Source organism: Cnephaeus nilssonii (assembly GCF_951640355.1).
Source record: "Cnephaeus nilssonii genome assembly, chromosome: 13".
Classification (NCBI taxonomy): Eukaryota; Metazoa; Chordata; class Mammalia; order Chiroptera; family Vespertilionidae; genus Cnephaeus; species Cnephaeus nilssonii.
Window position 1 is genome coordinate 1,434,389 of NC_137084.1, and position 134,567 is coordinate 1,568,955.

Sequence of the window (134,567 nt, forward strand, 5' to 3'; positions counted from 1 at the left end):
GTGGGGCAGCTGCTTCCTGCGTGTGCCGCCCGTTAGCTGGCCCAGTTTGTCTCCACCTGTGACCCCTTTCATAACTAACACCGTGCATTTGGAGTAACATGAGGTGTTTCTGAGCCCTTGGCCCACTCCTGGCTCCTGCCAGTGCCCCCACAGCCCACCCAGGACTGACCCGGCCTCGATGCCCCCGTCCCTCCCAGCGGGTCCAGCACAAGCCCCAGGGGGGAGGGGAGTGCAGCCTGTGGGGCCCCGGGCAGCCCAGCCACAGGACGGCGGGGAGCGATGCCAGGAGGAGGCTCGGCGCTGGGCGGGGAGTGATGTCAGGACCAGGTGTGTACACGATGCTCAGCATTTATTTGCAAAGTTGGGGCTGGTGAGCAGAGGGGTGCTTCAGGGCACCGGCCCCTCCCTCCCCCTCGGGCCATCAGAGCCTGGGCCCAGGTCCAGACTTGGGCAGGCAGCACCCATGATGCGGCTCCTGGAGGCAGCAGGCCTGGGGGACCGCTGTCCGTGCGGGGTCTGCTGTGGAGGGGCCGCAGGAGTCCGTGCTCCATGGGCTTCGCGGGCGGTGGGGTCCCAGGCCCAGGGAGGCAGCACAACAGGAGGAAGAGGGGGTCTGGGCCGAGTGGGTGCTCGTGGTAGGTGAGGATGGGCCCCAATGGCAGGGCAGGCGGCAGGCAGGTGGAGGGACTCCCTGCCCTGTGCTCGCTTCAAGATGACCTTTGCTGCTCTGTTCCTGTCCCGGGTGTGGGCTTCACCCAGGGCAGGTGGAGGGAAGGTGGGGCGGGGGGCGGCTGGGGTCAGGCAAAGAAGCTGTTCTGGCCTTGCTCGGGAGCGGCTGGCGAGGGGACGCAGGCCAGGTCGCACTTGCACTCGTCGATGTGGGTGTAGGTGTGCTGGACGGCCGTCCCGTCGGGGCACTGCAGGGTCACCGCCTCCTCGTGGGCCCTGGTCTCCTGGCAGCAGGTGCAGCGGCGCTGCATGGCCTGGGCCTCCGGGGAGTACCTGCGGGCACACGGCCCTGAGACGGTGCCCTCGCCCGGCAGCCCGTGCCTGTCCGAGGACGCGGCTTTGCTGGCCGCGCCGGGGACGGCTCTGCGGGCGCTCAGGGTCACTGAACCCCTACCTTTCTGCCAGGCACCCTTTCCTCTCGGAACCAGCTCCTCAAACTTGCTGACCCCACAGGCCCCTCCTCCAGGAACCGGCCCTGGACCCTGCTCCCCGCCTCTGGCCGAGGGCTCACAGCTGGCCGCAGCCCGGCCGCTCGGCTCTGCCAGCAGCTCCGCCCTGAGCCCGGCCCGAGGAAGACCCTGGGTCTGCCCGCCCCCAGGTGGACACGGCCCCAGGCGCCTGGACACAGCGCCTGGCTCTGCGGGCCGGAGGCCCCAGGCTTGTGCGGACGGATGTGGAGACGGGGCTCCTCTGGGCCCCCCTTTCCTCCTGGACCCTCCGGACGCAGCTCAGGGTGGCAAGCCCAGGCCAGGGCCACGGGGCACTGGGAGGTGATGTGTGCTGGGCGGGCTCTCTGCTGGGGGCGGCTGGGGGTGCGGGCCACTCACCTGGACACGCCTGGGCAGGCGCCCTCGCAGAAGGTGAGGTTGACGGGGGCCTCGCAGCCCTGGTGCCGCAGCACCGTCCTGTTGACGCGGACCTGGCAGGAGTCTGCACGGAGGAAAGGCAGGGGTGGGGGTCCCCAAGGACCCAGACCGGCCGCTCCCTCCCAGGGTCCCTCCCGCCCAAGATGTGAGTCCAGCGGTCAGGGCAGGAGCCCAGGGGCAGAGGTTGGAGGGAGCTGGAGGGCGGGGCGGGAGGCGCCCTGACTTACCCACTTCCTCCTCGCAGGAGTAGCAGCAGCCAGTTTTCCTGAGGATGCCCTGCAAGGGGGACAGAGGGAGAGCTGGGGGCGGGGCCAGGGCTCTAGGGGCGGGGCCTCATAGGAGGGCGTGGAGGGGCTCCAGGAGGGGGTGTGGGCAGGGCCTCCCGGGCCAGGCCAGGAGGCCACCAGGCTGGCCAGTTCCCCGGGGGCACACACCCTGCAGCTGGACACGTCTGGGCAGGGTGACGGCCTGAGGATCAGCACGGGCACCCCGTGCTCGGCCTGGCAGTGGTACTCGGTGCAGCTGTCCAGGCTGTTGACCCAGGTCTCGTTGGGCTGAAAGGCAGGGGAGAGTGAGCCGGTGGGATTCTCTCAGGCCCAGGAGCCTGGAGGGGAGCTGCCGGGTGGAAGGCTGAGACCGCCGCTTACCTGGACCACCCCGCCGTCGGGCGTGAGGCAGGCCCTCTGCACGCACTCCCCACAGCACTGCCCGGCCACCGCCAAATACTCGGAACCCTGGGGGCCAGAGGGTGGTTATGTCTGCACCCCAGCCCTCCTGCCCCTCCACGCCCCAAGGGCCTGGCAGCCCCATCCTGACCCCACACTCTGAAATCGTGCCCCTGCCATGGCCCGGAGGGGAGAAGCTTGTCCAGGCCTGGCTCTGAAGGTCGGGGTGCCCCCTGTCCTGCTTCCGGCCCCTCCCCTCTACTTCGGCCTGCCTGGAACCTGTCCTAGCCCCGCCCGCCCCCTCACCCACCACCTTCCTGCTCTGCAGCCTCCCTTTGGGGAAGAGGGCCGAGGCTGGGCTGGAGAACCGGCCTGGGTCAGGTCCCGCTGCGAAGCTGCCGCGGGGGCTGGGGGCTGGGGGCTGGGGGGTCCCCAGAGGTCTGTCGGCCCCGGGGCAGGCTCACCGGGGGGCAGGTTTCGTCGCAGGTGTTCTCCTCACACTGCACGGTGGGCTCCTGGGAGTCCACGGACAGGCAGGTGCACGTGTGGCAGGGAGTGGTCGCTGGGAAGGTTGCACCGACCTGCAGGGGTGGGAGGGAGGGGGGTGACTGAGGGCACTGGGTGGGCGGGGCCAGGACCTGCCTGCGGCCAGGTGGGCTCGGAGGAGACGAGGCCCACAGGCTGGTTCTTCTTCGGGTGGATTTATGGCTGTGCCCCCGCCGGCCCGGCCAGGAGAGCAGCAGGACCCCGGGCAGGGCAGGGCCGGCGGGGGCAGGCACCCCTCAGGCAGCGGGCGCTGGGAGGGGCGGTGCTGCCCGAGGACCTTCCCCTTCCTGGGAGGAAGCTGCTGGGAGACCCTGAGGCTCCGGGCACAGGCGCCTCTCCCCTCCCCCCTTCCCCTCCCCCCAGCTCTAAGGGGCCCCGAGCTGCTCCCTTCATCTGCTCTCATGGCAGAGGGCAGACAGCTGGCATGTGGAGGCGAGCCGTGGTGTCCAGAGGGGCCGGGCGCCCACAGTGGATGTACAGAGCTCTGCCGCCCCCAGGCCACGGAGCCCCCAGGCCACGGAGTCCCCCAGGCCACCGAGCCCCCCAGGCCACCAAGCCCTTACCCCGTAGAAGGTGCCGTTGTAGGTGCACAGCTTGGGCTCTGGAAGGAGAGGGAAGGCTGAAAGGCCTGCCTGGCGGGAGGAGGCGGGGGGGGGGGGGGGAGGACACCGCTGCCCCAAACAACACCCCAGAGAGCCCCACCCCCCCCACTCACGGCAGCTGAAGGTGGGGCAGCAGCCGCCCTCCTCCTGGGTGCGGGTCAGCTCCTCTCCTGGCCCACAGGCCGGCGGGCTCTGGGGGCAGCTGGTCGTGTTGCAGACTGTGGAGAGGCGGAGAGGCGGGTGCTGTCGGGGGACCTCGCCCTCCCCACCGAGCTACTTCCCGGTGTCACGGGGTTCCCCACGTTGGAGCCGAGGAAGTACTTTTCCAGGGCTGACCAGGGACGGGGAACCCCGGCCCTTCTGGGTTCCCCGTCCCTGGTCCTGCCCCCGTGCCTGCGCAGACCGAGGTCTCCAGCCTCATTTTTAGGGGAAAATGAAGCCCCAGAGGCCGCCCCAGCTCAGGGGTCCAGCCAGGACGCCGCGGCCTCCGCGCTGCAGGCCCTGCCGGCTGGTGGCTGTGCCCCGCGCCCTCCTCTCGGGCCCCACCCGCCGGCCCGCAGGGCAGGGCTCACCGCACAGCGTCTCCTGGCAGCACGGGTTGTCTGCCAGGGGCCTGGTCACGGCCACGAAGCCAGCCCAGCCGCACTCCCGGGGCAGTTCCCGGGCGGCACACTGCACGGGCGCGCACTGCACCGACACGGAGCCCACGTCGCACACGCAGTCCTGGCAGTTGCTGACCCACCGCTCTCCAGGCTGCAACAGACCAGGTCAGGGTCGCCGAGGGCTCAGGCCCCGCCTCCGCTCGGCCAGGTCGGCCCTCGGTGAGAGGGACGCAGGCACACCCAGGCGCCCGGCAGAGCCGCCCACCCAAGCTGAGGCCCCTCCCTCGCCCCTCCCCCTCCCTCCCCTCCCCTCCCTCTGCTTGAGCGAGGTGGGGCCGGCTGGGGGCAGAACCACTCACGAATTTGGGGAACCCGTCTGGTCCCACGCAGGCTGGAAGAGAAGGAGAAGGGGGGTCACGGGGGTCCTGGGGGTCACAGCTGGTGGCAGAGGCCACAGGCCGCAGGGACAGGTCCTCCGGGGCCTGGCCACTCCCCAGCCTCTGTCGTCCCCCCGGGAACGGAAGCCCCGGGAACCACGGGCTCCAGGCTGATGGCCGCGGGCAGACGGGTGGCGCTGGGCTGAGGCTGCCGTCGCCATGGAGGGCGACGGGCCCAGCACAGGCCCGGGACAGGGACGCCCGCCGGTGCCTCCCCCGACCGCCTCCCAGGACTGGGTCAGGGCCGGGCGGTGCTTACGGCACTCGGGCACGCAGACGTCCGTGTGGGCGTTGAAGAGGGTCTGGCCGTCGGGGCAGAAGCAGCCCTCCGCCAGCGCCGTGCTCTCCGGGCTCTGGGTCCTGGGAGGGGGAGGCAGTCCTGGGCCTGCGCCATGTGGACGGGCAGTCCACGGAGCGGGCAGCGGGCGTGGATGGGGTTGGTCGGCTGCCCTGACGTCCCGTGGGCCAGGGTGGGGGAAGGGCACCCCAGAGCCCTGCCCCCACCCCCGGCGGCTCCCAGGCCCTCGGCAGTCTGGCCGTGCTCACCTGGAGTCACAGGACGCGGGCTGCACGGGGCCGCATGGCTTGTACACCTTCTTGGGTGGGCAGGGGAGCTCTGGGGGCAGAGACGGGTGTCAGGTGGGCCGAGGAAGCCAGGCCCCCCCCACCCCCCGCAGCCGCCCCCAACTCACCGCACAGCCCGCCCGTGGCGTTTCGCCAGTCGCTGCACACGCCCCGGGCACGGCAGAGCGCCGCGTAGGCCTCCAGGCTCTGGCAGGGCACCCCGGGGTGGCCGGCCTGGCAGGCGTCCTGGACGCAGGCGCTGAAGAACAGGCCGGGCGGGATGAGGTCGTGGCACTCGGCGAAGATGCTGCGGGCAGGGGCGGGGCAGTCAGAGGTGGGAGCAGAGCCGGGTCCGGGCCCGACGGGGGGCACTGCCCCGGGGTGACCACGCCCTCAGGAGGGACTCACTGGCTCAGCATCAGCTCGCAGAGGGGCGCTGGGGGGCACGGGGTGGAGGTGGGCGTGGTGGGTGCTGGGGAGGGGGGGCTGGTGGTCGCGGGCGGGCCCGTGGGTGCCCAGCAGCCTTCCTTGTTGGTCTCGGGGACCAGCCAGGCGCTGGCCATGTCCCGGCAGGTGGGCGCGATGGTGCCGTCCGGCAGGCGGCAGTCGTCCGTCTGGCTGTTGGTGCAGGTGCCTGGGGGCGGGGCCGGAGGGTCATGGCGGGGCCGGCCTCCCCCCCCCCCCCCACCTCCCTGGGGCCACATGGTTATGAAACCTGGTTAGTGAGGGAGTGGCAGCTCTGGCCTGGGGCAGGCGGCAGGGGGTGGGATGCCACCCAGGGCCGGGCAGGACGCGGAGGGAGGAGCGGGTGGCGCCCTGCAGGGCCCGCGTGTCCACGCACCGCACTGGCCCTCGGTGTTGTGGCTGAAGCGGCTGTAGGACAGCTGGACCTGGAAGGCCTGCCCGTCGAAGGTGACGCTGACCCCGACGGCCGGGATGTCCACGCGCATCGTGGTGCTCGCCGTCACAGACACGCTCACGCCGTTCTGGCTGAAGCCCTGGCTCACGCGCACGCCGTCGAACAGGATCTGGGGGCGCAGTGGGGGCCGTCACGGGGGGGCGGGTCGGGGCACATCCCCTCAGCCCACCAGGTACAGGGGCTCCCTCAGGCTCGGGGCCCGCCCGCCCGTACGCACCAGGCCCTCCTCCCGCCCGCTGGCGGCCGTCTCGGTGGTGAGGACGACGTCCGTGGACGCGTAGCGGATGTGGAGGGCGCGGGGGCAGCTGGCGGAGGCGGAGGCGGAGGCCGCGGCCCCGCAGTGGTGGTTGTCCAGGAGGACGGTGAGGTTCCCGTGGCGCGGCCGGATCTCCCGCATGAGCACGTGCGTGCAGTTGTCCCGGAAGGAGTATGGGGTGCCGTCGAAGGTGACGTAGTGGGAGTCGCCCCAGCTGCTGCAGGAGCCTGCGGACGCACACAGTCCCTCACCCGGCGCCACGCGCCTGGCGTGTCCTCAGCTCGGCCTCTGCGCCTCGTTGGTAAACGGGGGAGTGGGCCTTGGAGAGCCCTAGGGTGGGACCTGCCGCTCGGCTGCGGATGGGCCCTCGTTACGGAGGCTCTCGGGGTGAGGCCTCCCGGGTCACCCTGTGGCCCTCAACCCAGTGGTGAGTGCCCTCCGTGGGGCCAGAGAGGGGAGGGGCCGCCTGAAGGCAGGGGAGAGACGGGGTGACAGACCAGGGCCCAGACGGGACCGGACGGGACGGGACAAGGCAGGGAGGACGTCCCTGGAGATGCAGGGAGGAGCGGCCGTGGGGATGGGAGACAATCCCTCCTGCTGCTGGGAAGCACCTGTCCGTGGTCCCTCCTGGGCAGCCCGATTCCGCCCCCACTGCACCCGGCGGCCCCCCCCCCCCCCCGTGTGCTGGTCAGCACCGCCCGCCCCCCACCCCCGCGCGGCCCGGGGCTCACATTCGCACTCGTAGTGGAACCTGCAGGGCTCCTGCTGGCTCTGCACCTTGACCGGCAGGTACCCGTTCACACAGGAGACCTGGGCCACGGGCTGCGGCTCCAGCAGGACGATGAGGTTGTCGCCCTCGCACCGCGCCACCGTGCAGTCCTCCAGCGTCCAGGACTCGTTCACCTGCGGACGGCAGCTCGGCTCCACCACCCGCCACAGCCTCAGGGGCCCAGCCCCGGCCTCCCTCCCGCCAGAGCGCCCCATGGAGGGGTCACCCCGGGGCTGGAGCCCCCCCCCACGGGAGCTAGCAGCAGCCTCTGACCACACGCACAGGACGGCAGGCAAGGCGGGAGGAGGGGCACGCACCTGTCGGGGAGGGTCGGCGAGGTCACAGCCGGGAGCAGGCGAGGTCAGGGGCACCCAGGTCGCGGTCGGGGGCTCCGGGGGCGAGGAGGTGGGGCAGGCGCCCTGGAAGCGGTCCAGCTCGCACTGCTGGTTGCAGACGGCGTAGAAGTAGCAGCCGGCCCCGTCGGTCCTGTTGTACACGACGTCCCCTGGGGGGAGGGGACAGCCCGTCACCAGGCGTGGCCGCCACCAGCACCGGCCACGGGGCGGGCACAGACCCCGGAACAGGGTGCCGAGCGGACTGTCCTCGGGGCGGGAACGGAGCTCCACTCACCTGGTGAGAAGAGCTGTCCAAACGCCCGGCACCGGCAGGGGGTGGTGGGCGCGGGTGGGCTGGGGGAGGCGCTGGGCCCGAGGGTGCTGGGGACCGAGGGCGCCGTGGTGGTCTCGGGGGCGGGGGAGGGGCAGTGGCTGTAGTCGTCACAGCAGAGCAGACGCACGTGGTAGTTGAGGCACATCCGGAACCGGCCGCGCTGGTCGCGGTTGCGGCACACCAGGCCCTCCTCCAGCCGGCACTGCACCACCTGGCCCACGGCCTCCAGGCTCGCGTCCGGCGCCTTCTCTGACCGGCACTCGATGTCCTGAGGCCGCTCGCAGAAGTCGCGGCCGGCCGCGCGGAGGACCGAGAGGGTCTCAAAGTCCCCGCCGTCGGGGCCGGGTGTGGGGTAGTCCTCGTCGAACCAGTCTGTCCACGTGCACCGTGGCGTGCAGGCCCCAGGGGTCGTGGAGGTCATGAAGGTTGTGGAGGTCGTGGAGGTCATGGTTGGCTTCAGGGAGCTGGTGGGCAGGGTGGTCCCGGAGGTGGGGCTGGAGGGTGGGTTCGCAGGGGTGGTCTGTATGGGGGTGGTGACCAGGCGAGCCGTGTGGGGGGCACTGGAGGAGGCTGGCTTGGCCGTTGTGCTCAGGGTCCCTGGGGAGGCAGAGGGACTTGGGACAGAGGGCCACTCGGTGGTCCTGAGGGAGGTGCGAGCCGTCTGGGTGGGGGGCACACTCTCGGTGGTCCTGAGGGAGGTGTGAGCCGTCTGGGTGGGCGGCACGCTCTCGGTGGTCCTGAGGGAGGTACGAGCCGTCTGGGTGGGCGGCACGCTCTCAGTGGTCCTGAGGGAGGTGCGAGCCGTCTGGGTGGGCGGCACGCTCTCGGTGGTCCTGAGGGAGGTGTGAGCCTTCTGGGTGGGGGGCACGCTCTCGGTGGTCCTGAGGGAGGTACGAGCCGTCTGGGTGGGCGGCACGCTCTCGGTGGTCCTGAGGGAGGTGCGAGCCGTCTGGGTGGGGGGCACGCTCTCGGTGGTCCTGAGGGAGGTGTGAGCCTTCTGGGTGGGGGGCACGCTCTCGGTGGTCCTGAGGGAAGTGCGAGCCGTCTGGGTGGGGGGCACGCTCTCGGTGGTCCTGGCAGTAGAGGGTCCTGTCTCAGCGGTGGGGACGGTGACCCTCTCTGTGGTCTCGGGGGACGAGGGGAGGGACTGGGTGGTTGCTGTGGTCCTGAGCTCTGTAGCCCCCGAAGTCCGCTGGCCCGTGCTGGTGGGCATGGCCGTGCTGGGGCAGTGGCGGTAGTCGTCACAGCAGAGCACGCGGATTTGGTAGTTGAGGCACATCTTGAAGAGGCCGCCCTGGTCGCGGTTGCGGCACACCAGGCCCTCCTCCAGCTGGCACATGACCACCTGGCCCAGCTGCTGCAGGGGCACGTCGGGCAGCCTCTCGGCCCGGCACTCCAGGCCCTCGGGCCGCTCGCAGACGGGCCGGCCGGCTGCCCGCATGTTGGCGTAGGTCTCAAAGTCCCCTCCGGAGGCCCCGGGCATGGGGTAGCTCTGGTCCAGCCAGCCGGTCCAGGCACAGCGAGGCTGACAGGCAGTGGGCGTGGCCACTGAGGTCACGGGGCCGGCGGTTGTGATGGGCGAGGTCGGAGTGCTAACCGTGGAGCCTGCAGCCGTGGTGGCGGCCGTAGAAGGGCCCGGGGTGGTGCTCAGCGGGGAGCTGGTGGTCACAGGAACGGGGGGTGATGGGGAGGCCCTGGTGCTGGGCCCTGGGCTGGAGGTGGCCCTGGTGGTGGGCGTCCCTGGGGTGAGGGTGCTCCCTGGAGGCGGGGAGGGGGCCGCCGTGGTGGTCTCGGGGGCGGGGGAGGAGCAGTGGCTGTAGTCGTCACAGCAGAGCAGACGCACGTGGTAGTTGAGGCACATCCGGAACCGGCTGCGCTGGTCGCGGTTGCGGCACACCAGGCCCTCCTCCAGCCGGCACTGCACCACCTGGCCCACGGCCTCCAGGCTCGTGTCCGGCGCCTTCTCTGACCGGCACTCAATGTCCTGAGGCCGCTCGCAGAAGTCGTGGCCGGCCGCGCGGAGGACCGAGAGGGTCTCAAAGTCCCCGCCGTCGGGGCCGGGTGTGGGGTAGTCCTCGTCGAACCAGTCTGTCCACGTGCACCGTGGCGTGCAGGCCCCAGGGGTCGTGGAGGTCATGAAGGTTGTGGAGGTCGTGGAGGTCATGGTTGGCTTCAGGGAGCTGGTGGGCAGGGTGGTCCCGGAGGTGGGGCTGGAGGGTGGGTTCGCAGGGGTGGTCTGTATGGGGGTGGTGACCAGGCGAGCCGTGTGGGGGGCACTGGAGGAGGCTGGCTTGGCCGTTGTGCTCAGGGTCCCTGGGGAGGCAGAGGGACTTGGGACAGAGGGCCACTCGGTGGTCCTGAGGGAGGTGCGAGCCGTCTGGGTGGGGGGCACACTCTCGGTGGTCCTGAGGGAGGTGTGAGCCGTCTGGGTGGGGGGCACGCTCTCGGTGGTCCTGAGGGAGGTGCGAGCCGTCTGGGTGGGGGGCACGCTCTCGGTGGTCCTGAGGGAGGTGCGAGCCGTCTGGGTGGGGGGCACGCTCTCGGTGGTCCTGAGGGAGGTGCGAGCCGTCTGGGTGGGGGGCACGCTCTCGGTGATCCTGGCAGTAGAGGGTCCTGTCTCAGTGGTGGGGACGGTGACCCTCTCTGTGGTCTTGGGGGACGAGGGGAGGGACTGGGTGGTTGCCGTGGTCCTGAGCTCTGTAGCCCCCGAAGTCCGCTGGCCCGTGCTGGTGGGCCTGGCCGTGCTCGTGGGCGTGGCCGTGCTGGTGGGTGTGGCCGTGCTGGTGGGCATGGCCGTGCTGGTGGGCATGGCCGTGCTGGGGCAGTGGCGGTAGTCGTCACAGCAGAGCACGCGGATTTGGTAGTTGAGGCACATCTTGAAGAGGCCGCCCTGGTCGCGGGTTGCGGCACACCAGGCCCTCCTCCAGCCGGCACTGCACCACCTGGCCCAGCTGCTGCAGGGGCACGTCGGGCAGCCTCTCAGCCCGGCACTCCAGGCCCTCGGGCCGCTCGCACACGGGCCGGCCGGCTGCCCGCATGTTGGCGTAGGTCTCAAAGTCCCCTCCGGAGGCCCCGGGCATGGGGTAGCTCTGGTCCAGCCAGCCGGTCCAGGCACAGCGAGGCTGACAGGCAGTGGGCGTGGCCACTGAGGTCACGGGGCTGGCTGTCGTGATGGGCGAGGTCGGAGTGCTAACCGTGGAGCCTGCAGCCGTGGTGGCGGCCGTAGAAGGGCCCGGGGTGGTGCTCAGCGGGGAGCTGGTGGTCACGGGAACGGGGGGTGATGGGGAGGCCCTGGTGCTGGGCCCTGGGCTGGAGGTGGCCCTGGTGGTGGGCGTCCCTGGGGTGAGGGTGCTCCCTGGAGGCGGGGAGGGGGCCGTGGTGGTCTCGGGGGCGGGGGAGGAGCAGTGGCGGTAATCGTCACAGCAGCGCACGCGGATGTGGTAGTTGAGGCAGGTCTCGCCCTTCCGCTGCCGACTATTCCTGCAGATGAGGCCGTACTCCCGGGCGCACTGCACCACCTGGCCGAGCGCCTCGAGGGGCACCCCTGGCGACAGCACGGCCTCACACTGGATGGCGTCCGGCTCCGCGCAGAGCTGCCCGCCCGCCTGCTCGATATGGTAGTAGGTCTCAATGTCACCTCCGTAGCGGCCAGGCCGGGGCTGGTCCGTGTCCATCCAGTCGGTCCCAGCGGCAATGCGGGCTGGCAGGTGGAGGTTGCTGTGTGGGGAGCCGCAGGACTGGAGGCTGTTGGGGAGGTCGGCCTCAGGCTGGTCCCTGTGGTGGCGGCCGTGGTCCTGACCCCTGTGGCCCCAGAAGTCTGCTGGCCCGTGCTGGCGGGCGTGGCCGTGCTGGTGGGCGTGGCCGTGCTGGTGGTCCTGGCCGTGCTGGTGGGCGTGGCCGTGCTGGTGGGCATGGCCGTGCTGGTGGGCATGGCTGTGCTGGTGGGCGTGGCTGTGCTGGTGGGCATGGCTGTGCTGGGGCAGTGGCTGTAGTCGTCACAGCAGAGCAGACGCACGTGGTAGTTGAGGCACATCCGGAACCGGCCGCGCTGGTCGCGGTTGCGGCACACCAGGCCCTCCTCCAGCCGGCACTGCACCACCTGGCCCACGGCCTCCAGGCTCTCGTCCGGCGCCTTCTCTGACCGGCACTCGATGTCCTGAGGCCGCTCGCAGAAGTCGTGGCCGGCCGTGCGGAGGACCGAGAGGGTCTCAAAGTCCCCGCCGTCGGGGCCGGGTGTGGGGTAGTCCTCATCGAACCAGTCTGTCCACGTGCACCGTGGCGTGCAGGCCCCAGGGGTCGTGGAGGTCGTGGAGGTCATGGTTGGCTTCAGGGAGCTGGTGGGCAGGGTGGTCCTGAAGGTGGGGCTGGAGGGTGGGTTCGCAGGTGGTCTGTATGGGGGTGGTGACCAGGCGTGCCGTGTGGGGGGGCACTGGACGAGGCTGGCTTGGCCGTTGTGCTCAGGGTCCCTGGGGAGGCAGAGGGACTTGGGACAGAGGGCCACTCGGTGGTCCTGAGGGAGGTGCGAGCCGTCTGGGTGGGGGGCACGCTCTCGGTGGTCCTGAGGGAGGTGCGAGCCGTCTGGGTGGGGGGCACGCTCTCGGTGGTCCTGAGGGAGGTGCGAGCCTTCTGGGTGGGCGTCACGCTCTCGGTGGTCCTGAGGGAGGTGCGAGCCGTCTGGGTGGGCGGCACGCTCTCGGTGGTCCTGAGGGAGGTACGAGCCGTCTGGGTGGGCGGCACGCTCTCGGTGGTCCTGAGGGAGGTGCGAGCCTTCTGGGTGGGGAGCACGCTCTCGGTGGTCCTGGCAGTAGAGGGTCCTGTCTCAGCGGTGGGGACGGTGACCCTCTCTGTGGTCTCGGGGGACGAGGGGAGTGATTGGGTGGTGGCCGTGGTCCTGAGCTCTGTAGCCCTGGAAGTCTGCTGGCCCGTGCTGGTGGGCATGGCCGTGCTGGTGGGCGTGGCCGTGCTGGTGGGCGTGGCCGTGCTGGTGGGCGTGGCCGTGCTGGGGCAGTGGCTGTAGTCGTCACAGCACAGCACGCGGATTTGGTAGTTGAGGCACATCTTGAACCAGCCGTCCTGGTCGCGGTTGCGGCACACCAGGCCCTCCTCCAGCCGGCACAGCACCACCTGGCCCAATTGCCGCAGGGGCACGTCGGGCAGCGAGGTTGCCTGGCACTCCAGGTCCACGGGCCGCTCGCAGACGAGCCCGCCAGCCTCCCGGATGTTGGCGTAGGTCTCAAAGTCGCCGCCATTGGGGCCCGGCGAGGGATAGTCCACGTCGAACCAGTCTGTCCAGGTGCACCGCGGCACGCAGGCCCTAGAGGCCGAGGACGTTGGGGTAGATGAGACGGAGCTGGGCTTCCAGGGGCTGGAGGGCAGGGGGGTCCCAACGGTGGCACTGGTGGCCGAGGACCCAGGTGTGGTCCGTACGGGGGAGGTGGCCAGGGTGGCTGTATGGGGGGCACTGGACGAGGCGGGCTCAGCTGTCGTGGTCAGGACCCGGGTGGACGGCGTGGGCGGTGGCGTGGTGGAGGCGGGGCAGCGGCTGGCGCTGTCGCAGCAGAGTACACGGACGTTGTAGTTGAAGCACATGGTGAACGGCCCCCTCTGGTCCCGGTTCCTGCAGACCAGCCCGGCCTGCAGGCTGCAGCTCACCACCTGCCCGATCTGGTCGAGGCTCACCTCCGGGTAGCTCTCTGCCCGGCACTCAATCTTCTGCGGCTCCTGGCACATCTTGCCGCCGGCGGCCCTGATGTTGTCATAGGTCTCCATGTCTCCGCCCGTGACCCCCGAGGTGGGGAAGTCCACGTCAAACCACTCCGTCCACTCGCACCTGGGTTCGCAGGCAGTCGTGCCCTGGCTGCTGGGGGCTTCCGTGGTGGCCGTGGCCATGGAGGTGGTGGCGGCTGTGGTGGTGGTGGAGGAGATAGTTGCTGTGGCTATGGTGGCACTGGCGGTGGCAGGGTTGGCAGTAGAGGTGGTGGTGGCGGCTGTGGAGATGGTGGTGGATGCTGTGGCTGGGATGGCACTGGCTGTGGCAGGGGTGGCAGTGGAGGTGGTGGATGTGGTGGTGGTGGTGGTGGCAGTGGAGGTGGAGGTGGTGGTCATGGAGGACGCAGTGGCTGTGGCCGTGGCAGGGGTGGCTGTGGCTGTGGTGGTGGGGGCAGGGGTGGTGGCAGGGGTGGCTGTGGAGGTGGTGGTGGGGGCAGGGGTGGTGGCAGGGGTGGCTGTGGAGGTGGTGGTGGGGGCAGGGGTGGTGGCAGGGGTGGCTGTGGAGGTGGTGGTGGGGGCAGGGGTGGTGGCAGGGGTGGCTGTGGAGGTGGTGGTGGTGGAGGAGGCAGTGGCAGTGGCAGGGATGGCACTGGCTGTGGCTGGGATGGCACTGGCGGTGGCAGTGGAGGTGGAGGTGGTGGCAGTGGACGTGGCGGATGTGGTGGAGGTGGTGGCGGTGGAGGAGGTAGTGGCTGTGGCTGTGACTGTGGCAGGGGTGGCAGTGGAGGTGGCGGCTGTGGAGGTGGTGGTGGCTGTGGCTGGGATGGCACTGGCTGTGGCTGTGCTGGCGCTGGCGCTGGCGGTGGCCGGGGTGGGCTCCCCGCAGGGGCGGCAGCACAGCAGGCGGATCCTGTAGTTGTAGCACATCTTGAACAGGCCCATCTGCTCGTCATTCCGGCAGACCAGGCCGAAGCTGGGGTCGCAGTGCACGAGCTGCCCCAGCTCCTCCGGCCTCCTGTCCGGGAAGTTCACCGCCCGGCACTCGATGTCCTGCGGCCGCTCGCACACCTCGCCCCCTGCGCTCCGGATCCTGTCGTACGACTCGATGTCCCCCCCGGCCTCCTCGGACTTGGGGTAATCCTCGTCGAACCACTCCGTCCACTGGCATCGGGGCTGGCAGGTGGGGCCCGGGGCCCGGGAGCTGCTCGCTGCCCAGGGCTCCGTTGTCCGTGAGGTCAAGGCTGTTGTGGCCTGGACGGGGGAGGTGTGCAGGGGCGGGGGGGTTGGCTTCTGGCTGGTGCCTGGCCCCGGGGGGGTGCCGCAGGGCACGTAGTCGCAGCAGAGGACCCGCAGCTCGTAGTTGTGGCAGAGCGGGGGGTCCTGCTCGCTGTTGAGGCACCGGAGCCCGAGCCGGGGGCTGCACTCCACCGTCTGGCCCAGCTGCTCCAGGGGCGTGTCTGGAAGCCGCTGCGCGCGGCACTCGACTCGGGCTGGCGCCGGGCACACCCGGTGACCCCTCTGCCTCAGGTCCGCAAACGTCTCGAAGTCCCCACCTCCCATGCCCGGCTCTGGGCGGCCGCTGTCGTACCAGGCCGACCAGTTGCACAGCTCCCGCACGCACACGGTGGAGAGCGTGGGGACCGGACCTGTGGGGGTGGGGGCAGGCCCGTCAACCTCCTCCGCGTCCTGCTAGCCACGCCCAGGAGGAGGGTGACGCAGGTCCCGTGGCCCTAGGGTCTCGGCGGGTTCCGGTCCATCTCTCGCGCCCAGGACTGCTGCGCCGAGTGCCCGCTGGGCCCTCCCTCCTTCCCAGGTCAGCTCACCTGTCGTGGAGGGCGGGGCCGCCGTCGAGGTGAAGGTGAAGGGCGTGGTGGATGGGGGTTCGGGACACGCCACGGCCCTCCGCGTGATCGTCCCGTTGCTCCCGCAGACGGCCACCAGGCAGGCGCCCAGCCCGTCGGTCGTGTTGTAGATGACTTCCCCGTAGCCGTAGGTCCTGCCCTCGTAGGTGCACTTGCAGGCTGCAAGACCAGCAGGTGCAGCACTCCGCCAGCCCCCGCCCCCGCCCCCGCCCCCGCCCCCTGACCAACCAGACCCCTCCTTACCCTCCAGGCTGTACGTGCATTGGATGCCCCCAGGAGTACAGTCACTGCGAGGAGAGAAAGGAGCTGAGGGCCTGCGAGGGGCAGAGGGGGACGCCCCACCCTGCCCCGCCCCTTCCGCCCCATCCCACCCGGCCCCACCCCCTCAACTGCTCTGCCCCTGCCCCACCCTCTCAGCCCCGCCCCCACCTGTCAGGCCCCGCCCCTCAACTGCTCTGCCCCTGCCCCACCCTCTCAGCCCCGCCCCACCCCCAGGCCCCGCCCCCTCACCAGCTCTGGCAGTTCTCTGCTGTGGGGACCTTAGTACCAACGTCGTAGTAGTTCCCGTCGTCATCGTAGCAGCCACACTGGGCCACACACCTCATCTGGTCCTCGCTGAAGAACGGCTTGCTGGGCGGGCACTTTGGGTAGCAGCCTGGGGCGGGCACAGGGGGGAGAAGGCTCACCCTCTCGGGCCAGGGGGTCCGTGCTGCCCTGACCCGGGGCTGAGGGGGGTGCAGTGCGCCAGGGGCAGGAGCCCACAGACCCCCTGGCCCCCGCCCAGCCCCTGACTCCGGTGCGATATCCTGGGACGGTGAGGATAGCCCCCGGGGCAGCCTGCCCCTCACCTTCCTGGCCGGGCAGGTCCATCAGGCAGCGTCCACTGGGGTTCCGGCAGGTCCGCAGGCAGGGCGCCCCGCAGGGCTGGTAGTGCCACTCGCACTCCCCGTGGGGGTTGTAGTAGTCGCAGAACAGGGCTGGGTGTGGAGGACAACGGCTAAGGGCGATGCCAGGGCAGCGTGGGGCCGGCCCAGCTTGCCCCGGGCGTGGAGGGTCCCGGGGGCCCGACCCTGGCACTCACTGCAGGTTCACTTCTCAGCCCTGGACTTGGCGTGGAGTCACCCCGTTTGGGGCGACCTGTCTGTCTGGTTTTTACGGACACATTTGTGCGCACACACGGAGTGCCCCGGGCGCAGCCCGCCTCCTCCCGCCAGCCTGCCCGCCCGCCCGCCCTTCAGCACCACGGACAGAGCCCAACTCACGGCAGATGTCCGGGGTGCGCCAGGCCACACACACGCCCGCGTCGCGGCAGGCCTGGGCGTAGGCGGCCACGGCGGTGCAGAAACACTCACAGTCGCCCCCGGAGTCGCAGGCGCACGCGTCGCTCACGCAGGCCTCGTAGTACTTGGTGGAGTCGACCTGGGGGGGAGGGGGAGGGGCCACTCAGCAAGGAGAGCTGTCCCACCCGTTGGGACAGCAGCTCACCTGCCATCTGAGACCGTGACTGCTGCATCCGGAGACTCCGCCCACCTGCAACCTCCACTCGTGCCCCTGACACCCCCTCTGGCCTCACCCACCCGCGTTCCTCGCCTCTGAGGGGCCCCTCCCGCAAGTGCAGACCAGCCCTCCTGACTACGTGGGACCCTCTCCTGACAAAGGGAGGCTGCTGTCTCCTTGGGGTGAGGGGCTGCCTCCCAAACACACTCCCTCCTCCCGGGCAGCTGAGCCCAGTGGGCCCCCGTCTGGTGGACAGTACCACCCGCAAAGGGTGCACGCCAGGCCCCGAGGGCTTTTGAGCCAGGGCGGGCAGTGGGCACAGGCAGCCTGCCCCGCGCAGACCATTCCTGCCAGGCGCCCGGACCAGGAGACTGTGGTGGGTGAGTGGGCACTGGAGTCCGATCACCAGGAAGGACCTCGGGCAGCTCTGGGGCGGATGCCCAGTCCTCTGTGCCACGCGGCCCGGCGTGGGGCTGACAGGTCAGGGGTTGTGGGAGGACGAGGGCCCGAATGGCAGCTCCACTTCCAGGGCAGGAGGCTCAGTGGTCAAGGGGCACAGCGAGGACGCCCTGTGCTGGGACTGGGCACTCTTTGGCCCGCCCAGTGGGAGGTCCAGACGGTGCTCCGTGTTCAGGGCAAAGAAGACTGTCCTCCAAGGCCCAGCCCCCGCCAGCCCTCAGCCCCTGCCCCCAGCCCTCAGCCCCCGCCCCCAGCCCTCAGCCCCAGCCCCCAGCCCTCAGCCCTCAGCCCTCAGCCCCTGCCCCCAACCCTCAGCCCCTGCCCTCAGCCCTCAGCCCCCGCCCCCAACCCTCAGCCCCTGCCCCCAGCCCTCAGCCCAGAGCCCCTGCCCGCAGCCCTCAGCCCCCAGCCCTCAGCCCTCAGCCCCTGCCCCCAACCCTCAGCCCCTGCCCCCAGCCCTCAGCCCTCAGCCCCCGCCCCCAACCCTCAGCCCCAGCCCCCAGCCCCCAGCCCAGAGCCGCTGCCATCAGCCCACCTGAGCACGGCAGGCCTCGAAGGTGGCGCTGTTGATGAGGCTGCACCGGCGCTGGGCCCAGGACTTGCGGTACGGGTTGGCGGTGCAGGGGTCCCGGGGGGCCGGGGCGTCGGGGCAGGTCGGGGAGAATTTCCAGCTGTTGCCGAACTCCAGGGCGTCGCCCACCACGGACTGGCTGCGCGTGGTGAAGTCGTTGACGGCGTTGTCGTCGAAGTTCCCGCACAGCCCGCAGACCCGCCCCTGCAGACGCAGAGACAGAGGACGGGCGTGTGGAGCTGGGGCTGCAGGGGGCAGCCTGGCCTGGCAGGGGTGAGTGCAGGGCACCCGGTTCCCTCAGGCAGCACCCAGTAACCTAGCAGGAGGACAGGGTGCACAGTGGGTCCTGCAGTGGATAAGAGGCCAGGCGGGCAGGTGGGCAGGTGAACAGGCGGGAAGGTGGACAGGTGGGAGGTGATCAGGTGGGCAGGTGGGCAGGTGGACAGGCGGGAAGGTGGGCAGGTGGGCAGGTGGACAGGCGGGAAGGTGGGCAGGTGGGAGGTGATCAGGTGGGCAGGTGGGCAGAGCAGCAGAGGGGCAGGTGGGCAGGTGGACAGGCGGGAAGGTGGGCAGGTGGGCAGAGCAGGAGACAGGCACCGGCTTCCCCGTAGGACCTCAGCCCGGCGGCCGTGGAGTTGCTGAGCAGAGAGACCGGGGAGCGGAACAGCTGTCCGCCAGGATCTGACACACCATTGGTCTGTCTGGCCTCACGCCCCTCCTCGGAACCCCAGCCCTCACAGACCACAGCTGCCAGCGGGCCCCGCAGGCCAGGGTGGGAGGGGGGCTCTGTCCCTGTCTGAGGGGTCCCGCAGCCCGCCTGCGCTCACCTTGTAATCCTGGTGCAGCCGGATGAACACGCTGGTCCTGCGGTCCCAGGACACGACCAGGCCGCTGCGGGTCTCGATGGCCAGGTGGGTGCCCATGTACCGGACCCTGTAGGGCAGGTCTGCGCCCGGCCCCCTCTGCACCACCTTGTAGGTGCCCTCGTGGAGGATCAGCTCGTAGTTCTGCGAGGGGCACAGGGAGCTGAGTGGCCAGCGCCCACCCCGTGGCCAGGGCAGAGGCCCACGGGTGCTCAGGGGCCCACGGCACGGGGCTGGCATGAAGGCTGAGCTGGGCTCCTGACGTGTCTGTGAACTCCCGGCGAGAGGCTGGGCAGGGCGTGCTGGGAGCTGGGGCGCTGCGTGGAAAGCCGGGGGCCTCGGCAAGCAGAGGGGGCTGGGGCACAGCGGGCGGCTGCGGGCAGCACCGGGGGCTCCCCGGAGGCCCTGCTCCTCCTTCAGCACTTCACCCACCACTCCCACCCCCCGTCCCCCACGTCCCCCACGTCCCCCCCGTGCTCCTCCTCCCTGCCGCGGGGAGACGCCCGGCCAGAGCTCTGCTCGCTGCCGCGGGGAGACGCCCACCTCCCTCTCCTGGAAGGGGAATCCCGGGGCAGTGGGCTGAGTGGACGCCCCCAAAGACGTGTCCCTCCCTAAACTCCGAGACCTGGGCACGGGACCTTATTTGGAAAAGGGGTCTTTGCAGATGTGATTGGCTAAAGGATCTCGAGGCGTCCTGGATTGGGGGTGTCCCCATAAGAGAGGAGCAGGACCCACAAAGAAGCCACGTGATGCCAGAGGCAGAGACAGGGGGTGTGTGGCCACAAGTCCTGAGGGGGGGAGGGGGAGGAGGGGGGACGGGACCCTCCCCTGAGCCTCCTGAAAGGCGTGGCCCTGACACCGGCGGTCGGCGTGCCGGCCTCAGAGCCGCGGAGACGAGTCTCTGGTTTGAAGTGGCCACTTGTGTCTCGAAGCCAGGACACAGGGCAGCAGACGGGCCGGGCGTCCCAGGGCTGGGGACCCCGCCCCCCCGGGGTGAGCTGTGGGCGGCAGAGGGAGGGGGAGCGTCCCTGGTCACCCCTCACCTCCAGGAAGAGCTTGATGGCCTTGGAGCAGGTGACGCCCGTGGTCCCGCAGGGGATGTTCTCGGTGACGACGCGGAAGGTCCCGTTGGTGGTGCCGTTGCCTCCGCAGTAGTCCTGGGACCGGAGAGACGACAGGCCGGTCAGGCCCGGATCCTGGCGGCCGGCGGGGCGGGGCGGGGCGGGGCGGGGCGTGTGGACGGCATACCTGGGCCAGCGTGTACTCGCAGCTGCCCTCGAAGCTGTACCGCTCGCCGTCGAAGGTGATGAAGTGGCCGTCCCCGTAGGCCACGCAGGTGCCCAGGCAGGGCCGGCTGCTGCACTCCCACCTGCGGTTCCGGCAGGTGCTGCAGGGGGCAGAGGGAAGTCCTGCTCACGGGCCACGGCGGGACAAGGACGGGGACCCAGCCCTGCCCGACAGCAGGGGTCGCAGGAAGCAGCTTCTGCACCCTGGCACCTGCTGGGCAGAGGCCGGCCCGGGGCACCTCCCAGGGAGGGACGGGAACCCGGGGGGTCCTTCCCGGGGAGAGGCAGTGCCGGCCTCAGCTCCTCTCTGCCTCCGGCCCAGGGCCCAGCCCACTCCCACTCGGCCGGTCCACGCGGTCTTTCAGCTGCTGCTCTCGCCCCCCCCCGCCCCGCAGCCCGCGGCGGAGGCCCTGGACCCACCAGGTGTTGCAGTCGACCCGGATGGTGTCCCCAGGCCGGTAGGCGGCGTCGTTGTGCAGACACGGGCAGTCCTCCTCGGCCACGCAGCCCCTGCTCCCGTCGGACACCAGCCCCGGGGGGCAGACGCAGCCGGACACGCAGTGTGTGCTGAACTGCGGACGGAGGTGCGGGTCAGCGGCGCGTCCCCCGCTGCGGCCCAGGGACGCCACGGGGTCCCCCAGGCAGGGGGGCACACCGCAGGGCAGGGGTGTGGCTGTGCCCTCACGCGGGCGGACTCACGCAGTCCACGTCCAGCGAGTGGCAGCTCCGGAGGCACTCGGCGCCTGGCGTGCCGGCCGAGGCATGGCTGCAGTTCAGGTACACCATGGGGGCCACGCAGTCTGCGGGGGGAGGGCACGCTGGGGCTGCGCAGCCAGGACCCCGCCCCAGGCCCGCGCCAGCCCCTTCCGCTTCCCCGCAGGTGGGTGCCACGGCGGGCGACCGGCAGGAGGGGCGGTACCTGTGCTGGCCTGCTCCTCGGCGCCCAGGCAGCTCAGCTTCCCACTCGCGCACGAGCTACGGGAGAGGGAGGGTGGGTCTGGGCCGCTGCCCGCTGCCCCGCGGACCCGCCCGCATCCTGGCTGGGAGGGCGCGGGCCCCGGCCTGGCCGCGAGGGGAGCAGTGCCCAGGCCCAAGTCGCTGCGAAGGCCTCCAATCCCGCCAAGGGGCGAGGACGCAGCAGCAGGGCCCAGGGTGCTGAGGCCGTGGCCCAGCCTGCAAGGGTGCTGCCTCCAACAGGAGGGCGTGGGGCGCCCCGGGCTGGCCCCCGAGTGAGCACCACCTACCCAGCACCCTCCGAGGACCTGGACCCTCAGGACACCCTCCCGGCCCGGGGAGAGGACCCCCTTATGGTAAGGCCGAGGGCCGGGCAGGAACACGCCTCCCAGGGAGCCCCACCCCGCCCCGCCCCGGCCCGGGCCTCACCACACCACGCCGTGGTCATGCACCACCTCCCCGGGGGCCACCACGGAGCCCCGGAAGTAGCAGGGACAGGCCTCGGCGGGCACACAGCTGCCGGCGTCGTCCAGGAAGGTGCCGTCGGGGCAGGTGCAGCCGTCCACGGGCACGAAGGCCACGCCGCAGGTGACGTCAGCCTGGCCCAGGGCGCGGCAGGTGGGCGGGCAGCCGTCCACCACGTAGGCGTAGCGCTGGGACTTGGGGCAGGCGCTCATGTACTTGGCTGGGGCGGGCGGGAGACATGCGGGTCAGCGGCCGGGCCTCAGTTTCCCCTCTGGAGGAAGCCCGAGGACACGGGTGGGGCTGCTGCCCGGGGTCCCCGGGGCCCAGGGAGGCCGAGCCGCCGCCCCCCCTCCCACTCACTGCAGACGCCGGCCCTCCAGCCGCGGAGCAGCACGCCCCGCGCGGCGCAGGCGCGGACGTAGGCGGACAGCGCGGCGCACAGGCAGTCCTCGCTCTTCTCGCAGTTGCACGTGTCGAACAGGCAGTTCTGGGGGCGGAGCCGGGCGTCAGGGACCCCAGCCGCACCCGGAGCCCCTCCGCTCTGGTCCATCCGCCTGGGACCCTGCCCCCCTCCCCTGGCCAGCCTGGAGCTCCGCCCCCCAAGCAGGTCCCCGCGCAGACGGACGGACGGACAGACGGACGGACGCTTCACCCTCCGCGGTGGGCGGGCCTGGCGGACCTAGCCGGAGGCGTGGGGTCAGCGGGCGGGGTCTGCCGGGACCAGGACAGGTGGCGGGAGAACCCTAACACAGCAGCGCTGAGTTGCCCGAGGGCCAGGGGAGGGCGGCAGGGTGCAGGGCGGAGTCCACAGCCCCCCCCCCGAGGGCAGGGGTGGGCCTGTATCCTGGGGCAGACCGCCCCCCTCCCCCCAGGAGAGGAGTCCAGTGCGTTTGGGGGCTTTGAGCTTCCGGAAATGAGGCCTAGGAGCCAACGGCTGTGGGTTGAGTTGTGTCCCCCCAAAAAGGTAACCCCTCGGGCCTGTGACGGTGACCCTCCTGCAAATAGCGGCTCTGCAGGTGTGATGAGCAAAGGGGAGTCATTAGGGGGCCTGAGCCAGCGTGGCTGGTGTCAGGAGAGGAGACTCGCACACAAACAGGGACAGGAGGCCACGTGACCCCAGACGCCGTGGAAGCGGGGACATGGGGGTGCGGCCACAGCCCAGGACCCTGGAGCCCCAGAAGGGGGTGGGGGAACGGAGCCTCCCCTGGAGCTTCCATGGAGCTCGGCCCTTGGCACAGGGACGCCGGAAAGGGAGGCTGGGGGAAAGCTGCAGGGCAGGCCCCGCTCCAGCCCCCGCCCTCCCCGAGAGCTGGGGTCCCCGACTGGCCGGGGTCTCACCGAGTGGAAGGGCGTGGGGTTGATGACGGAGTGGCAGGGTGAGAAGGCGCCGGCGGGGTCGGTGAGCAGGGAGCACCAGTGCTGGGCGTAGTTCTCTGGGGCAGGGACGCGGGGGTCACCGCGGGGGTCACCAGGCGGGCTGATCACACCCTCCCTGCACCTCCCCCCCAGCCTCTGCTCCACTCTCGCCCGCCGCCTGGGCACTGCTGGCAGGGCAGCGAGATACTCCTCCCGGAGATGGGGTCCCAGCACCCCACCCTGCTTGCCCCAGACCCTGCTGTCTGCATGCACGCCTAGATATCCGGGGCCCCCGCCCCGCGGCCCCCCGGGCAGACGGGCAGCAGCCCGAGGGCCCCCCAGGGCGGGGTACCGTTCTCCACGCTCAGGGCACAGGGGTCCTCGAAGCTGTTCCTGACGTTGGGGCAGGCGGCCTGGGTCTTCCAGGTGTTGGCGAAGGCGGCGGCCGTGCCCTCCACCACGCCGCTGAGGCTGAGGAAGTCGTCCGCCTGGTTCTGGTTGAAGTTCCCGCAGAGGCCTGGGGCCGGGACAGGGATCAGCCGGCACCCAGCCCGGCCGTCCACCCGGCCCTGCTCCCCGGCCCGTGCTTTCTCCCACTCCGTGGCTGGTTCCAGAACCATCTGCTGACAGGCTCTGGGGGGGGGGGGCAGCGCCTGTGCACAGCCCCACCTCCATCCCCGAGGCCCCTCCCTGCTCGCCGCCTCCCCGTCCCCGTCGCCTGCCCCTCGCTCCGGCCTCGGCGCTCACCGCACGTCTGGCCTCGGTAGGCGGGGTCCAGTCTGAGGACCAGCTGCATGAGGGGCACCAGCTGCACCTCCAGCTGCAGCCCGAGGCCCGTCTGCACCAGGATGAAGAAGGTCGAGGGCCTGAACATGGTGATGTTGGCTGTGGGGGGCGGGGGGCGGTCAGAGGCTGCCCGGAGGCCAGGCCCGGCCACGCTGACCCCAGGGCCTGAGCCTCGTGCTCCCGGGACGGCCCAGGAGGCAGACACGGGCTCAGACAGGCGTCTGGTGGACCCGACACCCCCCTGTGGCCCAGGAGCCAGGCAGGAGCTCACATGCCTGCAGGGGCGGGACCACAGACACCCTGAGAGGCCGGGGTCCCCGCAGCAGCCACAGGAGGGACCACGGAGACCCCGCTCTGCACCTGACAACCACCCCGTCATGTCCTGGAACTGCCCGCGCCCACAGAGAGCCGAGCAGGGCCGGGCCGTACCTGCGGACACGGGCAGCTGGGTGTAGATGGAGTTCATGAACACCCCGCCGTTGGCCTGGATCCGGATGACCTGGGAGGGGAGGGGGCGGTCAGGCTGGGGCGGACCCCGGAGCCTGGGCGGCTCTAGGACAGCGCGGGGCTCCGGGAGGGCGTGGGAGCCTGCGCCCCCCCCACCTGCTCATCCCTGCCGTAGGCGACGGGCAGGACCCTCACCGTGTCCCCGCCATCCATGCTCAGGGTCACCGTTTTGAGGCAGTTCTCGTTGTCGGTCAGGCCGCATTTCCGCAGCTCGGCCAGCACCGTGAAGCCGCTGTCTGCACACTTCTAAGGGCAAAACGGGGAGGGGGGGGGGGCTGAGCGTGTGCCTGCCTGCGTGTGCAGTGCACACGTGTATGCATGCACCGGTGTGCACGCATGTGTGGGCATGTGTGCGCACGTGTGTCTCTGTGTATGCGTGTGTAGTGCCCTGTGCCCAGGACGCCATGCAGGCTGCAGGTGGCTCTCAGCAGCCTCTGGCACCTCCAGGGAGCGTGTCTCGGGGTCTGGGCGTCCCTCTGCCCCTGGCGGGGGGGTGCGGATGGGACCCGGGAGGGGCCGGGGGGCAGGGAGGGCTGAGGGCCGGGACCGCCGCACCTTGGACAGGATGTAGCTGCAGTCGCCGTGCATGTCGTAGAGTTTCTCGTCGTAAGTGGAGATGTGGGAGCCGCCCTGGACGGAGCAGGTGCCCGGGCACGGGAGGTCCTGGCACTGCCACAGTCCCCTGGAGCAGGTGCTGGGGGCCAGGAGCAGAACAGCTGGGTGAGGGGAGGCGCACCCACCCCACGCGCCGCCCCTGGCGGGACAGGTGGGGGCCTACCAGGAGCTGCAGCTGGTGGTGAAGGAGGCCCCCGGGGCGTAGGTGCGGCCGCCGTGGGCGCAGGGGCAGCGCTGCAGGGGCACGCAGCCCGTGTGGGTGACGTCATCGAGCACCGTGCCTGCAGAGGGGTGAGCGGGTCAGCGGGGGCGGGGTGGGGCGGGGAGCCTGGGGGACCGTCCCCAGGGCCAGGAGGACCTGCCTGGGGGGCAGAAGCAGCCGTCCACGCAGTGGTCCTCGCAGAGCTGGGCGCGCTCGGGGTTGGAGCAGGTGTCCGCGCAGGGCGAGCCGCACTCCTGGTGCTGCATGTTGAGGGGGCACGTCCGGGCTGCGGGGAGGGCACAGCGCTTGGCATCCAGGCGGCCACCCAGGCGGCCCCATGGGCAGACAGGCCACCTCCACTCCCACTTCCCATGTGTCCCCAAGGGTCCCCCAAACCACATCTGGGCTCGGGAGCCCCTGGTCTCAGAAGCCTGGGGCCTGCCTGTCTGAGCCCCAGCCGCCTCCTGTGCTGAGGCGGGTCCTCGCTCTGGGGCCCCCGAGGGCTCCACCTGCCCTGGGCCCCCCCATGCCAGGTGGCCCCGGGTCTCCTTGGTCACCCCCGCTCCAGGCACTCACGGCAGAGGTCGGGGCCCCTCCAGTTCTGCGGCTGCCCCCCTGCGTGGGCGCACTGGCGGGAGTACTCGGCGAAGGTGGCGCACGGGCAGGTGGGGCAGCGGCACAGGTCCTGGGCGCAGGCGGCCACGTACGCGTCGGCGGCCACCAGCCCGTTGCACTGGGCGAAGGCCGGGCCCAGCAGGGTGCGGCGGCAGATGTCCTCCTGGGGACACAGGCTGCTCACTGCCTCTGGGCGGGGCGCAGTGGGGCCCCAGCCAGGCAGCCCCCTCTTCCCGGTGGTTCCTTCCCTCCCCCGTCCCCCAGCCATCCTGCTCAGCCACTGAACCGCCCCCCCCCCGGGGCTCTGCTGGGCTCTGGGAGGGACACCCCCCGGTGCCCCCCACCCAGGCTCCGGGACACGCGTGGGGCACCCAGGAAAGGGGCAGACCCTGCCCCTGGAGGCGGCTCCAACAAGGGGGGGAGGGGCCGTCCACCCTGGAGCAGCCCATGGAGGAACTTCCTCCTCCCCGGCTGCAGCCTGACCAGCGAGCTGCGGGGGCCGCCACTCCGAGCCCTGACTTAAGGCTGGGGGTTCTGCTGGTTGAGGGTGGTCCAGAGCTTTCAGGCCACGCCCAAAGGTGGGGTCCTCCCAGCTCATCCGAAGGGCTCCCTGAGGCCCCCACCCTTGGCAGGACTGTGGGGTGTGTGTATTTCCACACGCAGATGGGCACACGCTCACGCAGGGTCACACGCACTCGTACATGTGTGCAGTGGGGGGAAGCGTGTGGGCGCAGAGGGCCGAGTCCTTGGCTGCCCCGGCTCAGGAGACCCTCGCTCACCTGGACGCCAAGGTCCCAACCCAGGAACCCGGCACCCCCCCCAACCCGGCACGCCCCCCCCCCGCCTCCCTGCTGTCCGCACCCCCTGGGGCAGGGCTCACCGCGTCCGTGCAGTTGTCGGCTGGGCCGGGCTGGGGGTCCTGGCACTGCTCCGTGGGCCCGTCCAGCTTCTGCAGGTTCCCGAACTGCAGCGGCGTCAGCCTGGCGTCTGGGGGAGGAGGGAGGGCTCCGTGTGGGGCTGCCCGGCCCGGGATGCCGCCGACCGGCTTCCTGCCCGGGGCCCGAGAGCACCCAGCCCCGCCGCCTGCCCGCCCCGCCCCCGCTGGCCACCCGCACGCCCCGGCCCCGGCACTCACTGTGGGCGTAGAACTCGTTGGCGGCCGGGAGCCCGTTGAAGTCCCCGCAGAGACCGCACGTCTGGTTGGTGTACTTGGGGTCCAGCTCCAGCTGGGGCGGGAGGGGCTGCTCCAGCCTCCGTAGCCTGGCAGGGCCCCTGCTGACCCCCGACCCCCGACCCCTGACCCCTCCCCCAGGGACTCCCCCAGCCGGGGCCGGAGGGGCGGGCCTCTCACCAGGGCGCTGTCCTCTCCGTTCCACATGAAGGTGAGCACCAGCCGGACGCTGACCTTGACGTAGTCGCTGCTCCGCTCCACCAGCAGGCCGGCCCGGCTGTAGGGCAGCTCCTCCCTGGGGTGGAGAGTGCCGGTCCTCCCTCCGCCCTGGGCCCTTCCCGTAGCCGCCCACCCCCCCCCCCCCCCCCGGGCCCGCGGGAGTCCGACCCTCCCGCCACGCGGGGCTCACCGCCGCCCGTCGATGAGGACGGAGCCGTCGGACACCTCCAGCACCAGCCCCTGGGCCTTGAGCACCACGTGGGTGACGGTGGGCCTGGAGCCGGCCAGGCCGCGGCGCAGCTGGACGTTGAAGTCCTCGTAGGCGGCCCCGCAGTGCGCCGAGAAGACGTAGTTGCAGCGGCCGGGGAAGCGGAACACGTCGCCGTCGAAGGTCTTGTAGTGGAAGTCGCCCCACGTGCTGCAGACCCGGCCGTTGTGCGCCGGGTTCAGGGCTGAGGGGAGCGCGTGGAGGCCCCGCTGACGCCACGCGTGTGCGCCGCTCCCCGGGAGGCACGCAGTTGGGAGTGGGGAGCCCAGAGGTGGCCACCCTTCGCCACGGCACTGCCCGGCGCCCCTCAGCACCGCTCACTCCCCCGACCCCGGCGCCTGCCCAGCACCCGGGCCGCCCAGGAGAGCTGTCCGCGGGGCAGGCTCCCCGCTGCGCCCAGGCCGTCCAGCTGCCCCTCAGTCCCAGCTCCACCCCAGATCCGCGTCCCCAGGGCTGGCAAACACCCCGCCCCCACAGCGGGCGCATCCACTCACGGCTCATGGGGGGGAGGCCGGTGATGGGGGGGATGAAGATCGTGCGCTGGGCTGCGGAGTGAGGGCGGGGCACTCAGGGGACGTGGCCAGGCAGCCACGCCCCTTCCCGGGACCCCCACCCTCCTCACTGCCAACCCTGACCCACCCCACGGAGCCAGGACTGACGGCTGCCCTGCTGGGCCTCCCTGCCCCCCGAGACAGGCTTCCCTGGGGGCTGGTGTGTGCGCCTTGCCCTGAGTGTGTGCATGTGAGTGCATGCATGTGTGAGTGTGTGCATGTGCGTGTGTGCATGCATGTGCGAGTGTGTGCAAGTGTGAATGTGTATGTGTGGGTATGTATGTATATGTGCATGTATGTGAGTGTGAATGTATGAGTGTGTGCATGTGCGTACTAGGTGAATATGTGCACGTATGTGCAAGTGTGTGGATGTGTGATGTGTGTGTGCCCATTGTGTGCGCACTGTGTGTGAGCATTTGCGTGTCTGCTTTGCGCCTCCATGTCCTTGCTTCTCCCCCCCCCCGCACCCTCTCCCCGGCAGACGGGCTCTGGGGAGGTCTGGGTGTCACATGCGGATGGAGTCGGTCCGACCCCCACCCGGCCCCTCCCTCTGCTGGCCGCGTACCAGTGTCCATCCTCCGACTGCCCTTGGCTGCCTCTGCGTCTGCCCAGCTCGGCCCCGCGCTGCCCTGGGGCTCTGTGGGGACAGGATGGAGTCAGCGGGGAGCCGGACACGCCACCCCCACCCCCCCGGCAGCCTGTTGGGGTGTCCGAGGGCTGCAGGGTGGCGGCCACAGGAGATGCTCTGGCCTCCGGTCCCTCGGGGACAGAGAGGGAGGCCTCCGCTGGGGGCCTGGCAGGGGCTGCCCCTTTGGCGCCCGTGCTGCCCGCCCCCCGCGGTGAGGCTAGGAGCTGCCTCCTCCCTGTGACAGGCAGGAGAATGGAATCAGGAAAAGGCGGTGGCCCCGCTGGCCCCGGCCCCCACGGCCGCCCCAGGAGCGGGTTCGCCACCCCACGTCCCTCGGAGAAGGACAAAGACAGGCTTTGTTGGGGGAGGACACCGCAGCCGGGAGGCTCCCAGGCGTGACTTAGCAGAAACCCAAAACCCAAGACCAGAACCCGAGCGGCAGGCGTGGCAGGTGGGCGCCAGGAGCCTGGTACTGGGTGGCCGAGGTCGCCCGAGTCCGCCTCCTCCAGGCAGCCCCGCCCGCCTGACCAGGGCCTCCGGGGTCAGGGCCGAGGCCCCAGGCCCTCTCTGCCGGGCTCAGGTGGGGGCGCCCCTGCCCATGGCCCAGGCCTCCTTCCGTGTGTCTGCCAGGGGCCCCCTCTGGGACCCAGACTGTGCTTTGTGGGGGGTGCAGGGTGGGCCCCTGATGTCCCCCGTGGGGCCCGAGCCCGGCGAGGGGCACTGGGCAGCCGTCACGCCTGGGCTGCTTCCTGTTGGACCTTCCGGGCAGACCACCGACACTTGGGGCCTGCTTCCTCTATCTGTCCATCTGTCCGTCTGTCCGCCCCTGAGCCCAGACCTGCAGCCCCTCCTCCCTGCCCCTGGCCCCATGCCCCGTGGAGAGAACACAGGTCACAGGGCACCGCCCCTGGGTCCCGGCCCGGCTTCCAGAGAGCGGGCTCCGTGGCGGGGGGCCCGGCCGGTGCGCCTGGGTCTCCATCACTCAGAGAAATGCCTGCCACCAGCCCTCCTCCCAGCAATCGGGGTGCCCCTCACTCGGGCCCACCCTCACCACCCCTCGTGGGGCCTTCAGCCGGGGCCCCCCCGAGAGTGCATGCCCCCCACGGAGGGATTCGCCCTGAGAAGAAGGAAGTGGGTGGAGGGTGCGGTGCACTCACCCAGGCCCCCCTCAGGTGCAGGGCCCCGGGGGCCCGGAGGAACCCCGCCGAGTGGGGACCTGGCTGTGCAAAGCGCACGCCAAAGGAGCCGGGGCGAGGCGTGTGCCCCAGGCCCCCCGCCAGGCGCCACGAGAGGAGAGCCCTCACCTCCAGCCGGCTCTCCCCAAGGAAGGGGGCTGGGCCAGGGGCTCGGAGAGACCGCCACCCTGGCCCCGGCCCCGGCCCCGGCCCCGGCCCCGGGAGAGGCCGGTGGGGACGCTCGGTGCTGAGCACAGGAGGCCGGCCTGTCACCTGGCAGCCCTGCGGCTGCGTCTTTTCTGTTGACAGTAAGTATTAGGGCTCCTGCTACCGAGCCGAGGGCGGCCGGGCCCCAGGCGGAGGGGTGCCCGGGGCGAGGCGGCCGAGAGAGGCCCAGTAGCCGGGGTGGGAGTGGGGTTCAGACGTGGCCCCCTGCAGCCCTGCTTCGAGGGGGTAGTTCACAGCCGCTGGGTGCCCCGAGCTGTCACCGGCTGGGCAGGGACCGGGGTTTCCCGGGACCCGGTGCCTCCTGGACACACAGGCTGGGGTCCTGCCTGTCTGTCCGCGGCAGGAGGAGCCCCGGCGAGCGGCGTGAGGCCGTGGCCGTGAGGACGGGTGAGGGTCCACTCACCTGCCGTCGGCACCCAGAGCAGGACCAGGAGGGCCCAGGCCAGCGCCCGGCACCCGCTCGGGTCGCCCATCCTGGGGACTGCGGGCGGCGGTGAGGAGGGATGGGCAAGGCGCTGGCTCCCGGGGCCGCGGGCCTTATGTAGCAGGAAGCCTTGGCCCTGTGCCTGGCCCGGGCCGCGGGGGCACTGCCCTCTCCCCGCGCCGGCCGCGGTGTTTGCTCTCGGGGAGGGGCCGGAGCAGGAAGGTAGTGCGAGGAGGAAGGAGCCTTGGCCCTGGGGCCCGAGACGCAGGACCCCCGCCCAGCGGCCTCTGGGAACCAGCAGGGGGCGGGTGCTGGCGGCCCCTCCAGACCGCAAAGCCCCCGCAGGAGGGCACCTCGGGGTCCTCCCTGGCTGCAGCCCCCACCTCCCTCCATAGGGTGGGGGTTCAGCCCCACGTCGAGCCCCGGAAGCCTGGGGGAGGCCGAGAGGTGGGCCTGGGGGGGGGGGGCAGCACACCCCTGTCCTGTCCGAGGCGTGGGGAGGGGCTGCGAGGCCTGGGCCCCTGTGCAGCTGGGGGTGGGGTGGCCGGCGGTGGGGGCCGGGCTCCTGGTCTGCGTGGCGTGGGGGTGCTAGGAGGCGGCTCTGTGCCCCTCAATCCCTGGGCTCCTCTGTCATCAAGTTCAACGTCCAGGGGAGACGGGGCCTCGAGAGTGGGCACTGCCTCAGCGGCCCCTGGTCACGGCCCGGCAGAGGCTCCCAGCGCGGGGCCTGGGGACCCCCCTCACTCCCGAGGCTGCCTGTTAACAGGGGGTCCCGGACCCGCCTGGGCCGGCCCACGGCAGGCCACGCAGGACCAATGTGTTGGTGGCGATGTGCCCCTCGGGGCTGCCGGGTCACCTCAGCAGGGACCGGGGGACCTCTCCACAGCACCTGCCCCAAGTGGGACCCACGACGGGCGGGCCGGGTTTCGGGGCCACCTGCTCACCAACACCCCACCCCTCACTCTCGGGCTCATCCAGTGTCCTCGCCCCAAACCTCACAACGTCCCTCGTCCCTCGGAGGGATGGGGGGCACAGGGCCCTCCTGTGAGCAGCCCGGCACCTGGGTCTGGGGCCCCGAGTGTTCATTAGGGTTCGTGTCCATCCCTGTCCCTCCCCGCCCCCACCCCCGCCCAGCAGGCGCTGGCACCCAGGGGCGCGGGGACCCCGCTGGTCCTCCCGTGAGCACCGTCCCGGAGGGAGTGCGGGCTCAGGGTCCAGCGATTGAGACATCCCGGATGCCCGGCCCGCCTGTTTGCTCAGCGAGTTTACCCCTTCACAGTTGAGGGAGCCGGGAACAGAGGCGAGAGGAACCTCCGCTGCCGGGAAGGAGGCCCGGCCAGCGGCTCCCGCAGCTCGGAGGCTCCGGGGATGTGCCAGGAACCGCCGCCCTGGGCACGCCCTGCCCGCCCGCAGTCCAGGGCCACACAGAGCCCGGAGGTGAAGTGACCCCGGGCCGTGAATAAAGACCCCCCCCCGGCCCGGGGCAGACTTCCCCAGCCCAGGCCTCAGCCCCCCAAAGCCCCGCTGTCCCCACAACCCCCACCAGGGAGCGGACTCCAGGCCGAGGTCCCGGGTGCGCTGGGTCGGGGGCGTTTGCTGAGCGCTGGCTGTGTGCCCGGCGCCGGGAGGGTGGCACCGCTCTGGGAGCCACGGGCCTGGCGGCAGGTCCGCTCGGAGCCCACCTGCTGCCCTGGGGATGCTGCCTCTGGAGGGCTCGTGGACGGGGTGGCCATGGGGGTCCGGCAGCCCTGTCTGTCTCCCACGGGGCCCACATTCCCAGTGGGCTGAGGCCCCGGCGGTGTGACCAGCGGGCGGTGAGCCAGATAGGCCAGGGCTGGGGGGTCCCGGCGGGGAGGGAGGTGACCCAGTGTCTTCTGCGTTTTCCTGGTTTCCACAAAGGTCCCTCCCCTGGCCGGTGGCCCTTGCCTCCCCCCTCCGTCTCTCCCTCCTTCTTCCTCCTTCCTTCCAGCACATTGTGCTGAGCCCGGGGGGGGCGGGGTAGGGGGGGCTGGTTGGGCAATGGGGTCCGCGGGACAGGAGAACCCAGGTCCTGTTCCACGGAGCTCAGGATGCGCAGCCGCCACGCCACCGTGAGGGCGGGGGGGGGGCACCTGGGAGGGACCGGAGAGGATGGTGGCTGTGGGGCGGGGGTGACCGCTGAGCCGAGGGGAGGGGACAGCGGGGCCGGAGCCTGGGCAGGGGCGACCTCGGCCCGTTGGAGGGTCAGGAGGCCCTGGTGCGGCTGGGACTGGCCGGCGGGGAGGAGGCGGAGCCCGAGATGGGGGGCGGGCTAGGTCAGGTGGGGGAGGGGTCTGGGCTTGCTCTGAATTGGGGGAGGGGGTATTGGCGCACTTACTAGTAAAGCAGGGAAACCATAGGAAATGACTTTTTTGTAGTAAAACGAACATCACAAAGTTCGCCATTGTAACCACGTGTAAGTGCACATTCAGTGGCGTCGATACGTTCGTGGTGTTAGACTTCCGCCCCGTCCACCTGTAGGGCATGGTTATCCTCCCAAACCGAGAATCCATTACACACAGCCCTCCCCCCCCAGCCCGGTCCCCACCACCCACGACCCGTCTCTGTGGAGCTGACGCCCCTGGGACCTCCCGGGAGTGGGTCACAGTGTCTGAACTTCGGGATCTGGCTTCTCCCCTCAGCTCAGGGTCCTCAACATTCAGCCACGTTGTAGCAGGTGTCAGCATTCCCTTTTAAATATATATATATATATATATATATATATATATATTCATTTCAGAGAGGAAGGGAGAGGGAGAGAGAGAGAGAAACATCCATGATGAGAGAGAATCATGGGTCAGCTGCCTCCTGCACAACCCCCACTGGGGATCGAGCCTGCAACCTGGGCATGTGCCCCGACCTGGAATCCAACCCTGACCTTCTGGTTCATAGGTTGATGCTCAACCACTGAGCCGCGCCAGCCGGGCTAAAATGTATTAATCTGTGTTTTTGGAGCATAAGCTGCGGTTTATCATGAAGAACGTCTCATGTGCCCTTGAGAACGTGTGTTCCGTGTTGTTCGGTGGCGTGCTCTGTATGTACAGGATAGGTGTAACGGGTTTACAATATTGCTCACATCCTCCATTTCTCCATTAGTCTTCTGTCTGGTGGTTCTGCTCGTTTCTAAAAGCGTGGTGTCGAAATCTCCAACTAGGACTTAAGAGCAATCATCTTTCCCTTGAATTCTGCCGGTGTCTTCTGAATGTATTGTGGGGCTATCTTGTTTGATGCATATAAGGTTTAAAATGGTTACATTTTGCCCTGATCGGTTTGGCTCAGTGAATAGAGCGTCGGCCTGCAGACTGAAGGGTCCCAGGTTCGATTCCGGTTGAGGGAATGTGCCTTGGTTGCGGGCACATCCCCAGTAGGGGGTGTGCAGGAGGCAGCTGATCGATGTTTCTAACTCTCCCTCTCCCTTCCTCTCTGTAAAAAATCAATAAAATATATTTTAAAAATAAAAATAAAATGGTTACATTTTCCTGTTGAATTGACTCTCTATCAATAAACAACATCCTTCTTCGTCTCTTGTTACCTTTTTAAATTTAGAGTTTCTTTCGGCTGGTCCTTTGCTTACCATTTCTACAAATGTCCTTTTCCAGCATGTTACTTGGCACCGGTATGTCTCCGGGCTGAAGTGCGTCTCCGGTGTAGACAGCGTACAGCTGGGTGATGTTGTTCTTCACCGAGCCAGCCACCGGGCCTTCGGACGGAGACTTCTTACTTCCACGTGAAGTCGCTGCTGAGGGCGGGCCTGCCCCTGCCATCGCCCTGCTGGTCCTGTGCGCTACCGGCCTCTGTGCTCCCATTTACGCCGTCACTGCCTTCCTTTGCACACGTTTTTATCTTCTTCACGTTTCTGTGTTTACCTTACAGACGTGTTCTTTGTGGTGCTCATGAGATGGCACACAGCACCCTAACGTTACGCCAGTCCAGCTTGAATGGACGTAACTCCGGCTGTGCGCAAAAACTCTCGTCCCCTCGTGTTGCTGTAAAAAATGACACATTTACTCCTGTGTGCCCGATTACACAGATTTACCATTATCTGTATGCATTTATTTTTAAGTCACGTAGCAAATGAAAAGTGGAGTTACAACCAGAAATTACAGTGATAGTGGCTTTTCTATTTGCCCACATATTTAGCTTTATCGGAACTTTATTTCCTCATGTGGCTTTCATTTACTGCCTCGTGAGCCTTCCAACCCGAAGGACTTTTTAAGGCATGTCTCATAGAGTAGGTCTAGCGAGAACAGACTCCCTCAAATTTCGTTTACCTGGAAATGTCTTCATTTCTTTCTCGTGTTTGAAGGAAAGTTTTGCCAGCTATAGAATTCTTTGTTAACTGGGTTGTTTTTTTTTTTCTTTCAGTGCTTCAAATACGCCGTCCACAGCCTTTCTGCATTCCAGGGATTCTAACCGTAAATGGGCTGATAATCACACTGCGGGTGTCTTGTAAGTGGCACGTAGCTTCTCTCTTGGCGTCTTTTTAAAAATATATATTTTATTGATTTTTTACAGAGAGGAAGAGAGAGGGATAGAGAGTTAGAAACATTGATGAGAGAGAAACATCGATCAGCTGCCTCCTGCACACCTCCTACTGGGGATGTGCCCACAACCCAGGTACATGCCCTTGACCAGAATCGAACCTGGGACCTTTCAGTCCGCAGGCCGACGATCTATCCACGGAGCCAAACCGGTTAGGGCTCTCTTGGTGTTTTTAAGATTCCCACGTTGCCTCTCAGCAGTTTGGTTACAACGCATGTCAGGAGGCGTCTCTTTGAATTTGTCCTATTGGAGTTTGTTGAGCTTCATGGAGGTTTTCAGCATTATTTCTTCAAATAATAGTTCTGTCCCTCTTTCTTCTCTGCTGGGACGGTCATTATACGTATGGTGACCTGCCTGATGACGTCCCACACTCCCGTGGCTCTGTCCAATTTTCTCTCTCTCTTTTTTTTCCTGCTCCTCAAACTTGATACTTTTGATTGTCCTGTCTTCCAGTTCATTACATCTTTCTTCTGCCTGCTCAAGGCTGCGTTGAACCCCTCGAGTGAATTTTCCATTTCAGTTGTATTTCTCAACTCCTGTGTGTCTTTCCAGAAATAATGTCCACCTCTTCGTGAATGTCTCATTTGGTGTGCGCACATTTCCCTGTTTCCCTTCCCTCGCTGAGCTTAGTTAAGACCGTTGTTTTAAAGTCTTTGTCTAGTAAGACCGCTATCTGGACTTCCTCGGGGATGATTTTTGTAAATTTATGTTGCTCCTTTGAATGGGGCGTATGTGTTTTCTTATACATAAGGCTTGTGATTTTGTTGTTGCTGTTGCTGAAGGCCATGGTGGCCCCTTTGTTTTGAGACTTTCCCCGACAACTTTTACAAAGGCCTTATCGCGGGTGATCTCAGGTCTCTGTCCCGTTGGCTCGTGTTGAGCTAAGGTTTTGACAGTGAACATGACTATCAGAGGCTTCCCCAGTCTCTTCAGCCTGGCCCGGTGCTGAGGTAGCCCTTCAGCCCTTAGGTAGACCTGCCCGGAGCCGAGGGCCCCGTCCCAGGTGGCTGGGGCAGATTACAGGTGGAAGGAGATGACAGGCAGAGTGCACATGGGACTCGGGGTCCCGGGTCAGATCCCAGACTCGAGGAGTGAGCATGGGCAGGACAGCGGGCGGGGGGGGGGGGGGGGATGCTGGTCGTTCCTGACTCACTGCCGGCACCCTGCCCTGTTTGCAGAAGATGCACGCCCGCCTCCTTGGGGGTGAAGGGGCCAGGGCTGTCTCTTACGCAGCAGAGGCTGAGAACAGCAGGCGGACACAGAGGGTGGGGAGGTGCGTGCACACACCTGAGCAAACAGGAGAGGAGGGGGCGGCAGGCAGGGTGACTCTGGGGGAGGGCAGCCCACGGTCCCTGCAGCTTCTCCAGAAACGTGAAATCACAGCAAAGCGCACGTCCTCCCGGAAAGCCCACGCTGGCTGCTGACCCGTGGACGGGAGGGAGGCTGGGTGCAGCGGCCCTGGCTGGACCGGGACGGGGACACCGTGGTGAGCAGTGGGGGGGAGTGGGAAACGGGGAGGTGGGGAGAGGACCCAGGGGAGGGGGGCCTTGGTGGGGTCGGGAGGGTGGAGGGAGGGGAGAGGGGCACCCTCCACCTTCTGGGCAGAGCCGCCTGAGCTGTCAGCGGGTCCCCCTCCTCCGCTCCCCCTGCTCCTCCCCCAGCCCCGGTGGCTGCCCTGCAGAAGCAGCCCCCAAACAGGGCCAGGTCTGCGGAGTCTCCCGGGGTCCCCTCGACGGGAGCGCAGCCAGCTCGGCGGGGACAGCGCGGCCCCGTGGCAGGCGGTGCGGACAGAGGAGGAGGCCGGGCAGCCCCGGGCCCGTTTGCTCAGGATTAAGCCAGCTCAGGGCCGAGCAAACAGCAGCGGGCCTGTGCCTGGGTCCCGGGCGGAGATTAACCAAGTGTCCGCCGGCAAACAGGCCCTCCCTTCCCTCCAGGAACCCCCGTGTTGGCTCAGCAACCGCAGAGTTGGCAGAGGGGCCCAGACGTGGCCCCTCACAGCCCCGGGCCCCCTCCCTCCCCCACTGCGGTGCTGAAAGGCGCCTGGTACCGAGGCCCGGTGGCCGCATTCACGCCCAGCCCCGCCCACTGCCCTGGCTCATCCCGCCAGCTGCGCTTTCCTCTGAGACCCGGGGGGCAGCAGCTGCCCGCAGGCTGGGGTGGGGGTTCAGGAAGGGGCCTGAGTCTGGAGACTGGGCGGGGAGTCACCCCATCCATGGGCCTGACTTGGGGCACATGAGACTGAGCCTAGGGGATGGGGGCCCGGGCCATCGCTGTCACCTGGGGGCCACCTGCAGGCGCCCAGCTGCCCGGCGCATGCACAGCTGCGGGCTCCCCTGCTGGACCCCCGGGTGGGCTGGTCCCTCCTTAGGCCCCTCAGGGGGCTGCGCCGCTGACAGGCTGGGCCTCCCGGTGCTCTGCCTGCTCCTCCATTGCAGGGGCGGAGGGCCTGTGCTGCTCACAGAAGGACAGGGTGGCTCTGAGCCTGGCACAGGGGGCGGAGGGGGAGGGCAGACCCCTTGGGCCTGTTGATGGGCAGTGGACTTGACCCCCCACCCCCTGCTCGTGGTGCCAAGTCCCCTGCTGGGCTGTTTGCCTTGGAGGTGGGGCGGGTGTGTGTCCGGCTGCGTCAGCTCCGGCCTGTCCTGGGGGCCGTCCCTGAACCCTCTGGCCAGCCCCACCCAGGCAGCCCTGCCGGCTCCTGAGGCCGGGGGAGGGGGCACTGGACCAGGTGGGCCCCGAGCCCCAGGGCTGATCCCGCGGCCGTTGTCCATGTGTCGGCTGGTTCTGATCCGCAGTCCTGGGCGTATTCGGTCACGTCCATGCTCTTTGGAACTTCAGTCGTGAACACACTTCCCTCGGGACCCGGGACACACGGGCTTTGAAACAGTAACACTTCACGTTTCCTTTATTTTTTAAAATATATTTTTATTGATTTCAGAGAGGAAGGGAGAGGCAGAGAGAGAGAGAAATGTCAATGAGGAGAGAGAGTCACTGATCGGCTGCCTCCTGCACGCCCCACACTGGGGATGGAGCCCTGACTGGGAATCGAACCGTGACCCCCCTGGTTCCTAGGTCCACGCTCAACCCCTGAGCCACGCGGGCCGGGCTTTCCGTTTTGTTTTATTTTATTTTTTCTCTTCTGTAAAGAAATATAAACCTGGTGTGGCCCTCTAGGTGGATGGAGGTGGCGGGGAGGGTGGCCGAGAAGGGAGAGGCCGGGAGAAGGCCCCCCTCTAGCAGCCGGTCACCCCCTGGGCGTCAGAGCCGCACTGCTGCCCACAGCTGGAGACACCCCTGCTCGAGGAACCCCTGCCCCCCTCGGGTCGTAGAAACCCCAGGGCCCAGGTCTCCGGCCCAGGTCCTGAGTCACCGGCCAGCAGGATGAGGCCCACGCTCCCCGATGGCCTCCCGGCGGAGAGCTGTGAGCTCCGCGTAGCCGGCCCAGGGTCGGGACCCCATCCGCCCGCCTGCCTCATCACCTGGTCACAGCCGCCACCCTCCCCAAGCCCCGTCTCCCCCGGGGAGCGGTCCGGGCCCTTCACCCGCGCCCACCCCGGGGCCCTGGTCCCCTCCCCTCCAGCCCCTCCTCCTGCCCTCCCAGCCCACCCCCCGCTCCTCTGCTCCTGTCACCCCAGCAGCAGGGCCGAGAGGCCTGGCCCTTCCCATCTCCCCGTCAAGGCACCCGGCATCCCGACCTCCCACCCTCCCCCTGCCCGGACGCCCCCTCGGACCCCAGCCACTGAGTCCAGACCCCGCCCTCACCCAACGCCCCTCGGTCCCTTCTGCTCGTCCGCAGCAGCACCGCCGCCCCTGAGCCTGCGGCACCCGGAGCCCCAGCCGTGCGTGGGTGGCCCTCGGGGACCACGGTGCACCCCTGGCCCCAGGTCACTGTGCCCCCCCCCTGCCGCCCCCCTACCCCTGCGTGAGCAGGGCAGCGCCCTCCTGTTCTTCCTGGTCGCGCAGACAGGATATTTGAGTAAGACTTTGACGTCGAGCAGATTCTACGGTGAGTTTGCCAACTTCCTCAGGACCCACCCGCCGCCGGCTGCCCGGGGGGAGCCGCTCCCTCCGTCAGGGGTCCTGCCACCGCCCCGCCCGCCAGGCTGTGGCCGCTCCCGCTGGGCCGCCGGCGCGGATGCTGCCGAGAGTCGGTCGCGTCCCAAGGACACGGCCAGCGGGGCCCGGGGAGCGGGGGGCGCTGCTGGGGCCGCTCGGTCCGCCGCCTGCTGACCGCTGCCGTCCCCGTTCCCTGCCCTGGGCTTTGCCGCAGCTTCCTGCCCGCGAGGTGTGTCACCGCCCGCAGGGCCCCTGCTGTCCCCGGCCCCGGGCGCACCCAAGGGCAGGGGCTGTGTGTCCTGGGGGAACGGCCCTCCTGCCCGCCGCCCCCCTGCCCGCCCCGAGTCCAGGCGTCCTCACGGGTCCCCTCGTGCCTCTCCTTGGCTCCCCGAGCCCAGTGCCACCTCTGAGGTCACGGTGTCCATTGCTCTGCCCCTGGGCCAGGATGTGCCCACGACCCCCGGTCTGTCTGAGAAGTCACCCACTGCCCACGGCCCAGGCCCAGGCCTGTGTGTGCCCGGCGCGCAGGCTCAGACCAAGCCGCCTTCTCCAGTGAATGGGGGCCAGGGTGGGAGGCCCCCCTTCCAGGTGTCCCGGTGGCTGGGCGCCTCGGCAAAGGCCGGAGGTGGCTGTGACCTGCCCTGCCCGCCACGGGCACGGGCTTCCCAGTGATCGGGGCGTCTTGCCCGGGATGGCCCCCAGTGAGACCCCGGGGGCACCCATGTGCCCACACGCCCGGTGATAAGTCACCCCGCCCCTCCTGGTGCCCAGCAGAGGGGGAGGCCCAGGCCGGGGCCTGGAGGAGCCACCGCTGTGGCAGGCGGTGTGGGGGGCCGCGTGGGCCACGCCCGGCTTTGCAGGTCTTTCCGGAAAGCGTCACTTGCATAACCTGGCAGGGGGCTGTGGCCGTGGGGGGCGGGCGGGGACCCGCTCAGGTTACTTCCTGCCACCGGCCTGGGTGCCAGGCAGGAAGGCTGTGCTGTGTGTGGGGGGGATTAGTCAGCCGTGGCGCCCACCCCGCCCAAGAGGAAGGGGCGGCTCGCTCGGACACCCGAGCCACGCAGGGGGCCTCTTGAGGCTGCGGGTCAGCAGGTCACTGGGCCAGCAGCTCCCAGAGCCTCAGGGCTGAGAACTTGCTGCTGGGGGAGGAGTGTCCTGCTGCCCTGTTGGCCGGGTCGGTCCCTCACACTCCGGCCATCTCCTGCGTGAGGGGCTGCCTGGCCTCACCGCTGACCCCTCCCAGTCTGCTCCCGCCTGGCCGGGGGTCGGGCTCAGGTCGGGCTCAGGTCGGCTCCACTGCCTGCAGCCGGCACACAGCGGTCAGAGGGGCCGCGGGGGACTGGCCGGGTCCGGGCCCTTCCTGCTCAGGCCCAGCCTCGGAGGACAGGGTGGCCGGGGGTGGGAGAGGCAGCGGGAGCCCAGTGCGTGGCCACAGACACCCAGCCTCCTCAGGGACCGCTCTGCCCTGGGACCCCGGGGCCTCGGTCCCTCCGGGCTCAGCCCTGCCCCGCCCCCGGTGCGGCTGGCCCAGCCCCAAGGACATGCGTCCGGGCCGGGACGCCCGGGAGCCCTGACTCAGGCCTGAGCCGGAGGCGCGTGGGCCACGTGCTGCCCCCGTGGCGACTGAATCCTGGAGATGGAGGGTTGGTGCCGTAGCCCCAGTCCCACCTCCGCCCCCGACTCAACCCAGTTCTTGCCGCTGAGGCGGCGTGCTGTGGGGGGCAGAGCCTTGGGCATCCAGCTCCAGGACGGGGCTGGGACACTGCCCGCCAGCTGGGGGCCACGGGACCAGCTTCCTGCGCCCGGGCTGCGCACCCCCAGCAGGCAGCGCCCGGCCTGTTTCCCTTTGTGAAACCAGGGAGGACCTTCTTGCTGTCCCAGAGGACGGTGCTTAGCCTCACCCTCCGCCCTTAATCTTCTCCCGGCTCCTCAGCCCCCTGCCCGCTGTCCACAGCACCCGGAGCCCCAGGGTGCCCCGGCGGCCCAACTGTCCAGGCCGCCGGCCCCCAGTCCTGTCGGCCAGCCTAGGCCAGCGGCCAGCCCGGAGGCACGCACCCCCCAGGACCACCACGCACCCCCAGAACCCCACCACGCGCCCCCAGAACCCCACCACGCGCCCCCCAGCACCGTCAGCTGGCTGGTGCTGGTCCTGTTGGCGGATCTGCTCTGAGTGTCCCGTCCCCACACTTGGGACCCCCCAGCGTTCCTGAGTGGGACCAGCCTGTATCTGGGGCTGACCTCGGCTTCCCCGTCCCCACACTCTCAGCCTCCAACAGCCCCCTGCCCCCGTGCAGCCTTGGCGAGCGTGTGGATGGGGTGTCTGCACGCTTCCCTGGCCTCCCGGGGAGGGGCCGGGCTTAAGGAATGTGGGCGTTCTCAGGGCGAGGCTGCAGCCGGCAGCTGAGGGAGGGGGTGGCAGGACCTTCACTGATCAGGGCACGCCCACCCTCTGCAGGGGACTGTCTCAGAGTGCCTGCAGGTGCACACACGTGGGCACACACACGCACGTGCACACACTTACACATGTACGCACACATCACATGGCTATGAATGCGTAACACATGCACACACATTATATGCACATGCTCATGTGGTTATGAACACACATGCATACTCACACATGTATGCACATGCTCACGGGTATGCACATGCACACACGTGTGCGCACACACATACCCAGCTTGCATCCGTGTGGTGGGAGGGTCCGGAAACTTTGTGGGGAGGAGATGGAGCCCTCCCCTAGAAATTTCCACCCCCAGGGGGCCCTCTGGTGCCTGACGTGGTCAGTGGGTGGGTGGTCAGTGGGTGGGTAGACGTGCCCTGAGACTGGGGGCTCCTCCCCTCCCCCTCCCTCCGCCCTGGGACTGCATGGCCGCCTCCCTGGGCCCATGGGCCAGCTGAAACACCACACAGAGCCAGGCTTGCAAAATGCTTCACGTGTATTTCTGGAAGGACGGCCTCTCCTGAGGCCCAGGGTGGAGGTAGGGAGGGGCTCTGCCTCCCGCAGCCCCAGCAGCCAGTCGCGTGTCCAAGCGACGTCGTGGGTACGACCCCACGTGAGGCTTGCGTCTGGGAGCAGCGGCTGGACCCACGGCCAGGGGAGCGCCCGCCAGACTGGGCCCCCAGAGGAGGGAGGCGGGTGGACAGCACGCCCCAGGCTCGGCCACCAGCCCGGGCTCAGGCTCCTGGCCGTGGGAGCTGGATCGCTGGGAATACAGGGGTTCAGTGGGGAGGGAGGCGCCCCTCAGCCAGGGGCAGGGCCCGGGCCCCTCTGCTCCAGCGCCCGCGCTCAGGGTCCCGCCTCTGCAGGGGCGCCGGCTCCTCCGTGTGGAGGTCCCCGCGGGCGTCGCAGCGCTGGCCCACGCAGCCGCACTCCTCCACCTGCGTGTAGCTGAAGGCGCGGCGCGATCCGTCGGCGCAGCGCAGCGTCACGTTCCTGGGCGAGGCCCGCAGCTCCTGGCAGCAGCGGCAGCTGTGCTCCAGCGCCTGGGCCTCCAGCGAGTACCTGCGGGCGGCGGGGGCTCAGCCGGGGTACAGCCCGGAGCCATGCACCCCACCACGCACCCCCAGCACCACCCGCGGGGACACCCTGCTCTCGGAGGCACGGGGACCATCGTTCAACAACCACGTGTCTACACTCCCGTGGCTGGCCCGGCCGGCGTGGCTCAGGGGTGGAGCATCTGTGATGAACCGGGAGGTCACGGTTCGATTCCTGGTCAGGGCACATGCCCGGGCCGGCTCCACCCCCAGTAGGGGGCGTACAGAAGGCAATCAACCAATGATTCTCATCATTGATGTCTCTCTCTCGCTCTCCCTCCCTCTCCCTTCCTCTCTGAAATCAATAAAAGTATATTTTAAAAATATACCCCCACGGCTGGTCTCAGGGCTAGGGGGACACACAGGGGGCTCATGAACCCCAGCAAGCCACCTAGGGGGACGCTGAGTCTGGGTCTCGGGAAACAGGGTCACATGATTCCTAACAGCTAAGGGCCTCGGTCTCAACCCCAGCCCCGACCCCTCAGCCCACCCAGCACCCCTGCTGGCCCCTGCCCCCTTGTCTGCAAACACGGCGCCCCGGGCAGCCGGCCGCAGCCCCTGGCCCGGCGGGGGCTCACGTACATGGAGGCGGTGTCCCCGCAGTTGCCCTGGCAGTAGGTGAGGCGCACGGGGCCCGCGGAGCTGCAGCCCTGCAGGCGGATGACCTGGTGCTTGTGCTGGACGGCGCAGGTGGACCCTGGGGGGGGGCGGGGCGGGGCGGGGCGCAGAGGGTCAGGGCCGCCCAGTGCTCCTGAGCCTCCCCCGCCCACGGAGAAGCTCACTCACGGTTCTGGGGCTGGGGTGGCGGACACCAGAGGCAGCAGCCGTCCTCGCTCAACCGAGCCTGGTCCTGGGCCAACAAAGGGGGTGCCCTCAGTGCCGGAGCAGCCCCCGGAAATGGGGCCGGGACACGGCCAGGCGCAGACGGGAGTGGCCCGCGCCCGGGCAGGAGGGTGGCGGCCCTGCAGCCCTGCGAGGCCGACTGCACCTCCCCGTCCCGTCCGCGCAGGCCGGGGGGGGGGGGGAGCGGGGGGCAGCTCCGGACTCACCGCCGGGCAGCTGAGCGGGGGGCACGCCTTCTTCGTGGTCACCACCACGAGCCCGTCCTGGTGCCGCTCACACTCGTGGGTCACGCAGCGGTTCCCAGGCTCCGACCAGGTCTCTCCGGGCTGCAGGGCCCCCCCAGCTGGTGAGTGATTTCCCGGGGACCTCCAGCGGAGGGGGCACTGCGTCTGTCTGTCCGTCCCCAGCCGGTGGCTTCCCAGGGTCTCCCCGGCCTCTGCCAGGAGCACGCCTGGCAGGGACATCTCCCCGGGGGCCCAGTGCCCCGGGATCCCGCCCCCTCCGCCGTCACTGTCCTCACAGGGCCCTCCCCAAGGGCGGGGTGACCCCGGGCTCCTAGGGGTGGCTGTGCTCTGCCCCAGCCTGTCTGCGGCCCCTGCCTCCCGGCGGAGGACACCCCAGCAGCCCCGCCGCCACGACTCACGTAGAAGAGGTGGGCGGAGCTGTCGCTGGTGTTCATGACACAGGCCACCTGCACGCACGCCCCGCAGCACTGCCCGCTCTGCGCCCGGTGCTCGAAGCCCTGCGGGGAGGGGGCGCGTGCGGCCTGAGCCCGGGCAGCGCTGCCGGGAAGCCGTACCCTGGGGGCGGCGGCGGGCACTCACCGCTGGGCAGCGGCTGTGGCAGGTCTGGGTCTCACAGCTGATCCTGAACGTGTCCGACCCGCCGGGCACCTCGCACCTGCAGGTCTCGCACAGGCTGGCCGAGACGACGGCGCCGGGCTGCGGGAGGCAGGGCGGCCGCGTCAGCGAGCTGGTGCCCTGCCTTCCCGGACCTCCCCTCCACGGCTGGTGCCCTGTCCCCCGGGGCGGCCCTCCGCGGCTGGGTCTCAGGGTCAGAGCCCCCGGGCTGCACCCCCGGGGAGGCCACCATCTCCAGGGCCCGGCCGGAGACACAGACGGGCCTGGTGCGCTCAGCTCGGAGCCGGTGCTGATCTCCGGCGGGTGCTCACCTGGTACAAGGTGCCGTTCACACTGCAGGCGGTCCAGCCTGTGGGGAGGAGACAGCAGCTGCGGACCCGCCCTCGGCGCCCTGCACCCCTCCCCTCCCCCTTCATCCGCCAGGCCCCTCCCCCCTGCCCCCCGGGCCTCCTGGGCGCAGTGCCCACGCTCATCGCCACTGGCTCCTTGTAGCTGTGCCCGAGCGAGGCCGGGCCCCAGGGGGCAGCGCCCGTGCCGGAGCGCGGGGACAGGCCTGGCCGCACGGGCCACGGGCTGGCTCACTCACGGCATTGCTGGCTCGGGCAGCAGGCCCCCTCCTCGTGGGTCAGGATCTGGCGCGTGCCCTCGGGACAGGCCGGGAGCGCCGGGCAGTAGCTGGTGTTGCAGGCTGCGAGGGGGAAAGGAGGCGCTCAGAGACCGGAGTGTGGTCCCCAGGGGTCTCCCAGGGTGCTGACTGCCCGTGGGCGGGGGGGCAGGCTCTCCACGGGGCACTGGCCACCCCCAGGGTATGGCTTCCTGGCAGCCTGGGCAGAGGAGCCCCACCCTCCCGGGACACCTGCTGGGGTCCCCCGATGAGGCCAGAGCAGGGGCAGGCACTGCCCGTCCTGGGCTGTCCCCCAGGTGCCCGCGCTGAGAGCCCCCACGGCAAGTGGCCGCCCCGAGCTGGTGCCAGCGACCCTCGGCAGACCTGAGGACGGCGCCCGCCCCCCCAGCCCGGGGCTCACCGCAGGTGTACTGGGGACAGCACTGGCCGGCCTGCGGGGACGCAGGCACAGGCACAAGTCCGGGCTCGGGGCAGGCGGGGGGCGGCGGGCAGGGCTGGCTCCGGCAGCTCATGGTCCACGTGCCGGCCTCGCAGGTGCACTCCTGGCAGTCGGTGTTGACCGTGTGGCCGGCCTGCAGGGGGGGCAGACGTGAGCCCCAGCCTCCGTCCCCTGCCTGTCCCGGAGGCGGCCAGAGCGGGGGCGCAGGGGGCCTGAGGGAGGGGCTTTAAAAGTGGGGTAGTGCCTGAGGCCCCGGGGGCCCCGGGTGACCAGCTCCTCCTTCACCTCTTAACAGAGCCGGAGGGGTCCCCGTGCAGATGGGCCTGGCCAGCACCCACACTCCTCCAGGGCCCAGGGCTCCCGTCCTGCTGGGACACTGTGCCCCCTCGCTGGCCCTCCTCTGAGCCTCGGGCACTGAGAGGAAGCCCCGCCCCCCAGGGCCCCACACTCACCTCCACAGGCTCCCCGTGGGGCCCCAGGCACCCTGGAGGGACAGAGATTAAGGTCACTGCTGGGCAGCCACGCCCCCCCTCCCCCCTGTGTCCAGGGCAGACCCCGAGGACCCAGCAGCCTCAGGAAGCCCCGGGTCTCGCGGAGAAGGCGTTCGGGCGGAAGGCACACCACGCCGGCCCCGAGCCCGCCGTGGGGACCTACGGGGGCAGCCTGTGGGCACGCAGACGTCCTTGCTCGCGCTGAAGAGCGTCATGCCCTCCGGACAGAAGCAGCCTTCCGTGACGGGGCCGGCGTCCTGAAGGGCCCTGCGGGGGAGCAGAGGGAAGGTCTGGCTCCTGTGCCCTCCACCCTGGGGCTCTGGGGGTACAGGAGGGAGGGGCAGGCACGTACACGAGGCTGGCGCTGTCGCCCCCGTAGCAGTAGGGGGGGTTGGAGGGGCCGCAGGCCTGGTACACCTTGTCGGCCGGGCAGGTGAAGGCTGTGCGGAGAGAGACGCCACGCCTGAGGCGCAAAGCTCCGGCGGCTGTGGCTGAGCGCGGACCCCTTCGGGGGCGGCATCCCGGCAGCCGGCCCCTCAGCCCCCCCCCTCCCCCGCACCCTGGGCCCCGCCGCCCCAGCCCGCTGCCCCGCCTTCCTCTCCAGGAGCCAGTGTGCTCTGCCCGGGGTCTGCCCTCCTCCTCCTCCTCCTCCTCCTCCTCCTCCTCCTCCTCCTCCTCCTCCTGAGGCCCCCGGCATGCTGCCCGTGGGCGGCACTCACGGCAGGTGCGGTTGGTCCGGCCCCGCCAGTCGATGCACACGCCGTGGGAGGCGCAGAGCGAGGCGTACAGCTCCAGGCCGGAGCACACCACGTTGGCGTCGGTCATGTGGCAGTGGTCGAAGGCACAGCCCAGGTAGTAAGGCCTCGGGGGGATCACGGCGTGGCACGGCTGGAAGACGCTGCGGCACAGGGACACGCGGTCACGGGGCAGCCCCGCCTCCGGCCGCCAGGCTCAGGCTTCCCCAGGAGACGGCCCCGGGGGCGGGGGCGGCTGAGCCCCCCAAGTGCCTGGTGCCCCCGGTTCATTTGGCTGCAGCACGGCCATTTCTTTCTGCAAATTCCCCACTGGGCTCCCCCTCGCCCTGCAAACCTGGGAGATGGCTTATGGCAGGTCCACAGGGTGCTGGCCGCCGTAGCTCAGAGGCGCCCCGCCCGCCAGCCCCGCCCAGCCCCATGCCCGGCCCCGCCCAGCCCCGCGCCCGGCATGCCAGCAGCAGTGGAGCCCGTGGGCGGCACTCGTGACCCGCACCGGGCCGGCCCAGGAGGCAGCTCTCCTCCCCACGGGTGCCCGCCTCCCCGGAGCCTGCAGGCCCACGTCTCCCCACCAGCCCCGACGGGTGGGGTCCGCCGAACGGTGCCCCCGCCCCGCCCCCCACAACCACTCCCAGAATCTCACTCGCTCAGAATCAGCTCGCAGATCGGCGAGGGCGGGCACGGGGCAGGCGGGGTCGTGGGCCCGACGGTCGGGCGTGTCTGGGGAGGCCCGTGGCAGGACGGCTGGTCGGGGTTGGTCACCTTCCAGTACCCGGACATGTCAGAGCAGGAGGTCACCACCGCCCCGCCGGGGAGGCGGCAGTCGTCCTTGGGGTCGTTGGTGCAGGTGCCTGGGGAGAGGGTGGGGCAAAGTCAGGCAGCCACTCCCGCCTTCGGGGGCCAGTGCCCTCAAGCTGCACTCAGCGGTCCCCCGACCTCCCTGTGCTTCCCGCGCCTCAGGAAGCTGGACCCGGGACAGTTCCCAGGAGGAGGGACAGGTGGGGCCTGGGGTGGCGGGGTCCCCGCAGGCTCAGCGCTCAGGGCAGCTGCACCCCTGCCGAGCACCCGGCCCCTCCCAGGGACTCAGCAGCGGGGAGCGTCCTCCCGGCGGACACTGTCAGCAGCATGTAATGACAGGGATGGGAATGGCGTCCCCGGGCCGGGCAGGGGCGGGGGGCTCACCGCACTGGCCCTCCGTGTTGTTGGCGAACTTGCTGAAGGGCACCTCCACCGAGAAGATGAGGCCCGTGAACATGACCTGGACGCCGATCGCGGGGATGGTCACGTACATCTTGATGCCGATTTGGGAGACGACGAGGCCGCCTTTCCTGAAGCCCGGGCTGACCACCTCGTTGTTGAAGATGATCTGGACCCGGGACAGGCGGAGGGGAACCGGAGGACGGGCGTCAGCCTCCGCCCCGCCCACCCCTTGTGAGGCCCCATCTCATTGGTCATCACCCAGAGCCCCGCCCACCCCGTGTGAGGCCCCACCTCATTGGTCACCACCCAGCGCCCGCCCACCCCGCGCATGGCCCCACCTCATTGGTCATCACCCAGCGCCCCGCCCACCCCGCGCATGGCCCCACCTCATTGGTCATCACCCCACGGACGGGATTGCGGGTTAGCACGACGCGCTCCTGCCGGTACTCCACGATGATGGACTGCGGGCAGGACAGCCCGTCCTCGGCGTCACAGAAGTAGTTGTCGATGAGCACGCGGAAGTGGCCGTACACGGGCACGATCTGCTGCACCAGCACGTACGTGCAGTTGTCCAGGAACGTGTAGTAGGTGCCGTCAAAGGTGATGTAGTGGGGGTCGCCCCAGCCGCTGCACACACCTGCGGGCGCCAGCAGGGCCTCAGCGGGGCCAGCGGCTCCCCAGCCACCAGGCCCTCCCTAAGGGCACCAGGGAGCCGCGAGGCCTGGGCTCTGAGCCGCCAGGTCATCGCCCCGCGGTCCGGGAGGAGCCGGCGGAGGCCTGAGTGGGGTCTGGGGCAGCTGCGCCCCGGACACCCTGGGGGAGGCTGGGCCCACCCAGCCGCTGCCTGCTGTTGGGAAGCCCTTCCTGGTGTCGAACCCGAGTCCCTGCCCGTCCGCCCGGCGGGCTCCCTGGCTCACACTGGCATTGGTAGTGCAGGCAGCAGCCGTCCTCGTCGGGCACCTTCAGGGCAGGGTAGCCGTTGGCGCAGGTCGGCGCGGGCACCTGCGGGCACGGACGCGGCCCCAGGGTGATGACGTTGTTGCCCTCGCAGGTGGCCTGGGAGCAGTTCGGCATGGCCCAGGTCTCTCCTCTCTGTGGGAGCAAAGACCGCCGGCCCTCAGCGCCCCGGAACAGGGATGGGGGCCATGCTGTTGGGTCCGGCATTGGCCAGGCCTCCCACCCCATCCCACCGAGTGCCGGCTGCTGGGCTGGCCAGGAGGCGCCTGATAAGAGGGTGTGAGGGCTGCCGCCTCCCTCTCCTCCCGTTTCTACCCTGTTCCCCACACGTGAGTCCTCCAGGCTCCGCTCCTGGTCCTCTGCCCTGCCCTGCCAAGAGCACCAGCACCCGCTCTGGACCCGCTCCGGCCCCCTCCTCCCGGCTACCTGGTGGACAGCCCCGCGCTCAGCCTGCAAGGCCCGGTCGTCACCACTGAAGCCACCGCCTAATGGCGAGGAGGCTGGGGTCCCACACCAGCCCCAGAACCCCAAGGAAGGCGGGAAGGGGAGGTTACCGTTCTTGGGGGGACCGCACTGGGGCAGCCCGGCGTAGTGACAGTCACAGGGGCCGAAGAGGAAGAGCCAGGGGGGAGGGTCGCCGGGGTGGAAGGCGGCGTGCTGGTGGGACAGGCGTGGTCCGTCTGCCGCACCACGTGGCAGTCCAGGCTGCACACGGCATAGTAGCAGTGGCCGGCCAGGTCCGCCTCCTGGTATATGATGGACCCTGCAGACAAGGGACGGGCGTCAGCGGTGCCGGGGAAGGCGTGGCGGGGCCGACCGCGCTCGCGGTCCACCCCAGGGCGGAGCTGGTCAGTGGCCTCCCAGGCGGATGTCCATGGATAAATGCCCGGGGACGGCCCTGGGGAAGCAGGGGTCACTGTTGGAGGAAGGGGGGCCCGTGTCATGGCAGCACGCACCACAGCCAGGCGGCCGTCCCCTACCTGCAGGGTACAGCTTGTCGGACACGCTGCAGTAGCACGGCGGCACTGACGGCGTGGCCGTGCTGAGGGTCGTCACCGTAGGAACCACGGAGGAGGACGCTGTGGTGGGCAGGGACTTGGTAGAAGTCACATCGGGGGTCACGGAGGTGAGAGGGCAGCCCGCTCGGGGCTCACAGCACAGCACGCGGACCTCGTAGTTGAGGCACATCTGGAACCGGCCCGTCTGGTCGCGGTTGCGGCACACCAGGCCCACGTCGGGGCTGCACTGCACCACCTGGCCCAGCCTGGCGATGCTGACCTCGGGGTGGCTCTGGGCGCGGCACTCCAGGTGAGCGATGTACTCGGGCCGGCCGCAGATCCTCTCTCCGCTGCGGACGATGTTGCTGTAGGTTTCCGCGTCTCCCCCGTGGGGCCCGGGGGACGGGAAGTCCACGTCGAACCACTTGGTCCACGTGCACTGTGGCTGGCAGCTGGTGGTGCCCGGTGTGGGAAGGGTCGTCTGAGGTGCAGGAACAGGGGTTGTGGTGGTTATGGGAGCCGAGGTGGTGCTGGTGGTCGGCACAGAGGTGGTGCTGGTTGCTGGCACGGAGGTGGTGCTGGTGGCCGGCACGGAGGTGGTGCTGGTGGCCGGCACGGAGGTGGTGCTGGTGGCCGGCACGGAGGTGGTGCTGGTGGCCGGCACAGAAGTGGTGCTGGTTGTAGGAGCCGAGGTGGTGCTGGTTGTAGGAGCCGAGGTGGTGCTGGTGGCCGGCACGGAGGTGGTGCTGGTGGCCGGCACGGAGGTGGTGCTGGTTGTAGGAGCCGAGGTGGTGCTGGTGGCCGGCACGGAGGTGGTGCTGGTGGCCGGCACGGAGGTGGTGCTGGTTGCCGGAACGGAGGTGGTGCTGGTGGCCGGAACGGAGGTGGTGCTGGTGGCCGGCACGGAGGTGGTGCTGGTTGTAGGAGCCGAGGTGGTGCTGGTTGCCGGCACGGAGGTGGTGCTGGTTGCCGGCACAGAGGTGGTGCTGGTTGCCGGCACGGAGGTGGTGCTGGTTGCCGGAACGGAGGTGGTGCTGGTGGCCGGAACGGAGGTGGTGCTGGTTGCCGGAACGGAGGTGGTGCTGGTGGCCGGAACGGAGGTGGTGCTGGTTGCCGGCACAGAGGTGGTGCTGGTTGCCGGCACGGAGGTGGTGCTGGTTGCCGGAACGGAGGTGGTGCTGGTTGCCGGCACGGAGGTGGTGCTGGTTGCCGGAACGGAGGTGGTGCTGGTGGTTGGCACGGAGGTGGTGCTGGTGGCCGGCACAGAGGTGGTGCTGGTGGCCGGCACAGAGGTGGTGCTGGTGGCCGGCACGGAGGTGGTGCTGGTTGCCGGCACGGAGGTGGTGCTGGTGGCCGGCACGGAGGTGGTGCTGGTTGTAGGAGCCGAGGTGGTGCTGGTGGCCGGCACAGAGGTGGTGCTGGTGGCCGGCACGGAGGTGGTGCTGGTGGCCGGCACGGAGGTGGTGCTGGTGGCCGGCACGGAGGTGGTGCTGGTTGTAGGAGCCGAGGTGGTGCTGGTGGCCGGCACAGAGGTAGTGCTGGTGGCCGGCACGGAGGTGGTGCTCGATGTGGCCACGTGGGAGGTGGTCTCAGTGGGACTGCTGATGCTCACGCTTGGGGTGCTGGGTGTTGTGACCGGTTCGAAGGTAGGGCAGCCCGCTCGGGGCTCACAGCACAGCACGCGGACCTCGTAGTTGAGGCACATCTGGAACCGGCCCGTCTGGTCGCGGTTGCGGCACACCAGGCCCACGTCGGGGCTGCACTGCACCACCTGGCCCAGCCTGGCGATGCTGACCTCGGGGCGGCTCTGGGCGCGGCACTCCAGGTGAGCGATGTACTCGGGCCGGCCGCAGATCCTCTCTCCGCTGCGGACGATGTTGCTGTAGGTTTCCGTGTCTCCCCCGTGGGGCCCGGGGGACGGGAAGTCCACGTCGAACCACTTGGTCCACGTGCACTGTGGCTGGCAGCGCGTGGTCTCGCGTGGTGTGACAGCGTGTGTGCTGGGCGTGGTTGTGGTGGCCGGGGGCACATGGGCCGAGCTGGCAGTCCAGTGCTGTGTGGAGGTCTGGGGGGCCTGGGTGTGGGTTCTGGTGCTGTGTGGGGTCGAGCGCGTGGCCCGCGATGTCTCCGGTGGGATGGTCCTCTCCCTGCACACGTCCAGCCACTCGCAGCACTGGATCCGGATCTGGTAGTTGTAGCAGATGGGGGGCAGCTGGTCCTTGTTGAGGCACAGCAGGCCCACGCTGTCGCTGCAGACCACGCTCTGGCCCAGCTCCGCCAGCGGGGTGTCCGGGAAGCGCTCGGCCCTGCACTCCACCTGGCTGGGCCGCTCGCAGAACGCATACCCTTCAGATCGCAAATTCTGAAAAGTGTCAAAATCTCCGCCGTTAATCCCAGCCTCGGGGTAGCTGCCGTCCAGCCACTCGGTCCAGCTGCAGGACTCCCGCCAGCAGGGGCTGGTGCTGGGCTGCCAGGTGGTGGGCACCTCGGAGGGCCCTGGGGCTGAGGTTGAGGTGGTGCCTGGGGCAGGTGAGGTGGTGCCTGGGGCAGGTGAGGAGGTGGTGCCTGGGGCAGGTGAGGTGGTGCCTGGGGCAGGTGAGGAGGTGCCTGGGGCAGGTGAGGAGGTGACAGGGGCAGGTGTGGTGGTGACAGGGGCAGGTGAGGAGGTGCCTGGGGCAGGTGTGGTGGTGGTGCCTGGGGCAGGTGAGGAGGTGACAGGGGCAGGTGAGGAGGTGCCTGGGGCAGGTGAGGAGGTGGTGCCTGGGGCAGATGAGGAGGTGCCTGGGGCAGGTGAGGAGGTGGTGCCTGGGGCAGGTGAGGAGGTGGTGCCTGGGGCAGGTGAGGAGGTGCCTGGGGCAGGTGAGGAGGTGGTGCCTGGGGCAGGTGAGGAGGTGCCTGGGGCAGGTGAGGAGGTGATGCCTGGGGCAGATGAGGAGGTGACAGGGGCAGGTGAGGAGGTGCCTGGGGCAGGTGAGGAGGTGCCTGGGGCAGGTGAGGAGGTGCCTGGGGCAGGTGAGGAGGTGACAGGGGCAGGTGAGGAGGTGACAGGGGCTGTCGGCACGGACGTGCTGGCTGTGCTGTGGGTGGCAGGGCCCCGGGAGGTGGGGCAGGCCCGGGGCGAGCAGCACAGCACCCGGACCTGGTAGTTGTCACAGAGCCCTGAGGCCTGGTCCCTGTTGTAACAGGTCAGCCCCACGGCCGGGCTGCACTCCACCTGCTGGCCCAGGACCTGGAACGGCACGTCAGGGGCGCGCTCGGCTCGGCACTCCACCGCCCTGGGGGCCTGGCAGACCGGGTACCCGTGGGCACGGAGGTTGTCCAGCGTGTCGAAGTCACCGCTGTCGAGGCCGCGTCCCGGGCGGCTGACGTCCAGCCATGCCGACCACAGGCAGTCCTCGCCACAGGCTGGGCCGGGGGCCACGGAGGCCGTCGAAGGCCGCGGCCTGGGGGTGCTGGTGGGGGCCGGGCTCGTGGCAGGGCCGGGCGGACCCGTGGAGCTCACGGCTGCGGGAAGAAGGGACGGCAGAGGGCCCAGCGTCAGGGCCCAGCACGCGCTCGGCCCCTGCACTGGCCCCGTCCTTGCCCCCTGCCTGTCAGCTGTCTGTCTGTCCACGATGGGCGCCGGTCCCCGGGGCGTGCCGCACACGCGGGGTGGCGGCACAGCCTTGAGTAAACAGGCAAATGGACCTCCGTGACGGGAGGCCGCCCCCAGGCTCGCCCGAATGGAACCTGGACACGTGGACCCAAAAGCCAGAGTTGTGGGGACTCTTCGCTCTTGGGGGGCCTCTGGTGAGGCACTAGGATGCCCCCAGAAGCGGGTGAGGACCGCGGTGCGCAGGGAGCGGCGGCCGTGACGGGGCAGGACCGGGGCACCCTCCTCCGGCCAGCCCGGGAGCCTTCACTGGCCGCGCTGCCCTGAGCACCAGGCCCCCGAGACCCGGGGAGGCCGACCTCCACTGCAGTGACCGCCTCGGCCTGCTCCACCCTCCCCATCGATTCTCAGGGCCAGGGCCGCCCTGCATGGTCCTGGCACAGCTGCCTACCGCTGTGGGGCGGGAAGGAGAAGGGGGGCTGCCTACCGCTGGGGGGCGAGGACGAGGAGAAGGAGAAGGTGGTGGGGGGTGCGGGGGAGCTGGAGCCGCAGGCGTGCACGGTCCTCTCGATGGTGCCGTTGGGCCCGCAGCGGGCGGAGATGCAGCCGCCGGTGCCGTCCGTCGTGTGGTAGATGACGTCTCCGGGGCGGAAGCGCCGCCCGTCGTAGCTGCAGACACAGGCTGTGGGAGCAGAGCCGGGCGTCAGGGGCTGGGGTGCTGGAGGACCCCACCCCCCACCCCCGCCCTGAGGAGGGCCCCTGCTCACCCTCGGCGTCGTAGGCGCACCGCACGCCGTTCTCCGTGCAGATGCTGGCGGCAGAGGGAGGAGGTGAGGCTGGGGGGTAGGTCGTCCCAGCTGTGTGTGTGGGGGGGGGGGGCGGGGGGGCAGGAGCAGCCCCTCGGGGTGCCCGTGGGAGCCTGAGGTCACCCTCTCAGGGAGGCCCCTCCCATCTATGACCCGTGAGCCCCACGGACTTCCTCCCAGGGCGTCTGTCCTGGGTCCTTGGGTGGCCTCAGGCTCTGCCCGCAGCCCCATCCCTTCACCCCATCCCTTCACCCCATCCCTTCACCCCCTTCCCTTCACCTTCCAGGCCCCTCCCGGCCCTGCAGCAGGCGGCTCTGTGACCCAGGAACCCAGGCCACCAGGACCCTCCCCTGGGGCCCTCTGGGAGGTGGCCTGTGGGGGCCTCGTCCTGGGGGTGGGGGGGCAGGAGAATGCTCACGAGCTCCCGGCTCCGGGCCGCGGGGTCACTCACCAGGAGTGGCAGTTCTCGTCCGAGGGCACCACCGCACCCGGCCGGTACGACTTGCCCCGGACCTGGCAGGGCGGCGGCGGGGGCGGGGCCGGGCACGCGGCCACACAGCGCATGGCGTCCTCGTCAAAGATGGGAGCCTCCGGCGGGCACTTGGGGTAGCAGCCTGGGGGCCAGGGAGACTGAGTTCCGGTGCACGCTGCCCGCCGCCTCGCCCGCGGCCTCAGCGCTGTCCCCAGCCCTGGGCCTTGCCCGCAGCACCACCGGGAGTGCCAGGCCGCCCCCCACAAAGGCACCGCGTGGCTCAGGGAGAGTCCGGCCGGCCCCGGGTCCCAGGCTCCCCAGGACGGCCCCCCAGGCCAGCAGCCCAGCCCACCTTCCAGGCCGCCCGTGTCGTGCAGGCACTGGCCGCGGGGGTTCCGGCAGGTCCGCAGGCAGGGTGCCCCGCAGGGCTGGTAGTGCCACGCGCACTGGCCCTCGGGGTTGTAGTAGTCGCAGAACAGGGCTGTGGGCAGGGACACGCTCAGTGGGCGCCGCTCAGCGGGCAGCGCTCAGCCCGAGCCGGCCTCCCGCCCGCCCCGGGGGCAGCACCCTCGGAGGAACAGCTGGGGCCGCCCGCTGGCCCAGCCGGCTCCCTGCACCCCCATCTTTGACCAAGTCCCATCGGCTGTTTGGAGTTTTCCCTCCCGTGACTCCCGGACGTGGCCTCGGAGGGCGTGGCCCAGACCCCTGTGGCTCAGATGGGCAGTGGGGAGGGTGGCCGCTGGGGCCCCTGCTTCTCAGAGGCACCCCCTCGGGGTGGGGGACTCGCTCACAGCAGCTCCCCAGCTACGTCGCCCTTTGGACAAACTGTCTGTGCTGGAAAGGGGTGGGGCTGGGGGGCTCTGCAACCTCTCAGTTCCAGAAGATTCTACCACACCTGCCTCTCTCCATCAGCAACATACACACCCATTTCCTCTCCAGCTCACCCCACCCCTCCCCGGGGTGAGCGCACAAACTCACGGCAGATGTCCGGGGTGCGCCAGGCCACGCACACGCCCGCGTCGCGGCAGGCCTGGGCGTAGGCGGCCACGGCGGTGCAGAAACACTCGCAGTCGCCCCCGGAGTCGCAGGCGCACGCGTCGCTCACGCAGGCCTCGTAGTACTGGGCCGGCTCCACCTGTGGGGGACAGGCCTCAGATTCCGGGGACCCCACCCCCCAGGGTGCTGGCGGGTTCAGGCCTGCACTGTGGAGCTCAGGCACAGCAAATGCAGGCTCCCCACGGGGTGGCCCGGCCCCAGCGAGGGGACGGTCCCTCCCTCCTCCCAGACGCCGGAGGAAGGCCGCGTACGTGGGCGTGGCAGGCCTCGAAGGTGGCGCTGTTGATGAGGCTGCACCGGCGCTGGGCCCAGGACTTGCGGTACGGGTTGGCGGTGCAGGGGTCCCGGGGGGCCGGGGCGTCGGGGCAGGTCGGGGAGAATTTCCAGCTGTTGCCGAACTCCAGAGCGTTGCCCACCACGGACTGGCTGCGCGTGGTGAAGTCGTTGACGGCGTTGTCGTCGAAGTTCCCGCACAGCCCGCAGACCCGCCCCTGCAGACGCAGAGAGTGGGGGGCCTCAGGGCAAGCGCGGGGGATGGGGGGGCGGCTGGAGCCCCTGCCCCGCCCCGAACCCAGGAGAGGAAGGGGCGCCTGAGGCTGAGGACCCTCCCCGGGGACAGGGGTGAGGGCTAAACGGTGTCTGTCCCCCAAAGACAGGCTCAGGCCCCCGTGTCCTCGTGTGGAAACAGTCCCTGCGGGCGAGAGGCAGTGAGCATGAGGGCATGCGGGGGGGGGGGGGGGGCAGTGACGGGCGTCCTTGACGAGGGAGAGGCATGTGGTCTGGAGGCACGGGTGGGGTGATGTGGCCACAAGCCCGGAGCCTTCGGAGGGACCAGCCCTGCGACCCCTGTGAGCCCCGCGACCCCTGGGTGGGACCTCTGGCCCAGACCCGAGCGAGGAGGAGCCAGTGTGTCCTGCCTTGTCCTGCAGCCACGGGACCTGCCACCCAAGCTCGGGGTCTCCGACCCCACCTCCCAGGAGGCCAGCCCGGGCCAACACCCCCCTCTCTGTCTGTCTGTCTGTCTGTCTGTCTTTCTCCCCCACTCCGCACCCCTGCTTCCCCTGGGTCTGGGCAGTGGTCGGCAAACTGCAGCTCGCGAGCCACATGCGGCTCTTTGGCCCCTTGAGTCTTTAGCAAAGGCCAGCTTAGGAGGACCCTGATTAAGTTCATAACAATGTGCCTACCTACATAGTTTAAGTTTAAAAAATGTGGCTCTCAAAAGAAATTTCAGTCGTTGTCCTGGTGATATTTGGCTCTGCTGACTAATGAGTTTGCCCACCACGGGTCTGGGGCAAGGGTGTGGCAGGTGGGCGGGGCCTCACCTTGAACTCGGGGCCGAGTCTGAGGAAGATGCTGGTCTTCTTGTCCCACAGCAGCACCAGGCCGGCCTCGGTGTCCACCACCAGGTAGATGCCCACCTGGCGGATGGAGTAGGGCGCCTCCTGGCCCAGGCCCTTCTCGATCACCTCCACTTGCCCCTCACTCAGCTTCAGCTCGTAGCTCTGCGCAGGGAGGGGTCACTCAGGGCCTGACGGGGACCCCAGACCACCTCCCCGGAGGGTCCACCGGCCCGCGGCGCCATCCTGGCTGGGCCGTGGGCATGCGGCCTCCTCGGGGTTCCTGGAGCCCCCACGGTGCCCTGGCCCCGCCCGGCGCCCCGCTCACCCCCAGGAAGATCTTGATGGCCTTGGAGCAGGTGGTCCCCGTGGTGCCGCACGGGACGTTCTCGGTGACCACGCGGAAGGCGTCCTGGGCGCTGCCGTTCCCGCCACAGTGGTCCTGCGGGGACAAGGAGGGTGGGCTCAGGGCTCACACGCCGGAGGAGGCGGGGCCAGCCGCGGGGGGGGGCGCGGGGCCTGGGGAGGGCGGACGCGGTACCTGCAGCAGCGTGTACTCGCAGGCCCCGTTGAAGCTGTAGCGCTGCCCGTCGAAGGTGAGGTAGTGGCCGTCCCCGTACACGGCGCAGGTGCCCGGGCAGGGCTGCTCCGTGCACTGCCACTTCCCGCTCTTGCAGGTGCTGTGGGCGGGGGCGGGTGTCAGGCCCCAGCCGGCTCCGCGGGGCCTTCCCGCCGCGGCCTCGCACCCCCTGCGGCCCCCGACGGCCCGGCGCACATACCAGGTGTTGCAGCCGACGCTGACGGTCTGGCCGGCGCGGTAGTGGGCCTCGTTGTGCATGCAGGGGCAGTCGTCCGCCGCCACACAGCCGCCCTCCCCGTCGGCCACCAGCCCGGCGGGGCACACGCAGCCGGGCACGCACTGGGGGCTGTACTGTGGGCGGGGCGGACACGCTCAGGGGACAGGGACGGGGCGGAGACTCGCCCAGGAGGGCGGAGGGTCCCCCGGGGCCCGCAAACTCTCCGCAGGGCTCCTCCTGGGACCAGCCTGGGCGGGGGTCTCCGCAGGGGGCCCGGCCCCGGCAGGGGTGGGGTCACTGGTGGTCCCGGGCGTGGGGGTCAGGGCCACTCACACAGTCCACGTCCAGGGTGTGGCAGCTCTTCTGGCAGCCGGCGCCCGCGGCCCCGGGCGTGGCGTTGCGGCAGTCCACGTACACCATGGGCGGGGCACAGACTGCGCGGGAGGAGGGCGCTCAGGGGGCCGCCCACTGCGCTCCACCCGTGTTTCCCTCCAGCCTAGGCTGTGGTGTGTGCGTGTGTGTCTGTGTGGAACATGTGTGCACGTGTGTGCATGTGTGTGTGTGTGTCTACACCCCCTGACACCCCCACCCTGAGCCCCGAGGGCAGGGACCGCCTGGCCAGACGCTGACCTGCACCCACCCGCTGGCGTGGGGGTGTTTGACCCTGAAGTTTCACGGGAATATGACCAAGGGCCCCCTCCCTGCCCCCTCCCTCCTCCCCCTCACCTGGGTCCGGGGTGTTGCCTCCGATGCAGGTCAGTGTGCCCTGCGTGCAGGTGCTGAGAGGAGAGGGCGGTCAGGGGTCCGCCCCGCCCCTCCTGCCCCCCCCCCGCCCTCCTGCCCCCCCTCCTGCCCTGCAGGGGCCCTTACCAGACAGCCCCCCGCTCGTGCAGAGACTCCCCGTTGGGGACCACGGTGTCCCCGTGGTAGCAGGGGCAGCTGGTGGCGGGCACACAGCTGCCCGCGTCGTCCAGGAAGGTGCCGTTGGGGCAGGTGCAGCCGTCCACGGGCACGAAGCTGACGCCGCAGGCGGGGTCCTGGCTGCTCAGGGCGCGGCAGGTGGGCTGGCAGGCGCCCACGTGGTAGCGGTAGGTCATGGACGGGGGGCAGGTGTCCATGGGCTTCGCTGCAGGCGCAGGGCGGGGGCGCTCAGCACACAGCCCGCCGCCCCCAGGCCCCGCTCCTGTCCCTACCGGCCGCCCTCCTGCCCGGGGTCCCCGGGGCCCAGGGAGGCCGAGCCGCCCCCCCCCCCCCCACTCACTGCAGACGCCGGCCCTCCAGCCGCGGAGCAGCACGCCCCGCGCGGCGCAGGCGTGGACGTAGGCGGACAGCGCGGCGCACAGGCAGTCCTCGCTCTTCTCGCAGTTGCACGTGTCGAACAGGCAGTTCTGGGGGCAGAGCCGGGCGTCAGGGACCCCAGCCGCACCCGGAGTGTCCCCCGCACCCCGACCCTCCTGGGCAGAGGCCTGGGCCCCTGTCCCTGTGACTGCAGGCCCAGCCCTGCTGGTGGGGCTCGGACCCCAGTGCAGGGTCCCAGCGTGGGGCACACGCCCACGGGGGGGGGGGGCGGAGGGGGACCATGTGACATTTAAGGGGGGCAACTCGAGAATGAGTCACTCCCAGTGAGTGGTTTGCATTTCTATGGTCCCAGGGCCTCACATACAGAATATAAATACACATTGTGACACGTTTGTGCATTTCAGGTCTCTATTATGTTTAGAAACTTTGCTATTTTTCCTATCACTTCATATTTTTAACCGTTTCTCAGTGGTTTCCTCCTCAGGACTTCCGCTGTCCTGGCGTTTTTGATTTTCCTCCTTCGTGGATGCCCTGTTCCTGGGAGGCTTGTTTAGACCAAGTTCATGGCCTTTAGGCTTCCTCCACGTGAACAGGGGTTCGCTTTGGGAATAGTAAGAATTATATGGGGGGGGGGGGGGTGTCAGGGTTTGAGAGACGCTTAGTGGGGCGTGGCCAGAAAAGGCGGGGACCCCTGGGCTAGGGCCTCGGGCGCCCCCGCTCATCCTCGGCCGGGCCTGGGGCGGGGCTGGAGGCTCCAGACACCCAGGAGCCGGCGGGCTGAGTGGGGACTGGTGGGTCCAGACCCGCTGCCAGGGCCCTGGGACCACACGGGGCGGCCCTGCGGCCACGGGGGAGCGGGGGGCGGGGGGGGGGCTCACCGAGTGGTAGGGGCCGGGGCTCACGGCGGCGTGGCACGGGGCGAAGGGGCCCTGCGGGTCGGTGAGCCCGGAGCACCAGTGCTGAGCGTACTTCTCTGTGGGCAGAGGAGGGGGTCGGCGGGCAGCCGGGCGCCGGCTTCTCCCCGATTCCCCGGCGCTGCGGGGGCGCCCCACCTGCCTGGGTCTGCAGCCTGCGGGGCCGCCCCCAGCGCCCCGTCCCTTTCCTTCCGGGGCGCACAAGCGGTGGGAGGCCCTCCCGTCCCCCACGGACGCGCCCGGGGCCGGCCGGGGAGCGGGGGCGGCCACGTACCGTTCTCCACGCTCAGGGCGCAGGGGTCCTCGAAGCCGCCCCTGACGTCGGGGCAGGCGGCCTGGGTCTTCCAGGTGTTGGCGAAGGCGGCGGCCGTGCCCTCCACCACGCCGCTGAGGGCGCGGAGGTCGTCCGCCTGGTTCTGGTTGAAGTTCCCGCAGAGGCCTGGGCGGGAGGGCGCGTGAGACGGGACGGCCGGGGGGCGGGGCGGGGGCCCAGTGGGCGGGACGGGGCGGGCCAGTGGGCGGGGCGGGCCAGTGGGCGGGGCGGGCCAGTGGGCGGGGCGGGCCAGTGGGCGGGGCGGGGCCCAGTGGGCGGGGCGGGGGCCCAGTGGGCGGGGCGGGGCCCAGTGGGCGGGGCGGGGCCCAGTGGGCGGGGCGGGCGGCGCTCTTACCGCAGGTCCGGCCGCGGAGCGCGGGCGCCGCCCGCAGGAACACCTGCATGGTGGGCACCAGCTGCACCTCCGCCTGCAGCCCCAGGTGCGTCTGCGCGACCACGAAGAAGGTGGAGGGCCGGAAGACGGTGACGTCGGCTGCGGACACAGGGCCGGCTCAGGGGGGTCCCGGGGCGGGAAGCGGGGGGCGGGGAGCGGGGAGCGGGGGCGGGGCGGGGCCTCACCTGCCGAGACGGGCAGCTGGGTGACGAGCTGGTTCACAAGCACCTCCCCGCTGGCCTTGACCTCGACGACCTGGGAGCAGCGGGGCGCGTTCGCGAGGGGGCGGGGCTCTGCGGGGCCCCAGCCGCCCCCGGAGGCGGTGAAATGTGCCTGAGGCCTCGTGTCCCCCGGACCCTGCTCACCCCAAGTGTTCCCCAGGGACCGAGGACTGCGCTTTTATAATCATGTAAAACCCGAGGTGCTTCTATGCACAGAGACGCCACCACCCCACCCCGCTGCCCTCAGAGGGTCCCTGGGGATGGACGCAGCGGCGGGAGGGCCTGGGGCCAGGCCAGGGCTGGGGCAGTGGCCCCCGCCACGAGGCCCGCCCCTCCCCAGCCCCGCTCTGCACTCACCGTCCGCCCCCCGTCCAGGCTCAGCGTCAGGCTCCGCAGGCAGGTCTCGCTGTCCGTCAGGCCGCACCTGCGCAGCTCGGCCAGCACGGTGAAGGCGCTGCTGTTACAGGGCTGCGGACACGGGGCCTCAGGCTCTGCGCACCGCCCTCCCTTCCCGCCCACGCCGAACCCCAGGACGCTCGGGACTGGGGTGGCCCCACAGCCCGGGCAGCAGCCCCCCAGGACCGCACCTTGGCCAGCACGTAGCTGCAGTCCCCGTGCACCGTGTACGGCCTCTCGTCGAAGGTGAAGAAGTGGGCGCCTCCCAGCACCGCGCAGGTGCCGGGGCACGGGACCTCCCGGCAGTTCCACCGGCCCCCGGAGCAGGTGCTGAGACAGAGACAGGCCTTGGGTGCCGCCCCGCAGCGTGCAGCCCGCCGCGTTCTCCCCGGCCCCGGCCCCGGCCCCCGGCACAGACCCGCCCGAGGGGAGAGGATGGAGGTCCGGCGGCCCCAGGAGGGGCCATCCCAGGGCAGGGGGGTGAGGAACCATGTGGGGGGAGGGCCGGGGTCCTACCAGTTGGTGCAGTCTGTGGAGTAGGTGGCCCCCGGGGCGTAGGTGGCCCCGCTGTGCACACAGGGACACTGGGACACAGGGATGCAGCCGGTCTGGCCGATGTCATCGAGCACCATCCCTGGGGAGGCAGGCGGGCTGTGTGGCAGGTGCCAGGGGGGGTGGGGGGGGGCTTGTCCACGCGTGAGCGTGTGAGGGGTGGGCCCTCCGCTCTGGTGGCCCTGAGCCTCGGTCCCTCCGTCCCAGGGCTCAGCGGCCACGCCGGGTCAGGGGCTTTCCTCAGGGTCACGTGTGCAGTGGGCAGAGGGAAGCAGGAGGCCCATGTGGGCCTGGGGAGGGTGCGGGGGGGGGGATGCTCACCCTCGGGGTGGAGGGACGCAGGAGGCCTTGCGGGCCTGGGGGGGCGGTGGGGGGAGGGGTGCTCACCCTCGGGGCGGAGGGAGGCAGGAGGCACCCTGCGGGCCTGGGGGGGTGGGGGGGGTGCTCACCCTCGGGGCGGAGGGACACAGGAGGCCCTGAAGGCCTGGGGGGGCGGTGCGGGGAGGGGGTGCTCACCCTCGGGGCAGAAGCAGCCGGCCACACAGTGGTCCTCACAGAGCTGGGAGTGCTCCTGGTTGGAGCAGGTGTCGGCGCAGGGCGAGCCGCACTCCTGGTACCGCATGTTGTGGGGGCAGGTCTGGGCTGCGGGGGGAGGAGGCGGCCACGTCACACCCCGCCCAGCGCGGGGCCGCAGGCAGGACGGCGGGGCGGCCGGGGCGGGCAGGGCGGCCGGGGGCAGGGACACTCACGGCAGAGGCCGGGGCCCCGCCAGTCCGGGGGCAGCCCGCCGGCGTGGGCGCACTGGCGAGAGTACTCGGCGAGCGTGAGGCAGGCGCAGCGGGCGAGGTCGGCGTGCGCGCAGAGGCACAGGTCCTGCTGGCAGGCGCGCACGAAGCTGCCGGCGTCCACCAGGGCGTGGCAGCCCAGGAACGGCTCGCCGAGCAGCAGCTCCTCGCAGAGGCCCTGGGGCAGAGCGGGCTCATGAGTCCAGGCTCCGGGCCCGGGTCCCGGTCCCCTCACCCGGCCAGTGACCCGCCCCGGCCCGGCCGGCCACGCTGGGCTCACCGCGCCGACGGAGCAGTTCCCGGGGGGCGCGGGGGCAGGATCCTGGCACTGCTCCGTGGGGCCGTCCATCTTCTGCAGGTTCCCGAACTCCACGGCGCTCAGCTTGGTGCCTGCGGGAAGCACCACCCGCTGGCTTTGCGGGCCCTGGGGCCCCTCCCGCCCCGCGCCCGAGGGGTCCCGGCCGTGCCCGCCGCCCGTCCACACTGCTGGCTCAGCAGCGGCTACATGGACGTGCGGGCTGTGAAGATGCCATGAGGAGCCAGCGGGCACAGGCTGAGGCGGGCACGCAGCCCAGAGGGCGGGAGAGTGACCCTGAGCGCCTGCCGGCCCTCGGAGCCTGGCCAGGGCCCCTGGATGCTGGGCAGGCTCGGTCCCCCGGGGCTGAGAACCCCCTATGGGTGGGCTTCCCGGGCCTGGCGGAGGGGGCCTGGGGGCGCTGCTTGGTGGCAAAGCCTCGGGACGCAGAGCAGTGCCAGGGCCTAATTTCAGGGCAGGGTGTGCTCAGCGTGTACCACAGCCCGAGCAACCTCACGGAGAGAGAGCCTGCAGCTGGGGCACGTGGGTGGGCTGAGAGCATGCCGTGGGCCGGATCACATGTGTGTGCATGCGTGTGCAAGTGTGCCTGCTGGGACGGTGTGGCGTCCATGTGTGCACGTGTATGCTGGGATCGTGTGGGTGTGTGCAGGCGCATCCATGCACATGCCTGTACATAGCTGTGTGCAGGTCTGCAGTACATGCGTGTGGGTGCAGGTGCACAAAGCTGGAGCCCTCTGACTGGGACCCGGCGGCCCCTGCAGGGAGCGAGTGGAGTGGCGGGAGCGGGTGTGCGGACGCGGGGCTCACCGTGGGAGAAGAACTCGTCGAAGACGGGGACGCCGTTGAAGTCCCCGCAGAGCCCGCAGGTCTGGTTGGCGTACTTGGCGTCCAGCTCGAGCTGAAGGAGAGGCCGCGTCAGGCCTGGCCCGCCAGGGCGTCAGGGCCGGAGGGACAGGAGGGTGGAGCCTGGCACCCCAGGGAGGGACTCGGGCCGCTCGGAGGGCACCTGGGCTGGGGACCCGCCCACGCGCCCCACGGAGCCATGGACCCAGCGGCGTCCAGTCCTGGAGGCGACGCCACGGCCACAGCCCCCGCCTGCCCACCCAGCTCCGCCCGAGCCCTCCGCCCTCCGCCCTCCGCCCCCCGCCCCCCGCCCTCCCTCCCGGGCGGCTGCAGGGCTGCGCTCGCCTGACTCACCAGGAGGCTGCCGTCCTGGTTCCACATGAAGACCAGGCCCAGCCGGGCCACCACCTTCAGGAAGCTGGCGCTGTGCTCGACCAGGACCCCCGACTGGCTGAAGGGCAGCTGGATCCTGCGGGGGGAGAGCCGCGGGGCGTGAGGGGCCGGTGTGGACAGGGGGCGGGGGCTGGACCCTGGCAGGCAGGGTCCTACGGCCATGGCAGGACAAGTTCCCCGAGCCACGGACGGGGCAGTGAGAGGGGCAGGGACGGGGCAGTGAGAGGGGCAGGGACGGCCCGGCAGCTCTCAGAAGGGGAACTTCCAGGAGCAGACAGAGCCCAGGGGGCCAAGCGCAGGGCCTGGGCCGCACCGCCCGCCTTCACTCCCGAGGGTGACCCCACGCCCCTCCCAGGACCGCCCAGGGGCGCAGACTCACGGGCGGCCGTTGACCAGGACGGAGTTGGGGGTCAGCTGCAGGACGAGGCCACGGAGCTTCATGGTGACGCCGCGCAGGGCGCCGGCGGGGGCCCCGGGGCCGCGGCGCAGCTGGACGTTGAAGTCCTCATAGGCGGCCCCGCAGTGCGCCGAGAAGACGTAGTTGCAGCGGCCGGGGAAGAGGAACACGTCGCCGTCGAAGGTCTTGTAGTGGAAGTCGCCCCACGTGCTGCAGACCCGGCCGTTGTGCGCCGGGTTCAGGGCTGTGGGGAGCGCGGCGTGCTGAGGGCCCCCTCTGCCGGCACCTGCCCGAGCCCGGGCTTTGGGGGGTCCCGCCAGCACCCGGGAGCCCTTTTCCAACACTTGGTGTCCACCCAGGACGCGGGGCCCCGGCCTGAGGGAGGAGCCCCCCGACCACAGCCCCAGCCTTGCGGGTCACTCACCGCGCACCACGGGGGCGGTCCTCAGAGGCGGGAGGATGGTCACCCCGCGGAGGGCGTCGCCTGCGGGGACAGGCAGGTGACACACAGCCCCTCCCGCTCCCCTGCCCACACGGCGGGGGGGGGGGGGGGTCTGCCCAGCGCCATGTGGCTCCCACGCCAGCTCTGCCGCCTCGGGCCTCGCCCAGGCCACCTGCTGGGGGCGCTCACGCCCAGAATCTCAGGAGCGCCTGAAGGGGCCCTGGGAGCCGTGCTGGGAGACGCCCCTCGCCACCCCCCACGCCAGGGCTGGGAGGGCGGCAGGCCGAGCTCCGGGCCTCGCCCAGGCACCGTGGACACAGACACACCCCGAGAGGCGCCCGCCAGCCCCCCTGCATGCATGTGGGTGTCCCCAGCCAAGCCCTGGCCCCGCGGTGGGGCCGGCTGGGAGGCACCCAGGGTGGGTGGCCCCTCGGGTCCCTGGGCGCGTGGGGCGGCTCTGAGAGGAGGGCAGACTCACCGCCGGGCCCCTGGGGGGCGGGAGAGAGGTGCGGGTGCTCCGAGCTGGGTGCAGAGCCGAGCTGGGCCCCGCCTGTGGGGAGAGGAGGCGCTGGCCTGAGCCGGGCGGGCGAGAGGCGTGCGGTGCCTGGAGGGAGGGCTGTCGGCGGGGCTCTGGGCCGGCCGCCTGGGCCCACTGCTGAGCCAGGGCCCTCCTGGGGCACCCCTCAGCTTAGCCCGCCAGCGGGGGTCCCCCAGCCAGACCTGGGGTCTCCGGGGCACCCACTCACTCACTCTTCCCTCATTCACAATGCATGTCCACACGGGCAGACACGTGCCCAGCAGCCCGGGGCGCGGCCTCCGAGGGGCCCGTCAGTAAAACCCAGGGTCCCGACAGCTGGTCAAGAGGCACCAGGCTCCCCAGGAAAATGGGGGGGCAGGTTGGGGGCAGAAAGTGGGGAGGAGCTGACCCTACGGGGGTGCCGGCCACAGAGCAGGGGGTGCAGCCAGGGACGCCGGGGGTGGTGTCAGCCCTGAGGCTGCCCGAGTACCGGAGGCTGATTTCTGGGTCCTCAGAGGCAGCCCAGCATGGCAGGAGGGGGCAGGAGGGGGCAGGAGGGCGCCGGGCCCACCCCCAGGGCCCGAGGGGGAGGAGGCCAAGAGCTGCGAGCACGGGGAACCGGAGGGCGAGACGTGTGGGTCGGGGCAGGCAAGGGCCGGGGACCCGGGCTCCGCTCCCCCACTTCAGGCCCGTAGCCCGGCGCCCACCCAGCCCGGGAGCGGGACACGGTGGGCGCCCTCAGCGCGTCCGGAGCAGGACAGGGCCCCTGAGCCGCCGCTGCCGCCCGGGGCCGGGGCCACCATGGACGGGAGGCAGCGGGGCACCGGCCGAGACAGGGCGGCCTGGGGACCTCACCTGTGTGCTGGGCGCAGGCCAGGGCGAGGGCGAGGGCCAGGGCCCAGAGCCGCGCGGGCTCCCTGCGGCCGACACCCATGGCGAGAGGTGGGAGAAGCGCAGCCGCTGGGAGGCCGCGGGCAGGAGGCTTTGTACCCGGGGCTGAGGCCACGTGACTCCACCCGCGGGCGGGGCTCACCGCGGCCCCCCTCACCCAGGTAAACAGTGGGCACCGGTGTGGGCTGGCCGGCGGCCGGAGCCAGGCAGAGATGAGTGTGTGTGCGGGGGGGCGGGCGGGGGGGGCTGGCTCCCTGAGGGCACCCCCAGGCCTGGCTCAGGCGTCCTGCTGCTGGGCCCGCCCTGAGGATCTCTCTGGCACGTGCTCTGCAGCCGGAGCCTGAGCGCCTGGTGCCCGAGAGGCCACGGGTCTCCTCCCCAGACAGCCTTGCCTCCCTGGAGAGGGGCTTGGGGGGCGGCTCCCCGGGGCAGGCCCTTCCTCCCCACCCCCACCCGCACAGCCCAGCCCCCTGCTGCCGGCACCCTGCTGCGCTTCAGCTCCTGGCCGGGCGGACAGCGGGCAGTGGGCAGGGGCAGCAGGATTCACGGTGGCTGTGAGGGCAGGGGTGTCTGTGCCCAGCTGTGCAGCGATGCCACCTGGCCTGGCCAGGCACCGTCCCCCCAGGTCTCAGCCCTGATGGCTCCGGCAGAAACAGCACCACAGCGTGTGGACCCCGGCCCCAGGCCACCGCGTGTGGACACCCAGCCCCAGGCCACGGCGTGTGGACACCTGGCCCCAGGCCACCGCATGTGGACACCCGACCACCCGGGAGGAGGGGAGGCAGGTCAGGGAGTGGGGGCAGCTGGGCCGGGGTCTGGGACCCAAGGGGCTCAGAGCTGCTCTGAGAACCTGCGGCCGCTCAGGACCTGCCCAGGCTCCCGGTCACCCAGTGCCCGGTGTCCGAGCCCTGGCACCTCGGAGAGGCAACTAACTCCTCACCGGTCGTAGGCGCGTGGGGGACGATGAACAAGGGAGTGAGTGGGTTGGTGAGGGATCGCACAGGAGAGGGGGTGCAGGCAGGATGGAGGCGTGGGACCCGACGCCCTCCCCCAGCAGCACAGCTGGGAACCGGCCCGGCCTCAGGCTGGGCACCTGTCACCGGGTGCTGAGCCGGCCAGAGGGGTCGGGCCGGTGGACGGGTCTGGCTTGTCCTTAGCCGAGGGCTGTGCCTGACTCCCGCCCCTCGGAAGCTGGAAACCTCAGGCTGAGCAGCCAGGCCTGGGCCTCCCGAGGTGTCCATTCTGGGCTAGATTTTCGGGGGACAGGCGGGTGGCCTGGTGGCCTGTGACAGGTGGTTCGAGGGGGGCTCCAGGGGGAAGCCCTGGCGGCCAGGCCGGCATCTTATGAGCGTGCAAGTTCGGGGTGCAAGCTCGGGGCGGCCGGCGGTGCCCGCTGTCTGGGCGGGTCAGCTCGGCCTCGGCCTCGTGGCACGGCCCTCCGAGGCCAGGCCGGTGACTCAGGTGGGTCAGGGGTTGTGGCGTGGGCTCCGGCCTGTCGCTGGTGACCTGTGGCCTCCCTGCCTCTGGGGCGTGACAGGGACAGGCCTGTGACCCTCACCCTCCCTTGGCCTGGGTCCTGGCCCAGACTCAAAACTCAGGCTCCTTCCTGGGACCTCCAGAGCCCGGGGGGGGGGCCGTGGCAGGGTGGGGGCACGGGGTCCCTGACGCAGCCTGGCAGTGGCTCTGCCCTCCCCTCTTGAGGGCTTCCCTGCCCCGCTGGGACGAGCCGCTGCCTCTCCGAGCCTCAGTCTCCTCATCTGGAAAGGGGGTCCGTGAAAGTCCCCACAGGAAGAGGGTCACACGGCAGGGGACCCACAGTTTGGGGCTGTGTGCAGGGAGCGGGGGGCACAGGTGAGGACACCCTGGCCCAGGGCGACGGCCCAAGCGGGCTTTGTTCCCTGGGTGCCTGGGGCTGCCCAGCCCCCCTCCCAGGTCTGATTAGAGAGAGAGCTGGGGTCCCACCCTCAGGATCTCCCAGGCGTTGCCATGGGGACGGGAGGACCGTGGGGGTGTGGGGAGCTGGGAGGAGGCCCTGGCTGCATCCCAGAGCGTCACTTGCTGCCACGCTATCGCGGGCGTGACTCATGTGGGCGCTGGGAGCGGGACAGGAAGTGGGCACCAGATAGCCTGTGGGGGGGGGGGGAGGCCAGTGCCCACCCAGAGGAGGATGGGACACCCGCCAGCCCGGGTCCCGCCCTGAACAGGGAACTGGGACCTGCAGGGGAGGGTGCCGTGTGGGGGCCGGGGACCCCTGGCCCTGCGCGAGCTGCCCCTCCACGCACCCCTCTGGGGAGGATGAGGAGGAGGCTGGGCCCCGGGACTCGCAATAGGACAGACGCAGCCCCCGCCCCCCAGGGGCCTCTCTCCTCAGGGGTCTCTCTTGGGGGGTCCCACCCACGCCTATGCCTCCTGCTCCCTCCACACCCACCAGGAAAGGCGGCAGCGCTGGGCTGCTGGGACCGTGAGGACCGGCTCTGTCCGGCCCTGGACGGACCCCAGGCCCGACCCTGACCTGCCCGCCCCCGCCTGACCCTGCCTGTTCCTGGCAAGGCGACCGGGGGGAGGGGGTGAGGAGGGGGGCTAGTTCCCGCCGGCCGTCCCTGTGCCGGCTTATCGCTTGCATTTCAGTCCTTTTTTTTTTTTTTTTAATATATTTTTATTGATTTCAGAGAGGGAGAGAGAGAGAAACATCAATGATGAGCGAGAATCACTGACCGGCTGCCTCCTGCACGCCCCCCACTGGGGAGGGAGCCCACAACTGGGCCTGTGCCCTGACCGGGATCGAACCTCCTGGTTCCTAGGTCGACGCTCAAGCCCTGAGCCCTGCGGCCGGGCCTGCTGCAGTCCCGGGCACAGCCGAGTGCTGGCTCAGGGGTCACTGGTCGGGGCGGACCCGGGGCTGGCTCCCGCGGGCGGCCGCCTGCCTCTGCCCGCCTGGCTTCGGGGCAGAGAGGGGCTCCGCGGGGCTGGCGTTCAGCCTCAGGGACCAGGAGAAGCGGGACCTCGAATTCCACCCCCCACTCGGGCACCTCCCTCCAGAGGTCAACAGCTGCACCCCGCCCCCCTCCCCCAGGCCCGGACACATCCGAAAGGAGAGACCCCCCCGCTTCTGTGCCCCCCACACGGCGGGTGGACGGCGTCTCCAGGTCCCGACGCCACAGCCCCTCGGCCCTGGGGCCGGGCCAGCGCGGCCGCTCCAGGCACAGCCTTGGGAGGCGCTCATCGCGTCCTCGATTCGGTCCTAACGCACCACGGCCGCGTGTCACCCCCACTTCCCAGGTGACACGGAAGCGAGGTGCTCGGCCAGGCCCCACGCCTGGGGAGGTGGTCCCCGGCCCAGCACCCAGCCGCTGTGTGGCCCTGGACCAGCGCATCACCCTCTCTGTGCCGGGCGTCTCATCTGGAAAATGGAGATCAGAGGCCGGCTCCCCGGGACCAAGCGCGGGGATGACCAGCCGGGCGCCCTGGGAGCTGTCTCTCCCGGGAAGTGCCCCCCCTGCCTCGTGGTCCCCCCCGCAGCGCCCCCCAGCTGCTGTGACTGCCGAGGGCACAGGTGGGGGCTCGCAGCTGCTGGAGGCATCACCGGGCCTCCGTGTGATGGAGACCGACTTCGCGGCACGGGGGACCCCGGCCCCCCTCGGGGAGGCCCAGGCCGGGGCGGCGGGAGGAGGCGAGGGGTTATCGCCTCTGTGGGCAGAGGGCCGGGTGGGCTGCCCTCTCCCCAGGCCGGGGACTTCCCGACAAGGAGGAGGCGCCCGGGCCCCGCTGCTTGGCTTTGGGGCCGAGGGAGAGCCATCGGGGTGCCCACGGGCGGGGCCGCCTCCCGACGGGCGAGGGGCGGGCGCTCTGGGCGGCGGAGGTGCGTTTGGTTTCGTGGCGGGGCCCACGGCTCAGGGCCTTCGTGCGTCTGTTTGTTCGTCTGAATCACTGGACAAACAGAATTCCTCCCCGGGCCTCAGGCCCAGGACCCGGTTCTGCCCCCAGCAGCTCCCGCCCCAGGGAGGCCCCACCTGGGCTCCCCCCCTCCCCCCCTCCCCCCCCCCCCCCCCCGCCTTTCCTGCCCTGGCCTGGCCGGGCCTTGCTGGGCTGGAGGTCTCTTCCCCACCTGGGCACAGGCTCCTGCAGCCCCGCCCCCGCCCACCCCCCTCCAGACCCAGGAAACACAAAGGCCCTCAGCCCCCCGACAGGCCACAGCCCCCCGACAGGCCACAGCCCCCCAGGTGCCCCTCAGCCGCCATGAGTCCCAGTGGGGAGTTCACAGACCCTGGGGCAGAGCCGCTCCCAGATCCCCTCCCACCCGACCTGGTGCCTCTCGCTCCTCGCCCCGAGCCCAGGCGGAGGCACGGGGGTAGCGAGTGGCTCTCTGCACTCAGAGCCCCTCTCCTCTGCCCCCCCCACCGCCCCCCCACCCCGCAGCCCAAGCACAGGCGTCCTCGCCCGCGCACCTGGGGGCCTGCCAGGCGGGGGCCTGCGTGAGGACAAAGAAAAGGCCCCATCACGCTCCCGTCGGCCCCGGCTCTGCTGTGACCGCTCTTCTGGGGGCTCCCCAGGCACGGACCTGCGGGCGTGGGGCTCAGCCGGTCCCTCCGACCCAGGAGGAGGGGACCCTCAGCACCGGGGGGGGGGAGGTGGGGGGTGGCGGGGGGCTGTCTGATGGCTCCGCTCTTCAGCAGACGCCTTCCTCGGTGTCAATCACACGCAGAAGTCCAGGCATCGGCCCCGCACACGTCTGCCTGCGGATGGAGACGCAGGTCTCCGAGAGGCACATGCGCCCCCGCGGCCCAGCAGCGCCGGACAGCAGCGGGCGGGGGCAGCCGAGGGCCCGTGGACAGGGACGGACACAGCGTGCGGCCCATCGCACACGATCTCACGCCGCCTCGGAGAGGAGGGGACCCCGACACCTGCCCCCCAGATGGACGGTGAATAAGCCCGACCCAGAGGGACAGACGCTGTGTGACCCGCTCAGAGGAGGTCCCCTGAGCCGAGGCCCCTGCATCCGTGGTCCCCGTGGTCCCCTGAGCCGAGGCCCCGTTTTCCGTGGTCCCCGTGGTCCCCTGAGCCGAGGCCCCTGCATCCGTGGCAGCTCTTTCACTGAACGGCCGACTTTCTCCCCTCAGCCACCCAGGCCCTCGCCTGCTCAGTAGAGTTGGGGTGTGCGGAGGGTCCTGGGGGCCCCTGACTCCCTCACCAGATGGAGCCGGGCCTTTGGCCGGGAGGTTGAGTGGGGCGTTCTCCGGGGGCAGCAGAGCCCCCCCAGCATGTCCAGGCCCCTCCCGAGGTCAGACGAGACGCCCTCTCTGAGCCCTGGGCTGGAGGAGGGCGGTGCCGGGCTGCGGACCCCGCACGGGACCGACCAGGTCCTGCCCCCGTGGCCTGGAGCACGGCTGCCCGGGCCACGTGCCCTGAGCTGAGGCAGTGCAGCGAGCCGAGAGGTGGGGCCCTTAGACCCTCAGGTCCCTGCACCAGGACCTCAGTCCCTGCCCCGACCGCTGGCTGCTGGTCTGAGCGCTCCTCAGCCGCATCCCTCAGCCCTGCCCTGGCAGGTCGGGGGCAGGTCGGGGGCGGGGGCAGGGCAGGGGCAGGTCGGGGGCAGGGGCCGGATTAGCTAGAAATATATTTCTGAGTATTTGGATTTTCTGTAAACTTTCCTTGAACTTCCTGTTATCGGTTCCCAGCTGGCTCTCGTTGTCAGAGGAGAAACTGATTCCAGTGACGTGACGTTTGCCGGCTCTCCGGCCCAGGACGCGGTCCGTCCCGGCCCAGGTCCCACGGGCGCTGAGAGTGTGCGGCCGGCCGGGCGCGTCCTGGGAATGCCTGCGACATCCTGTTGCCGGACGGTGTCGAGTTCCTCCGCGTCCGTGTTGGTTTCTGTCCTGTTTTCTATTCTGTTGTCAAGAAACGGGTGTTGGCGCCACAGTTTCAATGGTGAGCGTTTCCCTGTAACCCCCTTCTCTCCCGGTGCCCCACCGCTGTCGGGGTGCGCCTCCCGGACAGGCCCCCCCCCCCCCGTCTGTCCTCGCCGTGGGGGACGTGCACTGGGGGCGGATTCTGCAGGGCAGGGCCTCTCCCTGCTCCTGCCCGGGCCCTGCTTCGGGGCTTTGGTTTCGACGAGGAACCTGCTGTCCCTCAGGTTGCTCTTCCCCAACGGCAAAGCATCAGAGGTTTATTTTATTTTATTTTATTTTATATTTTTATTATTTTGCTACTCCTCACCTGAGGATAGTTTTCCGTTGATTTAAATATGTCCAGATATCTAGATTTATTTTTTATTTTTTTCAGAGAGGATGGGAGCCCGAAACCCAGGCATGTGCCCCAACCAGGAATCAAACCATGACCTCCTGGTTCATAGGTTGATGCTCAACCACGGAGCCACGCCGGCCGGCCCATTGGTTTTTAGAGACAGTGGAAGGGAGAGAGAGCGAGAGAGAGAGAGAGAGAGAGAGAGAGAGAGAGGTTGATGTAAGAGAGACACATCGATTGGTTGCCTCCTGCACTCACCCCGACCGGGGCCAAGGATGAAACCAGCAACCCAGGCCCGTGCCCTTGACCAGGACTCGAACCCGCGACCCCTTGGTGTGCGGCTGAGGCTCTCACCACTGGGCACACCGCCCAGGGCTGCCACGTGTGCGTCGTTTCTCCGTGGTCTGCGGGTGCGTGTCCACTGGCTGAGGCCCCTGGTCACTGGCGTCTCGGACCTGGACCCGGTGCCGGACACGCAGGACCTGGGGCTCCCTGGTCCCCTGGCAGGCGGGCCGGTTGGTGGTGGGTCGCTCCGGCCTGAGCGGGTCATTTTAGGTTTGTTATCCGGCCTCTCGCCCACCAGCTGAGTGCATCGGCGGTGACTTCACGGCGGAGGCCTCACTGGCCGAGGCTCATCGTCTGGTCCGCCACGAGCTGGCCGGCTGCCGGGGGTCCTGGCTGCGGGCGCGGCCCAGGGACCCTCTTCGTGAGCCGGGCAGAGGCAGCAGGGAGCGGCTTCTGGGACTGTCCGCGGGTGTGGGCCGTGGTCCCAGGCAGGCGCGGGGACTGAGTCCTGGGAGCTGGTGGGTGAGGGAGACGGCCGCGGGCCGGAGGGGAGGGTGCTGGTGACAGTGACACGGCCGGGCGCCTGCCGCCGCGCAGCCAGGTGCTCCGCGGAGGTGCCGGCGTGGAGGCCGCTGAGAGGACCCGCAGCTGCGCGCACCGGGGCCAGCAGGCGCGGGGCGTGAGGGCGCTGAGGACGGGCGTGGAGACGGCTGCGGTGGCGGGGATGCGGGAGGGTGGGCGCGCTGTGGGCCCTGTGGGCCCGGGGGGTCTGGAGTGCATATGGCGGACACGGGCCCCATCCTGGCCCCCACGAGAGGCGCTCGGAGGACAATGGGGGACGAAGAAAGGAGGTGTCCGGTGCGACAGGCCCCCCGAGCCGGGGTCTGGAGTCTCGGCTCTCGGCTGTCCCTCCTCCGGCCCCTCAGCAGGTTCCTGGGGGCCCAGCCCCACTGCCCATGGGGGGACGGGGGGGGGCTGTCTAGACGGCAGGCTGCTCGGCCCCCTCGGCTTTGTCCCCTGTGCCCCTCGAGCAGGAGCCGAGGCCACAGACACAGAGCTGTTTGCTTTCCTCTCCCAGCGCCTCCGCCTGCTCAGAGCCCGCCGGGCCCAGGCCCCCCGCCCGGAGGACAGACGGACGAAGGACAGACGGCTGGCTGCAGCGAGCCCCGACACGTGGCGGTGCTGGGACTCGGCCGCGGGGCCCACGGCCCGTGGGGAAAGGTGGTCTCCGGGGCTGAGGCTCCGGCGGGGGCTGGCAGTGGGCAGGCGTCCCAGGGCCGTGATTTGGGCGGGAACGTTCCCGCGCAGGAGCATAGTGGCGGGGTGGGGGTGGGGGGCGAGGGGGGAGCGTGCAGCTCAGCCTGCCTGGACGCAGGCAGCCCCGGCGGGGGGCGGGGGGTGGGGGAGACCCACCGGCCCGGCCCCCTCTACCAGCCCCCAAGCTCCCACTTCAACCCCCCAGCACTCACCCCTCTTAACCGCACCCCACCTTCTGAGCCTGGCCCCCTCCTCCCGCTCCGTGGCCCCTCCTGCCCCAACGACAGAAACGCTGGCCCCGTCCCCTTGCCCGTGCCCAGCGGGCCGTCCAGTGACCCCGGCCTGGCCTCCCGCTCCCCGGCCGTGGGTGGGGGCCGAGCCACACCGGGCCTGCCCGGCTCCACCTGAGACAACATCCTGGCCTCGATAAAGCCGGGTTCGCAGGAAGGCACGCTAATCTGCTCCCCGCGGCGGCCAGGCCGCGCCCCAGAGGAGCCCGCGCTGGGCCCAGGCCAGGAGGGCGCGGTCGCTCTGCTGCCTCCCTGTCCCCTGAGGCCAGCGCTGAGGGCCCGCAGGCTCCCCTGCCCCGCTCTCCACACCTGCGGGGTCACCTGGGGGGCACGCGCACCTGCAGGGCGGCCGGACGAGGCAGTGGCCTCTGTCCGCGATGGGGCCGGCCTGGCAGAAGGAGGGAAGGCTGGGGGTGCCCTGACGCCTCCCGCTGGACAAGGTCCGCACACCCCAGCCTGCCCCCCCCCCCCCCCGGTCCCTGCCAATCAGGCGGCTCCGGGCAGGGGGGCAGAGCGGCACTGCTGGGGGACCCCGGGCCTCAATCCCCGGCCACACATGAGAGCGCTGGGATGGGTGCAGGGCTGGGTCCCGCCGGCGTGCGTGCCGGGACTCTGCGGGGAGCAGTGAGCCTGGCCCCCAGGCTGCCGCCGGCACGGGGAGCCGGCGCGGTGGGCGCGGGAGCACTCGGGCCCGTGGTGGGCAGGGAGGGCGGTGACGGGGGGGGGGCCTCCTGTGGCTGTGGCAGGCCTGGGTAGTGGGCACTGGGGGTGCCCCCGGGTCCCTCGAGCGCCGCAGCCCTGTCCCCCAGCCACGGCCACGGGGAGCTGCCCCCCGGGTGACCTCACAGTCCCCGAGGCAGCCCTTCGCGCACACGGGTTCCCGGCCGCCCGGAGGCGGGAGACCAGGCCCATCAGGCCACGCGGCCTCCGCAGCGGGTCTCACTGCGCGGCGGGAGAAGGGACCCTGCCTCTGACCCCCGCCGGCCCCGCCGGCCAGTGAGGACGCTGTGCTGAGCGAACACACCAGGCCCAGGGGGCCGGGCCCGTGAGACCCGCTCAGAGGAGGTCCCCGAGTCAGACCCACGGACAGGAAGTAGGTGGTGGGGCCAGGGCTGGGGCGGGGTGACCACCCTGGGGCCCCGGAGGACACTTGGCCGAGGACGTGCACCCGGAAGCCGCACCTTTGTGGGCGTCGGTGGTGGGTTAGTGGGGCCGCTGCTCCCCCAAAGCGGAGTTTGGGGATGGGCCCTGCGCGCCTTCCGTCCAGGCCGATCCCACCTCGTCCCGCCGCGTGCGGGCAGTTCCGGGCACCTCGGGTTCGAGGAGCCGGTTAGCCAGGCAGTGGGACGGAGGGGGCAGCGGAAGTCCCATCCACTCACAGGAACGGACACGAGCACCCGCCCCCCCCCCCCCCCGGAAAGCAGGCCGGTCCCCCTGTGCGCTGGGCCTTGGGAGCGTGACCCGGGGAGAGGTCAGCGAGGGGGCCGGCGGGAGTGTGACTCAGGACCGCGCCCCGGCCCCGGGGGATGGGGGAGCGCCGGGCAGGCTCCCCGACGCCCCAGTCGGAAGGCCCGGGCCCCTGGGCAGCAGCGTCTCGCTGGGAGCGGAAGGCACCCCCGGGTGCGGGGCTGCCCGGGCGGGTGCCCGTGGGCTCTAAGGCCACTCGCGGGTCCGTCCACGAGCAGTGCTGGCCGAGGCGAGCGGGTGAGGGCACCCAGGGCTGGGCGGCTGCAGGCTGTGCTGGCGGGGACCCTGCGCCCGGCCGCCCGGGGCTGCCCTGCACGACACCTTCTCCACGTCCCACAGACACCCTGAGGGGCACCCAGGTGTGAGGGCGGGCGGGGCCTGCTCACGAGAGAATGACAGCAGGCGGGAGCAGGGCCACCTGGCTGCCCCTCAGGAATGGGGGCCTGCGGGGGGGGGCCCGGCTTCCTCTCAAAGCAGAACTTCCTTGAGGCTTGAGACTCACCAGCCCCGAACTGGGCCCTCTGCTTGTGGGACCCTGGCTGCCAGCCCCGTGGGACTCGGGGTTCAGCACGGATGCCGTGGGTGGAGATTTCTGTGGGTGGGACCCTCCTCTCGGCCTCTGAGACCCCACAGAGGATCGGCTGCAGTGACCGGCCGCACCCCAAGCAGGCACTTTGCACCCACCGGCCCGGGCAGGAGCGGACCTGCAGGGTGGTCTCAGGAAGGAGGCGGAGTTGGGGCCAGTCCCTCAGCGTGCAGCCCGAGCGGTTCCCCAAGTGGCTCCCCGAGACTCCAAGACCCGTCCTCTCCCCCGGCCCTGCCAGCCTCCTTGGGAGCCGCATGGGGGCCTGGGCAGGCGGCAGGGTCTGGGGGCCGCGTGGGGCCTGGGCAGGCTGCAGGGTCTGGGGGCCGCGCGGGGCCTGGGCAGGCTGCAGGGTCGGGGGGCCGCGTGGGGCCTGGGCAGGCTGCAGGGTCTGGGGGCCGCGCGGGGCCTGGGCAGGCTGCAGGGTCTGGGGGCCGCGCGGGGCCTGGGCAGGCTGCAGGGTCTGGGGGCCGCGCGGGGCCTGGGCAGGCTGCAGGGTCTGGGGGCCGCGCGGGGCCTGGGCAGGCTGCAGGGTCTGGGGGCCGCGCGGGGCCTGGGCAGGCTGCAGGGTCGGGGGGCCGCGCGGGGCCTGGGCAGGCTGCAGGGTCTGGGGGCCGCGCGGGGCCTGGGCAGGCTGCAGGGTCTGGGGGCCGCGCGGGGCCTGGGCAGGCTGCAGGGTCTGGGGGCCGCGCGGGGCCTGGGCAGGCTGCAGGGTCGGGGGGCCGCGCGGGGCCTGGGCAGGCTGCAGGGTCTGGGGGCCGCGCGGGGCCTGGGCAGGCTGCAGGGTCTGGGGGCCGCGTGGGGCCCGGGCAGGCGGCAGGGTTCGTGTGGGGCCTGGGCAGGGTCTGGGGGCCGCGTGGGGCCCGGGCAGGCGGCAGGGTCTGGGGGCCGCGTGGGGCCCGGGCAGGCGGCAGGGTCTGGGGGCCGCGTGGGGCCTGGGCAGGCGGCAGGGTCTGGGGGCCGCGTGGGGCCTGGGCAGGGGGCAGGGTCTGGGGGCCGCGTGGGGCCCGGGCAGGGGGCAGGGTCTGGGGGCCGCGTGGGGCCCGGGCAGGCGGCAGGGTCTGGGGGCCGCGTGGGGCCCGGGCAGGCGGCAGGGTCGGGGAGCGGCCTCAGGCCCAGCAGGTGCCCCTGCCCTTCCGCTTCCAGGGCCTGAGGGGGAGGTGTTGGCGTGTTTGGGGGGACGGGGGGGAGGGCAGGGGGAGGACTGGCCCCTCCGCTGCCCACAGCCGGTCCCCGAATTCCCCAAACCGGGGCGGAGGCCACGATGCTTGTTTGCACACAGGGCTGGCCCGGCTGCCCGGTGAGCCAGACTGATGGGATTTTAATTAAGCCCTATCGGGACACAGTCACCGGTCACCACCGGGCCAGGGAGCCGCCTGAGAGACCGAGACAGAGACAGGGAGAGACAGAGAGACAGAGACAGGGAGAGACAGAGACAGGGAGAGACAGAGAGACAGAGACAGGGAGAGACAGAGACAGGGAGAGACAGAGACAGGGAGAGACAGAGAGACAGAGACAGGGAGAGACAGAGACAGGGAGAGACAGAGAGACAGGGAGAGACAGAGACAGGGAGAGACAGAGAGACAGAGACAGGGACTGACAGAGAGACAGAGACAGGGAGAGACAGAGAGACAGAGAGAGACATGGAGAGAGACAGGGCGAGGAAGGGAACGAGGAAAAGCAGCTGCTGAGAGACCTGAGGTGCCTCTGGGGCAGGGGTCAGGCGGTCAGGCAGTGGCTGCAGTGGGCACCGCTGGGCACCGCTGGGCACCGCTGGGCGGGGTCAGTCAGGGCCACGGCAGGCAGCTGGATGAGGGCCTTGCAGCCTCTTGCTGGTCTCACCGCACATCGGCCGCCTGGATTGGAAGTCAAAGGTCAGGGTCAGAGGTTGGCATCAGCGTCGCAGTCGGAGAGGGTGAAGACGGGCACGACAGCCGATGCCAAGGCCGGCGCTCCCAGACTGCTCTCTCCCCCGGCCCCGGGCGTGGTCAGGCCTGCAGGGCTCGGGGAGGGTTCCGCCAGGAGGGGCTGGCGGGTGGGTCTGGGGCCTGGGCCCTCCTTTCTGCGCAGAAGAACCGGGTGCCCAGGACCACTGAGGCGGGGCTCAGCCGAGGCCGTGCGCCCAGGTCCCAGCAGCAAAGGCACAGCGGGCGAGGAGGCAGCCGAGTGTCTGTCGGTGACAGACAAATGGGCACCCGGCATGCGGTCCCTCCGCACGCGGATCTCACCGCCTTAAAGGGGAAGGGACCTGCCGCCTGCCCCGGGCGGGTCTGGTGGCCGTGACCACTGTGGAAGCCGTGCCCCCCCTCCACACACACACACACAGGGCCAGCAATTCCGCTCCTGGGCTTTGCCCAACAGACATGATGGTCGCATCATTGTGCATGCGTGTGTCTGTGTGTGTGTGTGTGAGTGTGTGTGTGTGTGAGTGTGTGTGTGAGTGTGTTTGTGAGTGTGAGTGTGTGTGTGAGTATGAATGTGTGTGAGTGTGAGTGTGAGTGTGTGTGTGAGTATGAATGTGTGTGAGTGTGAGTGTGAGTGTGTGTGTGAGTGTGTGTGTGTGAGTGAGGGTGTGTGTGTTTGAATGTGTGTGAGTGTGTGTGTGATTGTGAGAGTGTGTGTGTGTCTGTGCGCGTGCATGTGTGTGTGCGTGTGAGTGTGTGTGTGTGATTGTGAGAGTGTGTGTGTGAGTGTGTATGTCTGTGTGTGTGATTGTTAGAGTGTTGCGTGTGTGTGTGAGTGTGTGTGTGGGGGTGTGTGTATGAATGTGTGTGAGTGTGTGTGATTAGAGTGTGTGCGTGTGTGCGCGCGTGTGTGTGTGTGATTGTGAGTGTGTGCATGCGTATGTGATTGTTAGAGTGTGTGTGCGTGTGTGTGTGCGTGTGAGTGTGTGTGATTGTGTGTGTGAGTGTGTGCATGTGTGTGATTGTTAGTGTGTGCGTGTGTGTGATTGTGAGAGTATGTGTGTGAGTGTGTGTGAGTGTGTGTGCATGTGTGTGTGATTGTTAGTGTGTGCGTGTGTGTGAGTGTGTGTGTTTGTGAGAGTGTATGTGTGTGTGTGCATGTGTGATTGTTAATGTGTGCGTGTGTGTGCGTGTGAGTGTGTGCGAGTGTGAGTGTGTGTGTGTGAGTGAGTGTGTGTGAGTGTGAATGTGCGTGTGTGTGAGTGTGTGTTTGTGTGAGTGTGTGTGAGTATGAGTGTGAGTGTGTGAGTGAGTGTGAGTGTGTGTGTGAGTGAGTGTGAGTGAGTGTGAGTGTGTGAGTGTGAATGTGTGTGAGTGAGTGTGAGTGTGAGTGTGTGCGTGTTTATAGCGACTCGATCCGTAGAGCCAGGGACGCTGAGAGCTGTAAGTGCTGAAGGACAAGACCCTGCCGCAGCCAGATTGTCACTCGGGCGTGAGGACATGGCACCGTCCTCCGGGCTCCAGGCCGCGAAGAGGCCGCGGTGACGACTCGGCCAGAGAGGACTGAGGAGCCGGGCCGTCCGAAGGGCAGGCCCCAGCCAGCGGGGCAGATCATGGGGAGCCGGGGGAGTCCGGACTTGGGACTGGGGGCGGGAGAGCCGGTGGCAGGCACCTCCGTCCACGTGGCTGCGCTCAGAGCCCTCGGCCCTCCCCCCGCTGCGGCCCCATCAGTGCGGGCGGCGAGCTCTCCCCGTGGCAGTGGGCACCGGCGGCTCCCTGGGCACCGGCGGGAGCAGCTCGGGGAAGTGATGGCAGACACCCCCGCCCGCAGGGGAGGGCACAGGCTGGAGGGGGCGGCACCTGCTCCCCACGAGGCGTACCCAGAGGTCAGAGGGCCCTGGCAGCCGCCGCCACGGGAGGGCAGGGGTGGGTGCGCTTCCGCGGCCTGGGCGCGGCCCGGCTCCCGCCAACGGCCCGGTGGCTCCGCGGTGCCTGCGGTTTGGCCGTGGGGCTGCTCTGGGTCTGGTCTCACCTGAGCCCCGGACTCCCAGATAGGAGCCACAGGGCGCCCTGGTGCCTGGGACCGGCCGCACCCCCAGACCCCTCCCCAGCGTCCTCCTCAGGGCGGTCTTGGGGGCCAGCACAAGCTGGGAGCGCTGGGCTGGGTGCTGGGGTGCAGACCTGGGGGTACAGGCCTGGGGGCACTGGGCTGAGGGTACAGGCCTGGGGGCGCTGGGCTGGGGGTACAGGCCTGGGGGCGCTGGGCTGGGGGTACAGGCCTGGGGGCGCTGGGCTGAGGGTACAGGCCTGGGGGCGCTGGGCTGAGGGTACAGGCCTGGGGGTGCTGGGCTGGGCACACCTCCCCACACTGCCGGGCTGCCCCTGCACGTTCTCAGCTGGTCTTCAAGCAAAGGTGGGGTGACTGCACCCCGTGGAGCGGCTGCACCCCGTGGAGGGCTGCACCCCGTGGAGTGGCAGTTCGGCCGTGAGGGGGCAGCACCAGGGGCCCGGCTGCAGGAGGGGCAGCGCCCAGGCTTCCCTGGGGAGGGGCTGCCAGCGTCAGGGGCCGCAGACGGACGTGGGGTCCCTGCAGACCTGCAGCCGAGCCCACCTGCACCCCTGCACCCCGTGCGGGGAACGGCCGACTCCCGGACAGCTCGCTGAACGGACACGCCGCCTCTCGGTCAGCAGCCCTCCCCGGCTCTCGGGCCGCCCGGGGACGCCAAGATGAGAGGACGCCGCTGGCCCCGGCCGCCGGAGGGCCCCTCCCCTGCCAGCCGCGAGCGCCCTGGGCCGTGTTACATAAGCCGCTGACGTTCGAGGAGATCGGGGGTGAATGTGCCCAAACAATCGCTGATAATGCAGGAGGGGTGTCGGCGCGGGGGCCCCCAGCCCGCCCTCGGCCACGCGGTGGGAGAAGACGGTGCGGCAAGCGGGCTGGTCCGAGGGCGTCGGCTCCCGGCTGGGGGAGCGGGACTCGGGCTCGGAGGTGCCCGGACAAAGTGGGCGCTTTGAGGGGCAGCCTGGCCTGGCCCCCGGGCCCCACCCCTCGCCCGGCCGGGCTCAGCGTCTCCGGCAGACGGCGCCACGTGGTGGGGTGCTGCCGGCCCAGCTGGGGGACCCTGGCCGATGGCCGGTTTCAGCGTTTCGCCGTCTGTGAAATGAAGGTGGTGGCCGGCCCCTCTCAAGACGGTCATTCGTGAGCGTCCTCGCTGTCCTGAGCTGGCGGCTTGAACCCTGGACACTCCCTGCCCGTCCCGGAGGCTGGAGCCCGAGACCGGGGGTCGGGGGCTGGCTCCCCGAGGCCTGTCTCCTGGGGTGTGGGCGCCGTCTCCCCCGTGTCCCCACAGGCTCCCTCTGTGGGTGTGTGCCCTGATCCCCTCTTCTCATGAGGACCCCGGTCACACTGGGTCAGGTTCCCCCGGGGACAGCCTGGCCCAGGCGCAGGCGGAGGGAGGGGCTCGGGCCGCCCGCCCCCCCCCCCCCCGCCTTAATCTGGGCCCGCAGGGGGGCTGGTGTCCATTTCGGCACAGAGAGCCCTGGCGCCCCCCCCCCCCCCCGCTTCCCGCCGCGGGCACTGCGGAGCGTGGGCTCTGTTCCCCTGCCCGCCTGCCTGTGCCCACACCGAGCCCACGGCCCGGGAGTCCAAACGCTCTCGATTCTCCTCGGCCCTTCGCCTCCACGAGCGCTGGCAGGGCCGCCGCCAAGTCCCGGAGCCGCGGCGGCAGGAGGGGTGCTCGCTGTGGGACGGGCGCGTCTGGGCGCTGCCGCCGTTTGCGAGGCCGACCTTTCTCACCGCGGAATCCAGCCCCCGGCAGCGCTCACCTCCCCGCAGCCCCGAGGCCTGGGACGCGGTCCGTGTGCTGCCTCTTAGGGTCCACGTGGGCGCTGTGGCTGCTCTGGTGAGGGGTGTGGCGCCGGCCACAGCGTTTGGGCAGGTTCCAGCCTCGGGCTAAGGAGAGGGCACGGTCCTCTGGTGACAAAGCCACGTGCACGTCCCAGCACAGTTACAGCCAAAGGCTATGGCTGTGAGCTCGACCTTATGGTCCGAGCCTGTGGCCCCAAGTGGCTGAGTGATGTGGCTTCATAGAGATCAGGTGCCTGCAATTGAGTGGATTCGAAACCCGCCCTTGCTCTGCCTCGGGGGACCCGGCTGTAAAACAGAGACTCGGCTGGCAGGCCGTGGCCTGTCGCTAGCTCTCCCTCAGAGGGCAGCCTCCCGCCCAGACCCAGCTTTCTCCTCTCGTCCTTTCTCCATCCTTCACCGCCCCCTCGGGCTCGCCGAACCTGGATGAGCTGGCGCGGCACAGAGGTGATGTCCTGTTATAGTTTCTTTTTTAAAAAAATTTTTTTTGTATTGACTTCAGAGAGGAAGGGAGAGGGAGAGAGAAACACCAAGATGAGAGAGAATCATGGATCTGCTGCCTCCTGCACGCCCCCCACTGTCGATGGAGCCTGCAACCCAGGCCTGTGCCCTGACCGGAATCAAACCCGGGACCCTTCAGTCCGCAGGCCGACGCTCTATCCACTGAGCCACACCGGCCAGGGCCATTGGCTGATTCTCGTTTGTGACTGGACGGGATCGAACCCGCAGCCTTGGGGTATCGGACGGTGCTCCAGCAGCTGAGCTGCGCGGCCAGGGCTCGGCTGTGACCCCTGCTCGGTGCTTCGTGGGCAGGAAGAGCCGTTGTCCCTGTGACTTCTCGTCACCGTGTGACCGGCCCCGCCCGGTCCAGGTCCCGGTCCCGGTCCTGGCCGTGCGCTCTCGGCTCCCCGTCCGTCTGGAAGCTCAGGCAGCGCCCCCTCCTTCCAGGTCTGTCCCATCGCTTTGGCGAGAACCCCAGGACCCCACCGCTGCGGAGAGCCCCGCCTGAACCTGACGTTGGCTGAGTGTGGGGGACAAGTACCCCTCAACATGCTCAGGATGTCTCCGTCGTCTTCGGTTGCTTTCACACACACACACCACACACACATATACCACACACCACACACACCACACACACACACACACACATACCACACACCCCCCCACACACACACACCACCCCCCCACACACACACCACACATACCACACACACATATACCACACACCACACACACCACACACACACACACACCACACATACCACACACATACATCACACATACCACACACACACACCACACACACACACACCACACACACACCACACACACCACACACACACCACACACACACATACCACACACACCACACATACCACACACACACATATACCACACACACACCACACACACACATACCACACGTACCACACACACACACACACACCCCACACACACACACCACACATACCACACACATACATCACACACACACACACCACACACCACACACCACACACACCACACACACACTCACACACACACACACTCACACTCACACTCACACACTCACACACACACACACACACACACACACACACTACCTTTCCCAGGTGTTTTTTCTGCGTCTGTTAAGGGGTTTTCTCCTGAAATCAGCCTTGCGGTTCACAAGCATGCTGCCTCCCCCTCCTGGTTGCATGCGGTATTGCACACCCCGGTGCCTGTGGCTGCCAGGAGGCAGGTGACCTTTGTTTTACTCTGAGGGTTCAGCACCAGGACGAATGGCGATCTCTGAGGTGACAGCCGCCCCATCGCCCCAGGCCCTGGGAGTGCCACTCGGTGACAAACCCACAGCGTGAATGAGGGAGACGCCCGCCTCGGACTCCGGCATGCACCCACCGCTCTGGCTGGGGGGGGCTTGTGGGGGCCTCCTACGTTTCCCTGCCTCCTGCCTCCCGTGTGGGGCTGCGGGTCGGGCAGTGAGTCACCTTTCATTTTATAAGACCGTTTGCCAGAGCGCCGTCCGAGCTCACGTGCCCCCAGCAACACGGAGGGTCCCAGCTGCCCACATTCTGGCCAACCCTCCGTGCCGTCCCTGCCATGTGCGTGCGTGTGCGTGCGTGTGTGCGTGTGCGTGCGGTGCACGGTTAGATGACCACGTCACGGAACACCCTTTCATGGGCTGGCTGGCCAATCGTCCTCGCCCATTTTTATCGAGTTGTTGACTGCGCCTTTACTACGTATAGGCGTTCTTGTATGTTCCTTGTATGTTCTGGACACGCGTTTTGCAGTTTTCCGCCAGCCTGGGGCTGACCAATTGGTAACCGTCTTTCAAAGAGCAGGAGTTTTCAACCTTAACGAGGCCCGTTTCATTGTGCGCGCTCAACACGAGTCACACTCACACACGCACGTGCACACACACGCCTGCCCACAGCCGTGGACGAGGCCTCACTCCGTGGAAAGCCCTGGACGTGGCTGTGAGAGGAGGAGCCGAGGGTCCATCCATCTCACCACGCAGGGCTGGAGGGCTGCCTGGAAGGGGGGCCCCCCCCCCCGCCTCCGGAGGGCCCAGCGAGGGCCTGAGCAGACTGGGCTCCTGGGGCCGCCCTGGAGAAGGCGGTCATTAGGGGCAGGGGGTCCCGTTTGGTATGTGCAATCAGCCAACGCCAACCAGGCATATGTGCCCGGTGTCCCGGGTCCTGTGTGCAGGCCTGGGGGTCGGTGGCGTGGGGGGTAGGGGCCCCTCTGGGCCTCCTGGACGCCTCCCCCCGAGAGCAGCCCCCCCAGACCCGAGGCGCCAAGTGAAGCACACCCGTCTCTACAGCGCGTTTATTTCAGGAAGCGGAGAGGGGGACAAAGGGTCGGCAATAAATACCCGTACAGACAAGGCAGCCGGGCGGGAGGGAGCTAGAGGGTGGGGGTCGGAGGGCGCTCAGCCCCTGCTGGGAGGCAGGCCCAGGGAGGCGGCGCGGCGGGCGCGGCCGGGCCCCCGGCGCGGGGGGAGCTCGCACAGCGTGTCCTGGCACAGGCAGCTCTCGATGTGGGTGTAGGTGTGGCTGCGCACGGAGCCGTCGGGGCAGTGCAGCTCCACCGTCCGCCGGCTGGTGCGCTCCTCCTTGCAGCACGAGCACTTGTGGTCCAGGGCCTGTGCCTCGGCCGAGTACCTGGGGGGGGGGGGGGCACGGCGTGAGGCCCCGGCCCGGGCACGGCCCCTCCCCCCCCACCCCACCAGCCCGAGACTCACATGGCGAAGGTCCCGCAGGACCCGGAGCAGTAGTTCATGAGGACCTTCTTGGTGCAGCCGCCTTCCGAGATCTCCTTGGTCTCGGAGATGGTGGAGCAGGGGACCTTGGTCTCGTTGCGAGGGATGCCTGGGGACAGCGAGGCGCAGGCTGGGGGGGGGGGGGGGCCTCCACACCTCCCGGGAGGCCACCGCCCAGAGCCCCTGGCAGCGGGGCCGCCGAGGGGAAGCCCTCAAACTCGTCATCCGCCTGAGATTGGCTCCCAGGGCCCGTCTCTCGGTGCCTTCCTCCCCCAGGCCCAGGGCTGCCCGCCTGGCCACAGCGGGTCAGGGTTAGGGTTAGGGTTAGGGTTAGGGTTAGGGTTAGGGTTAGGGCTAGGGTTAGGGTTAGGGTTAGGGTTAGGGTTAGGTTAGGGTTAGGGTTAGGGTTAGGGTTAGGGTTAGGGTTAGGGTTAGGTTACGGTTAGGGTTAGGGATTAGGGGTTAGGGGTTAGGGCTAAGGTTAGGGGTTAGGATTAGGGGTTAGGGTTTGGTGTTAGGGATTAGGGGTTAGGGGTAGGGGTTAGGGGTTAGGATAGGGTTTAGGGGTTAGGGCTAGGGCTCGGGCTAGAGATTAGGGGTTAGGGGTTGGGGTTAGGGTACTCACATTTTTTACAACAGCCGTTGGGCATGAGGGTGATGGAGCCCTGCAGAGAGGGAGAGTGAGCTTGGGACCCAGACCCCCCACGGGGAGGCCCCGGTCACCAGGGTCAGACTGGCAGCTGCTACAGAAGGGGCCCTGGCCAGAGGCCACGATCCCAGCATAGGGCCCAGCCCTCCGGGACCATGGGGAACCCCCCCCCCAGCAGAGTGCACACAGCCCGTGCCCCGTCGGCCGCTCACCGGGACGCAGGCGCTGGGGTCGAAGTCAGGGCAGGTGATGTTGGACACGGACGCGATGAGCTGGTTGTGGATCTTCACGCAGCTGAAGAAGGTGCAGTTGTTCTCGGGGTCACTCTTCATGTCCCCGGGCTGCGGGCGGAGGGCAGTGTGTGAGGGCGGCCCGAGAGACGGCAGGGAGCCCAGCAGGCCCCGCCCAGCCAAGGAGGGGAGGCCCGAGGCCGTGGGCTGGCCACAGGAAGGAGGGGCCGTGCGCGTGGCCTGGGCTCCCGCAGCCCCGCCCCCCGTGGGCCCGCCCCGCACCTTCAGGATGAGGTTGTGGCCGCCGGGCTGGCTGATGATGCAGTCCGTCTGCTCGCACTTCTTGCAGCACTCGCCCGGGACGTTCACCAGCCCAAAGCCCTAGGGAACAGGCAGGTCAGGGTGGCGCCGGGGAGCAGGCGCGGGGCAGGGCCCCCCCAGCTCCTCGCGGGGACTCACGGGGTTGCAGGTGCTGGGGCAGGGCACGTGGCTGCAGGACACATGGTTGAGCTGCGTGGCGCTGTCCGTGGTGTTGGTGCAGACGCAGGTCTCACACTTGGAGGAGTACACTGGGGAGCCGGGCTGGGCACAGGGAGGGGCGCGTGAGGCGGGCGAGCCCCGAGCCTGGCTGGGACCCCACCCTCCGGCCCCGCCCCCGCCCCCCGGGCGGCCCCTGGCGCACCTGGTACTCGGCGTTCCCAACCACACAGACGCCCTTGGGCACTGGGGAGAGAGAAAGGACCGAGGGTCAGATGCACAGCCCAGGGACGGCGTGGGCACTGGGGCCTGGGGTGGGTGGGACCCCCCAGGAGGGAGCCCCTGCACCCCACGGGCCCGCTCACGCCACAGCCCAGCCCGCCGCGGCCTGGCCCTCGCCGCGCCCCTTACCGCAGGAGTAGAGGGGGCAGCACCTCCCGGGCTTCATCTCGCTCTTCACGTCGAAGCCCAGCGGGCACTGCGGGGGCTGCTCCTTGCACAGGCTGGTGTCGCACTCTGCGGGCGGGGGCGGAGCGCGGGAACAACGGTGACCCTCCCGCGGGGACCGGTCCTGAGCTCCTCGCCCCGGCAGCACCCGCTCCCGGCCTGGCCCCCTGGCCCCAGCCTCCAGCGCCCCGAGTCAGTGGCTCCCCAGCTCACAGAGGAGGTGGGATCGGGCCCAGGGCGGGGCCTTGCTCGGTGACCCCTGGGGCCCCGGGGCGGGGACAGGGGCCGGGCCGGCCACCCCCGCCTGGCCCGCCACCCCCGCCTGGCCCACCACCCCCGCCTGGCCTTACTGCAGAAGGTGATGTTGCAGCAGGTGTCCGCGGGGTTGACCTCCGTGACCAGGTACGTGCCGTCCTCCTCACAGCTGGCGGGCGGCTCCTGGCTGCACTGCTTGGGCTGGCAGACGATGCCGCTCCCGCCCTCCAGGCAGACGCAGTCCTTGCAGTCGAACTCAAAGTGCTCCCCAAACTGCGGAGAGAGCCGGACGGAGCGGGGATGAGAGCTGTGCCCCCAGGGCGGCTCCGTGGCCCTGGGGTCAGCGGGGAGAGGCACGGTGCTGGGCACCGCTGACGGCCCTCCCGCCTCTCCGCACCGGGGGTTCTGGTCCAGGGCAGCGGCCGTCATTCAGGGCCAGGCCACGAATAACACAGTCGTGACCTGCTCACCAGCATTTCCCTACGCGGCCACGCCTGTGGCAGACGAACCACACGTGGCTCCTGGGTGTGGGAGGGAGAGCTAAGGGTCAACCGCGTGCAGGGGACAGACATCCAGGCAGCGGCTGGGACTGCAGCTCAGGGTTAGGCATTGGGAACCGCTAGGCCTGTGGTGTGGAGGGTGGATGGAGGATGGAGGGATGTGTGGACTGACAGATGGATGGTGGACGGATGGATGGATGGTGGGTGGATGGATGGATGGTGGATGGATGGTGGATAGATGGTGGATGGATGGATGGATGGATGGATGGATGGATGAATGGTGGATGGATGGTGGGTGGATGGATAGATGGATGGATGGATGGTGGATGGATGGATGGTGGATGGATTGATGGATGGTTGGATGGATGGGTGGGTGGATGGGTGGGTGGATGGATGGATGGATGGATGGTGATTGGATGGATGGTGGATGGATGGATGGTTGGATGGATGGGTGGGTGGGTGGGTGGGTGGATGGATGGATGGATGGATGGGTGATTGGATGGATGGTGGATGGATGGTGGATGGATGGTGGATGGATGGTGGATGGATGGATGGTTGGGTGGTGGAGATGGCTGTATGGATGGTTGGATGGTGGAGATGGGTGCATGGATGGTTGGATGGTGGATGGATGGATTGTTGGAAGCATGATGGGTGGGTAGATGGATGGACGGACAGGTGAATGAGCAGAGGGATGGATGGACAGAGGGACAGAGGATGGAGGGATGGAAGGAGGGAGGGACGGGCAAAAGACAGAGGGGTGGGGGAGGGGCTGTTGGCACAGCTGGGGGACGGGGGACGGCCCTGCTAGCCAAGCTTTGCAGGACTTCACTGACTGGTTACTGAGCCTTGAACTCCGGGTTCTCATGTCCAACCCACCCCCCCCCCCAAAACTCAGGGCCCGTGAGGGAGTGTCACCCCAGCACCGAGGGGCAGGCCTACCTCTCTGGGTACGTTGTCGGGCCCCACACAGCCTAGGAGAGAGGAGACAGTCCGTTAGCAGAGTCCGGGCCACAGGACAGGCTCGGCCCCTGGAGGCTGGAGGGAGGCCCGAGGGCGGGGACGTACCGCACACTTCCACGCAGACGTCGAAGCCGGGGGCGTAGTTCATGGTGCCCTCGGGGCAGAAACAGCCCTCCACCAGCAGCGTGCTGTTCTCCGGGACGCTGGGGACGGGCAGGCGTGAGGCGCTGGGGGCAGGCAGGCGAGAGGCGCTGGGGGAAGGAAGGCATCGTGAGCTGAGTGCGGGCGGCTGAGCACCCAGCCTGGGCAGTGCCGCCCGCGCCCGGCCAGGGGGAGCCGCCGCGGAGACTGACCTGGACTTGCAGGTGGGCTCCTCGGCGGGACCGCAGGCCCGGTACTCCCGGTGAGGCGGGCACGTCACGGCTGCAGGAGGGAGGCAGCCGTCAGAGGCCAGGCTCGGGAGGGAGGAGCCTGCCCCCCAAAGTGACCGTCCTACCCAGCCCCGCCCTCACACACCGCTGAGGACAGCGGGCCGCCCGCACTGCCCGGCTTAGCACCCCGCGCCGTCTCCAGCTGAGCGGCAGGTGCCAGTGGTCTGAGGCAGCCTCCCCCCGCCCAGCCTCCAGCCGGCCCTCCCCCACCCCAGCCCCGGCCTGCTCTCCATGCGTGCCCGGCCGCCCTCCAGCCTGGCTTCAGGCTGGCACAGGAGCCCAGGCCGGGGAGGTGGGCGGGCACTCACGGCAGGCCCCGTGGGTGTGGTTCCGCCAGTCGATGCAGACGCCCTCGTGGGCACAGAGCGCCGCGTAGGTCTGCAGGCTGGCGCACTCCAGGCCCGAGTTGGGCACGTGGCAGGTGTCGAACACACAGGCCTCGTAGTAGTGCTGGGGGGGTGCCAGGGGGTGGCACTGGGCAAACAGGCTGCGGGGAGGGACACGGGTCACGCCCCACCTCTCACACTCCCCTCCACCCAGCCCTGCCCTGCGCCGCCCTCTAGAGGCCCTGGGTGGGGTGGGTGGCTCTGGGGAGGGTGCCAGCGCTGTGGCCCGAGGGTGAGGGGGTGCCAGCCGCCCCAGCAGCCCCGGCAGAGGCCACCCAGCCTCCACCTGCACACCCTGGGGACGGGGCACTCACTCCCCCAGCACTGGGAGGCCCTGTCTAAGCCAATTCTTCCTCCACTCTCAGCCCTGACCACTGGCCGGTCAGCTGGGCTGCCCCGGGGTGGCTCTAGGGGTCAGAAGAGGCAGCGGGACGTCTGACCAGGCAGCTCGGCCCCACAGGAAGCAGGAGCCTGAGTCCGGGCCCTTCTGTGACCGGCACCTGTCCCCCCCCCGCCCCCCCGCGCCCTGCCTCCTCTCCTTGCTGAGGGGGGGTAGGGGGGCACGGAGGAGCCTGCCCTGGAGACCCTGCGGCTGGCGGCGGCCGCACCTGTCCTTGATGAGCTCGCAGAGCGGAGAGGAGCAGTTCTTGTGGGCGCCGCCCCCGGAGGGCGTGGTGGCCGGGCGCCTGGTGGTGAAGCTCGTGTGCGGACAGTGCGGCTTGGAGGGGTCGTTCACCACCCACTGGTCGGCGGCCACCTCGCAGTCAGAGACGATCTCGCCGCTGGGCAGCACGCAGTCGTCCGCCGTGCTGTTGGTGCACGTGCCTGCGGCGGCGAGAGGCCCGCGCTGAACCCTCCGCCCCCAGCGCCGGTGACCCGCCGGCCACACGCGCCAAGCCCAGGACGACGCACGGAAGGGCGCCAGCGCTGTGGCCCGAGGGCGGGGGGTGCCAGACGCCCCCAGCAGCCTTGGGGTCCCCAAGTCCCTGAGCCCACGGGTCCCCGAGCAGAGGAGCGGGAGAGCCACGCTGGGCCGGCGGGCACTCACGCCCAGACTCTGCCCCCCGCCCCCCGCCGGGCAGCGCCCGGAGCCCGGAGCCGGGCGGGGGGAGCTCACCGCACTGGCCCTTGGTGTTGTTGCCGAACAGGCGGTAGGGCAGCCGGATGGCGAAGGCGAGGCCGTTGTAGGAGATGAGGGCGCCCAGCTCGGGGATGTCCACCACGAAGTTGATGCCCGATTCGTACACCTGCAGCCCGTACTTCTTGTAGGGCAGCGCCACCGCCTGCTTGTTGATCTGCACCTGCGGCCACACGCAGGGTCAGGGCGCCAGGGCCGGAGCGAGTGGCCGCAGCCGGCCGCCTGCCCCGCCCCCCGCCCCGGGCCCTCTGAAATGGGAGCCCGATCCCTCCAGCCCAGCCTCCCGCCGAGGGGGTGCCGGCCGTGGACGTACCTGGACCCGCATGGGCGCCATCTGCACCGTCTTGATCAGCACCTCCTGCGTCTCGTGGCGCACGATGAGCGTGCGGGGGCAGGACACCCGGTCGTTGACGTCGCAGTGGTAGTTGTCGATGTAGACCCCGAAGTTGTCCACAGTGGGCCTGACCTGCTCCACCAGCACGTAGGTGCAGTTGCCCTGGTAGCTGTAGTAGAGTCCGTCGAAGGTGACGTAGTGGGGGTCCCCCCAGCCCGTGCAGTAGCCTGCGGAAGGGCCGGGTGAGCCAGCGCAGGGCCCGAGCTGGGCAGGGCGGGAACGGGCGGGGACCAGGGGCGGAAAAGGCTGCGTCCCGGAGCACCGGGCATCCGAGCCCGAGGGTCTGGTTCCGCCTCCAGCCCCCCGAGGGCCTCTCCCCGCTCCTCCCACAGGACCGGCCTGGCTTTGGAGCCAGAGGGCTGCGTGCAGAAGCAGCCACGTGCCACGGAGGTGGCCGAGCTCCGCTGGGCAGGCCCCGCCCCCTGCCCGGGAGGGGAAGCGGGTGGTGCGAGAAGCCCTGGGCATGTGCCTGGCCATCAGCCATCAAGCCCACCCTGGGCCTGCAGCCTCCCCGGCAGCGGGAAGGCGGGGAGGGGGGCGGGGGGGGGAGAGAGGGGGCAGGGGGGCGGCCCTGGCTGGGCGGGCTTACAGTCACACTCCCAGTGCCAGCAGCAGCCGTCGGGGTCCATGACGCGCACAGGTGTGAGGTTGTTGGAGCAGGTGGGCATGGGCGGGGGCTTGCACTCCACCTCCACCAGCTCCACCGTGTTGTCGTGCTTGCAGACGGCCATGGTGCAGTTACACAGCCACCACGTCTCGTTCTCCTGCGGGCGGGAGGGCGCGGGTCAGCCGGAGTCAGCCGGGGTCAGCCCACTCAGGAGGGGCTGTGCTCGGAGCCCTCGCGGGGGGTGGAGGCAGCTGCATCTCGGTCCAGCGAGGAGAGCGTGGGCAAGAGCGGGGAGTGCTCGGCAGGCCCTGTGCCCGGAAGGCTCGGCTCGACGGGGGCGGCTGGGGACGTCGGGGGCAGGAGGGCAGCCCTGGGGCTTCAGGCCTGGACAGCGCGTCCAGCGCCGAGGGGACCGAAGCCGCCACGGCCACTGACCTTCCTGGGAGGGTCGAAGTCCGGGCAGCCGGGGGGGGTGGAGGTGGCCGGCGTGCTGGACGTGGTGGGTGGCCGGGTGGTGGGCGTGGATGTGCTGGGTGTCGGAGCGGGCGTCGACGTTGAGGGCGTGGACGGCGTGGACGGGCAGGGCCAGTTGAAGATCTCGAAGGTGCAGTTCAGGGAGCAGTTCACGTAGTAGCAGGTATCCCCATGGGTGCCGTTGTACACCATCTCCCCTGCAGGGGAGAGCCCGTCCCTATGCCGTCCGACAGGCCGGTCCCCACAGAGGACGCCAGACCCCGCCGTGGCCGCCACAGGGAGGGGCCGGTGGGGGGCAGCCGCCCGCAGCATGTGGCTTCGCCAGCAGCGCCCGGGCTAGACCGCAGACCTGACCCCCTCCCCCCCACACACACACCCCCCCCACTCCTGTCCCTGCAGCCTCACTGCCTAAGAGTCAGAAGAGAACCCGTGGGTACCTGGCTCGTAGTAGGTGTCATTCAAAACGCAGCACCAATAATCGGACCCGGTGGGGGTCGGGGTCGGCGAGGAGGTGGGCACGCTGGTGGAGGTGGTGGGGGTCGGCGTGGTTGACGGGCGTCCAGGCGGAGTAGGGGTTCCCGTGGTAGTCGTTGACATAGTCACGGGAGTGGGGGTGGGGGTGTGGGGGGTGGTGGTTGGTGTCTCTGTGGTGGTGGTGTGGGGGGTTGTGGTTGGTGTCTCTGTGGTGGTGGTGGTGTGAGGAGTGGTGGTTGGTGTCTCTGTAGAGCTGATGATGGGTGTGGTGGTCGGGGGCACTGTGGTGGTGGTGTGGGGAGTGGTGGTTGGTGTCTCTGTTGAGCTGATGGTGGGTGTGGTGGTCGGGGGCACTGTGGTGGTGGTGTGGGGGGTGGTGGTTGGTGTCTCTGTGGTGGTGGTGGTGTGGGGGGTGGTGGTTGGTGTCTCTGTTGAGCTGATGGTGGGTGTGGTGGTCGGGGGCACTGTGGTGGTGGTGTGAGGAGTGGTGGTTGGTGTCTCTGTGGTGGTGGTGGTGTGGGTGGTGGTGGTTGGTGTCTCTGTTGAGCTGATGATGGGTGTGGTGGTCGGGGGCACTGTGGTGGTGGTGTGGGGGGTGGTGGTTGGTGTCTCTGTGGTGGTGGTGGTGTGAGGAGTGGTGGTTGGTGTCTCTGTGGTGGTGGTGGTGTGGGGGGTGGTGGTTGGTGTCTCTGTAGAGCTGATGATGGGTGTGGTGGTTGGGGGCACTGTGGTGGTGGTGTGGGGGGTGGTGGTTGGTGTCTCTGTTGAGCTGATGATGGGTGTGGTGGTCGGGGGCACTGTGGTGGTGGTGTGGGGGGTGGTGGTTGGTGTCTCTGTGGTGGTGGTGGTGTGAGGAGTGGTGGTTGGTGTCTCTGTGGTGGTGGTGGTGTGGGGGGTGGTGGTTGGTGTCTCTGTAGAGCTGATGATGGGTGTGGTGGTCGGGGGCACTGGAGTGGTGGTGTGGGGAGTGGTGGTTGGTGTCTCTGTAGAGCTGATGATGGGTGTGGTGGTCGGGGGCACTGTGGTGGTGGTGTGGGGGGTGGTGGTTGGTGTCTCTGTAGAGCTGATGATGGGTGTGGTGGTCGGGGGCACTGTGGTGGTGGTGGTGTGGGGGGTGGTGGTTGGTGTCTCTGTTGAGCTGATGGTGGGTGTGGTGGTCGGGGGCACTGTGGTGGTGGTGGTGTGAGGAGTGGTGGTTGGTGTCTCTGTTGAGCTGATGATGGGTGTGGTGGTCGGGGGCACTGTGGTGGTGGTGTGAGGGGTGGTGGATGGTGTCTCTGTAGAGCTGATGATGGGTGTGGTGGTCAGGGGCACTGTGGTGGTGGTGTGGGGGGTGGTGGTTGGTGTCTCTGTGGTGGTGGTGGTGTGAGGGGTGGTGGTTGGTGTCTCTGTAGAGCTGATGATGGGTGTGGTGGTCGGGGGCACTGTGGTGGTGGTGTGGGGGGTTGTGGTTGGTGTCTCTGTTGAGCTGATGATGGGTGTGGTGGTCGGGGGCACTGTGGTGGTGGTGTGGGGGGTGGTGGATGGTGTCTCTGTAGAGCTGATGATGGGTGTGGTGGTCGGGGGCACTGTGGTGGTGGTGTGAGGGGTGGTGGTTGGTGTCTCTGTGGTGGTGGTGGTGTGAGGAGTGGTGGTTGGTGTCTCTGTAGAGCTGATGATGGGTGTGGTGGTCGGGGGCACTGTGGTGGTGGTGGTGTGAGGGGTGGTGGTTGGTGTCTCTGTAGAGCTGATGGTGGGTGTGGTGGTCGGGGGCACTGTGGTGGTGGTGTGAGGGGTGGTGGTTGGTGTCTCTGTAGAGCTGATGATGGGTGTGGTGGTCGGGGGCACTGTGGTGGTGGTGTGAGGGGTGGTGGTTGGTGTCTCTGTAGAGCTGATGGTGGGTGTGGTGGTCGGGGGCACTGTGGTGGTGGTGTGAGGGGTGGTGGTTGGTGTCTCTGTAGAGCTGATGGTGGGTGTGGTGGTCGGGGGCACTGTGGTGGTGGTATGGGGGGTGGTGGTTGGTGTCTCTGTAGAGCTGATGGTGGGTGTGGTGGTCGGGGGCACTGTGGTGGTGGTGTGGGGGGGGGTGGTTGGGGTCTTTGTTGAGCTGATGGTGGGTGTGGGTGTGGGGGTCACTGTGGTGGTGGTAGAGCAGTACCCACAGCAGTAGACGTTGATCTCATAGTTGAGGCAGATGGGCATGTTGCTGGCTCCCCCTGGCTTCTGGTCTTGGTTTCTGCACACGAGCCCCACTGAGAGGTCGCACACCACAGTCTGTCCCAGGGCTTCGATGGGACGGTCTGGGAACATGACGGCTCTGCAGGAGATGTTGGCTGCCCAGCCGTGCTGACACACCTTGTCAATGGACTCGAAGTCTCCACCTGACGGCCCGAAGCCCGGTTTCCCACTGTCTTCCCAGCCCGTCCACCTGCACTCTTCCATACATGGAGTGGATGACGGCACGGGCGTGCTGGTGGACACCGTGGTGGTGGGCGTTGGTGTAGCTGTGGATGTCGTAGTAGTGGTCGTCACGGTGGTCGTCGGCTCTGGTGTGGGGGTGGTTGGTGAGGTGGTGGGAGAGCTGGTGGTGGTCGTTGGTGTCTCTGTTGAGCTGATGATGGGTGTGGTGGTCGGGGGCACTGTGGTGGTGGTGTGGGGGGTGGTGGTTGGTGTCTCTGTTGAGCTGATGATGGGTGTGGTGGTCGGGGGCACTGTGGTGGTGGTATGGGGGGTGGTGGTTGGTGTCTCTGTAGAGCTGATGATGGGTGTGGTGGTCGGGGGCACTGTGGTGGTGGTGTGGGGGGTGGTGGTTGGTGTCTCTGTTGAGCTGATGATGGGTGTGGTGGTCGGGGGCACTGTGGTGGTGGTGTGGGGGGTTGTTGTTGGTGTCTCTGTTGAGCTGATGATGGGTGTGGTGGTCGGGGGCACTGTGGTGGTGGTGGTGTGGGGGGTGGTGGTTGGTGTCTCTGTGGTGGTGGTGGTGTGAGGAGTGGTGGTTGGTGTCTCTGTGGTGGTAGTGGTGTGGGGGGTGGTGGTTGGTGTCTCTGTTGAGCTGATGATGGGTGTGGTGGTCGGGGGCACTGTGGTGGTGGTGTGGCGGGTGGTGGTTGGTGTCTCTGTTGAGCTGATGATGGGTGTGGTGGTCGGGGGCACTGTGGTGGTGGTGTGAGGGGTGGTGGTTGGTGTCTCTGTTGAGCTGATGATGGGTGTGGTGGTCGGGGGCACTGTGGTGGTGGTATGGGGGGTAGTGGTTGGTGTCTCTGTTGAGCTGATGATGGGTGTGGTGGTCGGGGGCACTGTGGTGGTGGTGTGAGGGGTGGTGGTTGGTGTCTCTGTTGAGCTGATGATGGGTGTGGTGGTCGGGGGCACTGTGGTGGTGGTGTGGGGGGTTGTGGTTGGTGTCTCTGTTGAGCTGATGATGGGTGTGGTGGTCGGGGGCACTGTGGTGGTGGTGGTGTGGGGGGTGGTGGTTGGTGTCTCTGTGGTGGTGGTGGTGTGAGGAGTGGTGGTTGGTGTCTCTGTAGAGCTGATGATGGGTGTGGTGGTCGGGGGCACTGTGGTGGTGGTGTGAGGGGTGGTGGTTGGTGTCTCTGTAGAGCTGATGATGGGTGTGGTGGTCGGGGGCACTGTGGTGGTGGTGTGAGGGGTGGTGGTTGGTGTCTCTGTAGAGCTGATGGTGGGTGTGGTGGTCGGGGGCACTGTGGTGGTGGTGTGGGGGGTGGTGGTTGGGGTCTTTGTTGAGCTGATGGTGGGTGTGGGTGTGGGGGTCACTGTGGTGGTGGTAGAGCAGTACCCACAGCAGTAGACGTTGATCTCATAGTTGAGGCAGATGGGCATGTTGCTGGCTCCCCCTGGCTTCTGGTCTTGGTTTCTGCACAGGAGCCCCACTGAGAGGTCGCACACCACAGTCTGTCCCAGGGCTTCGATGGGACGGTCTGGGAACATGACGGCTCTGCAGGAGATGTTGGCTGCCCAGCCGTGCTGACACACCTTGTCAATGGACTCGAAGTCTCCACCTGACGGCCCGAAGCCCGGTTTCCCACTGTCTTCCCAGCCCGTCCACCTGCACTCTTCCATACATGGAGTGGATGACGGCACGGGCGTGCTGGTGGACACCGTGGTGGTGGGCGTTGGTGTAGCTGTGGATGTCGTAGTAGTGGTCGTCACGGTGGTCGTCGGCTCTGGTGTGGGGGTGGTTGGTGAGGTGGTGGGAGAGCTGGTGGTGGTGGTGGTCGGGGTCACAGTGGTAGTAGGGGTTGGGGTTGGGGTTTCAGTGGTGGTGGTGGTAGGGGTTGGAGTTGGTGTCTCAGTTGAGGTGGTGGTGGGTGTCGTGGTGGGTGAGGTGGTTGGTGAGGTAGTGGTGGTGGTCGGCTCTGGTGTGGTGGTGATTGGTGAGGTGGTGGGAGAGGTGGTGGTGGTGGTTGTGGGAGTTGTGGTTGGTGAGGTGGTGGGTGAGGTGGTTGGTGAGGTGGTGGGAGAGGTGGTGGGTGAGGTGGTGGGAGAGGTGGTGGGTGAGGTGGTGGGAGAGGTGGTGGGGGTGGTGGTCGGGGTCACTGTGGTGGTAGGGGTCGGGGTTGGTGTCGTGGTGGTGGTGGTGGTGGTAGGCGTGGAGCCGGGACACTGGTCCAGCGGCAGACAGCAGTTGACGCGGATCTCGTAGTCGTAGCAGACCGGGAAGGGGCCGTTTCCAAACTGGTCCTCATTTTTGCAGAGGAAGCCCACCGAGAGGTCGCACCGGGCCTGCTGGCCCAGCTCCTCCCAGCTGAGATGCGGCTCGGCGGCCGAGCGGCATTGGATGTCCTCTGGCGCCGGGCACACGCCGTCGAAGGTCTCCTGGTCGCCGCCGTCAGGGCTGAGGCTCGGGTGGTTCTCATTGATCCAGTCGGACCAGAAGCAGCACAGCCCTGGGGAGCAAGGCCCGGCCTCGGTCATCTGTGCCCCGGGTGGCCCCTGCCAGGGAGGTCGCCGGACCCAGGAAGCTCAGCGACCCCGCCTGGCGGTGCCTGCCCCTGAGAGGCCCAGGCTGGAGGTCTGGACACCACCCCACCCCCACTGCAGCTGAGCAGAGGCCCAGCGAGGGGGCCCCCAGCGCCACACGAGGCGAGGCGAGGCGACAGGCCCAGGCCACAGAGTCCCGTCCGGGCCCCTTCGTCAGCTACGGTCAAAGCCTCGTGCCAAAAAGTAGGTAACGGCCCTGGCCGGTGGGGCGATGGTTAGAGCACTGGCCCGCGCTCGGCAACCGATGGGTGTGTCTGTCTCACTTCGTTGTCTCCCTCCCTCCCTCCCTCCCTCCTACTCTCTTTGAAAAGCAATGGGAAATAGACCACCAGGTGAGGATTAACACAAAAGGGAGGGCGGGAGGGGGCGGGGGGAGGGGGCAGAGGCCGTTCGGCCAGGGCTCGGGTGGGCCGCTCCCTGCTCGCCCAGCCCCCATGGGGACGGCGCCCACACACTTACCCGGAGTGGTGGAGGAGGGCGGTGACACTGCGGGGAGCGGGAAGAGGACACGTCACTACAGGGTTCGAGATCCACACGCTGCCTCCCTCCCACGGGCGTCTCTGTCCCGTGGCTGTCAGATCCCTCCCGCCGGGCCCCTTGCGAGGCCTCGAAGGACACGCTCTGCTCCCTCTGACCCACAGGGACACTGGCCGGGTCAGGAAGTGCCCAGTGCCTCCGCTGTGGGCCGGGCCGGGCGCGGTCCTGGCGCGGGCAAGGCTGGGCCCCGGGGACACTCACACCCGGCCACACCGGCCTCGCTCCTGCCCCAGAAGGGCCGCCCCTGCTGGCTCGGGGGCGGGGGCGGCAGGGCCCCGAGGGGAGGGGGTGGCCCCGGGCCTCACCTGTGCTGGGCGTCGGGGTCGGGGTGGTGGCGGTGGTGGTGGGGGTGGTGGGCACAGGGGTGGTGGTGACGGGTGTCGGGGAGGAGACGGGGGTGGTGGTGGACACGCAGATGTTGAAGTGCTTCTCCACCGTCCCGTTGGGGCCACAGATCTCCCAGAAGCAGAAGGAGCCGTCCTGGGTGAAGTTGAGGATCTTCCCTGGGGGCAGAGGGGCGGCCGTCAGCCACAGGGACCCAGAGCCCTGGGCCCGGCCCAAGAGGGGAAGGCGGGCGTCCCCCAGCTCCTGCCAGTGGTGAACCAATGACCCCCTAGGGACCCCACCCCCAGAACCCTGAGGGCCCCCCCCCCAGAACAGCAGCCGCATCCCAGGAGGGTCACGGGCTCCCCATCCGGGGAAGCGCAGTGGGTGGTGGGAGCCTCCAGGGAGGCTGCAGACCAGAGAGGCTCTGGGCGGGAAGGACGCCGGAGGAGAGCCCCCCTCCCCCCCCCCCCGGCCCAGGCGTCCAGGGACGGGCTCCCAGGGCGGCCTCAGCGGGCAGCTCACCTTCCTCCGGCCGGCAGACAACTTGCGAGAAGTCGTTACACACGCTGCAAAGCAAGTGCAGGCTGCAGTCCAGAGCCTGGTGTCCGGGCCCAGTGCAGCCCAGAGCCCCGCCCCGCCTGGGGGGACCCGCCCGGCCTGGGCTCTCCTGGGGGCGGCGTGGGGGGGGGGGGGGCAAGGCAGGCAAAGGCCGCCCTGAGAGGCCAGGATGAGAAGGGAGCCCTGTGCTCTGGCTCCCGCGTGCAGGCGTGTGCAGGCGTGTGCAGGCGTGTGCACGGTGCCCACGTGTGTGCTGACCTCCCCCGGGGCCCCCGTGAGGTGAGCTTAGGTACCAGGACTGGCAGTCGTGCTTGGGCGGCAAGGACGCTCCGGGTGGGTAGTGGGTGTCCTCCACGTAGCAGCCACACTGGTCCCCCGTGACGCACTTCCTCTGATCCTCGTCATAGATGGGCCGGTCCGCAGGGCACCGGGGGTAGCAGCCTAGTGGGCGCAGGGCGCTGGGCTGGGACCACCTCCGTCAGACCCGCCCATCGCCCGCCCGCAGGTCCTTCCCTCCGGGACGTTCCTCTGGGAAGGGCAGGGCTGGAAAGGCAGGGCCCAGACCCGGCCCAGCTGAGCCGGGAACGCCGCCATAGAGCCACAGAGCCACAGGGCCACCGTGATGGACAGCCAGGCCCCGCCCACTTCCTGCACCCCTCGGACCCCTGACCTGGCCATCCTCACTCCTTCACGTCCGGTCCCTCGGCACTTCCGGTCCTGACCTGACCTGACAGGCTGGGGGGACCTGTTTCTTTCCTGCCTCTCCCCTCGGCTCAGGCTCCAAGCCCCCCTGCCCCCCCCCCGCCCCCGGGGTTCAATGAGGAAACCCTGCAGCAGCGAGGCCGCCCGCTCACCCTCCAGGTAGGACACGGAGACGTTGGAGTGGAGGCCGTGGATGGTCCTGCAGGTCTCGAAGCTGCGGTTCCCGCAAGGCTCGTAGTGCCACTCACACTCGTCCGGGGGGTTGTAGTAGTCGCAGAAGATGGCTGGGGGGGGGGGGGCGGGGCGGGGTCAGCCCGGGCTGAGGGGGGCGGCTCAGGCCGGGGCGCAGGGGGCCCTGGGGGGGGCACTCACGGCACAAGCCGGGGCGCAGGGGGCCCTGTGGGGGGGGGCACTCACGGCTCAGGCCGGGGCGCAGGGGCCCTGGGGGGGGCACTCACGGCACAGGCCGGGGAGCAGGGGCCCTGGGGGGGCACTCACGGCACAGGCCGGGGCGCAGGGGCCCTGTGGGGGGGGGGCACTCACGGCACAGGCCGGGGCGCAGGGGGCCCTGGGGGGGCACTCACGGCACAGGCCGGGGCGCAGGGGGCCCTGGGGGGGGTGTCGGGGGGCACTCACGGCACAGGTCGGGCGTCCTCCAGAACACGCAGGCGCCCTCCTTGGTGCACTCCTGGGCGTAGGCGGCCACGGCGGAGCAGAAGCACTCGCAGTCGCCGCCCGTGTCGCAGGAGCAGCTGTCGCGCACGCAGGCCTCGTAGAAGGGCTTGGGGTCCACCTGGGGGCGAGCGGCCGACGCCTGGGTCCACGGGCCTCCCGGGCGGCCATCCCCGCAGCCCCCCAACCAGCCCTGCTCCCGGGACAAGGCGCACCGCCCGCCGGGCCCCCCGCGGCTCCAGGGAGGCCGTCGCGGAAGTCCAGAGACGGTGGGGCACCCCTGCTGTGCGCACTGTCCCTCGGCCCCGGCCGCTGCCCGGACTGAGCCCCGTGTGGATGTTGGGGGTGCGGGAGGCTGGGGGTCCAGCCAGGGGTCTCAGAAGGAAGGTTTACCATCGGTCACGTGTCCAAAGGACACAGGATGGAGATGAAGCTGCAGGACAGGTGCCTCATGGGGACACCAGGGGACTCCCCCAGCGTGCACACCCCAGCGGTGCTCATGGCCACGCCCACCGCGCTCGCGGCCACGCCCACCTTGCTGTGGCAGATGTGGAAGACCTGGCCCTTGATGATGCTGCACTGCTTCTCGGCCCAGGCGCGGCGGTGCGGGTTCAGGCTGCAGGGCTCGGGGGTGGAGGCCACGTCGGGGCAGGTGGGGACCTCCTTCCAGCTGTTCCCGAAGTCCAGCTCGCTGTCCACCACCATGTGGTCCCGTGTGGTGAAGTCGTTGCTGGAGCGCTGGTCGAAGTTCCCGCACAGGCCGCACACAGAACCCTGCGGAGACGGGTGCAAGGCTCCAGAGGCGCCGGGGAGGAGAGGGGAGGGGAGGGGAGGGGCGGGGAGGGCCGGGCGGGGGCGGGCGGCGCACCTTGTAGGAGGGCGCCAGCTTGATGAAGATGGTGGTCTTCTTGTCCCAGATGACAATGATGCCCGTGCTGGTCTCCACCACCAGGTACTGGCCCACCTCCCGCGTGGTGTAGGCCACGTGCTGGCCCTCGTCCCGGTGGATCACCGTGTGCTGCTTGTCCTCCAGCTTCAGCTCCGTCCTCTGTGCGGGGGAGACGGGGTCAGGCGGGTCCGGTGGGCCCCGGCTCTCCCTGACCCCGCCCGGGGGCAGCACTCACCCCCAGGAAGAGCTTGATGGCCTTGGAGCAGGTGACGCCCGTGGTGCCGCAGGGGACGTTCTCGGTGACGATGCTGAAGGAGCCCCGCCCGGAGTCCTGGCCGCAGTAGTCCTGGGGCCACAGAGCGCATGCGTGAGCCAGCCGCCGGCACCGGCGCCCCAGGCACCCCACCTGCCGAGCCTCGGCCCCTCCGTGGAGAGGGGACAGCCGTGTCGCACGAGGGCCCCTCGTTCCCGTGAACCCCGCGCCCCCGTTGCCGGGAGGGTCACAGAATGAGAGGGCAGAGGCAGGGCGCTTTGCCGGGTGGACACAGCCCCCGGGCCAGCAGCCGCGCCAGCAGCGGGGGACAGGGGGCGGGACGGGGGGAGGGGGACAGGGGCGGGCGGTCCCGAGGCCCCTCGGCCTCACCTGGGCGGCCACGTAGGAGCAGTGCCCGTCGAAGTCGTAGAACTTCCCGTCGAAGGTGATGTAGTGGCCGCTCCCGTAGATGGAGCAGGTGCCGTGGCACACCCTCTGGCTGCAGGCCCAGCGGCCTCTCCGGCAGGTGCTGAGGAGAGCGGGACGGGGGCCTGAGGGGCCGCGGGAGCCGGGTCCTCCCCCTGCTCCCAGGGCGGCCGGCCACGCCCCCAGCGGCTGTGCGGGCACCACAGCTACAGGCCCTCACCCTCCCTCGGGCCAGGACCCTGCCAGCCAGTGGGGGTGGGGGGCGGTGCACGGAGCCCTGCACAGCTGGGCCGGCTCCTGGGGGAGGCCGCGGGCCTGCGCGCCTGGCCTGCTCAGGGCTCACTCCCCTGGGGCGCGAGGGGCCGGCGGCCAGGCCGGGCGGCTCACCAGGTGTTGCAGTCCACGGTGATCTTGTCGCCGGGGGCGTACAGGTCCTGGTTGTGCACACAGGGGCACTCCTCCTCCACGACGCAGCCCCCGCGGCCGTCGTCCATCCGCCCCTCGGGGCACACGCAGCCGCTGACGCACTCCGTCTGGTACTGGGGGCAGCAGACGGGGGGTCAGAGCCAGGCCAGCCCTGTCCTTGGCTGCACATCCGACCCTGCGGGCACCCCCGTGTCCCCGCTGCACCCCTGACCTCCCTCCCAGCCCCACCACTGGGCAGGGAGCCCGATGAGGGGCGCTGAGCAGGGGTCCCCGGGGACAGGGAGGCCAGCGAGGCCCCTGTGTCCACAGGCCTGGCATCCGGAGACTCGGGGCCGGCATGGAGCCCGCTGCCCCGCCCTCCCGCGGCCCAGGGCCCTGCGCGCACGCACTTGGCCGGCTGCCAGCGTCTGGCAGCTGACAGGGCGGGGGTTCCGGGCGGCCAGCGCCGTCAGGTTGTTACAGTCAACGTGAATCTTGGGGGCCGCGCAGCCTGTGGGACAGAGGGGCCACCTTAGTTCAGCTGCGGGGGGAGGGTGGGGAGGGGCCGGGGGGGGGGGCCGCGCCGAGGGCAGAGGCCGCGCAGGGGCAGCGCCCACTCACTCTGGCCGAGCAGCTTGACCTGGGTGCAGTGCAGCCTCCCGTTCCGGCAGACGCTGCGGGCAGAGGCGGGACTGAGCGAGCCGCCCGAGCGGGTGGGGGTGTGGGGCCCCCGGGGGCCTCCCTGCCCACCCCGCCCCTCCCTGGCCCGGGACACCCACCAGCGCTCCTCCTGCCTCAGGACCACGTCGCCCGCCGCCACGTAGCGGCCGCGGTGGTAGCAGGAGCACGCGGCCAGCGGCACGCAGCGGCCCTTCTCGTCCAGGAAGGTGTGGTCGGGGCAGCCGCAGCCGTCCACGGGCGCGAAGCCCTTGACGCAGTGGCTGTCGGCCTCCGAGAGCGAGCGGCAGGTCTGCTGGCAGGTGGTCAGGTTGTACAGGAAGACCTGCGACTTGGGGCAGGAGCCCACGTCCTTGTCTGCAGAGCGAGGGGCCGCGTGAGGGGAGGAGCGCCCCCTGGCCGTCCCCGGGCACCTCAGGCAGACAACAGTCCTGGGACAGGCCCCGCCCCACAGGCCCGCCCGCCCGGCACCTCCCCGCGGGGCGTGGGGGCTGTGGCCCCGGCTCGGGCCGCGCCTGCAGAGGAGGCGGCGAGGTCCCTGGCCCCTCGCTCAGCAGGACCTGCCCTGGGCTCGGCGGGGGAACCCAGGCCTGACCCCCACGGGACTCCGGACCCCGAGCCCCAGGACGCCCGGGGGGCGCACTCACTGCAGACGAGCTCCCGCCAGCCCCACAGCACGACGCCCTTGGCGGCGCAGGCGCGGGCGTAGGCGGACAGCGCGGCGCACAGGCAGTCCTCGTTGTCCTGGCAGTTGCACGTGTCGTATTTGCACCTCTGCGCGGGAGGAGGGAGGCGCTGGGACCTGGCACGCCTGAGCCGGCACGCCTGACACCCAGGGCACTCACACACATGGACACGGGCTCCCACGTGCTGCACACGTGCACAGACCTGCGTGTGCCGTGCACACGTGTATACCCACATTCGCACCTACACCACACGTGCACACGCCGACATCTGCACCACGCGTGCACACATGTATACTCACACATGCATTCCACACATGGACACACACTCAGCAACTTTCGGCAGCAGCCTCAAGCTCCGGCAGGTGCACCGAGCCGGCTGGCCAGGCTGGGGGGCAGGTGTGGAGCGCATGTGGGGGTCCCACCCACCTTGTAGTACTCGGCCGGGTCCACGGCGGCGTGGCACCTGCCGAAGGGGGTCTCCGTCTTCCGGAGCAGGGAGCACCAGTGCTCGGCGTAGTTGGCTAGAGAGGGGCCGGGCTCAGTGGGCGTGGCCCCGCGGCAGGTCCCCTGAGTCCGGCCGACCCGTCCCCCAAGCTGGGGTGGACGCTGTCCCCTCGCGGACCAAGCCCAGTGCCCTCCCTCCAGGAGGTCAGCCCAGAACAAGGCAGGGTGCCCCCGCCCCCTCCCCACCTCCCCGGGTGGTAGGGCGTCGTGGAGGGGGCAGTGCACTGTCCCGGCTCAGGCCAGCCCTGGACGAAGGCCACCGCCCGGCAATCAGCGGCCCAGCCCCTCTGCCCTATCGCCTGGCGGCTGCCACCCTAGACCACCATAAACCGGCCACGGCAGAAAGAGCCGGCGCTGGGCTGGCCTGAGCAGGGCAGGCCCCGTCCCTCCCACACGCACAGTGTCCGCCAGGAGCCGCAGCTGGGGGGGGGGGGGGGGGCGCTCACCGCTCTCGATGTTGAGGGAACAAGGGTCGTCCAGCCAGTCCTGCTTGTCGTGGCAGCTCGACTGGGCCTTCCAGGTGTTGGCGAAGCCGGCGCCCGTGGCCTCCACCAGCCCGCCCGCCGTCAGGAAGTCGTCACCCTCCTGGCCGTTGAAGTTCCCACAGAGGCCTGGGGACGGACAGGGTTGGGGCAGGGCAGGGGCAGGGGGGAGGGGGAGAGGGGCACGGGGAAAGAGGGAGGGGCAGGGGTCGGGGGCAGAGGGCACTCACCCTGCACACGGCCCTGAGCGGCCTGGTCCAGCGTCAGGAACAGCTGCATGACGGGCACCAGCTGGATCTGCAGCCTCAGGCCGAAGGCCGTGCTCACCACCAGGTGGTAGGAGGACGGTTGGAAGATGGAGAAGCTCGCTGCCAGGCAGGGGTGAGCACGTGAGGGCTCCCAGCCTGCCCTCCCCACCCCGCCGCCCCCCACAGCCCTCCGCCCCCCACACCCACGGCCCCCTCGCCGCCGCCAGGGCTGGGCCGGCTCACCTGTCACGTGGGGCAGGTTCACCTGCAGCTCGTTGAGCAGCACGCTGCCGTCAGCCTTGAAGACCACGACCTGGGACAGAGCGAGGGGCATGGACTAGGAAGGGCCCGGGGCCAGGGTGGGGGTGGGGGAGGGCCGGGGGGGGGCACCCACGTTCTTCTGCTTGTCTGCCAGCAGCACCACTGTCTTCAGGCAGGTCTGCTTGTCGGTGGCGCCGCAGGGGACCAGCTCGCCCAGGAGGGCGTAGGCGTCGGGGTGCTCGCCCTGCGGAGGACAGGGGTGCGGGTGAGGCCTGGGCCGGGCTCGGCCCCCCACAGGCGCCGGGGTGCTCGCCCTGCGGAGGACAGGGTGCGGGTGAGGCCTGGGCCGGCTCAGCCCCCCACAGGCGCCGGGGCGCCGCCCACCTTGGTCAGCACGTAGTAACAGTCGCCGTGGAAGGTGAACTTCTTCCCGTCGAAGGAGGTGATGTGGGAGCCGCCCTCCAGGGCGCAGGTCCCGGGGCACGACAGGTCTTTGCACACCCAGCGGCCGGCGTTGCAGACGCTGTCGGGCAGCAGGCACAGGTCAGGCTCGGAGCCTCCCGGCCCGGCCCCACACTCCCCACTGCCCGCCAGCCCAGCCCAGCCCAGCCCCGCACTCCCCACTGCCCGCCAGCCCAGCCCGGCCCCGCACTCCCCACTGCCCGCCAGCCCAGCCCGGCCCCGCACTCCCCACTGCCCGCCAGCCCAGCCCGGCCCCGCACTCCCCACTGCCCACCAGCCCAGCCCAGCCCCACACTCCCCACTGCCCGCCGGCCGGCCACACTCACCAGTGCTCGCAGTCGTGGCTGACCTGCTGGCCGGGGGCGTACAGCTGCCCGTGCAGCTTGCAATGGCACTGGCCCACCGGGACGCAGCCGCCGCCCTTGAGGTCGTCGAACACGGTGCCTGGGACCACGGAGGGGCCGTCACACTCAGCTGGGATCCCCGCGGCCGCCAGCCAGGCCTCCCCCGGCAGGCATCGCGGTCCCCCCTCCCGCCCCCGGGACCCTCCAGGTGCCACAGGCCTGGCAGGAGGTCTGTCAACCGAGTGGTCACCGGGAGGGGGCCCCTCCCCCCGACTCCTAGCAGCCACCACGGCGCACGCAGGGGAGCCCCTCAGGCTGTGTCCCCTCTGCCCGGACCAGTCTCCTGACTTCACTCCATGACTCCGTGCCCCCCCACCCCGTCCCCTCCGTGCAGCTGGGAACCCGAGCCCAAGGCAGTGAGGCCATGCGTCCCCCCAGGCAGGCGCCCGCCGCCGCGCCCGCCGCACGCACCTTCGGGGCAGAAGCAGCCGTCCATGCGGTGCTCCTCGCACAGGTGGCTGACCTCCAGGTGGGAGCAGGTGTCCATGCAGGGCGAGCCGCTCTCCAGGTAGACCATGTTCCCGGGGCAGGTCTTGGCTGCAGGGGCAGTGCAGGCCCCTGAGCGGCTGCGCCCGACGGGAGGGCGGCCGGGCGGAGAGCTGCACGCCCCCAGGCCCAGGCCACCTTCTCATCCCAACCGGGACCCCTCCCTGCCACCAGCCCTGGCCCCGGGCCCTGTCCCCCCGACCCCGGGCCCTGTCCCCCGACCCCGGGCCCTGTCCCCCCGACCCCGGGCGCTTACGGCAGAATGAGGCGGTCCTCCAGTTCCAGGGGTGCCCGCCGGCGTGGGAGCACTGGCGGGAGAACTCGGCGAGGGTGCTGCACACGCAGGAGGCGCCGGGCGGGCACTGGCAGCGGTCCTGGGCGCAGGCCTGCACGTACGGCTCCAGCGGCACCAGGTCCAGGCAGCCCTCGAAGGCCTCGGCCGTCAGCAGCCTCTGGCACTCAGCGCGCTGCGGGGGGGGGGGGGGGGGGGGGCGCAGTGTGGGCCTCCCTTCCCGGCTCCGGGGCTGGGGAGGGGCAGCAGGGGCGGGGCGCTGGGGGAGAGGAGCAGCTCCTGCTCGGGGGGGGGGGGGGGGTGTCCTGGGCCGGGGTCCCCCCGACTGACTCACATGCTCAGAGCAGGACTGGGGGGCGGACACCTCCTCGGGGTCGTCGCACTCCTCCCCCGGCTTGTTGATCTTCTGCATGTTTCCAAACTCGACCGCACTGAAGAGCACGCCTGGGGGTGGCACAGCCGTCAGGGGCCGCTGGGAGCCTGCACGCACACATACACACACACACGCACACGCACACACACGCACACACCCCGCCCGCCAGGCCGGGAGCCCGCACCGTCCGACAGGAACTCCGAGTAGGTCGGCAGGCCGTTGAAGTCGCCGCAGAGGCCGCACGTGTGGTTCCGGAACCTGCTGTCCAGCTCCAGCTGCGGGGGAGGGGGCGGGTGAGCGGCCCTGGGCAGCCGGGGAGCCTCCCGCAGCCGGGCCACCCCCCGCCCTTGTTTGAAGGGGCGTCGGCTCTGCAGAAGGGCTGGGTCGGCGGGGAGGGGGTCCTGGCATCACTGAGGGTCCCCGCCCGGGGGGGTTCTGCACCCGCTCCCCGCCGCTAACCCGCTGGGCTCCTCCATGGGCACGACGAGCCCGCCCGGGGCCACCCTGTGCCCGGCCGCACCCACCATGAGCGCGTCCTCCCGGTTCCACATGAGGGTGAGGCCGGCGCGGGAGAAGACCTTGGTGTAGGCGTCGTTCTTCTCGATGAGCAGCCCCGAGCGGTAGTGCGGGGTGCTGACCCTGCGGGGGGGGGGGGGGGGGCTCAGCCTCCACCTCTCCTCCCGCCCCCCACCAGAGGGCCAGCTCCCACCTGGGGCCACGTGCGGCCCGAGGCCCCTGTCCGCCTGGCGGGCAGCTCCGCGGGAGCCTCCCTGCCTGCCTGCCCGTCTCTCCGCGCCCTCTCCTGTCCTGGCAGCCCCCAGGCGCCCCAGGAGGAAGGAGGGCGGGCTCTGCCCACGTGGGGGCCTCTCCTGCCCCTGCCCACCCCAAACAGGCACTGAGCTCCCCCAAACTCTGGGCCTCTGGGAGCCCTGCACCCCCTCCCCCCCCGCCCCGCCCGGCCCGGCCCCCTGGGCTGCAGCCCCTGCAGGGGGCACCCACTGGGCAGGAATGTGCTTGGAGCCCATTGTTCCAGGGACAAGGTGGGACACGCCGGGGAGGGGGCTCCCCTGGCCCTCCCCGCCTCTGAAACTCTCGCCTGGGGTCCCAGGGCACAGGCCTCCTCTCCAGACGGCCCCGCCCCTGCCAGGATGCCCGGCTGTCCCCCACCCCGAGCCCCAGCCCCCGGCCCCCGTCCGCGGACCATGGGGCTCCTGGTGGGCTCCTCTGTGTTTGCTGAGGGAATCGGTGACCTGAACCCCAACCCCACAGTCTCCATCTGAAAACGGGGGGCCCTACGTCTGGGACAGGGCGGGCCGCCCGCGCACTCACATGGCCCCGTTCACCACGACCAGCTGGCGGGTGAGGTAGATGGTGTCGTCCTTGATGCTCAGCAGGACGTGCTCGATCCACGGGTGGCCGCCGGCGCTGCCCGGGCTGCGCCTCAGGTGCACGGCGAACTCCCGGTAGGCGTCGCGGCAGTCGGAGGCCAGGTTGTAGTCGCAGAGGCCGGGGAAGCGGAACACGTCCCCGTCGAAGGTCTTGTAGTGGAAGGCGCCCCAGGTGCTGCAGACGTTGTGGCCGTGGTTCCGGGCTCTGCTCTCTGGGGGCAGCGGGCAGGGTGAGCGGCCAGGACCCCGCCCCCCGCAGCCCTCCCAGGCCCCCGGGGTCTCAGCGCAGGGTCCCCTCCCCGGAGGAGGGGCGCCGCGGGACCTGTCGCCCGCCCGCCGGACAGAGATGTCCCATCCTAGCTGCCGGGTTTTCGAGGCCCAGTGACCCCTCGCGGGGGGCCCAGCGCCTGGCCCCTCCGAGGGCCCCGAAGCCTGGGCCTGAGCCCCCAGCCGGGCCCCTCCTGGCCACCCCCAGGCTCACAGACACGCTTGGCTATTGCCACCTGGTCCAGCCCCCAACACACCCTGGCCAGGGGGTCACCTTCGGAGGGGAAGTGGGACCCCCAAACCACCTGTCCTTCTGTCCCTCCCTCCCTCCTTCCTTCCTTCCACCCAATGCCAGCGGGCAGGGCCGCAGGGCGCCCACAGGCTGCCCCCCGAAGTCTGGGCGGAGGAGACCACCTTCCACTCCCAGGCGATGCCTCTCCTGCCACCCGCTTCCTGGCCCGGGACGCCCCCGCCACCCCTCACCTCTCCGCAGCTCCGAGCCCCCGGCCGTGGCCAATGCCAGGCACAGGGCCAGCAGGCAGGCGAGTGGCTGCCCCATGGTGGCGGCAGGCGGTGTGGGAGAGCGACCTGGGCCGGGGGCCGGGCCTTATATGGCCCAGGGGAGCCCTCAGAGGGCGGGGCGGGCAGGGGAGGGGCGAGGGCGGGTGGGGCGTTTGCCCAGTGATGGAGAGGACAGCTGTGGGGGCTCCGTGGCTGCGTGGGGAGATGTTGACTCAGTTATCTGAGATTTATCTTTTTATGTATTTGTCTCCCTGGGTAATTCTCCCCTCCTCCCCAGTCACCCGGAGCCGCACACGCCCAGCGGCCCTCGGTCCCTCCCAGCACCCCAGGCCAGCAGGCGGGGTGTCCGGCCGGAAGCATGTCCTGCAGGCTCCCCGGGCCCAGCCCCCTGCCCAGCCCCCCGGGTCCAATAGGTGCTTCCCTGAGGCCCCGGGACAGACCCCACCCCAGTTCACTCCTCTCCCCTCCAGGCCCCAAGCTCTGGGGTGGGTGGGGGGCCGCTCTCCCTGCACCCAGCACCCAGCACCCAGGGCAGCCAGGTTGTGGGCTCCTGGGGGTGCTGCCCACAGGTGGGGGCTCTGCTCCCGCCCAGCCCATGCCAGCCCCCCTCTAATCCCTCCGTCCCAGGGGGGTCCCACCTCGGAGTCACATGGAACTGGAACTTGGGGAGCCCTGCCGGGGGCCTCCTGAGAATCACGCCCTCTGGGGCCCAGGGGACCTGGCCAGGAGCTGCCGTCCCCCAGGGAGTGGGGCTGGGGTCCCAGAAAGGCCCTGGGCAGGCGTCAGCTCGGGCCCTGCCCTGTCCCCATCCCCCCCAACCCACCCACCCCTCCACACCCCTGGACGGGAGCACAGGGCCATGCCGGGTTCCCTGGGCCCCACCTCTCGCCCACAGAGGTGACCTGTGGCCTCGGGGGAGGCTCAGACCCCCGAGCCAGCCCACAGCCCCCTGCAAACGCCCGAGGATCAGGGTTCAGCCCACGCTCGCCCCGGGGGGCCCGGGCGGCACCCTCCGCGTAGCTGGGGGAACAGGCCAGAGGCCTCCCCTCCCACACGCTTGCTCCTGGGACGAGCGGGCCCTGACTTGGCGTCTGACGGGCCAGCGGGGGTGGGCACCAGCTCCGATCCTGGGGTCCTCGAGTTCCAGGGGTGAGTGGGGGCGGGTGCATCGCCGCTGTTGCTGAGGCTCTGGCGGGGGCCGCCCGGTGGGGGTAGGCAGCGGCCTGGAGGCTCGGCTGGCACCTCCGGGGCCACCTCTGCATCAGGACCTCCTGCCCCGAGGACAGCTCCCGGGGTCCCCACGGGGCTCGGACCTCAAGGGGCAAGTCCCCCGGTGTCTGAGGGGGTGACCAGGAGCCGGGGCCTGGGGTGAAGCCCTTGTCCCGTCCCACGTGCCCCAGCCGCAGGCCCAGGGACCGATGGTCCTGCAGGAGCCCGGCCGGGGCAGGGGGTTCGGAGCCAGGAGGAGCCGGGAGGAGCCGGGATTCAGAACCAGAGCCACGTCCCTGTGGGGCCTGGGTACCCAGCGCCCTCGGCCGGGACCGTGATTTCCACGCCAGGCGCCCCTGCCCGCGGGGATGGAGAGACCCTGGCGACGCGGGGCCCACGCAGCCCCTCCCGACCCGCCTGGAAGCGGCTGCCCTGGGAGGGAGAGGTGGGGCCTCCGGTCTGAGGAGGTCGGGCCGTGGCCCCTCTGGACGGGGCAGCGGGTGACCTGAGCCCCAGGGTCTGCCCAACGCCCCTCCTGGCCTGGCCCCGTCTCAGGCCCCAGTGTGGCCGCCGTGCGCGGGGACCAGGCCGCCCGCAGGGGTGGGTGGGACGTGGACGGAGCTGGCGGAGGCCGGGGTGAGGGCTCCTCAGGCCAGGTGACCCCTCTGGTCAGTGAGGCGGGGGTGCGGCCCCGAGACATGGGGACAGAAACACACTCGGACGCGTCCATTCAGGGCCTCGGACCCAGCGCCCTCAAACAGACTCTGTCACTGCTGACGCGCAGACGGGGGGCTGTGCACCCCGCAAAGCCTCCCTCCCTGGGCTGGGCTCCCCTGTCCCGGCGGGACCGGCCTGTCCTCCCTCAGGGACAGTCGAGGAGGCTGCCGATGGGACCCTTCTGGACCGGGAGGTGATGGCCTCGGGCCCCCAGGACGCCTGCCCGGCCACCTGCTCCGCTGCCCCGGCCCCGAGCCCGCACCCCGCCCCCCGCCCGGCCCACGCCCAGCAGTGTTTGCCCGGACACCGACCACAGGGAGGAGGCCTCAAAGACGTCACGAAACAGCCTAAAATGACGGCTCACGCTCTCTGTCCACAAACCTGACTCATCAGGAAGTGGGGGTGGGGCGGCCACGGGGCGGAGGGGGGAGGAAGACAGGCTGGGGAGAGAGAGGGGGAGAGGGGGCCCCTCAGCTGCCCCCCAGCCCTGCCCAGGCTCCATCACCTCGTGGAGGGCTAGTTTCCTCGGCCGCCTCGGCCAGGCCCTGGTACCAGTTTCGGGTCAGACACCAGTCTAGATGTCTCTGTGAAGGAGTTTTCTATTTTTTTTATTTTTTAAAACATTTTTTTATTGATTTCAGAGAGGAAGGGAGCCGGAGAGAGAGAGAGAGAGAGAGAGAGAGAGAGAGAGAGAGAGAGAGAGAGAGAGAGGGAGAGAGAGAGAGAGAGGAGAGAGAGAGAGAGAGGGAGAGAAACAGCAACGATGAGAGAGAATCATGGATCGGCTGCCTCCTGCACGCCCCTTACGGGGGATGGAGCCTGCAACCCGGGCCTGTGCCCTGACGGGGAATCGAACCCTGACCTTCTGGTTCCTAAGTCGATGCTCGGCCGCTGAGCCCCGCCGGCCTGGCACGGGCATGTCTTGTTTCAATTTCTGATGGTCGCTGGTACAACTGGTTTTGTAGATCGAAGCTGTGGTGCTGGCAACGCTGATCAGCTCGCCGGCTCATTTAGAGGCTTCTTTGCAGATTCCAGACTCTGCAGAGAATACCCTGCCCCCTGTGCGCAGACAGTCCTGCTCCTTCCTTCGCGCTGTGAGCGTTAGGAGCGTCCAAACCGCGGGGAATGGTTGTGTGTTTATCTGAGCCAAACTGTCGACAGCCGCCGGGAAGCGGAATCCCAGCGGATTGGGCTAAGGCTCCGGGGGATGGCGGGTTTACACCTTGTTTATACTTTGCAATCAAGAGAGGGTCCACTCAGGTGGGCTCCATCAACTCCACTGGTGATAGATGGGGGGCGGGGGGGCGGGAGAAAGCAGTGGGAAACCTCTGGGATTGGATAAAAAGTAAAAGGATAGACGCATGCTTCTTAGCCAGAGGTGGGTGCAGGAAGGTTACCAGTCAGTTCACACGGTAAACCATGGGAGGATGTATGGGCTCCCGGTGGGGTCTTGGAGGTGGGGGACGCACCCTGACATTTCACACGCGTGTTACTTAGACGCGAGACTGCGGACGGGCTCGGTCCAGGTAAAGACGGAGCTGTGTCAGGGACGAGGCCGGCCGGCAGCACTGCCCGCCGTGAGCTGCCGTCCGTGACGCGTCTCCCGGCCGCCCATCGCTGCGGCTCCCTCAGCCTCTGAGTGCGCCAGGCCTGAGCCTGTCGGGCTGGCACGGGGCCCCTTTGCCTCCACACCGTCTGGCGTTTCATCTCTTTCTCCTCCTGGTCGCCCGGCTGTGAGGCCCGCACCATGTGGGTGACACGTGCTGCCAGCAGACAGCGGGGCTGGCCCGATTCGGGGAGAGCCTTCATCGGCGCGCGATGTCAGCGGGCGCGGCATCGACGGCCTTCCCAGCCGAGGGGCCGCTGGTCCCACGTCACCTTGCTGAGCGTTTTCATCAGGAACGAGTGTTGTTTGGGGGTTTTTTGTTGTTGTTGGGGTTTTTGGGTGTGTTTTTTTTTAACTTTATTTATTTATCTATTTTTTTAAATTCTTTGTTGTTGAAAGTTTTACCTAAGTCTCCTTCCCCCCCCATGGACCTCCCCCGGCGGCTCCCACCCCGCAGCAGGGCCCCGCCCCCTGCTGTCTGTGTCCGCTGGTCGGGCTCCGAGGCAGGCCTTCGAGCCCTGGGGCTGATCTCCCGGGAGCGAGCGTTGAGTTCGTTTGGTGCTTTTCCCGCAGCGATCGGGACGACGGCGTGTGCTCTTCCTCCGTCGGCGGCACTGCAATGGCATTGACCTGGATGGTCAACCAGCTGCGCGTTCCCGGTGACCCCCACGGGCCCGCGATCTCCATACGAAGCTGGATTCCATTTGATAAACTCTGTTTACAGCGGCTGCCCGGTGCCCGGGCGATGTCTGTCTGTGGTTGTCTTTCTCGGGGCGTCTCTGTGTGGCTCTGGCACCCGGTGGCCGGGCCCCGCGGAGGAGCTGAACACGACCCCTACCTTCGCCGTGCTCCTGGGAGTGTACGGAGCGGCCACTTCTCCTTCTTCCTTCATGTCTTACCGGGTCAGGCGGCCGGGGTTTCCTCTGTGGGAGGGCCCCCCCGCACCACCCCCCCGCCCCGTGTCTTGAGTCTCCAGGGCTCTTCAGCGTTTCTCCTCCTCGCGGGCGCTGCAGTAACAACGCCTTGCCCTGTGCCTGTCCATCCCACCGAGTCGCCCCGTCTCCGGCAGGGGCCACAGCCCCTCGTTTTCTTGCTCATCCCTGTGGCCCGTGGCGCCGCCACCTCGCGCTGCTGATGCTGATGGCTGGTGTCTCCCCCGTTCCCGTCAGCCTGGCCAGAGGCTCGCTGGCTGCCGCCCTCCCCAGAGCCAGCGTGGGGCCCTCTGCTCTTCCTCTGGTGCTCGGTCCTCTCGGCTCCCCCTCCTCGAAGGCCGCCCTCCGCTCACTCTGATTCAAGTTCTTCTCCTGACGCCTCGGGGGGGGCGGGGTCCTTCTGCTTTCCTCTCGCAGCCATTCAGTGTAGGCATCCCCCCACAGACTGTGCACTCCTCGACACTGAAGTCCCGGCTCGGGGGACCCCAAAGACCAGTTCTCGCCCCTCAGTCCTGAATCCAGTCTCTTGCCAGCCTTCGGACCCTGGGCTGACCGGGGACATCCACCCGGTCCTTCAGGGAGAGGGGACGTGGGACAGAGGGCTGCCCTGGCTGCCAGCACCTGAGTTAGGAGCAGCCAGGGACGGGGGGGGGGGGGGGGGGGGGAGGGCGCGGGGGGGCGTGCCAGACCCGGGCCAAGAGGAGGGGCCTCTGAGGGGCTGGGGAGGGCCCACGGCGAGGACTGCGGGACTCCGGGGCCCGCGAGTGCAGAACACCTGTGGGGGCTCAGGGTCCTGGAGGGCAGGACAGGGGCGACGGGGCAGGAGGGGGGCCGTTTGCTTTTTCAAAAACAAATGAAACAACTTCAAACTGGAAGCCATGTTGACACAGAATCCTTGACGACAGGACAAGTGCTTTCCGGGTTACGGTCGGGGAAAGCAGCGAGAAGAAAATGGATGTTCGTGTGAGCACCCTCTGAGCACGAGCTAGAGCAGGGAGTCGGGGGAGTAACGTGGGGTCACCACCTCCCTGAGCCTCGACCCTGCACGCAGTGTGGGAACCGGCCCCCTGGTCCCCGTGGGGCCTGGGCTCCAGTCCGCGAGGGACACAACGTGGCCCAGAAGGCCCCGCCCCCAAGGCTGGTGGCGTAGAGACTGGGACGGCGGTGTGGGGACGGGGACGGCGGCGTGGGGACTGGGAGGAAGGGACGTGACGTGGGCCAGGTGATGGACTGGGTGGGCCCTGGGCAGAGGGCACAGGGCTCGCCAGGGTGGGTGAGTAACTGGAACACAGACCTGAGGGTGGCCACACAGACTGCTGTCCAAGTGCCACCATCACCGTGGCTACAGTGGGGTCTGAACTGGGGTAGGACATCCGACAGGCTGTCATCTGAGACCATCCCCTGAAAAGGCAGAAAATAGGGTGCCAAACTGTCCATGGCCACTCCTCTCCCCACAGACATCACCGTGGGGCTGAGCATCGGGAGTGATCAGCCTGGCGTGGAAGGGCCACCCAGGACACGCCACTGACACAGCAAGGAGGCTGGGAGACAGCGGGAGGGCAGGGGCGACGGACATGGGGAGCCTACAGGACCCGGCGTGACCTGTGGCAGGAGAGAAGCACGAGGTAAGGAGCAAAGATCTGACAAGAACCATGAGCACACAGAGCCACACACTCTGACTCTCCCCAAATTACAACAACCCAACGCTAACCCTAAGCCTAACCCTAACCCTAACCCTAACCCTAGCTCTGACCCTAACCCTACCCTAGCTCTAACTCTAACCCTAATCTAAGCCCTAACCGTAACCCAAACACCAGATGTAACCCTAAACCTAACCCTAACCATAGCCCTAAACCTAACCCTAGCTCTAAACCTAATCCTAACCTTATACCTAACACTAACCCTAGATGTAACCCAAACACTAAGCCTACATCTAATGCAAACCCAAACCCTAACCCTAACCCTAATCCTAACCCTAACCCTAACCCTAACCCTAACCCTAACCCTAATCCTAACCCTAGATGTAACCCTAACCCTAAGCCTACATCTAATGCAAACCCTAACCCTAACCCTAGCTCTAACCCTAACACTAACCATAACCCTACACTAGCTCTAACCCTAACCCTAGCCAAAAACCTAACCTTAACCCTAACACTAGCCCTAAACCTAACACTAACCCTAAACCTGGTTCTAACCCTAATCCTAACCCTAGTCGAAACCCTAAACCTAACCCTAACCCTAGCTATAAACCTAACCCTAACCTTAATTCTAAACCTAGCCCAAAACCTAACACTAACTCTAACCCTAACCCTAACCCTAGCTCTAACCCTAACACTAACCCAAGCACTAAACCTAAACCTAAGGCAAGCCCTAACCCTAGATGTCAACCTAAACCTAATGCAAACTCTAATCCTAATGCAAACCTTAACCCTCACCCTAACACTAATCCTAGCTCTAATGCAAACCCTAACCCTAATCTTAGTTCTAAACCTAACCCTAACCCTAGCCCTAACTCTAACCCTAACTCGAGCCCTAAACCTAACCCTACCCCTAAACATAACCCTAACCCTATCTCTAATCTAATCCTAACACTAGCCCTAACCCTAACCCTAACCCTAGATGTAACCCTAACCCTAACCCTAACCCTAACCCTAGTTCTAACCCTAACCCTAAACATAGCCCTAACCATAAACCTAAACCTAGATGTAAACCTAAACTTAACCCTAGCTCTAATGCTAACGGTAACCCTAGCCCAAACCCAACCCTAACCCTAACCCAAACTCTAACCCTAACCCTAAAACTAACCCTAACAGTAACCCTAGCCCTAACCCACCCAAGAACTAACCATAACCCTAAACATAGATGTAAACCTCACCCTCACCCTAGCTCTAATGCTAACCCTAACCCTAACCCTAGATGTAACCCTAACCCTAGCTCTAATGTAGACCCTAACATTAACCATAATCCCAGCTCTAACCCTAACCCCAGCCCTAGCCCTAAACCTACTTCTAACCTTAGCAATAACCCTAACCCTAACAGTTACTCTAAACCTACTTCTAACCCTAACGCTAGTCCTAACCTTAACCCTAACTCTAACCCTAACCCTAAACCTAGTCTAACCCTAAAACTAACCTTAGCCCTATCCCTAAACCTAACCCTAGATGTAACACTAATCCTAGCCCTATCCCTAACCCTAACCCTAGCTCTAATGCTAACGCTAACCCTAACCCAAACCCAGCCCTAACCCTAACCCTAGATGTAACCCTAACCGTAACCCTAGCTCTAATGCTAAGTCTAATCCTAACCCAAACCCTAACTCTAGCCTTAACCCTAACCCTAGCACTAACCCTACCTGAAACATAGATGTAACGCTAACCCTTACACTAACTCTAATGCTAAGCTAATCCTAACCCAAGCCCTAAACCTAACCCTAACACTAACTCTAAACCAAACCCTAACCCTAAACCTAACCCTAGCTCTAACCCTAACCCTAACCTTAGCCCTAAACCTAACCCTAACCCTAGATGTAACCCTAACCCTAAACCAAGCTCTAATACAAACCCTAACCATAACCATAACCCTAGCTCTAATGCAAACACTAAACCTATCCATAACCCTAGCCCTAACCCAAACTCTAATTGTAACCCTAACCATAACCCTAGCTCTAATGCAAACCCTAACACTAACCATAATCCTAGCTCTAACACTAACCCTAACCCTAGCCCTAAACCTAACCCTAACCTTAGCTCTACTGCAAACAATAACCCTAAACCTAACATTAGCTCTAAGCCTAACCCTAACCCCAGTTCTAACCCTAACCTTAACCCTAACCCTAACACTAACCCTAGATGTAACCCTAACCCTACCCAGATGTAATGCAAACACTAACCTTAACCCTAGTTCTAATGGAAACCGTAGCTCTAACCCTAGCCCTAACTCTAACCCTACATCTAACCTTAAACCTAGCCCTAACCTTAACCCTAACCCTAGCTCTAACCAAAACCCTAACCCTAACCTTAGCCCTAACCAAACCCTAACCTAGAGTAACCCTAACCCTAAACCTAGCTCTAATACAAACCCTAATCCTAACCATAACCCAAGATCTAAAGCAAACCCTAACCCTATCCTTAACCCTAGCACTAATCCTAATCCTAGATCTAACCCTAACCCTAGCTCTAATGCAAACCCTAACACTAACCTTAATACTAGATCTAACACTAACCCTAATCCTAGCCCTTGTTCCAACCCTAACCCTAACCCTAACCAAACCCTAACCCTGGATGTAACCCTAACCCTACCCTAGATCTAAAGCAAACCCTAACCTTAACCCTAACCTTAAACCTAACTCTAATGGAAACCCTAACCCTAACCTTGGATCTAACCCTAACCCTAAACCTAACCCTAACTTGAGCTCTAACCCTAACCCTAAACCTAGCTCTAACCCAAACTCTAAGCCTAACCCTAACCCTAGATGTAAACCTAACCCTAACCTTAGTTCTAATGCAAACCCTAACCTATCCCTAACCCTAGCCCTAATCCTAAACCTAGATGTAACCCTAACCCTCACCCTAGCTCTAATGAAAACCCTAACACTAACCTTAATACTAGCTCTAACACTAACCCTAACCCTAGCCCTAAACCTAACCCTAACTCTAATGCAAACAATAACCCTAAACCTAACTCTAGCTCTAACCCTAACCCTAACCCTAATCCTAGATGTAACCCTAACCCTACCCTAGATCTAATGTAAACCCTAACCTTAACCCTAACCTTAATCATAGCTCTAATGGAAACCCTAACCCTAACACTAACACTAACCCTAACCCTAACCCTAACCCTAACCCTAACCCTAACCCTAACCCTAGCTCTAACCCTAACCCTAACCCTAGATGTAACCCTAACACTAACCCAGCTCCAATGCAAACCCTAACCCTAACCCTAGCCCTAACCCTAAACCAAGATGTAACCCTAACCCGAGTTCTAATGCTAACCCTAACCCTAACCCTAACCCTAACCTTAGATGGAACCATAACCCTAATCCTCACTCTAATGCAAACCCTAACCCTAACCCTAACCCTAACCCCTAACCCTAACCCCAACCCTAACCCTAACCAAACCCTAACCCTAGCTCTAACCATAACCATAACCATAACCATAACCATAACCATAACCATAACCCGCAGCCAGTTCGCCGACCTGGGCCCTGGATGCAGGGCCGGCCAGGTCTCTCGGGACGGATGCCCTCCTGAGCCTCCACAGCCTCCCCTCCCGCCGCCTTGGCCTCTCGCCTCCTCTGGCGCATGGAGCCTCTTTGTACGCAGGGAAGTCAGTTATTTAATAGAGAATCGGGTCCTGATTGTCCCCAAGGTGTGGCAGGACCGAAACAGCCCCGGAGATGCTGGGGAGACCGGGGAGGGGAGAGGAGAAGCTGAGGGGACCAGCCACGCCGCCGGCCTCAGCGGGCACCGTCGGGGCTGCCCCTGAAATTGTCCCCGTTGGCGTCTCTCCACAGTCCTGCCAGGTGGACCGGCGTCGCCCTGAACCTGCCTGGCTGACGTGGGCCCGTCACAAAGGGAAGGTGGGGGGCAGGCCTCAATGGGGCTCAGCCCGGCCATAAATGCCGCTTCCTGCACCGCTGCCCGCTCACACCGTGTCCGGTGCAGTAAACCGCAGCCCCATAAAGATGGCAAACGGAGGCCCAGCCCAGCCGTGTCCGCCTGTCCGCGGGGCCCGAGCCCTCAGGGCAGGCGGAGCAGGAGGCCAGGCCTGCGTCCCGCCCGTCTCCGGCCTCAGAGCCGAGCCACGTGGGCACCTGCTAGGGACTCGCCGAGCCTGGCAGGGCCCCCCCAGCCTCTGACGGGGCAGGAGCCGGGACAGGGGCTCCCCAGACGCAGCAGTGAGGGACCCAGGGAGTGGGGGTCCGATGGGGGGACGAGGGGCCTGGTCTCCACGTCCGGCTCTGCAGCATCGGGGCCAAGCCGGGCCCTGCAGGAAGGGGCCGAGGCGAGGCAGGGCCCCCCACCGGGCGGCCGGCCGCAGAGCAGCAGCACGTGCTGAAGGACACGGGGGAACTGGAGCCCCTGTGCTGCTGGGGGCCGGGGGGAGGGTCCTCCGCCATCTAAAGTAGGGTTTCCGTGGCCCCCCAATGCCACCTCCAGGTTCACCCCGATGGGAAGCGACCGCAGGTGCAGAGGTGTCCGCTCACCACGCCCCCAGCGGCATTACTCACAGCCTCCCCCACCTCGGGGCAGCCCGCGTGTCCCGGACGCCGGATCCGCACACGGGTCTCACCCGCCTTAAGAGGAAGGAACCGTGACGCCTGGCCCGGGGGGAGGGGGGACCGGGAGGACGCTGTGCCGAGGGATAAGCCAGGCCCAGGGGGACGGACCCCGTGGGGCGGCTCAGAGGAGGTCCCCGAGTCAGACCCACGGACAGGAAGTAGGCGGTGGGGCCCGGGGTGGGGAGGGACGGGGAGTGAGTGTTTAACGGGACAGAGCTCCGTCTGGGAGGGTGGAAAGTTCTGGAGAAGCCGGTGGTCACGCTGCACCTCGGCGCGCCTGTGCTCACGCCTGAGCCGTGCCCTTAGAGGGGAGGCTACGATACAAAATAAAAATACAAAAAACTACAAAATCTGCGACACAACGTTTATTTTAAGTCACAAGTAAGTAAGCGCAGGTCAGGGCAGCCCGCCCAGCTGTGCCCCAGGGGTGACCTCGCCACTCCCCACGTCAGGGTCTCCCTCCGAAGGTGGGGAGCCCACTGGTTAAGAAAGACCCCCCGCAGGACAAGGAGGGTGCGCCCCGGCTGAGCCGATGTCTCGGGGCCCTGTGCCCCTGAGACTCCCCACGGACCCCGATGCGACAGGTGGGGGCACCCACCCACATCCGCGTGGGAGGCGCGGAGCGGGCGCGCCGTCAGCGGTGTGGTCTCCGTCAAAGCCACCGCAGCGCACCGCGTGTGACAGCAACGCTCCCGACGAGCGGCCTTCGACACGGGAAGCACCGGCCACGGCCCCCGCCACGGCCCCCGCCACGGCCCCGGGGCTGCGGCTCCTGCTTCCACACGACCCCACGCCCGCAGCGCAGTCCTTGAGGGCGGAGGGCGATCCGGCCCGTGGACACCCCAGCGCGTCACGGTCACGCCCGGAACGTCCCTCCTGCTCTGTGGGGGCCCTGATCCCCGACCCCCGACGTCCCGCCTGCGGGCACATCCGCTTCCAACGGGAGACATCGCTCACGTCGCCACGCCCCCCAGCAGGGGCTCCGTGGGAGGCTGTCCCGCTCCGAAGGCAGGGCCCCGATTCCCATTTCCCTCGAAAGCTCACCGGCCCGGGCCCAGCTCTGTGGCTGCGGGCCTCCAGGGGTGAAGGCCCGGCGCCCCGGCCTCAGCCACCACACGGGTGTGCTTCTGGGGGCGCAGAGTGTGCCCGGGGGGCCCCAGGAGCCGAGACAGGTGACGGGGACTGGGGAGCCCGGTGACTCACACAGACACCCTCACCGGCCCTGGCACCTCTTTCCCGAGCACGTGCTGGGGGAGGGCCCCCTCTGCGCCCCGGGGAGGAGGGGGCAGGGAAGTCGGGTCTCAGTCTCCTTATAAAAGGCGTTTACAGCCCGGCCAGCGTGGCTCAGGGCTGAGCATCAACCTACGAACCAGGCGGTCATGGTTCGATTCCCGGTCAGGGCACAGGCCTGGGTTGCGGGCTCCATCCCCAGTGGGGGGCGTGCAGGAGGCAGCCGGTCAGTGATTCTCTCTCATTGATGTTTCTCTCTCGCACGCTCTCCCTTCCTCTCTGAAGACATTATATATTTATTAATACATTTACCCCAAAAAAGGAGTTTAGAGCTCACGGACCCCCAAAAGGGTCTGAGACCCCAAGGGACAGTGGGCCGTGCCGGGAGCAGCCGAGATGCTCATGGCTGGAGCATAGGCCCAATCAGGCAGGGGGTGGGGCGGGGCCTGGGGGAAACACTGCCATCCCCTCCCCCCCCCCCCCCCCAGTCCCTTTCAAACCTAAAGTGAATGAAATGCTCACTCGCGGACCATCCCCTTCTCGAGGGGGACGAGGCGGGACCTGAGGAGACTCGGCGGCTGAGGGCGGGGGCCTTCCCGGCGCCCTGCGCTTTCGGGACTCGGTTTCCCTGCCTGGTCACCGGAGCCTCCCTGAACGTCTGTCCTGCTGTTGGGTGGAGGGAGGGGTGCCGTGCCTACAGTCCCAGCGCCCAGGCTCGGGGTACCGGCCGCGGAGCCCCCAGGGGAGCCCGGCCCCCTGCCTGCCCACCTCCCAGGGCCCGCAGAGTCGCCTGCCAGGGCTCGGCCGGGCGATGCCACCCACCAGCTCCTTCAAGGAACAAACAAAGGTGCCAGTTCCGGGGAAGGGCCGACAGCTGGGGGCCAGGCTGGGAGGGCTGGTGTCCACACGCAGCCCCCGCCCCACCCGGTTTATGGCCAGGTCCTGTTGCGGGCGTGGGCCGGCACCACGCCCTCTGGCATCTTCCGGGAACCAGCCAGGCCTGCGTGAACCGGCTCCTCGGGGGCCGGGGCCAGGAGGGTGGGAGTGGCCTTCGCGTCTCCCTTCCCAGGGGTGGGGGCACCCGGGGGCTGCCCCGTTGTCCAGGTCACAGAATCGGGGCTGCAACCCAGGAGCAGAGGAGGGTCAGGCCCCCAGCCCCACCCTGAAAGGCACCCCGAGCCCCGGCTGCCCTCTGGCCCCAAGAGGACCTACCCAGTGGGCGCCCGGGTGTGGCCAGAGACGGCAGGGGTCCGTGCCTGTGAGTCCGATGGCCACACACTCGGGGTGCAGCCTGTGGGGATCCACCTGCCTCTCCTGAGCTCCGTGGATTAAACCAGCTGGGGTTGGGGGAGGGGGTTGAGGATGGCAGATTTGGGGGTCAGCCCAGATGGGGTGGGCGTCACGGTGCTGGGTCAGGGGCTTTGGGGAGGGAGGAGGTGAGGCGGGGTGGGGGTTAGGGCTAGGGTGGGGGGCACAGGGCCAAGGGTGGGAATTTAGGGCAGGGCTGGGCTAGGTGATGGGGGGAGCCCAGGGCAGGAGTGCAGGGCCACGTTTGAGAGCGCCATGCCAGCCACCATGAGGCAGGCCGCTTCCCACAGGGTCTCCCAGGCCAGCTAGCAGGGCCTCCTCATCCCTGCGTCCTTCCCACCCAGACACCGGCCACGTCCAGCAGACCACTCCCCTCAGACCCAGAGCCCAGGCGGGGCCTGAGACAGAGGCTGGGAGACCCGGCAGGACGCCCTCTGCTGGAGCCGGGGCTGCAGCCACAGGAGGTCCCCCCACCCCCACCCCGTGGCCTCCAGGCCCTGCTCACCACGCCCCTGCTCACTAGGCACCCTGCGGGGGGGGGGGGGGGGGGGCAACAGCTGGCAGAACTGGAGAAAGGGGGGGCCGGGAGGGAAGAAAGGGGAGGGAGGGGAGACGCTCAGCAGGTGGGGGTGTTTCTGGGGGTCTGACCCCACTGTTTGCCCCGGGCTCCCACCCTCAGCGGCTCTGCACACAGTGGCATCAGTAAAAGCTTCCGCCGTGGATGGCGGGCAGCGCCCATGTACCCGCTGCGGTGCGGTCCTTCTGCCCCCACCTGTGCTCGGGGGACAGAGGTGGGAGAGTCTCCGGGGGCTCCTGAGGACACAGGCAGTGACGTGGGCCCCCTCAGGCCCCCCCCAACAGCAGCGGCAACTCCCGTGACCGCCAATGACCTGTGCCTGCGAGGCCGACGAGCCAGCCGTCCGCGGGGCCCCCTCACGGGCTCGTCCCGTTTGCAGGGAGCTGGGAGGGCCCTCTCCCTGGGGGTGGCCCCAGCACAGGGACGGACCCAGGGGCGTGTCTGGGGTGGACACAGCACCCCACATTTTGGGGCCTGTGTCATAGTGGCCTGAAGCCCCCTGAGAAGCCAGGAGGGCCAGCGGAGGGGGAACCAGCTTCCACCCCGCTGAACCTGCTCCTCGAGCGCCCCCCACCGGCCAGGCGCTCAGTGAGCAGGCCGAGTCCCGGGCCCAGGGTCTGAATGGGAATCACACCCCCACACCCCACACCTCGCCGGCAGGAGCCCTGAGCCCCAGGGCAGGCCGGGGCCCAGGGAGCAGAGCACCCCAGCCCTGGCTCTCGCGTGGGGCACGGGGGGAGGACAGCGATGCTGTGGACAGCCCCCTGGGGTCACGCCCAGGTCTGGGGGTGGGACAGGGCCCTGGGAGGGCTCTCGAGGTGAAGAGAGGCAGATTTGGGCTGAGAGAGTGTTAGAGGGAGAGGCAAGGGGTGGGGCGCCTCCTGACTTCCCACCTGCTGGGCTTGGTGAGCGAGGTGGGGGGGCCCTAGGGGCTGCGGCCGGGCCATGGGCACAGAGGTCACCTGTTCTCATCAGCGGCAGGTGGGGAGCGGCCTCCTGGGCCTGGGGTCGCGGGACGGAGCTGCCCCCGCTGCACCTTCGCAGGACAGGAGGGCTCGGGACAGCCACGGAGAACTTGGGGACCCCCAGGTCCCTCCAGCCAGGTCCACCCCAGAGCCCCACACCAGCCCCTCCAGGTACCGGTGCCACTCACTGTCCAGCCAGCTCAGTGTCCTCTGGGCTCGGGGGCGTGGGAAGCGGAAGGGTCCCTGTGTCCTGCCCCAGCAGAGCCCGCTCCAGCCGGACCCCAGGACCCGCCCGTGCGACACCCACCCCACCCCCAGGCTCCAGAGGCTGACACGCCAATGCTGACACCCACCAGCAGGGGGCGCGCGGAGCCCGCTCTCCATCCAGAAGGGTTGTGCCTTGGGCACAGATGTGTGAACTGGAGCCCTCGTGTGAACTGGCGAGCAGGTGAGGACCCCACATGTGTGTAAGCAGTGTGTGTGTGCCCCCAGACCTGTACACACGTGTGTAGGCACGACTGTGTGTGCCCGCCCACACCTATCCTGCGGGCCCCTGTGGTGGGGACCCCGCCCCTCGGGGACCTGGAACCGAGCTCGGCGGTCACCTGACCCCACCTCTCTCCGAACTGTCCGCATCTGTGGGCCGAGCCCGGCACCTGCCAGCCCAGGCGCCCCGGGGGGCCTGCACACCCACCCACCAGGACCCAGGAGTCTGCGTCCGCAGGGGAGCACTCTCAGGCTGGGCCCGAGGAAGCTGGTGCCTCCACTTCCTCCTTCCTCCCTGCAGGGTCTCGGGTGGGCCACTCACCTCTCTGAGCCTCGGTTTTCCCATCTGTTCAGTCTCCGTCTCCCTGCGGTGAATGCCAGCAAGGCTGTCAGACCACATAAGAAAGCAGGGCCCTAGCCCTGGCCGGTGTGGCTCAGTGGATAGAGCGTCGGCCTGCGGACGGAAGGGTCCCGGGTTCGATTCCCGGTCAAGGGCATGTACCTTGGTTGCGGGCACATCCCCAGTGGGAGGCGAGCAGGAGGCAGCTGATCGATGTTTCTCTCTCATCAATGTTTCTAACTCTATCCCTCCCCCTTCCTCTCTGTAAAAAATCAATGGAATATATTTTTAAAAAAAGAAAGCAGGGCCCTCAACATGCCCGACCTGTCTCCCAGCTCCGGGGCGGGGCGGGGGGCCTGGCAGCTGCCCCCCTGACACTGACCTCAGGCCCCAGGCCAGCCTCCCGGTGAGCGGCCGGAAGTCCACCTGGTCCAGATCACGTGTGCTGCGTTCCCATTGGTTGGCCACGAGGAACTGGCCACTGGGCGCCTGAGGAGCCCGGGACCTCGGCCGTCGACAGGCCACAGCAGGTCGGAGCCAGCATCCCCTGGACCCTGACACCGGCCCTGCCCCTCCCCCTGCCGCCCTCACTCCTTGGTGCAGCCCCCTCCCCCACTCTCTGTCCTCAGTTTACCCACTTCTTCCCGTCCCCTCTAGGCCCAGGACACCTGGCCCCGCCTCTGGTCCCTCCCCAGGCACCCCAGGCGCAGGAGGGCCCCCCCACCCTGCTCGCTCTGGCCTCGGGCGTCCGCTGCCCCTCCTCAGCCCACCTCCCCCAGGAGGCCGCCCCTGCTGCTCGGGGCTCCCAGCTCTGAGCCACGTCTGTCCACAGAGACCCCTCAGCCTGTGCCTCTGGGGGTCCTGCCCAAACGGGAATGTTCCCCCAGCATGTCACCCCGCTATGGACTGCATGTTTGTGTCCCCCCAAATTCAGATGTGGAAACCCTCACCCCAAGGTGGTGGATTAGAAGGGATGAGGGGGGGGGATGTGATGGGATCTGTGTCCTGAGAGAAGACCCAGAGCCCCCCGCCCACCCCTCTGTCCCCAGAGGCCACAGCGAGGAGGTGCCACCTGCACAGGACGAGGCCTCACCCCCAGCCTGCCGGCACCGCCGCAGACCCCAGGCCTGGGCGGCGAAGGTGTGCCGCTGACAAGCCACCGACTGGGGTGCCGTGTGGTAGCAACCCGAGCCAGACACCCCCGAGTGTCCCCAACGTCACCCCCACATGCTCCACCACCGTCAGACTCGAGGGGCAGATGCACCCCAGCCCTACTTCAATGGCACCCCCACCTGGCTACCAGCCACCGGGGTCACAGAGGGGCCAGTGTCCCCCACCCTCCCCAAGCCCCCCCACAGGCCACCCGCAGAGAACAAACACTCGCTCCCCGGCCACCCCTGCGCTCGGAGGCCAGGGCAGCCCGATAACCCGCCGCCCGCGGCACGCCCGCCCTGCGGCCGCAGCCCCCCCGCCTGACCAGCCTTATCTGTTTGCTTTTCACCCGACGCCGTGGGCCCAGCGGGGGCCGGCGGGGGGCCGCTCAGCGGGGCCGGGGGGACATTCCGGCTCAGGGGTGAGATGGGGCAGCTCCCCGGGCCCTTGGAGTGGAGCCTTCGGGACCCTCCACTCAGGCAGGCGACAAGCCAGGGCTCCGGGCTCCGGGCCACAGCCACGTGGACATGGAGCCAGTGAGCACCCCGGGGGCAGCCCGGGCCCCCCACAGGGGGTCAGAGGTGCTTGGAGGGAGGTGGAACCAAAGGGTCAAGTGTGGCGGCCATGCGGGGGGCTGTGCCGAGCTGTGTGGGGGCCTGAAGCTTCCGGGCCGGCCCGTCCTGGGCAGTTTCCTCACGTCCATCCCCAGCTGAGCCCTGCCTGGTGGGCAGGCAGGTGGGCCAGGCCCCCTCCTGCAGGGCTGCCTGGGCAGCAGGAGGCCGTCAAGCCCTGGCTGGCTCTCCCGGCCCACCCGGCGGGCACACACAGCTCCCTGGGGAGACCCACCCGGCGGGCACACACAGTTCCCTGGGGGGACCCACCCGGCGGGCACGCACAGCTCCCTGGGGGGGGCACCCGGCGGGCACACACAGCTCCCTGGGGCGGCCCACCCGGCGGGCACGCACAGCTCCCTGGGGGGGGAGACCCACCCGGCAGGCACGCACAGCTCCCTGGGGGGAGACCCACCCGGCGGGCACACACAGCTCCCTGGGGGGACCCACCCGGCGGGCACGCACAGCTCCCTGGGGGGGGCACCCGGCGGGCACACACAGCTCCCTGGGGGGGCACCCGGCGGGCACACACAGCTCCCTGGGGGGGGCACCCGGCGGGCACACACAGCTCCCTGGGGGGGAGACCCACCCGGCGGGCACACACAGCTCCCTGGGGAGACCCACCCGGCGGGCACACACAGCTCCCTGGGGGAGACCCACCCGGCGGGCACACACAGCTCCCTGGGGGGGAGACCCACCCGGCGGGCACACACAGCTCCCTGGGGAGACCCACCCGGCGGGCACACACAGCTCCCTGGGGGGGAGACCCACCCGGCGGGCACACACAGCTCCCTGGGGGGGCCCCCCCCGACACTGGCTCCTGGTCTGTGGTGCTCCCTGGGGCCCAGCACCTACAATGGACACAAAGGCCGCAGGCGGCCTGGAGTCGGCGGGCAGGGGCACAGGGCCCGCCCCGGTGCCTGGAGACGGCTCCCTCGCCTGCCCTGGGACGCACCTCCCGGGGCTGTGCCGCCGGTGGGGCGAGGGCAGTGGTCAGCACTGAGGCCCCTCGGGGGCCCGAGCCCAGGAGGAAGGGCAGGGGCTGAGGTAGGGGCAAACCCACCCCGAATCCGGGCCCAGGGGCAGAGGTTGAAACGCAAACAGTGGGGCCAGGCGCGGGGGCTCCGCAGGGGCTCAGGGAAGAGGGAGGCCGGTGCCGCTCGGGGCCAGCCACACTGACGAGGGCAGGGCAGGGGTCTGAGCGGGGCCTGAGGCGCACAATCGCCCCTTGTCCGCGGGGCTCCGCTTCCCCGGGCGGCCAACGGGACCTGCGCTTATCGCTGAGCCCGCTGGGAACAATGGCCACACACACGCTTATCTGCCCGCTGTTTGCTCAGCGCATTTGAGCGCTCCCAGGTCAGCCACAAACACGCCATTCTCCGTGATTTCCCGTGATGCCCCCGCCCCCCGCAGCCCTGCAGCCCCCGCCCGCTGAGCACCCACCAACCCCAGCACTCGAGGCCGCGCAGCCTGCGGTCACGGATCCTGGAACGCACAGCCAATGTTTCCAGGAAACTCCAACCACATCTCACACATGCCCACAGACGCATGAATGCACACGTGTACATACACATGTCCACATGCACGACACACAGGCACATTCCCACACACACAGCACACATACAGCACAGACACACATGTATTCTCTCACACAGTACACACCAAATACACACAACAGACACATGCACATGCTCACATAGGACACACATACCTACACACAGCAGACACGCTCACACGTGTGTGTGCACACTCATGTGCACATGTGTAGATACACACATGGCACATATACAGCACTGACACAGGTGCACATGCTCACGCACCATACACACACAACACAAACATGCATGCACATACAACAGTCACATGCACGTGGTGACACACGGCACACACACACATGCTCATACACAGCACGTGCACGCGCACATGGCACACACAACACAGGTGCACAAGGTCACACACGACACACCTACACACATGCTCAAGCTTCCTTGTCCAGGTGATATCCAAACCCCCGCCGGGGTCATATCTGTGTCCCTCAAGCTGCTGGGGTGACACTGGGGACCCCAACGTAGGGACCCCTGCCTGCCACAAGCCCCTGCGGTGACAGAAGTGTCCCAGGACTGCAGCCCCGCCCTCAGCTCCATCCTCCCGGTGCCAGCACCCCGAGAACAGGCTGAGGCTCAGGGAAGGCCCCCCTTGCCCTGTGACCCCTCCGTGAAGCCTGGACAAACGGTCAGCACCCCAGGCCACGGCCCCCTTCGGCACCGCCCCCGCTGAGGGAGCCCAGGAGGCCCCGGACCCTCCGCCAGCTCTGCGGCCCTCTGGGCTGCTGTTGGGGCGCCCGCCGGGCACCGCTCCGGCCACTCGAGCTTAAGGAGAAAGGACCGGCAGCATCCGGGACTCGGCGCCCGAGGGCCAGCAGCTGGCGAGTGGGCTTCTGCAGAGCGACTTCCTCTGAAACGGGGTTAAAGGCGGCAGCGCCCGTGTGTGCGGCTGGGCCTCGGGTGGCCTGGGGCTCAGGTCCAGCCCCTCGTGAGGAGGCCAGGCTGGGGCCGCGGGCCCCGGTGGAAGGAGCTGGGGCTCCCGCGCCCATGACTCCAGGGGCCAGATGCCCCTCAGGAAAGAGGAAGCCTCCTGAGCCACACCCGAGTCTAACATGGGGTCCCACTCAGGGCCAGGCTGCCTGGAGAGCTCCCCAACTTCGAGAATCCAAAACACCCATGTCCCTGGCCCTCACTCACCCTGACCATGACCTTCACCCAGGACCCCTCATGGCCCTGGCCTACGTCCTGCCACGGACCAGGCCCACCGGCCCCCCTGCCCCTCCCAGGACCCGAGGCCGGAGGCGGGCGGAGGAGGGGTCCCAGGCACAGCCTGTGGCGTCAGCTCCAGGACCTCCAGGCCCTGACCTGTCTGAGCCCCAGGCCGCCGCCCACCCATGATGGCCTCGCACCCAGGACCCCAGTGACCCAAGGCCGTCCTTCCACGGGCGGTCCTTTCCCAGGTGGGGGCTGCGCCCAGCACGGGGCACGGCTAGAAGCCTTTGGGGGTCCTGGGGTCCAGGTGAGAGTGGAACAAAGCCCAGGAGCTGTGCTCCCCGCAGGCCAGAGGGGTGCCTGGCGCCTCCCCCACTCCCTGGACAAGCCCCTCTGGGCTCCTGGGCTGCGGCTGACGGTGCCCACGCTGACCCCGGAACTGTCCCCCCCGGACTGTCCCCCGGAACCGTCCCTCAGACTGGCCCCTGGCAATCCCTGCCTGGAGCAAGCGGGACGTGTGCCAGGCCCCCGCGCGCGCGGAAGTGCGCGATAATGGGGCCGCTGCGCGCACCCGAATCTTTCCGAGAAGCCCAGGTCCTGATAAAGCAGCGCCCGAGATCCTGTTTGGCCGCGTGGGAGGTGGGGCGCAGGCGGCACGGCAGGGGCAGGGCCCCTATATAAGGCGTCGGAGGCCGCTACTCGGTGCACAGGTGCAGCCAGTCTGCCTGGTGTCAGTGGCGGGAGGGGCCGGGTCCTGCGGCGACCGCTTCTCCACGCACCATGCTGGGGCCTCGGCTGCTGCTGCTGCTGCTGCTGTCCTGCGGGGGAGCCCTGCTCGGCGCCGGTGAGTGGGCGCCAGTGAGTGGGGGCCGCGGCCTCGCACGGGGCACGGCTAGAAGTCTCCGGCCGCCCCGGGCCTGGGAGAGTCTCCCCGGCCTCTCACCTCCCCGACTCGGCCAGAAGTGGGCTGGCCACAAGGATGTGGATGCCAGGCCCCCCCTTGCTCTGGCCAAGGCCTGGGTCACCCCAGCCAGCGAGGGTCAGAGGGTGCCAAGGCCGTGTGCCAGAGAGGACGGACTCGGGTCCCACGGGGACAGGCAGTGTCCTCCGCAGCCGGAGCGCCAGGCCCGAGCTGGGTGGACAGGGCTCAGGCTCAGCCCTCAGCCGGCACCGCCCCCCCCAGGTCCTGAGAGGGCACAGGTCCCCAGGGGCAGCCACCATGATGCAGGGCCGTGGGCACTGGGGCCACAACACCCCGGTGGAGGCCCAGCTCCGTGGGTCCTGGCCGCGGGCGATGGGCCTCGGTTCCCCATCTGTGAAAGTGGGGGCAACATCTCCCCCTCACGTGGCTGCCACGAGCCCACCGTCCCACCCATCCACCCCAGGGCTGGGTCCTTCCCCCTCCGTACGCCCTCATGCCCGTCCCTTGCGCCCGCCTGGCACCGCTCGTGCCCCAGCCCTCCTCACCGACCAGCACCAGCCCGGGGCTCCTCTGTCTGCGGGAGCCCAGGTGGCTGAGCCCGGGACCCCCTCTCCCCTCCTCTCCTCTCCTCTCCTCTCCTGGGCCCGCAGGCCCCTCCCTGGTGGCCCCATGTCCCCACCAGCCTCGGGGGAGCAGGGAGCGGGCCGGGTGCAGGGGTGGCTGCGGACACCAGCCCAGTAGGTCCCCTGGGCTGCCCCGCCCCCCTCCCACAAAGCCCCTCCCCTCCTAGGCACCGCCTTTCCCGCAAGGCTGCTCTGAGCCCTCAGGACCCCTGCCCCGCTGAGCCCACCTCCTTGGGCCCCTCCCGGGCCCTGGGGCCCAGACCTGGACCCAGAACCTGGGGGAGGAGGGAGGAGCCCTGGAGCCCTGTGGGGGGGGGGGGCGGAGGCTGCGGGTCTGGCAAGGGGTCCAGGCCGTGTGAGCAGCAGAGGGTGGGGCAGGTCTTGAGCCTCAGCACCACCTTCCCGCCGGCCTGGGAGGCACGGAGGCAGGTCCTGCCCTCCTGGACCAGGGGCAGGAGGTCTGCAGCCGGGGCCCGGGGGCCTGGGACTGTGGGGCCGGGAAAGGGGCAGGGGCCGCCAAGCGTGCAGGACGGCGAGTGCTCTGCACCGCATGGCCGGGCCGGGGCGGAGGCTGCCAGGGTCCGGCCAGGGGTCAGTGCCTGCCCTGACCGTGGTGGGAAGCACGCCGGCCTCCTGAGCGTCTTCAAAGGAGCCCCCGCGGCCAAGGAGGGGTGGGGTCGCTGTCAAGGCAGAGCCCGAGGCCCAGCCCGTGTGAGGAGCGCGCAGTGACGGACAGGACGCGGCAGGGCTGGAGGCGGCAGCACCAGGTGGCCCGGGACTGGGAGCGCCCCTCTGGAGGCACAGACGTGAGCGGAGACGCAGACCCACCTGATCACCACCGCAGGGTCACCGCCCCGCCGGCCTCTGTGCCTCCCACCCCAGCCGGGACCCCACGGCCGTGGGGCAGGCATCGCCCCGAGATGCACAGTAGACAGGGACCCGCGTGGCGATGGGGGGGCAGTCAGGAACCTCCTCGAGCTGCTTCCAGCCCAGGCCGGGTGGAGCGGGGACAGGGGCAGGGGAGGGCCGCAGGGCGGGGAGGCCCGCTCAGCTGCCCTGAGCAGGGTCACCTTCCTGCCCCTGCGGTCACTGTGACCCATGTCACCAGGGCACTTCTCTGGCCATGGTCACCACAGTCCCAGGACCGCCTGGGGCTGGCGGATCGGGACAACTCTGCCCCGTTTCGGGCCCCAGCCTCTCTGAGGGTCTGCAGAGCCAGGGGACTCCAGAGGGAGACCAGGTGGGCTGAGGTGGAAACAGGGGTGCAGCGGAGAGAGGGGTCCCATCCCACAGAGCCCCCTGGCCGAGCTCCTCCCCACTCTCCCCTGCCCCTGAGCTCAGGGCTCCCCCTCGCCTCCCCACCCTCCTCCAATGAGGTCAGTGCAGAAGCCCAGGAGTCCGGCCGCCCGGCCACCCAGACCCACGGAGCCTGCCCAGAGCCAGCGGGCCGACAGGCTTTGCCCTCACTCGGGCCCTCCTACCGACCTGAGGGCCTGGCGCCTCCGGGGTGCAGCGATGGGAGCCTGGTGGGCAGACCAGCAGATGCCCTGGGGCCAGAGGGCATCAGAGGGGCTAGTGTCCAGTGTGGAGGACCCACCCGCCCTGAGGCCTGGCCCTCGGCCACAGGAACCTCTCCAGGGACCTCCCATCCTCCCAGCACGACCGGCCCTGCTCACTGCCCGTGCCTGTGCGTGTGCGCCTCGCCCCCCTTGGGGGCTCTCAGGAGCAGGGACCGCGTGCCCACTGTGTCTCCTGCACCCAGCAGGGCACAGGCCCACAGCAGGTGCTCGCTGCGTGCAGGGTGCGGAACTGGTGAGCGAGTGAACGAGTGAATGAGCGAGCTGGCGAACGGGAGACAGGGGTGGGGAGGGCCCAGCGGGCTGGGCTCAGGCCTGGTGCCAGCGCTGTGGCTGCCCAGCCCTGGGCCGGCTCACAGCCAGGCTCTGAGTACCCGGGCGGGCTGTGCCCTGGAGCAGCGGTGGCCGGGCCCGGCACTGACATGGGGGCCTGCCACGCAGGTCTGGACGACACCTCCTTTGCCCACCCAGGACCCCAGGGGCTGAAGGACTCCCCACGGCCAGGTGAGGACCAAGGCTCTGCCACAAGGTGGCGTGGTCTGGGCTTTCCACAAGGGACCTGCAGCCACGGGGGCCTGGGAGCCCAGCTAGTGCGGGGGCCCTGGGGGGCGGGGCTGCTGGCAGCAGCTGGCTCCCCCGTGAGGCTCAGTGAGCCTGAAACTTGGGAGGTCGCGAGCATGAGCTCCCCAGGGCCCTGCCGGCCAGGGGACCCAGAACCCCAAGACCCACCGGCTCCCTCCACAGCGCCCGGCAGGGGCTGGTGCTCCACATGGGGGACCGGCCACTTCTCCACCTTCGACGGCCACGCGTATGACTTCGAGGGGACCTGCAACTACATCTTTGCGGCCATCTGCAAGGACGCCTCCTCCCCCACCTTCAGCGTCCAGCTGCGGCGAGGGCCCGGCGGGGACATCTCCCGGGTCATCGTGGAGCTGGGGGCCGCGGTGGTCACGGTGCAGCAGGGAGCCATCTCCATCAAGGACGTGGGGTCGGTCAGGGACCAGGGCCGGGGCTGGGAGCCGGGGCCGAGGGAATGGCCAGGGCGGAGGGCAGCCGCTGACCGCTCCCCCCTGCAGAGCCGTCAGCCTGCCCTACACCAGCAACGGGCTGCAGATCACCCCCTTCGGCCAGAGCGTGCGGCTGGTGGCCAAGCAGCTGGAGCTGGAGCTGGTGGTGCTGTGGGGCCCCGGCGCCCACCTCATGGTGAGGACGCAGTGGGGGCTGCACCTGCGGCAGGTGTTGGTGGGCAGAGCTGGGGGCTGCCCCTGAGGCGGGGGTCCAGACCAGTTCCCCAGCTCCTCAGCTCGGCGGACTCCGGCCAGGAGCCCGGATGGGCCTGGGCTTTGCTGGAGGCTCAGTTTCCCCATTTGAAAGTGAGGACCATCCAGCAAGAAAAGAAGTCCCGGGAGGGAGGGCGGTCACAACCTATTCGGTGAGGCATCCGCGGTCTCTGCATCTGGGCGAGGGGTCCCCGGGCCAGGGAGCCCCGCCCCTCCCCGCTAGCCCCGTGTGCCGACCGCCCGCCCTCGCCCGCAGGTCCTGGTGGAGGACAGGCACATGGGCAGGATGTGCGGGCTCTGCGGGAACTTTGACGGCGAGAAGACCAACGAGTTTCTGAGCGAGGACGGTAGGTGGGGGCGGGCGGGGCCCCCTGTGCCCAGCCCAGGTGCTGACCCTGCGCCCCGCCCCCTGCAGGCACGCGCCTGGAGCCCCACAAGTACGCCGCCCTCCAGAAGCTGGACGACCCCAACGAGATCTGCACCCACGAGGCCATCCCCGGCCCCCGGGTCCTGCAGGCAGAGCACGTACGTGAGGG

General features: G+C 69.0%; 4 protein-coding genes across 4 annotated transcripts in view; 1 reads left to right on the forward strand and 3 right to left on the reverse strand.

Annotated features, from left to right (window-relative positions):
* Positions 1-797: 797 nt before the first annotated feature.
* Positions 798-33,817, reverse strand: MUC5B (mucin 5B, oligomeric mucus/gel-forming; the record flags this gene model as incomplete). Its single annotated transcript, XM_079787978.1, is given in 56 exon segments — positions 798-1,002; positions 1,557-1,659; positions 1,823-1,871; positions 2,030-2,149; positions 2,243-2,329; positions 2,725-2,841; positions 3,370-3,407; positions 3,522-3,626; positions 3,849-4,161; positions 4,370-4,401; positions 4,707-4,807; positions 4,994-5,063; positions 5,140-5,318; positions 5,420-5,645; positions 5,853-6,039; positions 6,148-6,413; positions 6,918-7,089; positions 7,273-7,460; positions 7,586-10,523; positions 10,525-11,526; positions 11,640-12,134; positions 12,248-12,422; positions 12,615-13,653; positions 13,984-14,097; positions 14,164-14,979; positions 15,157-15,354; positions 15,439-15,482; positions 15,706-15,850; positions 16,044-16,172; positions 16,458-16,614; positions 17,687-17,926; positions 18,550-18,729; positions 19,629-19,742; positions 19,834-19,972; positions 20,292-20,443; positions 20,571-20,671; positions 20,791-20,846; positions 21,255-21,510; positions 21,651-21,777; positions 22,629-22,723; positions 22,999-23,163; positions 23,394-23,531; positions 23,862-23,931; positions 24,075-24,185; positions 24,495-24,633; positions 24,718-24,835; positions 24,917-25,042; positions 25,333-25,534; positions 26,252-26,358; positions 26,507-26,597; positions 26,723-26,837; positions 26,952-27,213; positions 27,524-27,574; positions 28,146-28,217; positions 30,015-30,092; positions 33,628-33,817. Coding segments are annotated over 56 exon segments (13,305 nt in total).
* Positions 33,818-41,633: 7,816 nt separating this feature from the next.
* Positions 41,634-66,129, reverse strand: MUC5AC (mucin 5AC, oligomeric mucus/gel-forming; the record flags this gene model as incomplete). The annotated part of the gene is made up of 49 exons (XM_079787979.1): positions 41,634-42,156; positions 42,771-42,885; positions 42,975-43,038; positions 43,238-43,357; positions 43,675-43,773; positions 43,856-43,972; positions 44,203-44,240; positions 44,478-44,579; positions 44,917-45,088; positions 45,408-45,439; positions 45,610-45,713; positions 45,799-45,886; positions 46,166-46,344; positions 46,842-47,049; positions 47,381-47,564; positions 47,785-48,035; positions 48,316-48,490; positions 48,910-49,118; positions 49,336-52,033; positions 52,493-52,857; positions 53,433-53,627; positions 53,713-53,756; positions 54,203-54,365; positions 54,576-54,704; positions 55,202-55,358; positions 55,531-55,770; positions 56,602-56,781; positions 56,945-57,058; positions 57,158-57,296; positions 57,396-57,547; positions 57,747-57,847; positions 58,140-58,192; positions 58,284-58,539; positions 58,675-58,801; positions 59,591-59,685; positions 59,901-60,065; positions 60,295-60,432; positions 60,519-60,588; positions 60,912-61,022; positions 61,142-61,280; positions 61,467-61,584; positions 62,019-62,144; positions 62,252-62,465; positions 62,568-62,677; positions 63,411-63,501; positions 63,801-63,915; positions 64,219-64,480; positions 64,661-64,720; positions 66,051-66,129. The coding sequence occupies 49 exons, from the start codon at positions 66,127-66,129 to the stop codon at positions 41,874-41,876; spliced, it is 9,546 nt and encodes a 3,181-aa protein (XP_079644105.1). The 3' UTR covers positions 41,634-41,873.
* An 18,721-nt stretch (positions 66,130-84,850) lies between these two features.
* Positions 84,851-109,497, reverse strand: MUC2 (mucin 2, oligomeric mucus/gel-forming; the record flags this gene model as incomplete). The annotated part of the gene is made up of 53 exons (XM_079787980.1): positions 84,851-85,141; positions 85,222-85,348; positions 85,865-85,904; positions 86,101-86,229; positions 86,401-86,499; positions 86,578-86,700; positions 86,801-86,841; positions 87,007-87,111; positions 87,393-87,570; positions 88,737-88,768; positions 88,863-88,984; positions 89,111-89,180; positions 89,497-89,675; positions 90,183-90,399; positions 90,692-90,875; positions 91,026-91,273; positions 91,696-91,870; positions 92,149-92,384; positions 92,625-92,727; positions 93,046-93,141; positions 93,610-93,974; positions 94,314-95,567; positions 95,722-96,052; positions 96,196-97,544; positions 98,098-98,124; positions 98,481-98,678; positions 99,025-99,068; positions 99,354-99,501; positions 99,915-100,046; positions 100,399-100,555; positions 100,969-101,208; positions 101,303-101,482; positions 101,559-101,669; positions 101,967-102,105; positions 102,390-102,541; positions 102,818-102,918; positions 103,029-103,081; positions 103,187-103,442; positions 103,733-103,859; positions 104,198-104,292; positions 104,722-104,886; positions 104,988-105,125; positions 105,249-105,318; positions 105,400-105,510; positions 105,651-105,789; positions 106,055-106,172; positions 106,544-106,669; positions 106,875-107,085; positions 107,245-107,354; positions 107,468-107,558; positions 107,808-107,922; positions 108,613-108,883; positions 109,422-109,497. 53 exons carry the CDS (start codon positions 109,495-109,497, stop codon positions 84,910-84,912), a joined length of 9,936 nt encoding a protein of 3,311 aa, XP_079644106.1. The 3' UTR covers positions 84,851-84,909.
* Positions 109,498-133,174: 23,677 nt separating this feature from the next.
* MUC6 (mucin 6, oligomeric mucus/gel-forming) overlaps positions 133,175-134,567 on the forward strand; it is a 9,954-nt gene continuing 8,561 nt past the window's right edge. The window contains exons 1-4 of the mRNA XM_079787981.1: positions 133,175-133,739; positions 133,828-133,954; positions 134,288-134,378; positions 134,447-134,556. Of these exons, the coding sequence (XP_079644107.1) occupies positions 133,429-133,739; positions 133,828-133,954; positions 134,288-134,378; positions 134,447-134,556 (639 nt within the window). The 5' untranslated portion in view covers positions 133,175-133,428. The remainder of the gene's footprint in view (positions 133,740-133,827; positions 133,955-134,287; positions 134,379-134,446; positions 134,557-134,567) is intronic.